We start from the raw sequence: 144,179 nt of genomic DNA, 5'->3' as shown, positions 1-144,179 counted from the left end.
ACGGCAGTGTACCGCAAGGTGTCGGGGCGGTCAGAAGGGAGGCATGCATCGACCTACGTCGCTAAATTGTGTTCGCCGGAAGTCACGTGAGTTTCACTCCTCGTGATCCCCAAAACCGTGCCTAAGACTTTTTTTTTTTTGTCTTCTCCACGAGCGATTGTAGAAAACGAAGTTTCCGTTCAACTAGCTTTTAATCACTGTACCGTTGGTATAGTTTGGGTGCTGTAAAAGTTGAGGACAAAGAGTCAGTAGATCGACGTGATGGAAATCAATGATGAAAGCGTTGCGAGTACAAGTCAGCGTACGAGTGCATGCCACCAGTCCGATAGTACAGAGCCATACTGGGCGCCAAACAAGCTACTAAGTTTTGAAGAAAAAAAAATTAGAACGCTTGCAGAAATTGGGATTTGTACCAAACGACACGCCCGATCGCATTGCTGAAGGTTCAGACACCGAGGTCGTCGAATCATCGGATAGTCTCCAGGCTGAAGATGTTTGCCGTTTAGAGAATACGAACTGGTGAGTGTCTGTGTACCAAGTACAAGTAAACGTCGAGCATAAAATACGTGTTTTGTGTAGAACATGAGCTGAGCAGAACTTGTTTACAAGATTCACTGACTCCTCTTCGTCTACCGTTACAGCAACATTAGGCGATGAAAATCAAATAAAAGAAACGCGGAAATGCGGAGAATGACAAAAATACAAGAAAAAGATATTACACGCGGTCGGGGTAAGCACGAGGAGTGATACAATTCACGTAACTTCCGGCGACGCCTCCCTTCTGACCGCCCCGACGTCTTGCGATGCACTGTGACGTAACAGTGTATCGCAAGATGTCGGGGCGGTCAGAAGGGAGGCGTCGCCGGAAGTTACGTGAATTGTATCACTCCTCGTGCTTACCCCGACCGCGTGTAATATCTTTTTCTTGTATTTTTGTCATTCTCCGCATTTCCGCGGGCACTTTGAATCGGGCTTCATATTTCTATTTTTATCAAAAAAACTACGCAACTCTAAAGTGAAACAATTTTTGGTGACATTCTGATACGCCATGTAACGCCTAGCATGAAAAAAATATTTTTTGGAGGGGGCGTGTGAGAGGCCCTTTAATGCGGCATTAACTGTCCCATTGAGCGAACCGGCGTTATCTGTTTTTGAAGCCCCTCCAAACGGTACCTAAACTCCCCTGTCCGAATGTAGCGAAGTCTGTCGTCTGTAGCAGCGTTTTGATGGATAGGCTCCCGTTGGCTCGGACGCGTCATAGTTTCAGGGAACAAGGCTCCCACTGGCTGCCGCGCGGCGTAGTTCCAAGGAACACCACCCCACAGGGAAGCACTTTCCATGGTGGCGCAGCGGCCCGGCCGCCGGTAAGAGGGAGCGGCTGGCCGCAGAGCCAGCAGAGCCCGCCCGGGCAGACTCCGGAGTGGTTGCACGGACAAGCTCAGCGGCGCGGTGATATTTGAATATTGGTTCTGGCATCACATTCATTTGCCCATTTTTTTATAATTATTCAGAGTTCAGAGATGCTAAACAGCATGCCGCGAATAGTAAAGCGATCGGGTATTTAGAAAACACAATGCCTTTAAGTTAGTAAAAAAAAAAATCGAGGACACTTAAGTACTTTTTATGAGTTGTGAATGCGGAAGCATGAATGCTGTTCTTCCGGTCCCTTAGTTCGTCCGCGACGTATACTGACGTGGACGGCCACGTTTCTCTACTGCCGAGGTAGCGGCCGACGGCTGAGCGCTCGTTCTCGTGAAGTGGCCGCGCCGCGCTGAGCTCGGCCGTGCAGCCTCTCCGGAGTTTGTCCATGCGGGCTCTGCGGCCAGGCCCGCACCTCTTCCCGGCGGCCGGGCTGCTGCGTGCGCTACGCCGCCATAGAGAGGACTTCTCTGGTGGCGTTTCTTGGAACTACGACGCGCGAGAGCCAATGGGAGCCTCGTTCTTTAAAACTATGACGCGCGCCAGCCAATGGGAGCCTATCCATCAGATTTAGAACTGTTACAGACGACAGGCTTAGTCCCATTGGGACAAGGGAATGTGCCGCTTGGCGCGGCTTCAAAAACTGATGACGTCGGTTCGCTTCATAAAACAGTTAATAATTTCGCAATAAAAAAAAATGCCGGCGAACCTTTTTAAGGAAAATGAATAGGAAAACCTTCTCGTATACCTTCTCGCTGTCCATTTGAAAATGCGACGAAGAAGCGACGTGCGCGGCCAAGAGCTTGGCTCTGGTCGGTTTTCTACGATTGGTCGGACGCAGGAAAGAGTTAAGAGCAATATCAGACTGTCAAATATGCCGGGCTTGGATGAAGAACGCGACAACTACAAGATTTTCCACCGTGCTTTTTGAACACACCATCGAGCTTGTATATGCTTGTGGAAGCCAGGATCAGAATTCGTGACGCCACGGTGAGGCAAATCATGGTCGTGACGTAACTGAGAGGAAGCGTAAGAGGGCAATGGCACGTAGAAGAAAAAGCCGTGCCTTTTCCCACCAAACGTCATCATATAGTGAATCAACTCAGCGCCGCCTTGTTTGTTTGCGTCGACGTCACCGCCAGCGCGTCGTGCGGCGTCTGACACAACGAGCGCGACGCTATGCGGAGCGCAAGTTTGTCTGCTTCTTTTGCAGGGGCCGTGGTCACGTCAGAACGCCGAACTCTGATTGGTTCTGTATGAAGGACAGTGGGTGGCAGCTGGCTTTGATGTTTACCCACTATCGTCTAATCATAGCCAATCAGAGCTCGGCGTTTTTCTGACGTCACCGCAACTCCTGGCCAGGAAGCAGACAACTTGCTCTCGGCATAGCAGCGGCGACGCCAAGATGGGCACGCGTCCGTCTGCCGCTTTGCGGCGACTCTCGTCGAGTTTCAGCGCTTTTGCCGCTTGGGGCGGCTCGGAGATCATCAAACAATGACGTCATTACGCGTGCCTTGTCCTCTAGAGGGCGCCGCCGAACAGTGTTGGCGGTAACGCGTTACAAGTAACGGCGTTACCGGAAACGCGTTACTTTTTTGGGTAACGTAGTGGCGTACTCGTTACTGTTTCAAAACAGTAACGGGTAACGTACTTTAGTTATTTCGAGTGACAGGTAACGGAGTAGTACGTGACTCCTTACTTTATCTTCCCAAGACTTAAAAAAAAAAATACTTTAATTTGTTTTCGTGTCGCCAAGCCCTGTAAATTTTTAAGTTTTTGGCGTTTCTCCTTGCGTTCTTTCTTGTGAGTGTTTAGGTGAAACCGTAAGAAAGATAAAGTAGTTATGTTCTGTTTCTGCATGAACATAACGTTTCTTGAAGTATAACACTTATGCATACCTGTAACCTCAAAACACTAAAATGTGCTAATTCATAATTTTAAAAAGTGATCAAAAGTAGCGTGTGTTACATTTATCGGTAACTGTAACGCTTTCCATTTATATTAAAGTAACGTAGGACGATGACACGTTTCTTTTATTTGCAAGTAACGAGTAACGTATTTCGTTGCTCTTTTTTTTTTTTTTTTGTAACGCCTACAACACTGTTGCCGGAACATCTAGGCGCCAATAGCCTCGCAGGGGGGGGGGGGGGAGCATAATCGATTCACGTATAGATGCTTTGAGCAGCTATGCATGGGCGGCGCCATAACCGACCTTAGTTTTTGCTTTCTCTTATTTCGTTTACTTCACTTCATCATTACCACAGCAGGAGAGGTTATTGACATTCTGGATTCTACTTTGTCCTTCTCCCCAGCAATGGCCATTCTGGAGACTCGTCAACGCCCGCTTCAGTGACTCGGCATCTCCGTAAGACGAGAGAAGGTCAGCAATGACGGTTGTAATCTGGCGCGTATGCAAAGCGTCTATACAACGATACGTCGCCCATCGAGCTTTGTCGGCTGACCTGCGAGCAGGGCACGACCACGAGGCGGCCTCCGCACATCCAGATGCGGAAAGAGAGCTCGAGGTTCTCTCCGCCCCAGCCGTTCATGCCGGGGTCGTAGCCGCCCATCTGGAAGAAGTAGGTCCTGTCCACGGCGAACAGTCCTCCCGCGATGGTGGGGCTTCGCACGGGCGTCGTCTGATCGGGACTCCGCCAGCCGGGCGGCGGATGGATCCAGGTGAAGTCGCCGTTCCACTCGAAACTCCCCAGCGGCAGGAACCCCATGTCCTTCCCCTGCAGCTCGCAGCACCAGCACAGCGAGTTTGGGAGACGTTGTAAATAACCATATAGTAGTCACTCACAGCTAGGGACCTGGCTTATTCTGTTTACGCTTGTTACTTCGAAAGTCGCTCTTCGGCGTTTTTATAGGCTAACGCCGCAACTGAATTCTACGCGGAGGGAGAATAAAATACCGATGACTCACCACACTTTCCGTTCGTTAAGCTGTCCCATATAAAGGCTGCAGTGGCTCGAGGAGCTTTACAAAGCTACAGCGCTCAAGTCTCGCTCGTTAACATCTATTATCATTTGACCAGAGAGCTAAACTTTTCTAGTAACCTAAGCGTGCCTGTTAGCGCCTTTTCGGAACGGGTCTTCTCTGTTATATAAGCTACTGCAAATAAATTCATGCACTGAAACTAAACGCGCATCATAGCTCGCATGTTTCAACTTCCAAGCAAACGTGAGAGGATCGGGGACTTGCGGGTCAAGTCTTCGAGAGAGAAATCCGACCCGAGCAGCAGCAGCGTACGAGCGTAACAGCAGCGCGGAAATGAAACCTCCCCCATTTTGCTCGGTCCATAAACTCCGTCGAGTCACGAATTACGAGCGAGAAAACGACTCTTTGCAACAGAAAGACGCACACGCACACACACTCATATCCCCCAAGGCCGGAGAGTGCAACTCCTCAGCAAGGGCATGGAGGACTCGGGACGACAACAACGGAAATGGGAAATGTCCGGAAATTGGCTAAAAAAGAAAGTACTTTGTAAACTTTCGGACGGCGACGATGACTAGCCGCGAGGCACCTGCGCCGACGGTCCGAGGAATAAAACACCTGCGCTCGATGAAGGACGTCTGACCAAGCGTGATGGTCGAGGAAGGGGCAGAGGGGGAAGCTGGAGCCACCAGAAAGAAAGAGACGAAGAAAGAGGGAGAGAGAGAGGAAGAGGGAAGGGGGTGGGAGGAGCTTGGATGGCCTTTCACAATACGCACTTTGTCGATCAAGGCTCTTTCATTGATCAAGTGACGTTCCCCTGGCTGACTTCCAGGTGTTTACACAAGGCAGCGCCGCAAATCACGAGGTACTGGTTTGTCTCTCGAATTCCTGGGTAATGAGTGTCTCGCGGGCACTCGCTTCGTCCGAGCCGTGTGCTTTTGGTTCGAGTGCGTGTAGCTGTTGACGGACTCCGGTCCGGCGGTGTGCGGTGATGAGGCGTTGGTGAGCCGCTAGACCCTCTTCAGCTATCATCATCCCGATGCCTGCCACGCGCTACGCACGAAGGCGTAAGGGTGTCATTGGAGACGATTAGGGGTGAGAAATACGTGCCGGGCGGGCGCCGCTCCGCTGTTCTGCTTAGGGTCCGCCGGGTTCCAACGGGCGCTGTCAGCAGGACGAGGCAATGACACATTTGTTTCGTACCGCTTAAAAACAAACATCACCCATTGTTAAAATAAAAGAACACAAAACAAGTAATACGTTTTAAGATATGCTTTGTGTGTTGAAAACATGTACATTACAAGAAGTTATTCTGCAATTGAATATAAAAAAAAAGCCCGCTGTGCATCTTAACGTTAGTTTTTTTGCTTACGAGATAGAGTTTTGTTGGTGGCTCGAACTACCCACGAAACATAGATTTTCGCCAGTGGTTCCAATATCAAGACACCTGAACAGGAGATTTAAGATAAAATTCAGATAAAAAGGTAACTAAAACTCTAGGTTTTTTTTTTTTCTATGATGAACATATTACTATATATTTAGCTCAAATTGTTGACCTGATGGCGCGAACCTGAAACGCTTTCTTGAGGTGCGTTTCTAAACTATGTATGTTTAGGCACCCATGAATTCTCGCACTTCAAAAACATTTAAATCGTCACGTCACGTCAACTATTTTACGTTAGTTTGTTTTTTCTTATCTCTTTATGGGGTTTATGACATCCGTCCAAGATAGCCACAAAAATGTGTTATATTACTGAGCAGCGTAAACGTATTTAGAACTCTGTAAACGAATTCCCGCATAATAAGGATGTTAAACACACACACACTGTAGAGCTGTTCGCTTATGCCTACACTTAGTAAGGGGGGTGTTGGTAAAAGCGAACAATTTAATAGTGTGGTCTAATTATCTACAAGGACTCGCTTTTGCTCTCTTTTTTCTCTTCCTCACCTCTCTATATTTTTTTTCTCTCTCTCTTCTATTTTTTTCTTCCCCACCATTGCGGTTCCATCCACCATCGGTGCTATTGAGCACTTCCGAGGTAACAATACTGCGGTGCTGGATTTTCTATAGGTATAGCTACTTGCGGTCAACGAGGGGTACAGTCTGGACTGGAGATCGCCAGCGTTCGGTCGCCACTCGTGCTGAGTCAGTGAGAACACCAGTACCGCAGTAGCGCAGTAGTCATCTCCAATCTTTGGCCCTCTTTGCCCTCCGATAGCTGGCAGAAAATCTAACACTACAGTATTGTTATCAAAGAAGTAGAGCGCTGCTGGCCCTCTCCCCTGAGCTTTTCTTTAAATTTATACACTTTTTTTCCCCCCTTTTCGCTACCATGGTAGGGGGGAAACGACGGGATATTTTGCCTCGCAAAAGATACAGGTCGTGCGTGAAGTTTCAGAGAGGTGTCATATTGTACGAAACCAAGAGCAGCCAGCACCGCTTCTGAAGTTATGTTCGAGCGTATCGTGCGGTTCACTGTCGGAGGAAGTATTTTTAGAATAAAACATAAGACACGTGACTGGTATGGGCGACCGAATTAGATTACTTTATGAAACTAAATATATACAGGATGTTTCCTGGAAACGCGGGTACTTTCGCTCATGCAAAGACGACGCCGCATCGCAAAAAAAGAAAAGCAACAAAAAACACACACACACACACACACACAAAAGCTTCATGCCGTAGTGGTTCGTATTAAAGGGCCGAAAGGGCCAATTGAGAAAAATTCTTAGCGTTCAATATAATTGAGTGATTAATTCATTTCGAGGGATCTTAAATTGTTAATTATTAATTTTAAAGGGATAGTTTCAATTAAAATCTTGCTGGGCATCATCGACAACTACTAAATGCGCCCACATCACAATGATATAAGGCGCGCGCAGCATTTTACGGCGTTCCGAGAAAACGCTAAATTTAAACGGGTTTGTGGGTTTATTTATTTATTTTTTTTTTATCGGAGCGCATTTTTGCGCAAGCAATCCCGGACCCGTCTCTAAAGCGCGCGACGTGCTTGCGCCGCCACGTTTCGCACATAACGGTGAGTCTTCACACTGGCACCGACGTCAAAAAAACAAACCTCATCTGACAGTCCGGACGCTTTCCTATCTTGCCTCTTCTGCGTGCGATGCACGCACGCACGCACGCACGCACGCACGCACGCACGCACGCACGCACGCACGCACGCACGCACGCACGCACGCACGCATGCATGCATGCACGCACGCACATATATAGAGATATATAGTTCAATCACTCGTTCACGTCATCAATTAAAATGGCAAGCAAGAGAGCAGGAACTATTCACACAGTACCGTTCGATGTAGTTTTGCTACGTTTTCTTACGTAGATTTGGGATGCGCCCGGGAGTCATCAGGACATCCGAGCTTCGCATGTCGGTTGGAAAGCTACCCCTTGAACTTGTTACCACGCTTCGTACGAAGCAGAGATGTTTCGGTGACTCGCGATTGTAACTCGACATAAGCCGTCATAATTTACGTAGTCAAACGCAGCCAGCCGGACACGACCACGACTCCAAGAGTGACCGGGATATTTGTGCATCCGGCACGCCAGGCTACTTCTTGAATTGGTTTCCGCGTGGCATACGAAGCACGGATGTCTAAGTTACTCGCGGTCGTACCTCGAAGTACGTTCTCAAAACGTGGCACGGTGCAGCATGAGAGGGTATTTCCAGTTATCCTTATTTTAGCGCGAAACGAAATTCTAGCGTCGAACGTGCACGCACAATCGCTCTGTGCCACCCATTCGGTAGAAAGCTCGGTAGAACATGCCAGTCCAGGAGCAGTACACGTACCTCGTGGGAGAAAGTATTCCCGTCGATGATGGTAATGATAGGGCTGGCGACCGTGGTTGGGTCATCGTTGACCGCGGTCACCAGAGGTTCCAGCCACTGGCGCGTCGCCTCGCAGTGCGAGTCGAGGAACACGAGCACATGTCCGGCTGCCTCTTTGGCACCCACGAGCCGAGCCCGAATCAGTCCTTCTCTGCGGGGCAGCCGCAGGAGCTTCACGAACCCCGGTCGGAAGTGCCTCTTGAGGAACCGGTACAACTGTCCCTTGACCTCAGGAAGGTCGCTGAAGTCGTCCACCAGGATGACCTCCCTGAGGATCCTCCTGGGACTGCGGTTCACCACGCTGTAGACGGTTCGGAGAAGCGCCGACAATATCTCGTTGTAGAAGGTGATGACCACGCTGACGGACGGCAGGTCCTTCGGGAATCTTAGAGCTTGGCAAGGAAGGGGTCTCAGATCGGCCAGGGACCGGTTCAGAGGAATGCGGTCGCTCACGTAGACGTTGAAGCCGGCCTTGCTGAACTGCGCGTCGGCCTCTTTCTTCTCGGCGCCGCCCAGGTACACTCCTTGGCCCCCGGAGCCCCAGTATTTGCGGAACCTGGCCATGAACTGTAGCTCTTCGGCGTCCTCTTCTACGACCTCGTCCGGATCGCCGTCAATGCCTGGATGTGGTGTGATGAGGGCATCGTAGACGTCGTCGTGGTGCGGACGTGGCAGTTTTGAGGTGTCTTCGGATACAGTGGAATGGCGCCTGTCATGGATGCCTCGCTTCTTAGAGGCGTACGACGACCGGTTTGCGGACCAGACGCTCGTCCAAAGGATGAAGAAGGTGACGGCAATCATGCAGGCGACTGACACCTTGAGGACGAAGCGAGAGCGACGACGTCGCCCACACATCCGACGCATCATGTACAGCTGGACCACAGAGTGCATGAATCTGTAAAAGACAAAACTACAGACCCCTATCAACACTCACGTGCCGATTCAAATAAAAAAAAAAAATCTGATCCACTGCGCAATAGTGAGACCACCGACACAGCGGAGCGTGCAAGTAGCGCGAGTGAGTAGCTTCGACTTGTGCTCCAGTTTCTCGTGCAGCCGGGACGCTATCGAACACAAGAAGCTCGCACTTGTGTCCACCATTGTGCAGGGATTTCAACAGAGGGCCCGCTTTCGAAAGGGGTCGAAAGTCCTTTTATGGTTTAGCGTGCACGCAAATCCTGCGTTATTTTTTTTTTCTATTTGCAGTGTTTTTTTAGTTATTTTGGTCGCGAGTGCTGATCGTGAAGGCTACAGCGAAGAACTAAACTCTACTTCATTTTCCTTTAACTATAACTTTGCACGCAGCGGGGGCCCCGGATGACCGAGCGCGAGATACAGGGCTCAGATGACACGCGGTAGCAGAGCCATCTCATCCTTACATATAAACAATAGCTCGCGCTTGTAGCCAAGAACACGAAGATCATTTCAGGCCAAATGCAGCCTTGTTCTTCTTTGAAAGTATTACTTATACAAAATTTTAAATACGCCCGCTGTGTTCAGAAATAGGCTGAATATGATCCAAAACATTCGTGAATGCCAATCGCACCTGACGGCTGTGTTTTTTGTTATAAACGTTCCACTCTGGCAAGCGCTCGTAGAGCAGCCCGGAAGATACCTGCTGGAAGATACCTGCCTACTGGACCGCTTGCAACAGTGCCGACATTGCTGTAAATAGATATACAGTAGCGGCCAAACCTAATCAAGTGACTGTGACCTCATCCAAGATGCCTTCTCTCCTTCTTTACCTTTCTAATCATTTCTTTTTATTCCCTCTTCCCCTATCCCCAACCTCGAACTGGCTTTCCCCCAATCGACGGTGTGGTTCATACGTTCCAAGCTTCCTTTCTTTTCAATACTTCTCTCTCTCTCTAGAGCAGCCAGCGAGAGCACGTGACATCCGGCGCAATCGTGGTGTAGTCTGTCTCGGGACAAGCAAAGCTGCGGCGCAAGGCTGACGTCGACAAGACGATTGCATGCAGGGCATCTGGCCGCCGCCATGTCTCTGCTCGTGTGGGCAAGTGCGTGCAAGCTTGTTAAAGCTACGTTCACGCGCACGCTGCACATGCTTGCGCGCATAGGGCACCCGGGACAATCATCGTGACTACCTGTCAACGTTTCTAGACGGACAGTGCAACGAGGCTTTCGCGACATCCATTAGGTGCCATTTGCTAATCGTTTAATTCGCTTTGAAATTCCTTTCTGCGGTGTCTTTTTCAACCAGAGATTAGGGTGCCTGTTGGGATAATTCTCTCTTAACACGTAATAGACTTAGAAATAAGCGCCAAAATTTTGTTGTAGTATCCCTTTAAAGCGATTGCCTTTCTTAGGACCATCAATCCACTTTGAGGTATGTTTCGTGCCGTTTATTCTTCCGGCTATATTTAGCGGAGAAAATGACGTTATAGGACTTAAGGTCACGTTACCTATACACAAAATCAGTTTCCCCGCTAGATTTCGCGGAAAAATTTACGTCAAGTAACCTTAACGGCAATTCAGTTTCCCCGCTAAATTTAGAGAACAAAATGAAGTCACATGACCAAGTCACGTGACCTATACAAAAAATCAGTTTCCCCGCTAGATTTAGAGGAAATATTTACGTCACGTGAGTCGTCGCGCGACGTCACGCGACCTACAAAAATTCAGTTTTCATGCTAGATGTAGCGGTAAAATCTACACCACGTGACCTCAGCGACAATCTAGTTTTCCCGCTAAATTTAGAGGAGAAAATGACGTCACATGTCTTGGTGTCATGTGATCTACACACACCTTCGTTTTCCCTCTAAATGTAGCTGGAAAATTGACACGTGACCTGTCGCGGCTCTTTCAATTACGTCTGCAGCTTACAATAGACCCTTTACAAAAGTCCGCGCCGACGCCCGTCCGCCATATTGCTTGCTCACCTACTGTGAGCGTGTATTGGACACGAGGGCTCCGCCAGCATTCGGCGTGAACTCGGCTCAGCTCGTACGAGAAACGAGCGCTGCGTCAGCGTTTTGCGAGGACTCGGATCCAATCACGCGCTTCGTCAGCAAGTAATGGTGACCGCCAGTGTTGCTCGATGGACTTTTGAGAAGGGTGTAACATAGTGGGTTCTGCCCGAATTTTTTTAACACAGAAAAGATCACTTACCGGGTGTATGGGAGAAATAAAAACCATGTTTCTCTCAACGCAAGAATGTGCCATACATATCGCCGTGCGCTTCGTCTCCACTCAAATGTAGCGTTAGCGGTTTGAACCACAATCCAAAATGTGACAACTATAAAGCGCCTTGTCTGGTTCCAAAGTTAGCCGCAAGTTTCGGGAATTTTCAATGGGAGAATGAAATGTATTCCCGGGAGCGTTCGCCACTTATCTCCAGGTATTCGCGGGCTCCACGTTAATCGCCATTTTTTTTTTTTGATTAAAAATTGAAAAAAAAAAATCGCTTATAACTTCTTTTAAATTTATTTATAACAGTAACTTCTGAAAATTTGACATTTGGTGCCAACCGCTAGCGCTGCGCTCGGGCGGAGACTGAGCGCACGGCCATGCGTAATTTTTATTTCCGGTGAGCAAAACGGGGTTCTTTTTTCTCGCGAACATTTTACGTAATATGACCCAAATTACGCAAAAACAAAACGAAAAAGTTTGATACTTTTTTTGCTTTCGGTTTGGACGAAGTAGCTTTTTCCTCCTAAATTTGAGGGGGATATTGGTATCCGGTTGCGTTGTCCACCGCAGCTCGGAGCAAGTGAGTGAAGGCTCTCGGTTTTTGAAAGAAGGAATCATTACTGCATGCATGTATACATGCAGGCTTGATCTCCGCCCCTGCCCATTTCGATCTGGATAAGCATCGCACCGACGGGCGGAATTATGCGATCACTAATGTCCGATGAACTTTGAAAACCCCAGTTTAGTAGTCGTATACTTCACTGGCTGAATTTATCATCTGGGCAGCTTGCTAGAATCAGCGTCTCAGCTGAGACGGGTGAGAAAAAGAAAATTGGGTTGCGTGTATGCTTATACAGCCTAGAACTTGGCCTGCCTTAGGGTGCCTCGATGTGCTTCTGCTTAGGGTGATGCCACCATTTGTAGTACCCGATGCCGACAGCACGCGCTCACGGGTAAATTACAAATAAATCTACGAAAACAAAATGTCGCCATAGCACAGTCAGCGCCACAAACGCGTGCCGGGACACACTCTTTCACGCGCTTTTGAACGAAAAAAAATAAAAATAAATTGTGGGACAAAATGGCCAGATGTCTCCACCCTAAGCAAAGCGCACATGAAGGCACCCTATAGCCTGCCTCAACGGGCGACGAGTCTCCCAGATGAGCAATTTAGCCAGTGCAGTACAACCGCTAGCCTGGGGTCTTTAACGTGCACCACGCAGTAGTGATACACGACCGCACGCCGGTGCGAAGCTCATCCAGATCGAAACGGGCAGGGGTGCGGATTGAGCCCAGGATCCTGGGTTCCACAGCCCGAGCTTTCGCTCCACGTGCTCCGAGCTGGTGTGCGCTAGACCACTCGGCCACCGATCCCCCCTAGGGTGCCTTCATGTGCGCTTTGCTTAGGGTGGAGACATCTCGCCATTTTGTCCCACACTTTTATTTTTATTTTTTGTTCAGAAGCGCGTGAAAGAGCGTGTCCCTGCACGCGTTTGTGGCGCTGACTGTGCTATGGCGACATTTTGTTTTCGTCGATTTCTTTGTATTTTCCCCGTGAGCGCGAGCTGTCGGCATCGGGTACTACAAAGGGTGGCATCACCCTAAACAGAAGGACATTGAGGCACCCTAATCCCCCCGAGATGGGTGAAAGAAAGCACTGCCAAAGCTAGCGCGCGCGAGCTGAGCTTTACTTGAACCGCTTCTTAAGACGCTCGCGCGTCCCAGCCATTGCAGTGCTTCTTTCACCCAGCTGAGACCTAGCAAGCCGGCCCATACGCCATTTCAAGGAGGTCTTGCTTCCTTTTGAGCCTGCGCATACATACAACAGATTTTTAATATAATAGACCCTTTACGAAAGTCAGTCTACCCACCTTGTGCAGAGCCAGACCCGACGCTCTAATGGCGGAACTACACTGTTTCTCCACACCAGAAAAATCTAACGTCTTCGAAAGCATAGAGCAGAAAAAGGAAAAGATGTTGGTCCTTTCACGTCACCTTCGATGCACGGAATCGAGGGTGTTTGATTTAGCCGCGCATGATCTCCTATCACCGCCATTAGAGCGGCAATAATGGAGCTTTTTATACTGCCACAAGAGGACTCTGACTTTTGAAAAGGGTCTATACTATGCTTCGCCTCACCTTAGCACGGGCTGTTGTTAGGCGCGCATGCTCAAATCACGAGCTAGTTGCTTTGGATGAAGCCACGGCGGCTGCGCGAGCGCTCGTGCAGCGAGTGCTCCAGTCAAGACAGTCAAGGCTAGCCGCTCGCGCTTGCACAGCCCTTGCAGTTAGTCTATGCTATGGTGGGAATGAAGTAATGTCCGGCCGCAAGTCGGCAAGCCAGAGTGGACAGGCTCGAAAGGTTGGCGCATCTATTAGCGCCGAGATGTTTCGGTGGCGCCCTCTTATGGTTTCCCTCCGTGACGTCACGACCCGGATTTGCCTCGCCGTGACGTCACCAGTTGATATTCTGGCTACTTACCATCGGGTGCGACGACGAGTTCGATGGTGTGTTTAAAAACCACAGTAGAAGCTAGAAGCCATCGCAATCCGAAACTAACACCGTCAAAGTTGAGAATCTGACAGTTCTCATATACCCATGGTTTGGCCAATCGTGGCAAGCTGACCGCAGCGACGCTTTTGGCCGCGCACATCGCTAATAAGTGACGGCAGCAACCAGACAACCGGCAAGACGATTGTCTGGTTGCCGCCGTCGCTCATAGATGGAGGTAGCTATCCATAGTTCTGTGTTGACATTTGTTTGCTGGCGGACACGATACTGGGGAAAGAAGCCCTTAACAGATCCGCTGTAAAACACCTGTAAAGTTGAAACGTATACCTAAGTGACGTGCGAGTTGTAAGTACCTGCACAACGTAAAAAGGAAGACTCCTACAGTATGTTAAGGGCTGGGGGACGGAAAGGCTGGAGACCGAGTTTGGGCTATATGGATGACGATGTTTAATGAGACACGATTAGGTGATGGTAGCGTTGGTCAGTCCCATTCTGTCTCCAACGCGCATGTCCTAGCCGCGGTGACATGACGATGTTGCGTCACCGGTGGGATCCTGAAGTGATTGGAGGTGCTGTCGTCAACGATGAAAATAAGGTTCAACAGCCCCTGCCATATGCCCGGAGGTTTATGGCTTCGCAGCAGCAGCTGCTCTCCATGTTAGAGAACGAGGAAGGGGAAGAACCCATCGACGTTGGTCATTTCGGCATACCTTCAAAAGCCTCGGTTCCGGGTCTTCGAGAGGGTCTCTGTCGAGCGATGGTGTTGCGGAGCAGCCCTGTAAGTGTGCCGTATATAGTTGGAGCACGCCGACTGTAAACGCCTCCTAGTCCTCGCGTAAAGTCCAGTGAACTCTCTCTGTGTCGGTGCGGTCGAAGTTGACATTTTAGCCACAACGGTGTATACCTGCGATACTGGAAGCAAAACGCCTATCAGCAGGCAAACAGTGCCTGCGATTGGGAGGATGATATAGGCACACCGCGGTACGCGCGCACCGCAGCACATGGTTGATCTTTCGAAGATCAGTTATGTAAGTAGACGCCCAAACTCAATTCGTTAGTATCGTATTTGTCGCGCCACAACCTTTAAGCCGGGGTCACACTGCTCGTGCGTCGTACAACAGACGCGATGTTTGGTGCAGGTATAGGTGGCAGAATTGTCTGCTGGCGCGCCTCGCGCATCTGTTCGAATCATGTTTGCCTCGTACAGTTTCTTTCTACGCTTGGAACATGTCTGCAGACGGTTGTTTTGTATGGCCAGTGTGGCTGGACAGTTGTCATACCAGGAACAAACACGCCAAACTGTCTCTTTTGTGTGATGTACGAGTAATGTGACCGCGGTTTTAGCCGTCGCGGCGGTGTCGTAGTTCCATATACGTCTGCACTGCGCATGTGCGTAGATATCATCTTTTGGCAAGAGCAAAGCATATAGATATATAGTCTGTTGTAGGTTGAGAAAGGCGGGACAAGCCCTCCCACAAAGCCCTCTGCTCGCCACGATTGGTGGTTTCCTCCTTTCCCCTCGCCTCCTCTCCAGCGTTCGCTCTGCTAAAGTGCTAAAAGTGGAGGGATTTCTCGGGGCGGGCATATAGGTGTCAGCTGCCACTCTTAACCTGCAACAGACTATGCATATTCTCCGTTCCGCAGCCAGCACCACCGCTTTCTTGGCGTGACGTCAAAAGCATTCGTCCGTACATTGAGCGGAGTAAATGTAAAGCCGAGGTCACATTGCTCATGTGTCATACAAAAGACAGTCTGGAAACACGAGTCACCGCAACATCCGTGGTTCGAACCCCGCGTGCCAAGTTTTCTCCTTGAGCTCATTGCCATGCGGCATTCGAAGCACGGATCTCGCGGTGACTCGCGTTCGAATCTGTATGCAGACTGTCTTTCTTTGACCCCGTCTTAAGTAACAATCTCCGAGTGACTTTGGTTTTAAGGTCTTCCCCGCTCACCATTCCAAAACTATGTTTATGCCAAGATAACAAAACAAAAACAAAAAACGCACAAATTACGAACACAATTAACCAACCATAATTATAGGTTCTGAATTTCGAGAACTATTTATAAAAACGCTTTTCACAACAAGTTCGTCGAATCCTGCTGAAATGCATTTAAATCCACCGGATCTTATTGCACCCTGGTGATTATGAAACCAGATCGAGAGAGAGAGAGAGAACAAACATCTTTATTGCATCCAGTCCGATGCTTGCTTTGGTCACCACTCCTCGTCCAGGGTGCTTTTCACGTGCTGGACCAGGAGGGGCCAACGGGAAGGCTCATACTCAGGAGGGGGGTTAATCCAATCCTCTCAGCTCTGGGGGCGATGTGCAGGTGGCAACCTGCTTATGATGGCGTTTCTGGCTGGTATGACGCCTGTGCAAGCCCATAATTGGTGCTCATTGTTCGGGTAGCCTCCACAACTTCTGCATCTGGGCGTACCTGGCGCTCCTGAGATATGGTGCTTGTGGTGTAGCGTAAGGAGCGTGCCGGTTTGTGCTCTACGTATGATGGTGGCATCCTCTCTGTTGAGCATACGCGATGGAGATCTTAGTGATGTGTTATTATGCCTGAGTTCTTTAAGTGCACGGGTGCGCTCCTTGTGTAGGATCTTTCTATGATCGTACGGGTCGTAGTCCTGCGGCCAGGGAGTCGGAGGGCCCCGGGGGGCATGGTCGCGGGCGAGCTCGTGGGCTAGAGCGTTCCCTTCGATCCCTTGGTGACCTGGTATCCACTCTAGGAAAACGTGGAGTTTGGGGTGTTCGTACATATGCTTGACTAGTACAGCTCTGATGTGAACCGGTAGCGTGTTCTGTCTGAAGTGGCGTATGGCGCTTTGACTATCTGTGCGTATGGTGATGTTGTCGGTACCATTGTGCTGCTGGATGGCTTCTGCGATGGCCTGGATCTCAAGTGATGTTGACGTAGGGGCGTTGGAGTGGTGATGGGCCTTCTTGAATTCTGGGCCAACAACAGCTGTGTTGCCTAGTTTTGTCTCGTTGTTGTAGCTGGCGTCCGTGTAGTAGTATGTGGTGGTAGTGTTATGTGAAAGGTGGAATGTGCGGTGTTCCCGCCGGGCCTTGTTCTCGATGCGGTGCATATTCTTTGGTATTGGCCTGATCTCTATTCTTGGCACACTGTCCCATGGTGGTTCCAGTGGCGGGATGTCAGGCATGTTGGATATGTCGAAATGAAGACTTCTGAGGATGTTCCTGCCCTGTGTGGATGTTTGGAGGCGCTGGTACTGGGCGGAGTGGTGGAAGCTGATGCGCTCCTCAAGGGTGTTAAAGAGGCCTGTTTCTTGTAATTTCTTGATCGGTGCAAAACGGGGCACCCCAAGGGCAAGTCGTGTTGCCTTGCGCAGTTGTGTTTCTAAATGTTTGTGCTGCGTCCTTGTAAGGCGCATGCAGGGCGCCGCATACATCACTCTGGAGGTAATTAGGGCTTCGATGGTTTTCCGGAGTTCGTGCTCGCGGAGGCCTCGCTTTTTGCGAGTGATTCGCCCGAGTATGTGGATGATCTGATTGATCTGTTTGGTGACTAATTTAAGCCAGTGGTCGGCTTTACCGTTTTGGCTCAGATAGAACCCAAGGATCCTGATATGCGGTCTCCGTGGGATACTTGCCCCGTTGAGTTCGAGACGGATGAGGTCCCTAGTCTTTTTGGCATCTTTAGTATTGGAATCTAGGATAACTACGTACTCCGACTTTTCGGGTGAGCAACTGAGTCCAATACTTTGTACATAATCGCGGATAACATTGAGGCCCTGCTGTATGGTTGCTTCTTGTTCTGCCAGTGATCCGCGGTGACACCACAGAGTGATGTCGCCGGCGTAAAGCCCAAAGTGGAGGTCGGAGATAGTGCCGAGTAATGTGGGCAGGTCCTTCAATGCGAGATTGAAAAGGGTTGGGGAGAGTATCGAGCCTTGAGGGACACCGGCGTGCAGGGGAAATTTGGGGCTGGTATAGTCGTCAATCTTGATTTCTATCGTTCTGTCGGTTAAGAAATTTCGAACGTAGTTATAGAGGCGTTTGCCTGGCTTGATGTCAATTAGTTTTTGGAGTACCGCATGGTGCATGACATTGTCGAACGCCTTGTGAATGTCGACGCCGGCGACGACTCTGGTTTGTGCGGTGCTGGATTGAATGAGCACGTCGTGCTGTATTCGGAGCATTGTGTCCTGTGTAGAAACATGCCGCCTGAATCCGGTCATAGAGTGATGAAAGACGTGGTGCTCTTCTAAGTGCCACTCCAAGCGTTGTAGCACCATCTTCTCTGTCAGCTTGCTTAGGCAAGAGGTGAGTGAGATGGGCCTAAGGTTGGTGATGCGGTCTGGTGGCTTGCTTGGTTTGGGGATGGGAATTATAATCGCTTCTTTCCACGATGGTGGGATGATGCCGGTTTTCCATGCTTGGTTTATCTGATCAAGAAGTGCGTCGAGGTAGTTTTCGGGGAGATTCTTGATGATGGTATATGTGATGCCGTCCTTCCCAGGTGTTGTGCTCCTTGTAATGCTGTGGAGGGCCGTAGCCAATTCTTCTTTACTAAATGGAGAGTTGATACCGGTGTCTTCATCCTCGGTTTCCGTCGTTGGGTAGTCTGGTGGTTGGGGGAGGTTATTTTGTACTGGGTATAATAGTTCTTGCAATTCCTTGGCGATTTGCTCTGGGGTCTTATTGGTTCTGAGCTGAAGTTTTTCTAGGCTGTGTCGAGGCTTGCCTTGGCCCAATAGTGTGCGTAGGATCTGCCACACGCGAGGCGTTTGGAGTTGTCCATTGAGACCATCGCACATTTGTAGCCAAGTTTGAGTCGCCAATTCGTGCGCGTATATTTGCGCCTCTTCCGTAATGAGTTGGATAGCCTTCTTGAGGCGGTTATTCTTTTTGTTGCGTTTCCAGCGCCTAACCATCTTTTGTCGTTTGTCCCAGAGGTCAAGAAGATGACGATCGATATATGGGTGGTCTTCGGATTTGGCTATGCGTTTGGTGAATTTGCGGTGCGTCATGATAACTCTTTCCACCCATTCCGCAGGGTCTTCTGGGGCGTCGGTTTGTTCGAGGTGGCTCCGCAGATTATCCCACTTGGTAATATGGGCGATGCTGGCCCGTGGAGAGCTCTTTCGTGCCATAAGAAGTTCAATGGTTGTAGCTAGAATATAATGGTCCCTACCTAGATCCTCGAGCGTGTTCTCCCATTCTGTTTTGCTCGGTCCGGCGTGCCACGTGAGGTCGGGGCTTGTGTCAGCTTCCACGCTGTTGCCTGCGCGTGTTGGAATGGTGGTATCGTTGAGAAGGGTCAGTCGATTTTGAGAGGTTGCGGTTTCAAGCCTGCGACCATTAGGAGAAGTGTGATAGTATCCGCATGCGACGTTCGGGCTGTTGAAGTCACCTGCTATGAGGATATCTTTGCGAGGGTGCATATCCTTGATTTCCTTGATCCACGTAGTATGCGCGGTGCGGCCGCCGGGTGTCCAGTACGTATTCCCAATAACTGCTTTAGTGGCTCCCAGTTGACATTCTACGGCTACATGTTCTTGTTTCTCGGTGTTGTGCTGCTCTGTTTCCAACTGAATCGCAGGGATATGATTGGCCACATATGTGACGACCATGACCGGGGCCGATGGTGGAAGGGGGTTAGGTCTGGCGCGCGTGGCACGACATTTTTTGGTGATGCTTGGCTGTATGAAATTTTGGTACCCGGATAGTTTATAGTTGCCATTCGTTTCCTGAAGGAGTATGATATCTGGTTTGGTCTTTGCCTGCAGGATATGATGTTCAAGATGATACTTTTTCTTGCGTAGGCCCCTGCAGTTCCACTGCCAGACAATGGCTTTGTTGGTGATCTGGCTGCTGGTCGGGGGATTACTGATCATTGTGCTAGAACCGTGCGTGGTGCGACGATGTCGGTTACCATTTTATACGAGTATTGTGCCTGGGTATGCATGTCAGGTTCATCAGCACCATAGGAGTATGAATGGCAGGATAGCATCAATGATTGAAATTGCTGCTTCACACCACGGGAGCGACAATGCTGACAAAAAGCTTCGGATCTTAATGGCAACACAAGAAATTATCGACTTCGCTGCGGATGAAGTAGAACCAGGTTGGGCGGGGGTCTCGGAGTTTTCTTCGCATTCCTTTTTTTCTTTGGTTGGTGTGACAGGCTTGTGAAAACGCTCGGTCGTTTGAGATATCTGCCTCGAGGAAGCCGAAAGAGGGGTTCCAGGATCAGTCTGGGCACGAGTGGGCAGTGGTGGAAACTCGCTGGTGTCGTGCAAACGACCTGCATAGGAGTCAGTTGGTTTTGGAGCTTCCCGTCGAGGATTTTGGTCAAGCTTTCTTACAGCTGTGCTATGGCTTGTAGCCCCAGGTGAAGCGGATGAGAGAGTGATGCTTTTTGACGGCCCCGGCCTCTGGTTGGTCTCTTCAGAGGAAACGCCCGTTCCGATTGCTTTTTTGGCAGATAAATAGTCCATCTTAGCTTCGTTCTTGAGCTTGTGGATTGATTCTTCCTTCTTGTATTCTGGGCAGCTTATGGACGTCGATTCGTGGTGGTTTCCACAGTTCACACATTGTGGATGGTCTGCATCGCAGATTTCTCGACGGTGGGGGCCCCCACAACGTGGGCATAGCTGCCGTTTCGTGCACGCTCCTCCAACATGCCCGAAATTGAAGCATTTGCGACATTGTAGGGGCTTCTCGATGAAAGGTAGGACCTTGAATCGGGTATGTCCGAGGACGACGTACTCAGGAGATCTAGTGGTGTTGAAAACCAGTTTCACAGTTTCGGATTGTCCTAGTCGGCGACTGCTTCTCAAGGGTGCGATGCTGCAAAGAACTTGCTGTAGCTCTTCATCAGGGATATCTTTTGAGACTCCATGAATGACTCCCACTGCTGAGTCCTTTGAATGAGGTTGGTACACACGCACTGGGATCCCGCCAATAGAGGTGATGGTTAGCAGCGCCTTTGTCGACTCCATGTTCCTGGTGTCAACGGCTAACAAATTCAGTTTCGGGTTCGGTCGCACTTCAGTTACTCCATCTGGGGCAAAACCTTGAAGTTTTTCACGCAGCTTCAGTGGGTTCACTTTTGTTATGAGATGGTCTCCGTCTACTGGTTTTATCACGACTGTGAGAGCGTCCATGCTAGGTGTTGTGTTAATCACTGTGTCCCCGCTTGATGCAATGCTCGATTTTTTGCACCTTTTTCGGCTGCTCGTTGTCCAGTTGTTTTCTATTGGTGGCATTTCAGGGTCAGAGCAACATAAGGCACTCGATGTACTGGACCTGTCTGAGCTGGTGTCGTTCGTGGTGATGGGCAAGAAGCCATTTGCAGGCCCTGAGTCGCTTGGAGGTTCATTTTCTTGCGCGGCTGCTTGGTAGAACGCTTCATTGGCAATGCTCGACGTGTCAGGTAGGAGGGGCATGGTCAGTCGGTCGGGTCGGCGGCCGGTATACACCGGTTAGTCTTGGCTTTGAAGGCCGCCAAGACCTAGGCTTTGCTCTTGGTCGAATACACGACCGCACCTATTCAGAGCCAAGAAAGTTCGACGTATACAGAATATTACTCACAATTTGTAGCCAGAACCGAAGGGAACACAAGCTGCTTCTTCAACGTCGTCGTCTTCGTCGTCGGAACCAGATCGAGATAACACCATGATAGAGTTCCCGTTCAGACCCATAGCCGTAAATGTAGAGAGTTTGGCCATTCGTTGGGAAGTATAGGAGACAAATGAGGAGGCGCCACTGGCCGAAAGCGGGCTGGGCGTGTTCCAGGGCGTCTTCAGAGATTCGAATCTGACCAACCAGAAGCCGGAAATAATACCCTGGCGGTGGTCGCGAGAAACAAACCTGATAACTGCATTGGAGTAACTCTCAATGGCTGAAAATATCGTACACGTGATGTTTCAATCACGTTAATCCAAAATGATGGTGGAAGAGTGCGACTAGCGGAACGATCGACATAATCCGTACGCCAAGCGCCAAGGACCGGGAGGTTGCGCGGCGCATTCGTTTGTTACATCTTTCTGCATGATCATGATCAAAACAACACGTGCACCCTATTTTCAACCACGAAGAGTTACTACACTTCACTCTTACGCGCTTCTTAAAACCATATACGAACATAGACTTTTGATCAGAACTGTTTGCCGCTACCACCGCTAGGGGATTCTTTTCGGCTTCTGGTTGGTCAAGAGAGCATGCCAAGCCCTCTTTCCGAGTCTGGTGCACGCCTGGCTCTGCCCGCGCCTCCCATTGACCAAACCGCAATATGACGGAGGCTTATTGCGGAGAAGGCGCCGTGTAACCGAGCTTTCGGTTGCACGTCAAAAGATCCCCAGGTGGTCGAAATTAATTCTCAGTCGTCCGCTGGGGCGTGCCAGATGCCCGTCGTAGGTTTGGCACGTAAAATTTTTTTTTCTACATATACGGCTCTGTTCAGACCCATTTAGACGCTTCGTAGCAGCTGTGCATGGGCGTCGCCATAACCGACATTCAGGTTTGTCTCTTCTTATTCCATTTACATCAATTCATCATTGCTGCGGCGCAGGACAGGTTACTGCCATTTTAAGATTCTATCTGTGTCTTCCTCAGCAATGGCCTTCCTGGAGGCTCGTCAACGTCCGATTCAGTGTCTCGCTGTCTCGGTAAGACAAGAGAAGGTCAGCAATGGAGGCTCTAATCTGGCGCGTGTGTAAAGCGTCCTTCAGTGCAAGCGCTGCAGAAGCTGCAAGAGCAAGCTCAAGGTTTTCAGCGTCCCTGCCGCACGCGCGCTCGTGCAGTGCAAGCTTAGTTCAGCGCAACATACTCGCGCTCGTAGTTTCGGCTTCGCTCGTTCATAAGGTCAATGTGTGTATGCACAAGCACGGTGGGATTCCCAGATTCAAGATTTAATTATTCGAATGACTTCATTCACTATTTGCTGATCGCTTGCATTTCAGCCAGCACGCGGACAGCGTCACCCCGCGGAGTAAACACGAAGCCTCAGCCGTCTATGCGTGAAGTAGTACTTCTCTTGAAACATGCATCTGACTTCCGAGATTAGATACGAGCTACGAAGGCATTCCATTCAAGCGCGCTGACGCCTTCTCTGAAGATCCCGGCGTGCCGCGTGCGCACCATGTGTGCTGCTCCGAAAAAGGAGAGACGCGGAAGGCTGCGCGTACACCATCGGCAACCCGGACAGAAATAGATCGACAGTTTCTCCCCCGCCCCCGAAAGAAGTGGGGCGTCGATGGGCATAAAACTCTGCTGCCTTTGAGCGGAACTTTTCGGCATCGCCGCGACCTCTACTCGACGCGAGCGTTTTTGTTTGATGAGACCGCCGCACACGACCAACTCAATTTCCTGACCCCAGGCCCCTGCGGCGGCGCTGCTGTAGGCGCCTATCTAACGCCTATCCGGTTTCTGCGTATCACGCATATCACGCGGTTCACGCGTACCTGCGTACGCGCAGTACGCGCACATGATACGAGGAAACACGGGCTTGTTTGCGAACAGCGTTTCTATGTTAACGGATAACACGATCCCAGCAAGCACGAGGAACGTGTCATATTAATTTACACTTTTATTTTAACTTTTGTTCTGCCGGAGATACTGTTTGTTACAGGTCGCGATTATGTCCAACTTCTCGGTAAACCACCCCTTGGAGCCGCGCACACTTGTGAAAACCGGTGTGGCGGCCTCTTCATGTCCCGCCGGAACCACCTTTTTTGGATGATCGCATTTGATATGGAAGCAGAAGCACGATTGTCCGCAGATATGGGACCAACTCGTACACGTCGTATTCTAGTAGGAATTGCTCTAGGCATCCGCAGCTGGCGCCGTCTTCACTCGGAAAATATCAATTGCGCGGCACGGGCCCTGCAGCGGCGGGCACGCGTCGACAACCTTTTTATTTCCAGCGAAACGCAAATAAACAGACATAAAAGCTTTTAGAGTGTCCCCGTCGTTAAGCAGATTGTAACATCTCCGCAGAAAATGCCGCTCCATCCATCAACCCCCCCTCTGCAACCAAAGGGACTTCGTCGTCCACGGGATGAAATGAACCTCCTGCGGCTTTCACTTCGTGTGCCTCGATTTCAGAGTTTTCCAACAGCGCGATCGAGATCACGTGGGGTAAGTTACGGGCCGCGCTTTCAGCACGAGCCGCGAGAAGGTGACGAAAGCGTTGGTCGTCGTCTGCAAGCGACTCCGGCTCTCCGTCAACTTTTTTTCCTCATAGTCACGCGAGAACAAAACGCATCCGCACTTGCGATCAATTTGCGCGGGAAGGGTCCGCCATCGTATATTGCAAACGCTCTTTATGATTTGAGTAGCTCCCTCTCTGAAATCTAGGCTCTTTAGCTTCAGCAGCAGCAGACATTTTCCCTCCCTTCCACCGAGGAAGATTAACATGCGCAACCCGATCCTCGACGACTCGGACGTTGGACGCTCTCTCGGCCCCTGCTTTTCGAGCCCCGGCATCCAAAAACCGCGGTGGCGCATTCGCGGGAGGGGACACCCTTTCGCACGCGGACAAAAGAGAGCGGACGACGACCGTGTGCGAGCAGTATACAACCACAGGGGACGGAAGTGACCGCGGTCCAAGGACAGCACGCGCGCATCCGGGATTGGATCTGGATCCGTGCGGGCCTTTTTGACGGTGGTCAAGGGATGAACCACAGCTTGGACGGGGGGAGGCTGCTGCCGCTCGCTGAAAGGATTGATGGCCGATATCGGGCGCTGGGATGCCGCCCGCGGTCCCTATGCTAATACATCCCACAAAAGACAGCTTGCAGACAAGCTCTGAAGCACACATGTATGTGAAGCAAACGTGATTCGAAAGTTACTCGAGGCCCAGAAATTTCTGTCATCACGGCGATGCAACGCCATCAGGATGCTCAATGCAGGGCGGTACAGACGACCGACCTGTATTGAAGGATCCAGGCAAAGTTGAAACGACTGAAGTGCCTTCACTGACGTTAGAAAGAAGAAATAAGGAACTGATAAGGCGAATTTGCGGCGGGCAATGTGCACACTAGCTTTGCACGCGGTGTAACAACCACCGTTCTGACGTAGGGCGGAGAGCGAACGCCGGCGAGAGAAATTCGGCGGTTTTTTTTTCCCCAGCATATTCGCTCCATGGAATCCAGCCTTTGGCAAGCAGACGAATACAAACTCTCCTGCTAAAACGAAGAGAGCACGCGCTGAAGGATTAAGATAGTATTATTTACTTTGGTTTTGTTTTGTTGCTATTTTGTTACGCAAAGGCGCTTTAAGAAGACGCCAAATTGAATGTATAATGAGTTGAATATGCACGGCGATTTTCTTTATTACGCCGTCCAGCGGACTGCGCACACGCTAATACAAAGTGGAACGCTAATCCACCACCAGGGCCTGGATGGTAGATGTTTCTCGGTATACGACATCGCCATACCGGATTATTACTGCATTCGGGTACCACACCGAGAGTTGGACCTGGAGAGCGTAATGCAGGCAAACAACTTTATCGTTGCTCTTGGGTGAGCGGGCAGTCTAGTGTGGAACAACAGCCAAGGAAGCTAACAGCTTCCTCAAACCGAACATAATATAACAAGTGCAAAAACCAGAGTCGCACGACGAATGTAGCGAGGGACGTCACAATCGCGACAGCTGGTTCGCTTCACGACAGCGGAAGTAGCAGCGAGCGCAAGCTGGAACAGAATGAGAAATCACTTTGTTCCAAGATGAATACAAACAAAAACAAAACACAAAAATACCGGGGGAAAAAAGAGAAGGAAAGAAGGTACGAGAAGACAAAGGGGAACAGTCCGGAAAGAAACACGGACCAGGACTTGTTTCCTTGGAAAGGTAGCAGCAGCACAAATGCAACCGAAGAGGCCGCGGGACTTTGAGGTGGCGTCAGCGTTTAATTCGAACTAAGCCGTTGTGACGTGAGGAAGTCGGTTCACTCCATCTTTTTGTTCCTTCCTCGCACCGTGCCGCGTGCTCTGTACTCCGTTCTCCCCAAAGTTGATAGTGCGGTGGAAGCCACAGACTCGCCGGACCAATCAACCGCCTTCCTTTCATCACCTGACCCCACTCTCTGCTCGGGAGCATGGGCAGGAGCGTGATCACGTGGCGAAAGACGGACGCACGGCTGGCCAAGCGAGAGCCAGTAACTCCCATCGCACCGTCAACCTAGGGGTGAAAGGGTATAGCAGGTTCCAGCCCCTGCATTAGAGACAGGTAAAGGGCCCATTGTGGTTCCGCTCTTTCACGGTGACGTTCCATCTGCGCCGGAGTTGAATGGCGATGAGAGGGGAAGAAAGGGGCCGTGGGAGAGAGTGGAGAAGGAGGAGGAGCAGAGAGGTAAGAAACAAGGCGAACGGGGTCCCATTCCGCGAGCTGTTACATAATGGTCCGCGCTGGGAATGGAGATATCTCGCTGGGGCCATTTTTCATGCCCGGACTTGCCTTTTGGTCGGGACTCTGCTGATCGGTCGGTCAACCCTGTGCCGATTAAGGGCATTGCTCGAGTCCATGGGTAGCTTTCTCATGCAGGAAAACATTGAAGACAAGATGTCGTTCTTGTCCACATTTACATTGCAGCGCTAAGTCATCGCTGGAAATTTCGCTGGTTTTAGCGCCGTCTCTTCGCTATATCAGTGCGGCTGCGACGATTCAGTGTTGACTCACTGCTAGTTATGTTCAAGACAGTGCTGTTACCTTCAAGGCGATTCTGCATAAACGCTGTTTCTACGGTTGATTCAGCACTGAGATAGCCGCTGCGCTGTATGTGTCAACCGACCCGAATGCACCAGGAGACAATCCAGAATGGCCGCCAAGTGTCGTACCATCGGCATTTATTTCATTTCAATGGCTCTCTGTAGCTGCTGTTTAAATGTCAAAGAATCGTATCTTACTGTACAGAATAATCTACCTTACCGATGGCTTCCATATAACCCTTCGACTAAAGAAAAAGAGACGACAAAAATTTGTTTAACAGCCCCGCGCCCGCTCACAAGCACGTGCGATATAACACGTATACTTGCGTCTTTTATCAGCGCTCTACCAGCAGAGTGGTGGTGGTTGGAAGCATTTTCTTTTTGTTTGTTTACATCTTCGCCTATCCATCGAACCTGCGGCGTATCAGCCGTGACCAAACCCAGAGGACTCTGCCCGTTTCGGGTTACGTGTAACAAAGGGGACGCTTTGTTTGCCGCCGAAGCAGCAGGCGTTTGCTCAGGTCCCTGTTTGCGCGCGCGGGCGGCTCCAAATGGAAGTTTAACAAGAACCACGCTGTTTGCATAGCTGACCGTGCGTGCACTGCACGATCCGGGTTCAGAAACTCGTGGTGGCTATAGGAGGACTCGGAAACCCGAGACCACGTCACTATTTTTTCTGATTATCATTTTTTAGTGTCTCGTAAACTTGGTAGACATTTTGAGTTGCCAGCTGGCCCGCATGCGCCTACTCATGCACGACTTATTCAAGGATTCCCACCTCTTTTGTGCGTGTGGGTGTGACGTCATAATGCCGGACAGGGACTGCTTTACGGTCACACCAGAGACCGTCGTGAGTGCCGTGGTATACGAAGGAAAGATGGTAACGTTTACACTTAATTATAGCCCCAACAATATAAGAGGCGGGAGATTAAAGTCCTAATGAATGTTGAGCACTACGCGGAGCGCAAGTTCGTCTGTTTCTTTTGCGGGGGTTGTGGTGTCGTCAGAACGCCGGAGCTCTGATTGGTTCTGGCTGAAGGATAGTGGGTAGACCTCAAGGCAGCTTGCTCTGAGGTTGACCCACTATCCCTCTAGAGCTCGGCGTCGTTTTGACGTCACCGCAACTCCTGCGCATGAAGCAGATGACTTGCTCTCCGCGTAGTCACTGGCAGATTAAGATACGCAGGGCGCGGCTTATAATTAAGGTTCTGCGTTTTCTGTTTTTATTTTTTCAAAATTCGGCGTACTTTTTTCGGTGTTTATTTTAAAATTCAATTTTCGGTTTTTTTCGGTGTATATTTATTCCCCAAAAAGTTACCAGTTTTTTTTTTTTGGTTTTGGTGAATATGAAAGGAACACCATCGGACACCGGATCAGATGATCCTTGTAGCTGTGATATTTGTGATCAAAGAATAACGGCACATATACATACGTGGTATTCGTTACAACTTCCATCAGGACACACCTTAAAATCGCAGAATTCTCGGGCTTAATCTTCAGCGTGCTTCTTTTTCCTTCCTATTCCGACGACGTGACCGTCTGAGGTGATGACCGTACAGAAACCAACGAAATGGCAAAAAAAAAAAAAAACATTTGTTATATTTATGTTTTTAATTACAGGAAAGTTTGAGAGAGGGTGTTAAGAAAGGAATTAAAGGCCTTCCTCGATGTCCTCTGAAGTGCATGAAGCGAAAATCCTTACACTAGCCCACATCCAAACTTTTTTTTTAGGACCGGGAACTTGACACACAAAGCCTGACCACAGAAAGAACACATATGCCCCGCGAAGGCCAATAAATGACCTCTTTTTTTGCATGTTGAACCTTGGAAGAGGGCAATCACGATGTCGTCACACATTGTCGAACCTTGCAAAGCCCCTCTCTTTATCCCCCCTCCCCCACCCAGCTCGACGCGGCCGTAAAAACTGACCTTTTTCGGTTAAAACCGAATTTTAGAAAACGAATTAGACGTACAATTATCGGTTTTTATCGATTTAAACCGAAAACGTCGAACCTAGAAACTGACCTTTTTCGGTTAAAACCGAATTTTCGAAAATGGATTCGGCATACTTTTATCGGTTTTTATCGGTTTAAACCGAAAAGTCCGAACCCTACTTATAATGTTCACGCTTCTTGTCTAGGAACTTGTCCCGTAGCTCCTTATCGGCTAATGTCACAATTCCATTGGCTGTGTACACTCCGTAGGTGTCGCTTCTCCGCAGTATTCCAGTGTCCAAAGGGGAAGCACACTCAGTGCGGCTAACAAACCCATTAACGAACCTGAGAGAATGACAACTCCAATGACACAAAGCCATGGGTACACTGAAAGGGTTCGATACAAAAGTGGAATTGAATAGCTTGTCATTCGAATCGATAACCCGAAGTTTTCGAAAACTGGCACACGCGAGCCGTGTTTGGAGTGAAGTGTAGTGAGGGCCTGAGGTTTTTCCCATACTGAGAGAAGAACTTTACTTTTGACAAGTTGCAGAACATCCCGAGAGAGTTGGGCGTAACGTGTAAGAATGTAACAAGGTCAGAACTTTGACACAGCAGTCGCAGTATCGCAACAGCGTACGATCGCGTGAATAGCCCTCGTACTAAACTGTTAAATTTTTCCGTCTAGAGCGTTGAACCATTGTATAGTCATATCTCGGAGGCAGACTGACCTCTCGCTGTACAAGTTTTTACGACGCGCAACTAATTCGCTTTGCCTTTGCCTGTATATGCGGCCTACGGCCATTAAAAAAAATAATAAAAACGGTGTAGTCGGTCACTGCCACCAAATGACTCAACATGAGCGCCGCGTCAGGTTTCGGTAAGGCACACCAATGTGCGAGACCGGGTAGAATAAATGATGTCAAACTGGAACCCGTGCAGAGGGAGACGCAGCTGGCCCGAGTAAGCGAACACCTGTTTTTGATTTTGTTTCCTTTCTCTCACATGTGAAATGGTCTTTATCAAAATGATGAGTGTGCCGGAATGTGAGGGGGGTTCGACGGCCGAATGTGCTAACGCAGCGCAGCTCGGTACACGTGGAGCGAAAGCTCGCACTGCAGAACCCAGGGATTCCGGTTTCAATCCCCACCCCTTGCCCGCTTCGATCTGGATGAGCAATAAGGCGTATACGGTCGTGAACCACTACTGCGTGATGCGCGTTAGAAACCCTATAGGCTTGCGGTGGTACTGCACTGGCTATATTGCTCATCTACAGCTGGCAACAATGTCGTCACACGCCGACACTCTAAACTCGCGTCGTCTACGAATCTAACGACTGCAGTCAATAACAAGGTGAGAAGGGCAGGGAGGAGGTTCGCTTGCCCCACCTCCAGCGCGAGCTTCTTACCGCGTCGGCATCTCAAATGCTTCGAGTGCGCGTGCTCAGCCAAAGCACGACGGAAGGCACGGAGCGCGTGTTGGAGGTCGGGCACGCGAAGGACACACCCCGCCCTTCGCACTCTGTCAGTGACTATAATCTCTTTTTTTTTTTTTTTTTTTTCTTTTTTTGTGGTCGACATTTTTGAAGATTAGGCGTTCACTGTGGCTCCTCCCTTATCGCGACACCAGAGAGATATTACGGTGAGTGGCGTGTAGTAGCGTCGTCCGTCTCGGAATTCGAAGGCGGAGCCTCGATCTACCGCAGTTCTGCAGTCCCGCAGTACTGCAGACAGCGTGCCAATGCCTTCTGCGTGTAGCCATTGGTCTACTGGGCTGTGTGATGCGTTCTAAACATGCGCACTGGCTCTCTTCTGCTGCGTTCACCTTGCACGTATTAGAAATGGATGACGCTTTCCTCTTCGCTCGTTTATCTCTTTTGTGCGTTACGTGAGTGTATTTGTAAACCCAAACCATCGTTCCTGCGTGGAACCGATGTTTAGGCGGGGCTCCCTCGAGGAATTTAATAATTTTGCTGTACGTACGATAGCATCGGATACTCCGTTTACACGTTTGTCGGACCAACGAACCTGAGAACCAGGCATGACCTCATTACCGGGGTTCAACTTGGGAGTGTGGCAAGCAACGCCAACCACGCTCGTCCGCAAGAAAACAACTTGCGCGACCTGGTTACACACGGCACGGGGTTTAACGGGTTTCAACGGAGGCGACGAGTGTGTGGACTGCGAGCGCGCGGGCGGCATGCATGCTGCCTCCGGGAGTGTTTGTTCATTCTTTCTCGCATTAGACCCTCCAAACTCGTGTTACCCTGGCAATGATAAGAAATACCCAGTTTTCTTTGGTTATTAAATAGGGAGTATTCACTGGACGCCATATTTGTGGGTGCTGTTTAGAGCGCATGCTCAGAACGAGATCACATTAATAGGCTGCTAAGACCGGCACTGTTGATGGTGCGGAATGCACGTTGCCAAAGAACTGTGGAAGCTCGCCGTCAGCACGCGCTCAGCATTCGCGCACACAGATATGGCCGCCAGTGAATACTCCTTATAGAATCACAATTATTTGTCGCCCCAGAAGAAAGGAGTTGAGATATTCACACGCAACAAGGCAGAACCGTCAACATGCCGTTTTCACTCTGTGTACGTCCGGAGGTAAAATAATAATAAAAAAAAAACATCAGTATTTTAGACAATCTGATTAGACGCCCTCTGCGTGCCGCCATAGTCCTCATCCCGGCTGTGGAATGCGATGTGCACATACGCGGTGGCTCTCTTCTCCGGGATAATAGATGACGTGCATGCGCCTACAATCTACAGTCCACATTATCCGCTTCGGTGATAATCAGTAAAGAGGTGTATAGGTAGCGCCACCTATATCACTCAAAAGGCAGTGCCTGCAACCTACTACGAGTCTTTGGACTGCAGTGTTTACGTGCGGTTTGTATGACTCTGTAAACTTACGGATACCAATTTGAATTAGTAGTAGTGTACACGATAGACGCTTTCAGGCAGCTGTGCATGGGCGCCGCCATAACCGACCTTCAGTTTCTTGTTTCCTCTTATTCCGTTCGCTTCACTTCGTCATTGCCACAGTAGGACAGGTTACTGCCAATTTAGGTACTACTCTGTCCTTCTCCTTAGCATAGGCCTTTGTGGAGGTTCGTCAACGCCCGCTTCAGTGGCTCGGCCTTTCGGTAAGACAAGAGAACGTTGGCGTCTCAATCTGGCGCGTGTTTAAAGCGCCTATTACAACAGTTTCGTGCCGCGTTACGAGAGGCACGGACGCGAGTATCCGGCTCTCGAAGGTGGTTTTCTTTTTTCGCGAGTGCGTATATATTCTAATAAATAGCCTCGGTTATATTTAAGTTTCATTGCAAGGTAGATTTCACAATTCACCAGCTCCCGTTCTCTAGGATACCAACAGACGCCCCGGTGTGTACCATCCCGCTCTGAAAGAGCGCTGTTTCCCAAAGCACGAGGGTGCTCTGCGGCGAAGCGAGGCACGCAGACTAGCGCCGCGACGTTGGAGCAGGGACGACGGTCTCGTAATGGACCGATCTCACCAGCCAGTTTGACTACGCCACCGCTGCCGCAATGCATCCAGGGAACTTCAGTCTTTCTGCACGCGCTACAACTTCGCTGGAGCTCTGCGCGTGTGGACCACGAGACGGCAGGAGTCCCCTCATGCACTGCCGTCTGACTCCTGTAAACTAAAGTTACGGCGACTTCACGCATGCGCCGAACGCTTGGTGAGATCGATCTATTCGGTGCACCCGGTCTCAGGCACGGCCGGAAACATGTTGGCGTGATTAGCAGTGATGTGATTGATGCGAGCCGTTTTTGAGCACCTTCTGGAGCAGCTAAAAGTCCATCTTGGAGCCACAAGGGGAACGTTTTGGAGCGCAAGTTTACACTTCATTTTCAGTCCTATACAATGGCAAATGTTATACGTGAAGGTTCATGTGTCGATCTATCCATCACAAGATTGTGTCTACTTTGCCTTTCCACATCTGTGTAACCTTTCGTTAGCTTCAATCGCACGGCCAGGTTTGGTTCCTTCAAACACAAAACTATATCTGGTGCTTGAACGAGTACCAGGCATGACGACAATATGCTGATTGACGGGGACAGCATGAACTGCCGTGGACGGTTATTTTAGGTACGGAGCCAAAAGGTAAACCAAGTAGCATATTCCACGGAAATCGTGTAAGTGCAGAATGATATTGAGCACCTAAATTGATAATTGATGAAGTAAAGGTTGCAATAAAACTACAGTCATTATTTAAGATAAAAACGAAGCTTTTGTCAGTTGGTTATTAGGATCAATAACGATTTATATGTAGGTCCTCATGATATCCCAAATCCGTATCTGAACAATACATACTATAAACCTTAGAAACAATCCAGTCGGACTCCTTAAGGTTATCCTCACGTTTCTGTTCCCTTCCCTAGCTAATTTAGTTTTAATTTCTTCCGTTCACTGTGCCATCTCACAGATGGAACCTCTGTAATGGTAATAACTAAACGAGAGAGTTGACATAAAAAAGAAAAGCTTATAGACCAGTCCATATAACCTTTCTTGCAATACATAAGTATCCTGGCTAAATCTCGAATTTGAACAAAAAAGTAATCACAATATCATTGTTTCTAATATATACAGGCCGCAGTTTTATTAAAGATTTTTTGCTGCGAGGTAAACTTGTTACACAACACTTCCGCATTTTTTTTCTTTCTTGTTGTTACATACCCGACGTTTGTTTGTGCAACGTCTCGCTCTGAAAGATAATAAAAATCGCGACGCCTACTCCGCGGTTCTCGCTTCACTGCAGTACTGTCAGTGTTTGATACATATATCAAATCTAGTAGCACGTTATTAAAGACGATAATCGAAAGTTGCGAAAATTCACACAAGGCTGCCGTAACGATCGGGCCGTGTAGCGGGGCCTCAACTTTTATATTTTCAGCATTCATCAGTGTTTTGCGCAAATTGATTCCATTTCAGCGAAACTTAGTAGCGTGTAGCAGGGCAAACATCCTTGCGCAGTTTGGCGCAGCAATCACACCATTGGGTTCGTGGTCACATGGAGTGGGCTACGCAAAGTATAAGCGACGCGGACACGGCACAAATCGCATGTCGCGAGGTCAGATCTCCGTGGATGCTTTTCCGCATTACACCAGTGCGTGGTTAGAAGCACGCTGAACGGAGCAAGTAAATCCGTCCAAACAGACGTCCAACAGCGAAAAGTGTTACTAAATTTCCAACTCTCTCTCTCTCTCTCTCTCTATATATATATATATATATAAAAACCAACAACCGTCTCAGGTGCGTTTTCTTCCATATATATTTTTCATCATCCTGCGCTTCGTTTTTTCTCTCTCTCTCCCTCTCTCTATAAATATATATATACAGGCTATTAACGTAAGAGTGACGACAATTCCTAAAATTAGTGTATTCGACGTAAAAAGATAATTTTCTCGAGACTGCATTACGCGTGATGGCGGACGTCAGAAAATGCGCGATACTAATTAGATCAATAATTAAAACAATAATTATATTTTCTAATTACTGAAAATAGACACATGGTTTCAATTATAAACTTGCTGAGCGTCATCGAAAACTACTAAATTAGTCATTTTCAGGAAGACTTCGAGCTCGTGAGAAGCGTAGTAGTGCGCTGAAGTTACCACTCGTGGAGCAGGTACAAGGCTGAGGCTCTCATAAGAGAAGGAAAAATCGCGCGGGCGCCTTACCGCAACCGCTAGTCTTGTACCTGCTCCACGTCTGGTAACTGTAGTGCGCTACTACGCGCTTAGTCTTTGTGACAATGACTGATTTAGGGGTTTTCGATGGCGCTCAGTTAGTTTCTGATTGGAACCGTATGTCTATTTCCACTAACAAAAATGTAATTAGTCATATTTAACTAATCAGCGAACTAATTAGTAAGTGTCGCACACTTTCTGACGTCACGCACCACGAGTAATGCGGTTCCGAGGAAATTATCTTTTTACCTGGAATACACTAATTGTAGAAATATGTCACTGTTACGTGAAACAGTATATATATATATATATATATATATATATAGAGAGAGAGAGAGAGAGAGAGAGAGGGACATTTTTGACTTAACGTGAAACGAAGTATAGGCATGCATTCGACACGACGATCGAATCGAATAGTATGCCATTTATTTTGATAAGCGAAAATTCTTACACGCCCATACCACGAACTAGCCGGCAGTGTCGCGGGCCTTCGTAATATTCGTTTGCTTATTGAGGAGACATTACCGTTCGGCGCAATGTTGGCGAAATAGCTCGCCATTTCGCGAAATGTAGCAGGGTGCAACGGAGTGAGCAATCTTTGCGCAGCCCGTTCGGCGCACTGGTCACATACCTGTGCCTGCCGCTTTGTGTCCTATATATATGAACGGATGTGGAAGAGTTTGGGACAGGGAAATCTTCACCTGCCGCTGTCCTGCTGTCGAGCTACACACACGAACTGTTCCCATTACTCCCGTCTCACCTGGTAATAGAGGGGGACTCATCCGGCGGCGTAATGTGCCAGCGCACCGCGGTTTGGAGCACGTGGACCCACAGCTAGCGCCACAGATCCAGGGTTCTTGGGCACCATACCCGTCCTGTTCGATTCGGATAACAGGAGTATTCACTGGGCGCCATATTTGTGGGTGATGTCTAGAGCGCATGCTCTGAACGAGCCCACAATAATAGGCTGCTAAGACCGGCAAACTTGAGGGTGCGGAATGCGCGTTGCAAAAGAACTGTGGAAGCTCGCCATCAGCACGCGCTCAGCAGTCGTGCACACAGCTATGACCGGCAGTGAATACCGCCTACAGGGAGTATTCACTGGCGGCCATAACTGTGTGCGCGAATTCTGAGCGCGTGCTGATGGCGAGCTTCCACAGTTCTTTTGCAGCGTGCATTCCGCACCATCAAGGTGCCGGTCTTAGCAGCTTATTGATGTGAGCTCGTTCTGAGCATGCGCTTTAAACAGCACACACAATTATGGTGTCCAGTGAATACTTCCTATACCGGCGTGCGTTCTTGTGCTCACTTTTCCGCGGCGTACGTTTAAGACCCCAGGTAAGCTGCAGCGGTCCTGCACTATACTCCGTTTCACCTTATGCTGTACCGCAGCGAAGGCTAGAAACGCGAGCTCATAGCGTTGACAGCTGCCCTTGATACACGAGAGCTGGCGCCGCCGAGATGCGCCCTAGAACAAGGAGCTGGCGCCTGTGGCATTTCGTGCGGTACATCATAGGGTGAAACCACCGTGGGTGAAACAGAGTATAGCTAAGTTTCTGATTAGATCCAAAACGCCCTTCAAAGCCGGAGTCATCCTGCTCAAACACCCGGAACACTGTGTATAGGCCTCTTGCTAAATAGAAGCGATCCAAGCGGCGTAATGCCGCGCAAAGCATCTCAGGTACCTTCCCTGATCACCGTTTCGATTTCGATTTGCCAGCCTCCCAAGCCTCAGGGAGAATGCTGGGAATGTAATTGTCTACGCATCACGCGCTCGCCTTCCCCGTATAAAAGATTCCAAGTAAATAACCAAAATAAGGCGTTTGAGGAAAGCGCGTGCAAGATGCCGAATGTTCTCGGTTTTTCCTCTAAACAGTTACTGCCGCAGACGCCAGCGAGTACATCGCGAGTAACCAAACTCGCAACATGCTCGTTGGTGCTTGGCTAATTTAGCAAAGGGTCTATTCACGGCATTCCGTCACCACCAAATACAATGCTGAAGCATGTTTCTTAAAAAAACAAAAGGGGGTGGGGGGGGGGGGGGGGGGAGGGGGGCGCGTTAGAGTTTGTGAGCAGGTAAATGAAGAATTGTACTGGGGCCGAACATCCTGTTCCACCCTGTCAATGTCCTCGGCTTCGGAACTGATCTTAGTGACCCGGGAGGGTGGTGCCGCCGCAACTCTGGGGCTCTAAACTCGTCAAACGCAAAGTAGGGACCGATGTTCACGGAGCGCACCGATTGAACTATCACGACGATGACTTCGCGCTCTTGCCGCCGGCATCCAATCAGCGCGCTCCGCGAATTTTCGGGTCCAACTTTCTTTTTGACGAGTTTAGGGCCCCTGGAAGGTGGTAGCCAGACCGCCATAGAAAGGTACGGGACGCGGCAGGCCTTACTCCTGTGCGGAGAGCAGGTCGTCAGCTTCTTTCGCAGGATTTGCGGTGACGTCAGAAAGGCGCCGAGCTCTCATTGAAGGATGCTGGGTAGACCTCAATGCTAGATGTCTTGAAGTGTACCCACTATTTTTTGCAGTCGGCCAATAAGAGCCCACGTCCTGGCATCATCGCAACACCTGTACTAGAAGCAGACGAACTGGCGCTCCGCATTCTTCTCGTCGAGTCTAGGCGGGTCGCTGCAAGGTCCGCGTTTCAACGGGGGTTCTCTCACCAGGATGAACGGGTGCAACCGGAGCGAGCGCCGACTTCCTTTTCATGCAGTGCCGAGATGCTCCGCTTCGTGAACGCGGCAATCGAAATCGACACCATGTGCCACTCCTCTCCGTGGCCGGAGGGGACTCATAAGGCGACCCGCGGCAGTGTTGCATGCAGGGATTTTTGGAAGTAGTCTCACCTGAAGCGTGTTCGGCGCATGTTTGCTTCACGTGTGTGTGTGCGCACGCTCGGAAGATGTCTGTACACATTTTATTTCACGGTCAAGATCGTCGTACATGGCGCCTTAAACTGTCTTTTGTATAACACATCTATGCAACGGGTTACTTTTTCCTCGTAAGTTATAACAGTCTTCGCAACACAGCAACGCGCATGGCCACGACTGCGAGTAAACGTAGTAAGGGCGTATACAGCGCAATATACGTTTTGTTAAGTTACTAAGTGCCTCGGATTATACCGCGAGGGTAGTTGCGTTTACTGTCGTCAAGGCCTCATTTTGATTATTTACTGCGACCCTTTCTTATACCGATGTGAGCGTGTGAACCTACGTTTTCAGCATTCTCCTTGGTGCTTGGGTAATTTGTCGAAGGCCTAAACGCGAGTCTGCCAAATTTACTATGCTATCGCACGGGGGGAGGGGGGCCGGAACGGCATATTTGCAATCTGTCATTTTCCGGAATCGCTGGCTTGCAAGGTTTGATATGAGCGGTTCGTGAGCACGACACAAGCAAATGCGAGCTTTTCATTCGAAGCAATGCCCCATGCAGTGAGCATACATGCTTGGAAGGCACAACAGAGAAACAAATTCGTCCATAAGTTTTTTTTTTTATTTACTTCCATAGTATTTTTTTTTTCTCCAGGTTTCAAAGTAAACGTATTTACAAACACCACACAAATAAAGTGTCTGGGTAAGAACAAAACGTCTGCTTTACCCGCAGAATAAAAACCCATCGAACGACCAAACAAAAAATTTATAAATTCAAACAAAAAACGTCAATGCTAGTTTAAAAAAAAAGGGGTGGGGGGAGGGGGGAAAGCGGACGTTTTGGAAAAGGAACCAAGCACTCTGGTCGACTTGTGTCCCTCTACGCAGATAAAGATCATCCCCAAATAAAACCGAAAAAAAAGCCTACAATGAAAATGTGGACATGGTAACACAGCGTTTATTTTGTGCCCCAGAAACCTTCCGCGTCTTCATTCTTAAAAGACGTAGAACAAAAAAAAAAAAAACAAAAAAAAAACATAAATTATAAATAGAACACAGCGCGGTTTTTTAGTATGTCCGACGAAATAGTTATAATTATAAACCTAATAAACCTGCGACAGTACAGTCTCCGGTGTATACTAAACGTGGCTTAAGATACGTGGCTTCCTCTGCGCCGCTTCCACACACACACACACAAAAAAAAGATACAGCGCGCGCATTATTTTACGTACTCTAAATTGTGCACCCAACGCGCTCGCCGTGTACACGTAGAAAACTATACACACAACTATCCGTACTATTATCATATATCCTGCCCGAGGGAACCAGGTAATAAACAGAATAAAAACAGGTACGGTGCAGTTTTTGTAAGTGAAATCTGGCAACTTGCTTTAAACGAAAAAAAAAAAAAAAAAGAAGAAGAGAGAAGAGAGCTAACCACTTCGAGGCATTTTCCTCGTCGACTTGCGAAAACCGAATGCGCACTTCAAAGGTTCGCGAATCTTGAGAAACAACTCGGACAAAGAAAGAAAGAAAGAAAGAAAAAAAAATAGTAATTTTTTTGTTTTGTTACATCTGTTTGATGTTTTTTAAACGAACTTCGCGTGGGAGAGTAGGCTATACAAAACTATTAGGCAGGCACGCTACGAAGAAAAAAAGAATCTAAAAACGCGAAACTCTTCACGTGTTGTACCTGTACTGTGGCGCCTCTTTTTTTTCCCCACCGAGCGCGTGGTAGAGTGAAGGGTTGCTATCTTGGCAAAGCTTCAAAACAGAGCGCGGAGAGAGCACTTGCCACGAATATTCACATACACACACATACACGCACTCTTGAAATCTTTTTTTTTTTTCCTTTCTTTTCTTTTGGTGTCAACGTGAAAAACATCACGCTGAAAAAACAAAACAAAAAAGAGTTGACACTCGCTTCTACCGCGCTCTATTATATAACATCTAGTCGCCTTCTTCTGCAACTCGGTGAATTTGCGCGGTAGGCAGTACGCCCTTATCTCTTCTCTGCTGGCGGATGGTTAAGACTAGCTGGCGTGTAAGGAGAAAAAAAAACAAAAAACGTACGAGGAAAAAGTTGTTGCTCATCATCAGGCACATCGCACACGCCAAGAGTCACTGGTCGTACTCAGTTACGCACACATATGCACACACCCGTTCAACGTCGCAGACGCCAAATAATATATATAAAAAAGACACCTTCGACGAGAAAGTCGTGCAGTTCTGCTGCTCCGCAAAAATCCGGCGCGTCACCGCGGTATATGCCAAGTCGGTGACACCCGAAGTTCCCAGAGCACACACATCAGCAGTCCGTCCAGGGTTGCACTCTGCGTCCGTCGTCTTTCCCACCCCCACCGCCACCACCACACCAAAACGGCGAACGACAGCGTCTTGAAGCATCCTAGGTAGGCGTCACTCGTGTCATTCCAGGAGCATCCGTGCCCTTGCCGAAAGGTACACACGCGAAAGACGCGCCTTGTGGTCGCTGTCACGGTGTCCACAAACTAGACTTCTTACGACACAGAGTAGGAAGTGTTCCGGCTCTTCTCGGGAATAGCTGTGGCAGTGGAGAAGACTTCGGAGTTGTCACGTGGTAGTTCCGGTTCTGCTGCTCTCCGTCAGGGATAGCCGTGGCAGTGGAAAAAACAAACTCCCCCCCGAGTTATATCCTGGTTCTTGCGGATCTGCAATTCTCCTCAGGGATGGCCGCGGCATTGCAGAAATTGTCCCAGTTGTCACATGACATCACACTTTTGCAGGTACTTCCGGTGCTGCTGTCTCGCTAAGGATGCAGACCCGAGTGACGATGGGGACGGGTAAAAAGAAGAAGGACGCGGAGTGTGCTTTTCCTTTTTTTTCTTTTTGTGTCGTTTGCGTGATCCCGGATGTTACCGAGACTGGTTCCACTAGGACTTGGACGTGAGGAAGGCCCCCAGCGTGAGCGCCCCGAGCGCCGTCACGGCGACGCCGCACACCACGTTCTTGAAGATGGGCCAAGGGGAGTCCGAGCCGGTGTCGTCTCGTTCCTCGCTGAACGCCACCAGCCCGTCCTGCGAAACAACAAGAAGGAAATAATTTTGTGAGACACAAGAGCGGGAAGGCGTTCATATACGCTTCACAAGTAACCTTCGGTCGACGGATCGTAGGTTCCTCTGCCTACGAAATAAAAGCACGCGTCTTTGTATCGGAACCAGTCCACCGACCGAACGGGCATTTCATCACTTCCTGCTTATTTTTTCTTCTTCCTAAATCACAGACGTCCACTCCGAGCGTGTATTTTCTTTTGACGCCGACCCACTGTCTACAAACAAGCTCGCGCTTGATCGCACTTTGCGTGCGCTGAGCCGGCAGCAGCGTGACGGTAGAGCCGCGCGCGGGTCTATAGACCATTTTCGAGTGACGGCTGCCATGTGCAAATAATAACGTAGTTGGGTTGGGCGACAAAGACTATAAACTAAAGAGTTTAAACATAACTACAATAAAAAGTATAGCCAAAATAAAAAGTAAGACTTTTGGCACAAAGCCCACGAATTACAGTGCCTTCCAATCGGCAAATAAGGTAATTTGCTATTTTCCCCCAACTCAGCTACGTCAAAAAATAACATGGCGGCCGCCACATCAAAAAAAGAAAAAAAGAACGGTCTATAGAACTGTAAGTTACGCTCTAGGCGCGCGCATATTTCGTCTTGGGAACACTGACCCAACGCGAGAGCCTGACTCCTCCCTCGCTAAGACAAACCACGTGACTTCCGCGGATGTCGAATGAGACGGAAGCCCCTTTTAACGCCTTTTTTTTTCGTCCTTGTTTACAGTTAGCACATCGAGACAGTCCAAAACAGCATCACCATCAGGAGCGACGACAGCACGAAGAGGACGAGGTTATCGATTCGCAAAGGGAAGCCAAAGACAGAAGAACCAAATACGAAAAAAGTAAAGCAAACACGGCAGACCGGGGTCCACAACCACGCTCCCGTTGCGTCGCGCAAGGGTTGCCATGCTGCCACGACGCAACCATGCCAACGACGGCGACACACGCCCCAAAAGCGGACAGTCAGTCGAAACGGGCTATGCGGGGGAGAGGCCGCCGTCGAGACAGTCGCTCAATGGAGCAGGCAGCGCGTGTTTATCACGCACCACACGCTTGCACCACGGCTGTCGTAGCCGTGTCGTGGCGCCGACAGACGCCTCGCTAGACGACGACGCGTCAGCCGCGTCGTGTTTGCTTTTTTGCCGGTGCTGATAACGTCGACCCGAGGCACGAGAGCGAGCGTCGACTGGGCTCATCACACGCTTTTAGACGCGCGGCGAGTTTTCACGTCCGCGTGACAGGCGACTCGAGGTTGGGGATGCGAGCTGGAGCTTCGGCCGCGCGGTTCCCCGTGGACAACCATAACTGGTTGCCGCCTGGCGGAGGAAGGGAGAGAAGAGTCCTACGGTCACACAGACAGGACAAAAACAGCAGGAAGGAGCTGCAGTTGCCCCGCCTCCACCGCGAGATGCCTACCTTCGATAATGTTTCGGCGTTTCGCGAGCTTCCACAGAGTGCACGCGCAGGCAAAGCACAGCGGAATGCAACGAGCGCGTGAGGGAGGCCGGGCGTTAAGAAAATACGCTCTGTCGATCTCACCCAGTCAGTGACTACAGCGTCTCATGTGCGCGAGAGCACGTGCCAATGAGCCCCAGCATCAAGCGCCACCGAGTGAATCACGCAGTGGACGACTTGAAGCTGAGCTAGTTGATTCATTGCTATGTGTAGTGCCAGCTGAACATTAAGAATTAGAGATAGAAAGAAAAGGCATACAGACCACTAGACTAGCAACTGTTTAATAAGATCGTCTTCTTTTTTTTCCCCTTTATGTTCAGCCGACACTATATAATGCAATGAACCAACTAGCTCAGCTTCAAGCCGTATAAAGTTATCTTTGTAGTTCTCCGAGCACGCCTTTTTATGTTTAAAATAAAATGTAATGTTAAGAGGAAGTGAAACTCAATACAGATGAAGAAAGAGACGACCTTATTAAACAGTTGCTATACTCTGTTTCAACTTGCGTTGTACCGCAGGAAAGGCTACAAGCGCGAGCTCCTTGCTCTATGGCACATCTCGGCGGCACAAGCTCTTGTGCACCAAGGGCAGCTGCCAACGCTATGAGCTCGCGCTTCTAGCCTTCGCTGCGGTACAACATAAGGTGAAACGGAGTATAGTTCAGCGGTGCGTATGCCTTTTTCTATCTCTCTCTTATCCTTTCTTTACGCTCAGCTGGCGCTATATATATGAACCAGGCAGCACGAGAAACACTATAACAAACGGTTTCGATTGTCCAAGTAATCTGCGTCTGCACAAACAACGACGTCTACATCGTCGGCGGCGCCGGTCACCTTCGGCGCGCCTAAACGCGATAATTGCAACAAACACCTGCAATCGACAGAGAAAGGACGCAACTGCCGCGAGCAAGGAAGGCCCTCTACGGAAACGAGCCACGCCACATGCACACGCAACGCACGAAAGAGGCAATGTCAAGAGGCCGCATCCACGCGTCAAAAGACGAAAACCCTCGCGTGTCGACACCTGCTCCGTCCTTTCCTGTTTTCTTCTGCTGTCTCTCGGACATTTATGCAAATAGCGAGGCCTGCAAGAAAAGCACGCGAGGCATACGCCTCCTTAATCTCCCGAAACGACGCGGTCTTCCCCAATCGGTCGCTCTCCCCATCTTGGAAACGTAAAAGGCACAAAAGAAAAACTAAACACCCATTCTAGGGAAAGGGAGAGAGAGAGAAGCCATCGGCGTGTAAAACGGTCGTGCGCAGCCTACCCGAAAAACCACGTAGGCTACAATCCTTTTTCGCGTAAAATCAAAATCACAATAATCCCCTCATCAACTAAAAAAAGAAAAAAAAAAAAAGACAGCGCTTTGTTCAAGCGTCGGTCAACACGTTCACGCCGATTATGAGCGGGCTCGCGCCTTTCGTCAAAGCCCCTCTTACCAGGAATGAGCTTCACGTCATTTGCATATGAACGCGGGACGGTTCAAGTTGTCGCCCGTCGCAAACCCTTTCTCGCGATCAAGGTGCGACCGCATCCTCCCCGCACGAACTGCGGACTGCCCAAAGAACCGGGCTTCTGCTGATCGACAGCCGTCAAACAACGCCAAACACGAGCTTCCCGGAATAATAACGATGACTGAAACCGACGGAACCGGGTTACGCAAGTTACACCGACAAAGATCGCGCGATAAAAATGAAAGGGGGGGGGGGGGGGGGGGGGGAGAAAAGCAGTTAAGGGGAAGAAGGGGACTGACGTGACATCGCGGTATGTCGGTTATTTCACGCTCACGAGATTCTGATTACAGTTTTTTGAAGAACACGCTAAAAAACGTCAGAAAAAAAAGAAAAAAATAGGGGGGGGGGGGGGGGGGGGGGAGTTACACACGCTCGCAGCTTTGTGAAACTTTTTTTTTTCCGGGAAGGAGGCGGGGAAGGGAGCGGTGCAACGTGCCGCTTCGTTTCACACGGGATAGTGTGTCAACGTCACTGGATGCCGGTCCTAATGTAAGGTGACACCGCGATATACAGCCAACGGGAGGCGGGGCCTAACATCTGGGCCGGAACGACGTCGCCGGCCGACGACAACAGGCAGCGTGGGACTTGGCTGAAACAACGTTGCGCACCCGTCTACTTCGTCCGCTTCACACGGGCGCTCTCTCGTTGGGAGATCAAGCCGCGTTCGTCCGAATCAGTCTCAATGCGGACGAAAATACGTACACCTTCCAGGCGGTCAATACGAGAAAGAGAGGGACGCAACACCGCGTTACAAGCTGGCAGCCTCTCGAACAGAATCCGACCCCTCTCTCGAAATGAGTTTGCAACGACCCCACGTTAGCGACCATTGTGGAGGGAGGCCTCGCTGCTGCTGCGCGCGTACCTTCCGCAGCGTACATTTTGCACCATGGAATTTGCTTTCGTCGGCAAGATCGAGTAGGAGTGACAACCATCGGGGTGCGATGGCGCCACGTGCCAGCCACGTAGGATCTGAAGATGACAAAGTTGTATGTAAAACGGGTCTTTCAAGTGGGACGTTTACGATGGGCTCCGCATAGAGATGGTCCCGTATCTGCTCCTTCGTGCGCACGAGATGCACAGGAGACTATAAAGACGCGCCCGCAATACAAATACATCACATAAAAAAAAAAAGAAAAAAAAAAGGGGTGTGTACGCAGTGTCCGAGACAGGTCTCTTCCTTGTATTCGACATTGGTCATACAAAAATATATACTTATGAAGCATTATAGGCACGTTCACACTCTTGCAACCGAGTACGACCGAGAGAGACCAGACCGGTTTTTAAGCCTCTTGCGATCTCTTAGGACCAGCTCTGCTGCGTCGAATCCGGTCCTAAGAAGTCGCAAAAGGCTTAAAAACCGGTCTGGTCTCTCTCCGTCTTAACCGCCGTTCACACTTTTGCAACCGAGTACGACCGAGAGAGACCAGACCGGTTTTTAAGCCTTTTGCGACTTCTTAGGATCGGATGCGCTACAGCGGAGCTGGTCCTAAGAGATCGCAAGAGGCTTAAAAACCGGTCTGGTCTCTCTCGGTCGTACTCGGTTGCAAGAGTGTGAACGGACCTTTACTCGGTCGCAACAGTGTGAACGGGCCTTATCTCTGCAGCGACCGCCGTCTTTTTGTACGATGTTTGAGCAGTGCGACTCGGGCTGAACGGGACTGATGCAACTTGTCCCGGCTATAAACGGCCTTTCTTAAGCGGCCCCCAGGTTCCGTACCGCGAGGTTCAAAGGAACCACCGTGCGAGCCGGGACGCGTAGAGGCAGAGGCCATATCCCACGCGTCAAGAGGAGATGCACGGTGGCGGAGCGTGTTGTGGTAACCATTCGCACCGCCGACGACGCGACCACAGCGTCGGCCGCCGCCTAGGCCCGTCATCGTGAGAACGGCCTTGAGAATGAACGCTACACAAACACAATCGGACTTGGAGCGAGCGAGGACGCCAGCGCAGACGTTCTTCGCGAGAACCAAGAAGGAAAGAGTGGACGCGGTGGCACGTGGTGGCGGGGCGTGAGATCAACCACAGCTGAACTTCACTCCGGTCATCCCTAAGCTGGCAGTGCGCTGGAAGCCGGGGGCTGGTCGGACCGATCGTACGCCTGCCTTTTGCCGCGCAACCACGCTCGGCCCATACCCACACGCAGAGAGCAGGGGCAGGTGATGAAAGGGAGGCGGTTGATGGGTCCGGCGAGCGCATAGTCCCCCCACCGCACTGTCAGCTTACCAGTGAACGCAGTACCCATCTACCCACCCGCGGGAAAATACGAAAGATTCACTTCGTTTTGTTTGTATTCCAAGTACGGCAATTCCCTTCTGGTTTTTTTATTGTTAGTCTCCTTTATTAGATCGAGCGTTCCTCTTCTTGTATATATATTTATATTTTCTTTTTTTTCAGGCGGGGCAGAAAATGTAAAGCCGGTCCCGCGCAGATGCTCCGTTCCTTTGGGAACAGGAGCCTCGAGTGGTAAAGACGCGGTATCCGTTTTCCCACATAAAAGAGATCAGGTGAACAGACAACAGGACTTACGAGAGGACCCAGACGACCACAAGAGCTTCTTAGCACACAAAAAAGCGACTGCCACTCCCCCTTTACACGAGCTATCTCCGTTGTATGTGTCTACAGTCATCGTCGGCACACGAGTGAATCACCGAAGGATGACGAGGATCAAGCAGTTGCCTTTCTCGATGAGCCCTAGCCCTAAAATTGCGTATAGTTAACGGGAAATTTAAAACAGGTATCCCAACTAATTTTTTTTTTCTTCTTTCTTCTCTCGAGTAATAAAATCGGCCACAATTAGCGCACCTACATTCTCCCGTAGTCCTTCCCGAGACAAATCGCTACCGCGAAACCCGATCCCAATCACCTCGGCAAAACCACCGACACGGGCAGAAGCACAGAGAAAGGCAGCGGCAGACATATATACCACGCCGTACCATCTCCGAGAGAAGGGCAGAGGAAGAAAGAAGCTCGGGGGAAAGAAGCCTGCCCCTTCACCCTCCCTGCCGGGCAGACAAAAAGGACCTTCCCCGAACGTAAATCACGGCTCCTCCGAATGAGCTACGGCGACCATCATTTTTGTTTTACGGAGACTAGCCTCCCTCCTCCCACACCTACACCCGGCTTGTTTCCCTTTACCGTGGAGCGCGGCACACTCCACGAGCCGGCGGAGCCAATACAAAGCCGTTTATAAGATACGTTTATAACGCTGGATCGTCTGCTCGTGGCGGCGTCTGCTGCGGTCCATCGCAACGTGAATCCAAGTGGAGACTCCCTCCGTCCCCTCTGGAACCCCTCCCCATTAAGGGAAGCATCCCGCTGCGAGTTTACGGCATCGCGAGAAAGCGGCGCGACCCGGTAGTGGGCCAGCCGCGGTTTCTCGCCAGCACCAGCGAGGTCAACATCCAAGTCATCCATCTTGGCCGTCGGACGCGGCATATTCATCAGCAGCGGCGCCTCTCGTAGGGACGAGCGCAGACGATGCCACTCGGCGCCAGACCATCCCACGCTCGGCGGGAGGACACGCTTCCCCGGGGTAATCTCTTCCGCCTTCTTCGCTGACTGCGGGATACCCTTGAAGAGGGGTGGAGGAGTCGCCACGGCGCCTAGCGCCGCAAGATTCGTGCAAACACGGTAACGCTCATTTGACTAAAACCGTTTATATATATGTATATATATAAGGATTTACAGTGCAGCTAGGATTAAACGGATCCAACCACGCTCCGACTGCAAGAGTAGCAACACGGACTATACTCCGCGACAACTTTTCTTGGCAATGCAGTGGAAGGTACAGGCCCGCGTCCCCTCTCCCATTTTCAGTGTGCGCGGGCTCTCCTCCTCTCCCCGAAAATGGGGGAGGAGGAGGAGCCTGCGTACACTCAAAATGAGAGAGGGGACGCGGGCCTCTACCTTCCACTGCATTGCCAAGAAAAGTTGTCGCGGAGTATAGGTTTTGAGTACAGGCGAGCAAGGCTGATTGGTATCAAGTGAATCGTCAATAGACCGATCTCACCAGCCAGTTTGACTACGCCACCGCTGCCGCCATGCATCGAGGGAACTTTAGTCTTTTTGCACGTGCGACAACCTCGCTGGAGCACTGCGCGTGTAAGGCACGAGAAGCCGCGAGCCCTCACGTGCACGGCCGTCTGCCTCCTGAAAACTAAAGCTATGGCGGCGTCACGCATGCGTAGCTTAACTCAACAAGAAACGATGATAAGCACGAGTGAAAAGGTTGTCGACATTCATTCGTGTTCATGGAGAAGTATCAAAGTATCTAATGCGCAGTACCGAGTAGTCAAGTTCGTGATTTGACCGACAGGCAATGACTGGCAATTCGTCGCGGGCGTGGACACTGGCGAGCGATCACAGATGCCTTGATAGCTTTGTGCTCTAAACATTGGAAGCCGCTGATTTCGCAGAACTCGTCAAAGCATGCTTCAGAGCTTGTTCCAAACCATAAGTGCTTATCTAGTTCACCGGCAACAGGTCGACACAGAAGAAACTGACATCACAAAATTAAGTAAGCACGAACACAAGAATGCCGTGAACAAACTCTGAGAAAGCTTTTTTTCCTTTAGCTCATCACGCGGTGACTCATTTCGATTTTTAAAATCATGACGCGCGAAGTTGACTGACTGAAAACACACACGGAACAATTGAAACAATAAGGCATTGCAATTGTTGCAAATAACGCGGCAATGGAGCCTCCACTCGCCTACTCGATCGCATATCTCCCTTTCTCTTTATCTCTCTCCCTAACAGGCTCAAGTTCAACTTCCTGTATGATTGCAGAGGAGCGAGCACATTCCAAATCCTCTCCTGACAAAGCGCGCTGCCCCGCGCTACGTACGGCTGATCGACGGGTGATGAAAGTAGACGTCAAAACACCAAAAGCAACTTGCGCTGCTCGTCGAGAAAGATATCGACAATTAGGGAAAAAGACACATACGCACACGTGCTTCAGACCGAAAAGCTGGTTCTGCAGACATGTACGTTTTGCGAACGACATACTGCGTTACGACCGCTTCCGACTGGTTCACAAACTTGCGTTGCAAACACTTCCGATCTCCGTATACATTATGCATCATTCATCACGTGCCTGATAATTCCGACAATGATATAAGCGACTACTAGATAGTGCGTATATTTGATTTGACAATTACACTGCAAAACCTGCTCTCTATACCCGCGTATTCACCTCAAAAACCGTAGTAAGAAAAAAAAGGGCATGTTTTCGCGGAACGTTATTATAATTTCGAAAGCCTAAATCATCGCGTCTTCCTTCGGCAACCAGATTTTTCGCGCAGCGCATAAATAATGCGCGCAAAACATTTTCTTCTTTTGACAGCGAGTATAATTATACGCAGGACGGATGTGCTCCAGGGCTACTCGACAGATGGCGACAGTGTGTTCTCCCGTCGTAAGCGGTTACAGGCGGTCGCGCCGCACTCGAACAAATCGTGTAAACGAGCCTTCACGACGAGCGTTACCATGGCAACCGAGGGCCGCTCAAAATGTCTGAACCAGCCTTTCCTCTCTCTATGCAATGCGCAGAAATGTCGTCCTGGCTTTCATATAGTAAGTAATACACGCACGCCATCAGCGCGGCGAGCGTCACCCTACAAGACTGCCGTGCGCTTCAAGAATCTGGCACACCGTATTTTTTTTCTTTTTCTCTCGTCGGGATTTTGGGCGTTTAGGTACCCCTCGCATCTCGTTACAGCAGCAAGCACGTAAAGAGGGACACGGTGGAAGGACACACACACACGCACACTCTCTGTGCTTAGGTCGGGACCGTGGCTTATGTATATTTCCCTCGTTGCGTGTGTGGTCGCCCCGTCCCGTGTTTGCCGCGGTCGAGTCGTGACAGGAAAGATTTTCACGCCGCGAGGGCTTTAAAAAAAAGGGAGACGCCATCACGAGTGGAGATAAATAAGCGACGAAACACAAACATACCCAAGAAAAAAACGAGAGAGCACGCAGCCGCCGCCACAGCATCATCATCATCATGGGCAGAGCGCAGATGGGGCCGACCAAGGTTATCCCCGGATTTCACGCCTGGCGGGTCACGGCGTCAGCGGGCACGCAGCACGCGCGTGACGACGGCGCCATATTGCTTTTTCCGTTTTCTTCTTTCGTTTCTTTTCTTCTTGAACTTTCTTTCTTCTTTTGCCAGGGCAGACCCTCGTTACGAGGCGACCCAGACTCCCGAGGCTCGTCAATAAACCAATTCACGAGTATTACGACGACGGCGGCGCCGCCGGCGGCAACGTGCGCGTGAAGAGGGCATTGCAGCCGGCTGGGTGAGCTAGCTGAGATCATGCCCCGCCATATCGGCCCCTCCATCCTCGACCTCCAAGAAGCGCTTGATAATAAATGCACAGGGAGGATACAACAGGGAAAAAGCGCGTAAGCAATCTCCTACTAACCACGAAGCGAACAGGGCTATGGCGAAATTGACGGGGTCTCGCTTATTGCTCGGTCCTACTACCGCGGTAACTCCACAAGGAGCAAAACTAAATGCACTAGCTGCTAGAGCATTAACTCTAATCGTGAACACCTAATGACTCAACCCTCATTGTGCCATTACACTACCACGCGTAGGGTGTGAAGCAAAGAGAGACGGCGTTCGTCTAAACCAGAGGTTCTCAAACTGGGTTCCGGGGAACACAGGGGTTCCACAAGCTGGTCTCATGGGTTCCGTGAACATCCAAATTGCAACCCCCCCCCCCCATGCCGCAGGCTGTGCGGCAGGACCATGCAAAGCGCCTTCATCTCACTTTGTACTGACATCGCGACTGATATAGTGTGGATATATGGAAAGCAACACAAGCAAAATTGCCTACAATCGTGCATCTGTTGCTTCTCGGTTGGCAAATATGGAGGGGGGGGGGGGGGGGGGTTCCGCAGCAGTTTTTGAGGCTTCCTGGGGTTCCGTGAGACCAAAAAGTTTGAGAACCCCTGGTCTAAACGTTCGAGTGAGCGCGAGGCAGTTCATTGGACCCCTTCACATCTCCAGTAAATACACCCCAGAAAGCTACATTGACAGCCGCTCAACAAGAAACCAAAACAGAGGCGACTGAGTCCCATCGAGCGGAAAACCTTGGCGTCGACGCTCCCTCCACACCCCAGTGCTGGCCCTACCCCGCACGCGTGCAATGGCCGGCAGGCAGTCACGGCAGCATGACGTGGCCTTTGCAAAAACCCCTTCCCACGGTCCTCTTCGTCAAGGTCACGGGGCTCCCAAGTGACGTCGTCCCAGCAAACGCACCCTCTCGACGGATGGAAAAATCCAAACCCCGTATCCCGGTCGTCGTCATCGTCGGCTCGCCCCCGCGTCCACCCTCGAAGTTGCATCTCCATGTGACGAGTGCGTGATTCATACCCCGCCTTTCCCAACCCTCCCTTTCACCCTCCTCGCGTCTATTTTCGATAAAAACATTGTCGCTAAAAAGGAAGAAAAAAGAAAGGGTTTTGATCCCCAGCCCGGTAAAGTTCTGATCCTAAAAAGGAGCGCGTGCTTGGCCCTCGCGCAAGGCCTAAACCGCGTCTGCGCGACGAAGCAAACCGGGAACCACAAATAGCGCCCCAGAAAGAGAGGTCGGGGAGCCAAGCTCCCTCGGGAATTATGTATGAACTCCCGAAGTCGTTCGTAGAGGAGAAGACTCTCCCCCAACATTTTCCTTTTTCGTCCTTTGTGTTCATTGATCACGGAAAGGTTGTAGTTCGGTGCCGCAAAATATAGGATAATTGACACCAAATCACGCAGCGATAGACAATATTCACGCTAGATTCAGCAGGAAGTCCCGAAAACAATGACGCGTTTATTACGTTCCCAACCAGGTAGAGGGGCTTAGAGCGATAAACACCAGGCAAAAATGACCCCCACTCGGCTGCCGCCATGTTGTACAATTTTGACCACTAGACACGTGACCACACCAAATCCTGAGGCTTTTAAGCAAAACTGAGCCGAGATTTGTACTGCGATCGCTGTAAAAAAACATGATAAACTATTTTTTTTTTTTTCAATACTGTTCCCCAGATATCAGTGTCTAGCTCCGATAAAAACCCAAAATACAGCACCGCGGCTGACGGCATCTAGCGGAGGCATTGTGAAGCTGCCCGAGTTTTTGTCGTAAAAGCACAGTTTCGACTTTGGTAAAATCTAGACGTAAAACTATAAGGTCACGTGTCTAGTGGCCAAAAGTATGCAACATGGCAGCGGCGAGCCAATGGGGGCCACCTTCAGCTACCAGTGTATCGCTCTAAGTCCCCCCCTATCTCATTGTACATTTCCAATAACGATAGTAGAAAGGAACAGCAAGGGCTAGACGTTGGCGACAATTACAGATAACCCAGGCGTGCCAATCGTAATAGACACTGGCAGGATAACAACGGCATTGACGTCCTTCGGTTGTCCCGCCTCCAGCGCCAGCACCCCAACTTTGATAATGCTTCGGCGCCACGCGAGCTTCGGGCGCGCACGCCAAAGCATGGCGGAAGGCAACGCGCGCGCGTGATGGGGGCCGGGCACCAGGAAGAGGCGCCCAGCCGTTCTCATCTCGACCGAGACTATAGAAGCAACTCGATAACAATCCGGAAGATCTCCAGTCAAAGCCGATAGCGCATCATGCACACTACAGCAACAAGATCGTCTCTTCCGCGAACTTCACGCACGTTCCACTCCCCTGGGAGAGACAGGCGTGCGACGGCGACTTTCAAGTAGTCATCGATCAAAGACTAGCTCGCATAGTCTACATACACCAACCAACCCGTCTAGACCCCTCCCAGGTAGGTCCGAAGGCAAGGTAACGGTCGCCAGTCCATTACTTACGTGCTAAATCGCGCCTGAAATCGGTCGCGGTATACCAGGAGGCCCCACCACTCCATACACCATAGCCTCTTCCCCACAGGGGCGAGCGCTTTTAAAGACCACCTCAACTCGAGGATACATTAATTGTTTTTTTTTCTCCTCCGAGGGGATCTCGCTATCGGAAGCATCTTCTCGAACTTGCTTGCAGGGTCCGAAGAGAGAGAGAGAGATAGAGATAGAAAATGAAAAGTTACAGCAAAATGGCGCGTTCGAGAGTTCTCGAATCGAGCGACCATCCTCTGACGAAATGTTGGGAGCAGCGCAGCGGCCCTGATTCGGCCGCCACACACGTCGAAAGAATTCGCGTCGGCCCTTTGAGAGGACGTCCTTTATGCCCGTAGAAAATAAGAGAAGCCAGCCGATGCTCCTCCCAAGGGCGGAGGCCCTCGAGAGCGGCTTTTCATTGCCCGCGCTTCCTTCCATCCGCCCGCCGCCGTCAGAGGAGAGAAGCTGCCGGAAACACTCCTCGCAATGCAGACGAGCCCCTTGCCTTCATTCCGCGTCCGTCTTTTGTGAGGAAGGACCACACAGCGCGCGTCGGTCGCAACGCTGGGAGGACATGTTCCGGGTTTCGCCCTCCCCCCTCCCAAACAAAAAATCGTTCGTGTCCGAAAGGAGACGACTCCAAACGATTCTGCTCTCGCTCCATTTCAGTCATTCTGCGCTCATTAGGTCTCGCCTAATGAAATTCGGGTGTGTCGCCGCCATCTTTTGGGAAAGCAGTTCGTTGCCTTACGTCGCGCTCTCCGTTGAGCCGTGAATTTCAAAAGTCGAATAAAAAAATATTTAAAAAGGATGGAAGGAGGCACGGGGTATTGTACCCTTTGGCTCTGCTGGGCGTTTTGATTGCTTCAGCACAGTTTGTTTTCCGCTCCGATTGTTGCCGCAGTAATTTAACTCGGGAACGTCCAATACCGCGGCGGTGCGGTCCGACAGCGTAACCAATTTCTAATATTAACAAATCCCTGTTGGCGTAACCTACGCACTCGGCACATCCACGACACACGCAGATGACCTTTGGGACCGATACAACCAAGAGCACGTTGAGCACAACGTTCACTTATTTCGCAAATGTCCACCCCAGATGTTTCGCGTCGACGTTTGCCAGTTTAGCGCTACCGCAACGGCGACCATCACCGGCGTTACACACAGTCCTCCTAACCACCACTTCTTATCGGTAGGCGCATACGCGTCCTCCCTGTTTTAACGTACGACCGTAGCTTATCGAGAAGGCTATTCGCCGTTCAGTCGAGCGAGTCCAAACCAGCTTGACGCCCGACGCTCGCGAGCTTCCGTCGACTTCAAAACAGTCCCCATGTGAGGAAACGCACACGCGCCCGCAGACCGCGCAACACCGGTGGCGGCAGGCAGCCCCCCCTCCGTTCCTGCAGGGAAAAAGGAACGTCGGAGAAAAACAAACGACGCGTTTCATCCTGCCGCGTCCCCCTGCACCAAGCGTCCCGTTTTTAGCGAGATCGCGAGCCGCACCAGATAACAGCGCGCCGACTCGCTTTACGCTATCACGACCAGGAGCCAAAACAGCAACACCGCCCTGCCACCGACAAGAGGCACCAAGACGAACGAAAGCTCGACGATGGGGAGGGGGGCACCGCGCGTCATTAAGGGGGGTCGGGGCGCCCAGAACAGAAGCGCGGCATCGGAAAGTCGCGTTTCCTTTCCAGGCATCCCTCTGTGCAGATGCCGCCAGAGCGAACAATGCGCGCGTCCAAGACGACTCAGCAACAGCAGGAGACATGCCAGTAGAGACAGCGGGAATCGTCCTGGATGTCGATGCTCCAGAGGCCAACCACGGTTGGCTGCAGGAACGGGCGCCTTGACAGCGTCAGCAGAGATCCGGGAGAACCAATCTCCAACGGGAGTATCGTGCGAGAAAGAAGACTCCCAGGATCTAGGATGGTGTAGCGGTTGTGCAGCGGTCCTCTCCCAATCTCCACTTCCCCCCTCCGTTTCCTTCTCGCACCCCAAGGAACAACGACGATGCAACAAAGAGAAACAGTCTCAAGTTGAAGAAGTCCGCCTGTCTGTCCCAAGCCGGAATTCCTTCCATCTGCTCGTTCCCCCTTCGAGCAACATACACACAGAACACGAGCCAACTGTATCTATCAGCTCGCACGAAGCGCAGGCTGTTCACAGTTGCGGCGGCTCCGATCGGCTGATTGCGGTTGCGTCGAAACAAAAGAGCAACAGTGACCGCGCACCAGGAACAAAATGAGAAAGACGAGGAGGAAAAGAAGGGATAGGAGGAGGGGGGCTCTTTCTCCCCTCCAACAGCGGACCTCTGAGAAGGAGCAAAGCAAAAGGCAATTCGGCGGCTCCCGCTGCTGCAAGACGGCATTCCACAGCGCGGCGGCGGCTCGAACAAGGGACCGAGCCCCCCTGCCGGTGCGTGCGCGCTGCTAAGTGCGGCGGTGAGGGGGGCCAAGGGAGGGCCTCGTCCTGAGGGGCCGGCACCGCCTCCTCCGTCATGCGGCGCATCTTCCAGAGATTCCCATCCCAGCTAGCTCTCGCGGCTCCCAGGTCTTCTTTTCAAGGAGTCATGCATACTCCGTTCGGACCTCAGGGTGGACCGAGGGGGGCCCTACGAGCTGCACCAGCGCTGCGAACGTAACACGTGACTACGTGCACTGTGCGTCACTCCCGAGATGTCACGTGATACCCATACCGCGTTAGATTGGCCTCGTTGGCTCGCAGCGTCCCCAACGGTCCATCGTGAGGGGAAACGGAGTATGGAAAGGAGACAAGCAGTCGTGTCCAGAACGTTGCCGAGTACGGAACTCCGTCTTGACCGGCGCACGACACGCGCGTAACGATCGATGCCTGCGCTGGGGTAAAGACGAGGAGGGGTCGAAAGCCGAAGTCAGTCGTCGTTGTTACAGCGCGTCGTTGCTGCTTCTGTTTGGTTTTTAAAGGTACGCGCGAGCCGTTCTGTACGCGGCGGAATGCGAAGGCGCTGATGCCACAACATCCTCGTCGACTTGGGTTCCGGCCGACTGCCTCGTGTCCCGGTGGTGTTTCTTCTCGCGGAGGGGCGGACAGGTCGGCGAGACAGCGGTTGGTCAAGTCGGGTTTTGTTTGGTTAGCCAACTTGGCAGGCCGCCCACCGGCCGATTAGCTAACTCGACGATCGTTCCGTCTAATGACCACTTACTTTTCTTTTGTGGTTGCGACCGGCGCTGGTCAGTGGACTCTTGACAGCTCACTCGGCGCTGGTGACGTAGAAAAAGGTTTGCCGTCGAGGCGACTTGTAGGAGCCGCCACTTCCCGAGTTCTAAAGTAAGTGGACGCGAGGACCCTAAAATATATGTCGGACTGCAAGGAACCTTTCTTTTAGTTTTACTTTACTAACTGCGTTGTGTGCTCGTTTAGACAGTGCGAAGTTAATCAGCACCAGTGGGCTGATTAACGTCTCTCCGCTCTAAATAAGAAATTTAGCCAGTGCAGAATGGCTCGCTAACCTGGGTTCCTTAACGTACACCATGGAGAAGAGATTACACGCACACACGTCGGTACGATGTTAATCGAAAGAAACGTGCAGGGGTCGAGATTGAGCCCAGGATCCCAGGGTTCTGCACCGCGAGCTTTCGCTCCACGTGCTCCGGGTAGAAGTTCGTCAACACGCTCGTCCAGCGATCCCCTATCCAGGCGTAAGGTTCAAAGTTCAAACATATCAAGAAAACACTCGCTACGTCGCAATATTCTTTCGAAGTTCGAAGGATGCCTGGCAGACTCCAGACGAACGAGCAAACGTAGACCTTGAGACGACGCAGCCTGGAGCTCGAGTACCGGTTCTGTACGGCCAAAAAGTTCGCGCGGGGCAACCTAAAAAAACAAACCGCGAGCCATCAGCGTACGCAGCGAGCAAGAGAGCAACGGCGAGTCTCTCTCAGGCCGGTCTTTCCTCCGATCTCGAGCGAGTTCTCGTCAAGGCCGGTTGTCGCTGGGCGGGCGTTGGAATGCGACCCGGCGGCACGCTTGATCGATTCGTCCGTGGAAAGAGAACGCGAGAGGCACTGCAGCCAAGCAAAGGGCAGCCAACCGAGAAATAGAATTACAGAAATGTTTACATCTCCTTTGCATTCCCCGGAAGAACACGGAACAAGCAAAACGGTTGTCGCCGGCGCAAATCGGCGATTTCGCGGCTCCAGTAATTTTCGGCCAAAAAAAAAAAAAAAAAACGCGCGTGCGGAGTTTGCGATTTAGAAAATCACACGCTCCGGGAAAGGAAGGAAACGAGGCCAACCATATACTTTTCTCGGTGGAGAAAGAACGAACACGGCGAGGCGTACACAACTGCAAAAAATTACACGGGAACTGACACGCACGGCCGATTAGGGCAGTTAACTTTGCCGCTACCCGGTGTGCCCCCGGATTCGCGGCGTCAAGTGCGCTGCCTGCCGCTCGGCTTCTGAAGCTCGAGCCGTCCCAATGTGCGCCTCATTTTCGACCCCGAAATTGCCGGGTCGGTGCTGTCTCATCTACGAGCGCAAGTAGAACCGGCACCAAAACAGTTGTACGTAAGAATGACTGCAGTCTGCGCGCCATCTTAGCTGCGAGTTCGTGCGGGTGCTTACGCATAGGAGTGCGCGGCTTCCCTTAGCACGAGCAATACATGGCTTGCATTGACGTCACATCAGCCGCCATTGCTCCGTACCGTTCTCCTGTACCCGTAAATTCTGAAGCCTATATTTGACACCATTGAATTTGTTTTTCTGGTCAAGCCTTGTCGAGAAGAGCAGATTCGATCGTGCCAAATGTATGCCGCAAAAGGCTCCGTACAGGAACCTGGTACGGAGCAATGGCGGCCGGTACAGTGCCATATGACGTCACGTGCAAGGCATGTATACCGAAAGTTGTCAGTTGAAGTCGGTTCATCAGACACGGGCGTTTGCGCGTCACCGAATACGCTGCTTGTAAACGCTTATCACGACCGGTCGCTCACAAAAGGTTGCAGCGCCCTCGATGAAACCCAAACGGAAATGTGTGAGCCAGCCTCTGACAATGGACCTGAAGTTCTGTACAGAGGCCCGAGAAACGCTGTTGGTAAGAGCAAGTCGAAGCCTGGAATGAAAGGCGTTCCGCACACAGTAGCCAACGCACGAAAGGTGCCAGCTCACGTAGCCCCGACTCTCACACGTTCCCGACCGACACCGCGCGTGACACGAGCGAAACACCTCCGTCGCGGTCGTATCCCTCGGGCACGTTCGACCTCAACGAGGACATTCGCTGCCGGCACCGCCCCGCATTCCGCGGATTAGCCTCACACGCTCCTCACGTGAAGACCCTCCAACGCCCAAATCTCCAAACGCCGGAAGAAAAAAATATAGCCATAAAATCTAAGATACATACGGAGAATAAAAACAGGGAGAGGGAGGAAGCATCGCGAAGGAAGGTTTCTTCGGTCTCCCTCCGCTTGCAAGTCTTGCCAGACGGCCGTAGCAACGACGACAGCGACGGAGGAGGGAGAGAGGGGCATGGGAACTTTGGCCGCCGATGTCGAGTCATCGTAGCGTGGGAGCCCAACTCGCTTCGAGCAGCAAAACGTGTGCGTGCCGCTACTCGGAGCGCTCTTCTTCTCCACTCCCCGCCCCCGTGCCAAGTTCAAGAAGACGACGGTCGCCGTGTTGTCTCGTTTAGTAAGATGGAACCTCCCCCCTCGGCCACCACGGGGGCAACAAAGAGGTCATAAACGGGCGGGCAGGGACCAAACAGATCGTCAAAAACGGAAGGAGCAAACAACATCAACGGCGTCAAAAAAGAGAAAAAAAAAAAAACGGAAGTGAACCGAGCGAAGTTGGCGTCATCATAACGGGGTGAAATGGAGCCATAAGAAGCTAAGTGGAATCAAGCGAGGGAAGAGGAAGAGAGAGATAGAAAAAGAGAAGCATCTAGAAGGAAACGTCTGAGTTCGCTGGAACGACCATGACGACAACGACAACTAGGGCCTCGCGACATTGAGAACACGAGGATATGGCACCATCTCTTATTCGTGCAGTTCCCAAGACCGTTAACTTTTTTTTTTCCCAGCAGAGAGAGAAAGGGGGGGGGGGGGGGGGTTAGGCTATCCGCGTGAAACCGTGTGTTGTCGAGGGGAGGGCAGCGGTACAGCCGCATCCCGTATGCACATGCGCGTTTCCATGACGGAAGAGAGAGAGACTGAGGACGCCAGATGTAACGACGGCGGTATACCCATCTCGCATTTAGCTAGGCTGCGTGGGGCCGACGGACGATGACTCGGGGAGCAAAGTTTACGAGCACAGTTATATAACTATCGCGCGACGGCAACGGGCGTTGTCTCGTGACAAGCGGAGAGACCTCCCACGACTTTTTAAGTGCAGGCTCTTTTTTTTCTTTCTTTTTTTGGTTGTTGAGATGACGAGAGGCGAGCGTGCGGATTGACCGATCACGTTCTGGCAGAAGCTTGGGCGTTGAGTAAAGATGGCGAAGGAAACGTGCGTTCAGTAACAACGAAGCCCACGAACAGTCTCGTGTGTGAACGCTACTACATTCAACGACAGGACAATAATAAGAGATGGGTCTTCCCAGTTGTCGCGTCTCTAGCGCGAGCTTCCCGCCTTCAATGACGCTTTGACGACTCGCGAGCCTCGAGCGTGCACGCGCAGCAGAAGAACGGCGGAAGGCAACGTGCGAAAGAGACGTCCCGCCGTTCTTGACCTGCCAGTGACGACTATAGTATGGCAAAATCCCATCGAGCCTAATTAATTAAAAAATAATACCTAAAAAAAAAGAAGAAAAATAGCTGGCCCACGAGTTTAAAAGGAAGGCGACTCGAACGGGACGCTACGTCAATTTACACGCGAGACGAACCATTCGAAGTATTATGTGATAGGAAACGAATTACAAATACACAAATCAGACAGAAACGTGTTTTCTTCTTTTTGTCGTTGGATAAACTCGTTAAAATTTTAGGGGCTCCGCTAGGAGACGCTGGCAGAGCCGGTTGCGTAACGCCGATGAAATTCCCCCGAAATTCTTGTTGTTAGGTTATATAACATCAGAGTCACGTCTAACTTGGCACAACTACTCATTTGCATGGACGACAGGTACGTAGAGGTAGTATATAGCAGATAAGGAACGGCATTCCCACCACGTGCCGGGCCTTTCGCCGTGCCCAATAAAAAGGCCCCTTCTTTCAACAGAAACGCGAAAGGAGACTTTATGCCGATTGCCGGCCAGCTAAGAGCCCTCTGGCCAAACAACATACCACCGATAAAAGCTGCAACAGTGTGTGCAAGTAAGAGTACAAAAAGCCCGCAGTGCGGCGTGACCCCATCTTTCGCGTTCTGTCAACCTAGCACTGACCTCAGCATATCTCAACCGACCAAGAGAGAGAGAGAGAGAGAGAGAGAGAGAGAGAGAGAGAGAGAGAGAGAGAGAGAGAGAGTAATAAAAAAAAGCCGGAAACACGGGAAAAAAACAGGAAACAGCTTCACGAGGATAAGAAGCGGAAGATTTCCGTGAAAGGCGACAGCTAAAAAAACTAACAAAGAAATAAACAAACAAGAACAACAGTAATCTCCGAGAAGGAACAGAGCACTTGTAAATTCCGAGCTGTGTCATGCGTGCCTTCGGTCACCCCCTCTCCCCATGCAAGCGTGCGTGCGTGAACGCGAGGCGGCGCGGATAAGCGACCAAGTAAAGACCGCCCTGCGTCAAAAGTAAATAAAGAATAAAAAGACGAGAAAAAAAAAGAGGAAATAAAACAAACTGGCGAGAAGGTCGACATCGGATCAATAAAACTAGCATACCGGAAAACACTACAAACAGCGGAGGTCTACACAGCAAGACATAAATATAAAATAGAGAAGGCAGGCGGGATCTCAGAAACGATTCTTGGGGCGAAGTTCCCACGCCGCGACGCGCTTGTAGACGAGTCGGTTTTTTTCTCTCTCCCATTCTCTCTCTCTCTTTCGTCCTTTCCTTCTTGGGGATGTAATGTATGCGCTGGTGTGTGCACAGCCCACCCAACGCCGGAGACATACGCACGCACAGAATCTGCATCTTTCACAGGCCCCCCTGCAGAGCACAAGCAGCCTTCTGCCCGTGTACACAGTGACGCCGGCAACAACGTTCGTCTGAAGTTCATGCTGCGGTGGGGTGTGAGCGACGCATGCTGCAAATTACACGCAGTACTACGGAGCATGCGGGAGCTGGCACAGGCACGACTCAGAGCGCAAGAAAACATAGTTCCGACATCCACAAACTCGTAAAAAAAAAAAACATATATATATTGCGCCGCGGAGGAAGACAGTTTTTCTAGTCTGCCGCCAATCAACAGCAACCATAGCCGCTGACAGCCCAAGGAATGAAGGGTGTGGCTAATTATGGCCGCTTCTCGACACCGCAATGGCTATACACGTTCTAAAAAAAAAAAAAAAAAAAGTTTTGCTCAATGTTTTTACGCGGCGCGAAGTAGTTCTTACGAGATTTGGTAGACGCAGGAAAAAGCGACGCTTTTGACGTTTGTAACGTGTGCGTCTTTATAAGGTAACATGTATCTCATCTAAAATTCACTTACATATATTGTTGTCAAAAAAAGGTAAAGTAGTAATGCTCGGGCAGCTCCTGGTCTTATTTTTACCACGGTTCTTGATTTGAAAACGGGTATAGTCCAATGGGAGGTCAGAAAACAGTGTGGAAGAAAGTGTACGCGTCTACGGAAATTATAAAACGGCCTCAAAGACGCCATTTTGAAAGATCTAGCCGGTCCAGTGAGTCGCGAGCTCCGTCCACCGGCCAAACGTTTACTATTCACCAACTCATGCTTCCGACGACACGCCTAGTAATGGAACCTGTGCATATAGAGCCCACAGCTCACGAAGGTAAACACACACACACGCACTTCAAAATTGTATACACATAACAAAAGGCCCTTCAGATTGCGTTAGGAAACGCGAGGAAAGAAAGGTCACTAAGCCGGGTTCTCAGCAACCGTGGGAGACTGCGCCGCTCGCGCAGATCAGCCCGAATTCGGTTCTGCGGCATCGTTTGGGAGGACCAAAAGAAACGCGAATTAGCGATTACGAATCGAGCAAACCCTTTCGCGGGCTCGCTGCTTCGCACGCACGCGGGCACCATTTGCGCTCGCTCATTGATCGCATCCGGTTACCGACGCACCGACACCCTCGAGCCAATTCCACGAAGGTTCTGCCTGAACGCGTAAAGGAACATTACTCCCCGTAAACCGTCTACTTATCTGGGCAACTTCGTGAACTCTCGTAATCCACCAGGGAAAACGTCCCATGGATCGCACACATCGACCAGCTCGCTAGGGCAGCACGCTAAACCACATTCTACGGAGGAGACAGCACGTACTGCCGTCACGATAGTAAGCTGCGTATCTCGCGAATGTGCCTTAGCCTAACTATACTACCTTGTTGTTTTTGTCTCTCAGCTATGTTGCGGGGCACAGTATGTACTAAGAACTTGTTTCCCCCAGAGCCTCGCTTTATCACACCTATAGTCAGTGATAGCTTAAAAAACGCGGGGCGTGTCAAACGTCTCAACATTATTTTCAACGCTTCCCTTTCCGTCCTCCCTGCCAGCCGAAAGGAGGAGGAGGACAGAACTTTATAATCTGCCAGCCGAAAGGAGGAGGAGGGCAGAACTTTATTTATAACCTATTGGATTCGTAGGGTCAAGCCCAAAGAGATCCAAACGCCAAGAGCGAGGAACGGCGGAGGCACCGCCGAGTGCGGGCGCACTTGATATAAACCGAGCGACGGATAAAGCGAAAGAGCCCAGTCAGCGCGGCGACGCCTCGTGCCCTGAGAGCGGGGGATGAGGCGCGGGAGAGAGAGAGAGCGAGAACCGGCATAGACGCTGACGCACACCGACAGACACGCACGCGCTCTTCCATCCTCCAGTCTCTCTTGGGCGGGAGATGGGAACGGCAAACAAGGCCCGGTCCCTCACGCGAAACTCCGCCGTCCTCCCAAAACGCGTGCAGCACGCGGGATGGAAGGAACGAAGAGAACAACCAAAAGGCCGCTAAACTGTTTGTGCTGCGCGTCGCGGTGGGGACGAACGACCCCGCGCCCTCCACCCCTTTCACAGCTCGCCCTAACAACAAACCCGCACCTTCTCGCTTCCAATTGTTGCGCCTCCTTGAACTTGGGAGGAGTCCTCGGTCTACGGAGACGAAAACAGCGATGAACTGAGTGATCGAGCGGACGGAAAGAAAATGGCGTCATTATTATATATATATAGGAGAGCGACATCGTCCTAATACACGAGAGAGAGAAGGAGAGCGAGAGGGTCAGCTACATAGAAATCGCTGGATAGACAAAGATAAGGCTAGATAGATAGACAGGAGAGAGAGCGCAACCTCTTCGTGGCTAGACCCATCGCAATGCTAAATCTATACCGAAAGATCAAATAAAGTGCAGTACATAGAAAATCGGGAATAGACATATTTATTGCTGGTCCTTCATAGCGTAAAATAAATAACAAGAAGAAAGAAGGACCAAAGAGAAATGGATGGTCATCAGTCACACGCCGGACAAGCTCGGCCATCTTACGTAGCCCCCGACAAGGAACAGGCCGTCGCGCGACACGCGACGATGACGAATCGGAACGCCTCCGAGTACGGCTAAACAGCCACCCCTCTCCATCGTCACTTCCTACTACAACCCGTGTTTCCGACACAGCGCCTTCCTTCCAGCGCTCGCGGAAGCGAACAATCCCTCGGCACGTACAAATAAGGCGTGACGGAAAACCCGCACACCAAAATGGGCGATAACAATCACCATCCGTCTCTTCAGTTCTACTTAAAGTCAACAAACAGAACTTGGCGAAAACGCACACCGAGTCAAGAGCGCGTGTTGTGTACTATAGTCAGGCCGGCAGGAAGGATAATTAGAGGGGGCGGCCTGTGCACGCCTTTTCTGAAAAGGACTGCGGTCTTTCAAGCGTGTCGAGGGAGCACCGGTATCGTCGCGCCTATTAGAGAGTTGTAGTAGACCGTACCCGCAACTCCGGTAACGATACCCAATACTCCGCCGACAGCTCTGCGCATACTTCATATCGTTATCGGAACGATTCACTACAACCTCCGGATGGAGCGGAAAAACGATTCGCTGGAATTCCCCATTACCTTCACGCGCGGAAGGTATTCGGCGAGCCGCAACTGATGCAGGAATTGTACTGGTCCCTACCGTATTATAGACCTTTTCTGCAAGTGCGCCGCCATCTTGAATTGTCGTCACGTCCAGTATGGGCGAAAACATTGTTTTGCCTTTGCCACGCCAACAGAAGGCGTTTAGGATATAAGCGTAACCGTCACACTTTCTCGTTTTGCCTCCCCTTTATTTTTTTACAATTTGCAGGTTGAAACGTAGTATTATTTTTTCGTCGCCCATACCGGATACGTCTATTAGGTGGCTGGAGACAAGAGTACACAGAAATGGCCTATAGGCGGGTGCGATCCATTCCTGTAGGCATCTTAAGACAATGGGGAGCTTTCGCAGACAGTTTTCTCGTTCCGCTACACGCTCTCCTGAACGAAGAGCTACTTCACATGCGCGCCGCGAGACACACGTCGGTATATGGCTCTTAAAATTTACCACCGAATGCGATGGCGCAGCTTTGTGTGCCAAGACAGCGAGGACCACCGAGGCTCACGCTAAGAGGCGGTTCCTAAAGCCGAACATTAAACTCTGGGAGCGTACCACCAACACACCGTTTATCGTCGCTAGAGATTTTAATCGAAAATGAAGACCACGGCGATAGACACGTGCGAGGCAGGCAGCCCGGGTCATGTCCTCACAACACAACTCTTCCCCCCCCCCCCCCCCCTCTCTCTCTCAGAAAAATAAACAACAACTACAAGAAAGGGCAAAGCGCTACCGCCCTCACCGCCGCTAGCGCAACGACGAGGGTGGGCCCTGTTTGCCTTTGGTATACGTACGACAACGTGGACAACAACAACGCCGACCCTTTCTTCTTCCTTTCCAAACAAAGAAAGCACAGAAGAAAGGAAACAAACAAAAGACAAATGGCGGAGGTAATAAAGGCCTAACAAAGACGAACGGACCCGACGCCATCAGCGTCCGCTCAAAGAGCAACGGGTGCTAATGGCCTTTTTTGGGGGGTAGGCTCCGCTTCCCTCCCCACATCGCCTCAAGGGGGCACGCAGATGCCAACAAACAGTGCACACACGAGACCTATTTTCTTTCTCCGGTACTCGCGATTCAACAGGCGGCGGCCGTGCGCACGCTGTCTCGCCCTACGCTTTGTTGTGCACGCTGCGGAGATGTACTCCGCTCACCGCTAAGCTGACAGTGCAGTGGAAGCTACACGCTCGACGGACCAATCAACCGCCTCCTTTTCATGGCGTGATCCTGCTCTCTACGCGTGGGTGTGGACGGGAGAGCCCGATCACGTGGGTGGGTCCAGGGAGCGCCTAGCTTCCACCGTACTGTCATCTTAGGGCGGAGCGCAGTACAGAAAGAGTGCGCGCCGTGGCCCCGCCCACCTGCGCGCACGGGAGCACTGCGTGACCGACGCGTGTCTCCTGTAGAGAACAATGCCGACGACAAAGGAGGTACGGAGGAGGAGGAGGTACCGGGGGTCTCTTCCGCTGTTTGCACGGGCAACAGAGACACCGCGGCCGCCTACGATAAAGTTGTAAGGGCCGAGAACACGGTTGTACAGGGTGGACGGCTCCGAACGTTATCGATCTGCGTACCTCTATTGTGCTGCCGTTTATTGACGTGCAGGAACGTTTTACTTTCGTTCCCTTCGGCGGCCTCCGTACAAAAGCCCAGCAAGGCCCGTATACGAGCGCCACTGTGTCTTCCTTCAGACGCAGCTATAAGAGTAAGGGAGGGGCTGGTCCGAGAGCGCGAAACAACAATTAAAAACAAAAGAAATTGTTAGGTACCAGAATGGTGAATGAAACGATAAGATCGGCAGAGAGGTCTTTCGGGTGTTCCTCGCGCGGTACGCTCCTCTTCTCTCAGACGTCCATTGTGTGGGACCCGTACTTAATAAAAGATATTGGAAAAGTCGAGAGAATCCAGCGCCTCAGTGCACGATTTATTTCTTCCGATTTTAGGCGCCTATCATCAGTGTCGGACATGATACGTAATTGCCGACTCGAATCGCTCGAGTCTAGGCGGAAGATTGCTAGGCTGGGTTTTTTTTATAAAGTCTACAATAATGAGTCCGGCCTGGACAAAACCTTATACCTTTTGCCACCTCCCCAGCGCTCTGCAAGATTGAATCACGCAAAAAATGTGAGACCATATGCTCCTAAAAATAACACGTTTAAATACTCCTTTTTTGTACGTACGATTAACGACTGGAATTCACTGCCCTCCGATTGTGTACATGCCCCAAATATTGACTGTTTTGACTGTTGTGTTCGAAACCTTATGTAACCGATTGTGTGCATGACCCAAATGTTGACTGTTCTGACTGCTCTGTTTGAAACCGTATGTAACCCTTTCCTGCTTGGATGGTGAAAAACCATCTGCAGTATTTTCTAAATAAAAAAAAAAATAAAATAAAAAAACACTTGGGAGACTCGCGAGCTGGAAGGCAACACGTGTGCGGTAGAGATTGGTCGCCCGAAATCGAAAGAGACGTCATTCACAACTTGTTTTGTCGCTGCTGAGTATCAATACGTATACAGTATAACTACTAGCTGCACAATTTACTGAATTACCGTCTCTCTCTCTCTATTTTTTATCAGTTTACTATAAAATGGTTTTCAAGTGTTACCGGTCCGATCTTCGGGGATTTTTCATTGAAACCCCTACGGGAGAGAAAAATCCCTTTCGTAGCCAAGTTTGACGATACTATAGGTTCGCAGCTCCGAACCCGTCGCCACCCCTTTTGGTTCCGCCTTTAAAGAATCGCGCAACTGTCGACAAAGCCGTGCGGGAATCACCGCCCACCACTTCCCGGCCTTTCGACCAACTGTTCGCAAGAAACCCACCAATGACACGGAACGGAGATAATCACCGAGGAAAACGAGCAAAAAAAAAACAAACGAAAGAGAAAATCCCATTACGAAACAGAAAACAAAAGAGAACCTACGAGCTAAAGAACGAAAATATAAAATAATGTGTCTCCAGCGTTTTTACAGCTGGATGTGCGATATGGGAGGGAGGGAAACCATTGGGTGGCGCTTTGTCTTTTTTCTCTGGCGTTTTCTTCCGTTTCTTTCCTGCAACCCCCGTGACCTTTTTCCTTTTGTCGGCGCCACTTTTTCCTCCTCAGAGTTCGCTCAGAAGAAAAACTCAGGGCCGCGCCGCCGTGCACACCGCTGACACGGCTTACCACGAGCATCAGCTGCTAAGCTGTATTTTAGCTTCTGTACTCTAGCTGCATACTTCTTTTTATGAAAGGACGACCCCGCCTTTGTACAAGAGGGAAAAAAAACATATTGTTCCAACGACGAAAAAAAAAACAAAAAAAAACGCACGCGCAATACGAAGAATAAAAATGAAAATATTTCCCGGTCGCTTTGGTACACTGGCTTCCGAGCGGGGTGCAAAAGCACTTCCCGGAAATCGTTGTTTCCACAACGACCGGCGCAAAGAGAGCAGAACCGACCGCGAGCGCACGCCAAACAAAGATATCTATAAAAACAAACAAGAAAAAACTATCATCCGTTCGCTACTAAAAAAGAAAAAAAAAATGAAAGAGAAACGATTGAAGGTTGTGTCAACTAGCAAAGCAGAACACGAAATCGCGATTCGTACAAAAAGGCCGTCTGGAAGCCACACGGAGCCACGTTTTTCCTATCTTGACCCCCCACCGTAGTCGCATCGCTGAAACCACGGACCCGGAACACGGTCACGCCGACGGAGCATCGCAGCAGTTTGGGCACATCCATCCTCCTAATGGTTCCTCTTGGGCATCTATCGACATCCGCGGCGCCACGGTCAGTCAGCCGCAGCCAGAGAGAGACTCATCGGTCGAAGAAGCGCATGAGGGGCTGGCCACAGCCAAGCTGATCTCCCGACAGGAGCGAACGTTCACCTCGCAAGGCGATCCAGGCTGAAGGGATCATTCGCTCGCTCAGCGAATCGTGAAATTCGGCACGAAAGGGGACGCGAGGGCGTCTCATGGTAGGAAGGTGGAATCGTTAAAACTTCCAGCCCCAGGAAAGCAAACAATACGGAGTTTCGTAACTTTCTACGAACGAGAGAAACGAATGGGGTCACGCCCTGAGAGCGCCAGTTCGGTGCCAATGCTTACAAAATCATAGCCCGGCGTGCGATCACCGCGGACCCAACACGCGCACGTTTGTCTCTTCGGAAAGCGTGCGAAGCACGCGCTATACGCATGAACGCACGGCACCGGCCACAAGTCAGTCCCTAGAATGGTCCATAGACTACCGACGACTATCGACAGGACAGCTAGGCAGATCGTGCGCACCGAAGTCGCGATGAATGAGCCATCGAAGAACGCCCGACAGCAACACAGGTCAGGAACACCGCGTTCCGAAGACGGCTCCCTCCGTCAGCCTGCCGCGCGCGCGTCCCGTCCTTGCATTTGTCCTCCCCAGGGCCGAACTCACACGAAGAGAATCAAACAGCACCGGCAGAAGGAGACGCGAGGAATGCCGCACGGGAGACGCGCAGAACCAATCGCGCCGAGTGGGGTCGACGGCTCAGCTCGAGGATGGGCCAAAGTCACACGCTCCCGAGGAAGAGCCCGGCGCCTCGCTTGACCAGGGGAGGCCCTCGCCCAACCGGATTGCCCGGGTAATAGCACGTGCAGTCAGGAATGCGCCCCTGCCGAAAGCCGATTGCCCGCTTCGCCTCTTCTTTTTCATCTCCCGCTTCTCGGTGCTGTGCGAAACTCCGTTCAGCCCTGAACCGACAGCGCGGAGCCAACTGCACGCTCGCTGGCCCCCAGTCAACCGCCTCCCTTTCGCCACCTGACCTGCGCTCTCTGCGCGCATGGGCGAGAGCGTGACCACGTGACGAAAGATGGACGTGCGATTGGTCCAACGAGCACGTAGCTTCCACCTCACTGTCAGCTGCAGGGCGGAACGGAGTCGGCCCGTTTGCGCGGCCGCAGTCTTTACTTATGCGCGCGCGGCGAGGGTACAAAGTACCGTCCCCGGGGGCTTTTTTCCGAATGGCCGGCAATGCTGCAAATAGGTGTGTGTGTGTTTGAGAGAAAGTTGGAGATAGGGAGAGGACGTTGGGATGCTGCAAGATGGCACGTGCTTCCCTCATAGCGTCCCGATCGGCGATTTTTAAGGAAGCGAATGCACCGCTAGCCGCAGAGAAGGACAGCCAGACCTAACAGCTAAGGGAAAGAAAAACAAACTCACTAAAACAAAAACAAAAAAACAAAACAAAAAAGAAACCGGGTTTTAGTTGCCGCACAGTCCGGCTCAGTGATCACCGTAAATATCAACAGAAGGACAGAGAAAGAGTGCGATTTTCTAAACTACGGGGGCGTCAGGCCACCTACTTCCAGATCCGCAAGCTGCTCCGAAAAGAAGAGAGTTCGGGAGCACGTTAAACGCTGGGCGGTCTACGTTTTTTTTCCCCCATCCCACAAAAAAACATCCTTGCCCCATCTCGAGCACCGCGAATGAACGAAAGAACGAACGTACGTAAAACGACCGACCAACCGACCCGTGGATAAGATCCGCGCGTCTCCCTCATCAGCTGCTCCAATCTCCAAAAACCCTCCTCTTCTCTCCACAGCGGTGAAGTGCTGCTGCTCGCAGCCCAAAGGCGGGCCCGCAGCACCAGCCATCGCCGCCATCATTCCGAGGCGCAGACCGCCTTCGGAGTGGGCGCACAGCCAAAAACAACAATGGCGGCGAGAGTCACGTGGTCCGCCAAAGAGCCGGCCGACATCCGGGTTCCTGCAACGTTCCTGCCCATCTATCTCAGACGCCGGCCTCTTCGCCTCCTTGTATGCGTAGCTTGATCGTCTCTCTCGCTCCATCTCGTGGGCGATCGAGATTTTACGTTGTTCTTTTTTTCGTTCTTCCTTTTTCGGATGGATTGGGCCGCTGTTGCTATAGGTGGGACCGGGCTTTCGGCGGAACGGGCGAGCTCAACTCCGGGAGCAACGAGCGCATGTGCAATGTATACGCGCCCAGGGAGTCTTTCGAACGATCTGGAACCAGCTCTACTCATACAAGACAATGACGAAGCGGAAAAACAAGATATTTACCTAGAGAACGCAGCGAGGAAAAAGGGTGTTCCGAGGATAAAGTATCATTGATACCAAATGCGGTGATGCGATGGTTCAGGCTCATTTTTTAAGCACCACACGGAACGAAAAATAACTCTTATCCCTTCCACTGCAAATACACCATCTTAGAATTCATGTTTGACATGTACAACTGAAAGACCTTTGCTTTCCCAATCCAGTGGGACCCACTCATTACCACCCGCTGTACAAGGGAGTTTGATTTTCTTTCAAATACAAAGCTGAACTGTACGCAGGTCACCTTTCTTAAAGCAGGAGAATCAATAACGTTGTAACAAAATCGACATTCTTTTTTTATTTGAAAGGTCAAATTACCGGAATCGTTGCTGAAAAAGTGTGCGACCATTTCAATGGAAAACAAAATTTCCACATTAGCTCGAGTTGAGATCTTTTTAATGGTGGTTGGTGCACGTGCGCCATCGGCTCTGAAGAAGCGCTTTTCCCTTAGCACGAGGCTGCTCTGCGGCGAAGCAAGACACGCAAAAGCGCGATGTTCGCTCCGCAAACGTTCACTTCTCCGCAGTGCATCGGTGCGCGATGAGAAGCGTACCCCACGTAGCTAACTAATGACGAAAGGAAACAATGCGGAACTTGAGAGTATTGTCACTGTTTGGATCGGAAGATCGAATCAAATAGTACGTTTTTCGAACCGATAACGGAACGTGTTGAAAATTCGCATCAGGGCTATAGCGTAACGATCCTGCGATGTAGTGGTGCCTGCAGTAACTAGCCTTCGTTGTAAGGCACATATTCTTTACATTCTGGTTAAATGTAGTCGGATGCATCGGGATAAGTACCAGGGCGCAGTTTGGTGCAGCAGTCATATCACTACAAACGCATCACGTGAAAAAGTGCACAGCCAAACTCCCTCACCACAGGAACACGCAGCACTGAACTACGTGATTCGCACTAACGTCACTCGATGACGGTTCTGCTAATGACAGCCTCAAGATGAATAGCCACGAGAAGGGACACTTCTGCCTAGCAAATGCTGTCAAAAGGAGCTTTAGTTGTTCCTGAACAGTCAAGAACACACACAGAAACAAAACAGACTTCAAATTTTCCACAGCTACTAATCAGGGAGGTATTGAGCTGTCACACGAACGCGGCAATGACGAGAGGTTTCGCGTGCTAGCCTCCGGGTCCGCATTTTGTCAACGCGCCACCCTGAGCCTGAACTCCGCCAGAAAGGATGCACAAAACGAGTCCCTTCTCTTCGAGTGAGGACCTCCCAAAAGGCATTCTTGTGCGCGGACGCGTCGAGCAGCAACCCGATACCTCGCAAGGAGAAACTCTCCCCAACACATTCCAGAAGTCAGGAGGATGGAAAGCCACCGCTGCTGCTGCTACCCGTCGAAATAGCCGTCTTTTTACCAAAAAGAGTATAATTTTTCTCCCTTCTCTCCTCAGGCTCCGCCAAAAAACGACACACTAAAAGAAAATACCAACTCAACATTCGCCCGAGTTTTACCTTTTTAGCTCGTCTCTGCCATCTTTCTGGTACGAAAAAAAAAAAAAAAATACTGCTGCGTAGGGTGCCGAATTAAAAAGAAAAAAAAAAAGTGCGAAACCGAAAGTGCTAAGACAACAAACCGTTTTCCCACAACCCCACGATGGTCGAGTAACAAAAAAATAAAGTGCCCAAGTACCCAAAAAAAGCATTCACACATATGCGGACCAAAACAAAAAAAAATAAAGCAAAACAGATTCGCGTTTGCAATCTACCGCCGCCTCGTTGTGCTGAGGCATCCAGAACGAAGAAAACGACTACGGCGACGGCGAAGGGAGCGAGCCGAAGACCGTTCCCACGAACACACTTGGAGGAGAAGGAACCCAACAAAACGAAAGAGACAGAAATAAAACACCACCGCCATCTTCAAGAAAACAAAAAGGCCACGTGACCTCCCGTTGCCCCGCTCGCCTCCTCTCCCACCCACCTCCTCCCCCAATTCACGTGACGGGACGAGAAAGGAGGCGAATAAGAGGAGGAGGGGAAGAAGTTCATTGAGGAGCCGAGAGAAATTCTAGGAACGCGGCCCTCCTCTACAACTTATGTATACGCCGCCGCCGCCAGAGCAGAGCCAGAGCCTGCGAAGCCTCGTCTATCTGGAGCCGCCGCCGCTCTCGCTGGCGAAGGAGAGAGACAGAAAGCGCGGAGAGGGCAGTTCCCGAGAATGAGTGAACGAAAGAAACTGAAAAAGAAATATGAGCAAACGAGAGGAGGCAAAACTGCTGCGCAGCGCCGCTGGGGAAGAAGGCCCTCCTTTTATGTTTCCCGTCCGATGTGCTGTGCACTTCTCTCGCCCCTTTTCATCCTCTCCCACGAGGTGCTTTATTTATGCTGGCAGTTTCGGGGGAAGGGAAGTTCGGTATTTCTGCGTCTCACCGCTACTCTCGGCCTCCCTCCCTCCGCCCTTCTTCCACGTCCCGTGCAAGAGGTTGGCTTTCGCAGCGCGCGCGGTGCACCGTCTCCCAACGGAGCGGCCGGCCACCGCTGAGCACGAAGCCCGGGTTGCCTAGACACGAGGGATGTTAATTTTTCCCGCCTAAATGTCAGGAGTCGCTCGTACAAAGCAATAAACGTGAGGTCGGTCTGACATAATATGGCAACACTAGTCCAGCGTTCAGAATGAAGTGAACCCAACGGCCAGGCACGTAGCCAGGATTTTGTTTCGGAGAGGAGGAGGGGGGGGGCACCCATGACAAAGTGCTGTATGAGGGGGAGGGGCAGAAGAGGTCCCAGCAAAATGAAAGATTTGCAGGGGGGGGGGGGGGGGGGGGGGGGTTACGTGCCTGCCAACGGCATTGATGGTGAATCCAATCAACCAAGTAGCCGTCGTAGGCGCGATGAATTTTCAACCTCCATGAAAACCACCGGAAAACGAAGAGACAGAACACACTATAGCACAGTGCGGTGAGCACACGGCATCATGAAGAGGTCTGTATTCTAACGATCTTCTAAAATAGAGCTATGAATGTTATGAAAGCATGTAAGGCTATAAAAGCTCATAAGAAAGGCTGTGGAAGCACGCGAGGCTAAAAAAAGCCCACACACAAACAGGCGATGAAAATATGAACGATCATCCCAGCTGTACGGTATACTTCCGCAAAACACCTTACAGCCGAGATAGAGGCGGGCTTGCTTCGGCCGCTCTTCAGAACCCACTCAAACAAACTGAACCCGGGGATCATCACTTGACCCAAGCACCGGCGTGTCGTCGTTTACAGAGCGAAGGACCGGGTCCCGAGCTTTGGGCACAATGCCGAACGCACCGGCGTCTGCTCCGAACACGCCCTTCGACAAACTTCACCGGCATCTCGCACCGCTGCTCGCATTCCCCGAAACAAAGGAGGGAGGGCGGATGTGGAGAGGGACAATTTAATTAGGCACGGTGTCTTTCTCGAGAGAGAAAGGGAGAGAGCACGCATCCTTCCACGTGACATGACACCTCCCCTCCGAGCAACGCCCGCGTCTATCGATCCAGAACGCTCAACCCTTCTCAGCTTTCGGGAAAAGCCCGATACGCGGCTCGTGGGCTCTTCCTCCCTCAAGCCACACCATTCACCCAACAGCCCGCAGTTATTACGCTCCAACCCGTTTAAAGATCTTCCCCACGTCCAACCGCTTTCCACCGAGTCGACAGCTTACGACTCCACTCCTAAACTGACAATGAGGCATAAGTATACGTGCTCGTTGGACAACTCAAGCGTCTACCTTTCGCCACGTGACCACGCTTCCTCCCGTACCTCCGAGCAGAGAGCGAAGTCAGGTGCAGAGAGGGAGACGTTTGATTTGGTCCGGCCAGCGCGGAGCTCCCACCGCACTGTCAGCTTATGGATGAACGTAGGGAAGACGGGGGACTGTGGTTCCCGAATCCCGACCCAAAACTTTTCTTTGCCAGCTTGACGTGGCGGCGCGTTCCGACGATAGGCGCAACTCAACTCGGCTTTCTTACGCGACTGTGGAACGGCGGAGACGAATTTTTGATCGTTTAATCCGATCGGAGATTCTCGGCACGCCATAATCGAATACTGAACTCTCGGGAAAAACTGTCGCGCGGTGGGGTCTTTCGCGTAGCTCTTCCGCCAACCGCGCTTTGGGATTTTCGGAGGAGAGCGACTCTCTCTACCTTCGCCGTTTGCGGTCCAGACCTAATTTTAATCACTCGGTTCATAGTCTATACTTGGTTCCACCTCAACAAGTCCAGACGCAGCCGAAACTAAGGCCTGAGGGGACCAATCGGATGGCGTCAAAAGCGCATCATCATGGCGTATACTTCACGCGTCTGTAAGCGTTCTATCATCGCTGAACCAAGCGTGAGCATAAAAGGCCTCCCGCTTGATTGGTCGCTTTACCTCGTAGCGCAGACGCTGCGTCTGGACTTGAGCTGAAACAAAGTATAGCAAAGCCGCACAAGAAAGAAAAAGGGGTAGACGTGGACGAAGGGGATAAACTTCCACCCTCGCGTCTTAATATCCTTACACAGAGAGGCAGCTAGATAAGCAAAATGCGCTGTTTAGTCGCCCTGTTCTCCAAACCTTTGACCCAGGCTCTGTCATTTTCATTTTTTTTCCCCCTTCGAGCGCTTCTTAAAGCGTCGTGAATGACTGAGAGCTCAAGTATCGACTTTGTTGTACGCTTTTTATTACGTTAGTGTAGTAGTCTCTCCGGATACAAAACGCGCGTACGCAAAAATAGGAAAAAAAAACAAAAAAAAAACAAAAAAAAAAACCTTGGGTTCATTAAACTAGCTTTATTCTTGCATTGTTAATATTTTCTTTAATAACTGGTTTTGTGGAAACTTCACGGGCTACAGACAACCAAGCGGGATATGGTGTCACACAGCCGTGGTGACAATGCTGTCGGCACGGCCCATGCACGGCCTGCGGCGTGAGATTAATAGTGCTCCCTAGCTCCTGGATCGACTTCAGAATGAAGATGCTTGTTTACACATTCCCGACGTGGAGGCACGAGATACGGACCCTTCTATCGCTCGTATTTCACAAATTTAGACTTACGCGTCGCGGACCCAACCTCGTACTGCTGCTGTTCTAGAACAATCATTCAGATGACAGCCATTTTGATGGGATCTAGTACGCCACCTAGAGGCCGCGAAGGCTGCGAATACCTCCACCTTCTTCGATACAAACGCGTGCCCTGCCAGATCACTACGAGCCAGAACATCAAATGTCGAGCCAGTCCCTTCTCATCCAGCTGATCGCAAACGGCCGGTCCGTGAACCAAGTTGACACCGGCCAAACAAATAAAACAAACAAAATAACAAAAAAAAAAAAAAATCGGGGGAGGGGGGCGGTTCAGTCTCCAGCCAGAAACGAAGGCACGCCGAGCGAGTGAAGAAGAGGAGCACGTGACGGGTCCTCCACCCTCTCCCCATTTTTTTCGCGAAGGTCGTGGGACCGAGAGCTTCCCATTGAGTTCCTGTTCCTGGGCACGATGGAATGCGGACTCCCCTTCCCTCCTCACTTTCTTCTTTTTTTTTCGGGGGTCCCCCACCGCCGCCGCCCCCCTCGCGCCGGCCGTCCCGTGAAGCCCCCCGTCGGAAAAAAAGGAGCCGCCGCCGTCGCCCCCGTCCAAACCAGCCTCCTCCTCTACCTCAGCATCTCGTTTTCGAAGGCTCGAGGCCATTTATTAACTGGTGCCGGTGCGATAAGTGCGTCTCTCTAATCAATCAATCTTCGCGTCTATCGATTGATCTACTCCGAGAGTACAACGGAGGCCTCCGTAAAATAAAATCTTTTCCCCATCAGCAGTGCGAAATGGATCTGACACATTGGTCGCCGTTGGTCGACAGAGACGACAGCTGCGCACGGTTTACAAAGCCAACAATCCCTAGACCACGACGCAGTATAGCGCTTGATTTTCGAGGTCACTTACCGAAGGCCTGCTCAAGGATGAGAACTGAACACGAGTGACGTACCAGCGTTCCGCCTTCGAGAGGAGACGTAATAAATCGCGTACTACAGCCATGCTGGCTACGGGGTGACGGTTCCTCTTCTCAAGGTAAACGTCCATTTAGTTAGCAACGGTTAGCTCGGAACAAGCATCGACGAATCTGGTAGCTCCGAAAACTTCCCAAGTGAGGATGATTCGGGACTCAGTTGTCGCGATAAGCCTCGCCATTCCGGCGGCACTCGGCTTCTTGTTGACTATTTATTGTGCACACACCGTGCGAAGCCAGACAGGCCATCGAACCTTCGCTTTGCGCGCCCAACAACCGTCGGTCTCCATCAGCCTTTGTGTTGTCTTCCCCGACTCGACAACGTTCGATCAAGACGCATGCAGCTGCCTCCCCGCGCTCACCATATTGACGTACCCCGTTCAGAAACGCTTCTACTGTTTACCAACATGCTAGGTAAAAAGAAAACACAACAAAAAATCTTCACGAAGCACGTGGCGTTGATAAGGCCTTTGTCACTTCCAAACAGCGTCTGACAGGTATACGATCAAACAACTAACTGTTTTCTCTTTTTTTTATTGATTCTCTCGAGTGCTGCGCAATGATCAATACAGTAATCTTCACCCTATTCGCGACTCCACCAAACTTCAGGCAAAATGGCGGACGAAAGGAGGCCATTTTCGTCATTAAGCACGCGGACCACCATAAATTTCCTGCACTGCAGCGTAAAATCTGTGTTGCATATGAAGGCAAAGCGATTTTTCGACGGCAGAAACCTCCTTATAGTCAGTGCGTATAGAATGACGCGGAGGAATCAAAAATAATTACTGGAAACGATGTTTGTTTCTATGCTGCCTACGAGAACCAAGCAGCCATAGCAGACGACACAGTGGAAACGACTTCCTCTCCTGAGCTTCTCGGCGTTGCCGCAACGCGGCGTCGGCTTCGCTGGAGTCGCCCATTTCCTTCGCACAGATCCTTGCGCTATCTTTGCGAAAATGTCCCAAGATTTTGTACGTACATCCCACGTAATTACCCTTCCATGCTACAGACACAATGTGCAAAATACGAGCACACTTTCTCAGCCACACGGTGTGTAGCCCCAAAGTCTTCGCAGATTTTCTGTTCTCTAATAAAGCTGGACTAAAAGTTCCGCTGGATTTGTTCTGCTTCACCAGAACAAGTAACTAGTCACTGAAAGGACGAGAAAGGTATGGTCCCTTTCCGATGGCCGGTCTAGAGCACGCGCGCGCTGCCTTCCGTCATGCTTTGGCTGCGCGTGCACGCTCGAGGCTCACGAGACGCCGTAGCATTATCGAAGGCAGGAAGCAGCGCTGGAGGAGGGAACACTGTAGAAGGAGAAAAAAAACACGCAGGTGGAATCTAGCTTGCCAGCGTAATTCCTTAGGAACGAGGAAATTCCATCAGCGTGGGAAAGCTTCGACGGCCAGTACGCACAGACCAAGCGGACGAAGAAATTAACGAAGAAAAATAATTCGAAAAAAGGAAAGCGCGCAAGAAAAGGCCTTCGTGTACGCGTACTCGCGGAATGAATGGACGAAGACGTGGAGGTTGGCAAGGGACACCGTCTACGATTCATCGCTGCTTCCTGCTCGCTCGCGAAAGGGTGACGTGTGCTTGCGTCACTTGCAAAGAATTCCTGCCCTCAGACCCGTCCGCGGAACTCCTCGAAACTAGGAATGTAGCGAATTTTTGTCGAACCTACGAGGTTCGACTGGTTCAGTCGGTGAACGTTCCCTCCATTTAGCAAGATTCGAAAAAGTCGGACCCACGAACAGCGTTTTCCCCGGACTCCAACACAATAAATTTCGAATTCGGGAACCAAAAATAATTTCCAAAGTAGTTCAAGATCAATTACGCGACACGAGACAACATACCACTTCAATATCACACTCCCTCCTCCGCCAGGGGGCGTCAACTTGTTTCGAATTTCCGCGCATGCGCGTAATACTCGAACTTCTGTCGGACTTCGCGTCAAAAGTTCGAAAACGTCGAACCTGATCGAACTTGAATCTTGGCAGGTTAGGGCGCGGAGCCAACCAGTTTACGGCATTAACCGATAAGAACTCCAGAGAATGAATCACAAAGCAAGCTGTCAGTCGCTACAGGCCAACACGCTGTTGACAAACAAGTCCGTGTCTGCACTGTGCGTGCGCAGGAACCAGATTCGCGTGTTGGTGTTGTACACATCTTTTCCACAAGGGCGCAGTCATCTTGTATGTCGTCACTTCTGGTACGTGATAAAACATCGCGCCTCTCCACGCTGCTGGAATGTGTTCGCAAAAAAATGCGTGATTGTCAAATATTCTTGGTTTACCTCACCTACATTTTCTCGCATATTCCTGGTTGAAATGCCTCGTTATATTTTCGTACCGCACACCAGAAACGGAACCCACGTGACTGACAATGAAAGGAAACGAAAAACGTCAATAGAGACGTCCAGCAACAAGGAAACCATTGCACAGGAGCTGCCACCGAAACTGACCGAGAGCTCGAAAAGTACACGGACGCTTCATGCACGCAGGACTCAGGACTTGCCGAAGCACCTACGAAGGCGGAACGAGTACGCACCTCTAAAGACTAGTAATCTAAACAAGCACAAAATAATACCATAGCCGTGTCTTGAAATACAGTCCAGGAGCGCCACCGAACGTGGTGAATGGCTTCTTGTTTTGGCACCGTATTGTTTGGAAAAGCACAAGAAATCAACTTCCCGTCTCGGCTGAGTGAGGCGAAGCCATCTCTTCGCTCCGCAGGGTTTCTTCCTCGATCCGTCCAAAGAAGCAAACAAAACTTCCCGCAACGTCGCTTTCGCCAAGGCCCGCGAAGCCCGGTCTCACGGGAAATGAGAAAAGAGGAGTCCTCGGGTTTCGCTGGCGCGTGACGATTTCAAGATGAACAACGGTCGTCCTCTCGCCTCCCCCCTGCGCCAGGTCCTCGTCAAAAGTGCCCGCGAAGCAGCAGCCAGCCAGTCAGCCAGGCGTACGTGCTCGAAACCGAACGCGCGGAGAAGAACTCACCTAGACACCGAGAGCACCTGCACGGAGCCCTTCTCGTTCCGAGATTTCGACTGTTTACACGAACCGTCGTCTCTCGGTGATGTAAGCGTAAGCCTCCGGACGTGATCAAGTGGCTCGCGCAGTGTGCGGGGTTCAGAAACGGCCCCGGCGTTTAAAAGCACCGGCAAATTTACGGCGATATCCGTGCGAGTTTCTCCGAGCGGACGAGCCAGAACTAGTAAGAGTGATCACATGGAGCGTCATCAACCATCGTCGAGTTAGGGATGTATTCACATGTTCATGCCAATAAGGTACTCGACAGCCATCAGATGGATCTCTTAGGTTTCATTGCCTAACACGGAGTCGTTAAAGTTGTCTACTGTTTCATACTAGATACACCAAACAAAAAGAAAGAAAAAAAAAGGGGAAAAAAAAAGGGGGGGGGGGGGGGGGGCAACGCACTTTTTTGTGTCTCTTGACTCTATGGCAGGAAGCGATACTAGCGCCTTTACTTATTTCAGATCTTTGCCCACATTCAATATATATACATATACATTGCAACCGAGCGTTTCAATCTCTATTTGAAAAACGGTATCTTCTACTTTCGATCATCTCATAAGCACGGAGGGGCCAGGGATTTCACCCCTTCAAGTGGGCATGTTCGTTCATGCAGGTAGGGACCCCGACAAATTCCTCGCATTGTGGCAACGACAAATCCCCACCTCCCCCCACAAACTCGTTCCATTGACACAGGGACCAACGCGACCAGGTTTCCCCCAAAAGTCTCTTCTCTTCGTACCGTCAAAAGGCTTCCAAAGAGCTCATGACGGAGAATGCGCGAGGAGGAAACAAAATAAAAAAGAAGGTAGAGCGAGGGGGAGAGGAGGCAGACGAGGTTCCCAAACGTCCTTCACAAACCTTCGAAGACACCGAAGACTTCTGCGCACCTTTCTTGCTTTTATTTTATTTTTTTGTACCCTTATAAGCGTCCCCCTTTCAACCGTCGTGCCCGCCAGCCGGGAATTCGAAGCCTCCCTTTCTCTTTCTCAGCTCTCACGGCCGCTCTGGGCAAAATCTCGCTTGGAATGCGTTCCGAGAATCGGCACCACCACCACCACCAACAGGCGGCGGCGGGAGCCGACCGGCTCCCAACCAGCTCCGTTTCGCGCCAGGGCGAACCGAAACGGAGGCTACGACACGGTCGAACCAATCGCAGTGCCGCGTCCCTACGTTCTCGAGCCAGACTAACCAATCACTCGCCGAGTGGGCGTCGCGTCACAGCCATCTCCAGCTGGCTGAACCAATGGAAAGGCCGAGCAATGCCAACCACCCAGCTGGACTAGTTCTTGGCTTCGCTTCAGCAGCGGCTCGCTCTTTCTCAGGCTGGAGTTGGGGAAGCCCCATCAAAATAAACAGTGCCGCCGCCCACGGCGGAGCAGCCGAGAGCCAAGCAAAGACAACACACCGGCGAAAGATAACAGACAACCGCGCGGATAGTCACGAAAAGTATCGCAGAAAAAAGGAAGACCCCCCTGAATCGAAGACGGACCGAAGCTCTACGCAGCCCTCCTTGGATGCAGTGGACGAACCAGACCGTCTCGCGAGTCGAGCTTCGGCGGTGGTCGCGTCGTCGGGGGACCGATTGCACTGCTTTCGGGCAACTTGGGGGAGGGGGCCGCTGACCCTCCTGGGAGGAATGCGAGCCCGCTGGTGAAGTGGTCGCCTGACACACACTTTACCGCTGATGCACGTTGACACACATCAGCCTCGTGTCATAAGAATCGGAGATAAGTATCGTTTGCGTCGTCAACTTCAGCAATGCAGACACGAGTGCTCCAATGTCCCCAAGCACGACGCATAATCCGCAGGAGATTTAGAGTCGTGTCTTGAAACTACCGTCCCTTTTTGCACGATTTATAATAAGCTAATTATCACCGCGCTACCACAATTAGTAGTGAAAGACGAGGCTTCCGAATCCGAGTCGTGACGACACAAGACGCACCAAACATCCACGGAACACGCGAAGCTCGAACGTTTCGAGTCAGAAGACGCATAATTTAGCGCTTTGAGTCAGTGCCACATGTTCTAAGCCTACTGCATTCCATAATCCTCGCCAACTTTGAGGATAGAAATGAACGAACCAGGGAGTCCGGATCGTTCACAAAAAAACAGCGTCGTTTTTGCGTCGAGCGACGCCGTAAGAGACATCGCTCAAAGTAGCGAGGGGGCCTTGCGAGAGATTACGTTATTTCCCCCTTGCAGAAAATCAATCTAATGTCTCCTAAACAGTGTTCACGTGTATAGCAAAAGCAGCACGGATACAATCTTGCAGATGGGGAAAAAAAAAAAAAAGAAATGAATAAAGAAATCTTGTAAGCGCTCGATTAAATGGCGGCGGCTCAACAGCACGTCTCGACGAATCGTGAGTCGACCGCATCACGAGCGCGTTCGTGCGGAAAAGGAAGAAAAAGCCCCGGCGCACGCGGTTCCTCCGTGTGTGCGAGGGGTTAGGTAAAACCGCTCCCGCGCATAATTAATAGTAGCTAAGCTGACGCGACCTTCTAGAAGGAAAGATTGAAAGAAAGAAGTAGACAGGAAAAACCAAATGGGCGCCTTTACATTTTCCTCCTCACCCTAACCGCTAGGTCGAGTGTCGTTAACCAAGCGCAACCACCAACCTTGACCGAAAATGACCTTGAAATCACAGTCGGCGCACTTGGATGACCTTTCTTCGACAACGTGTGCCGAGCAATCGGTGTGGACGGACGTGCGTCAACGACAACCGTCGTCACAGGCACGCAAGAACGCTTGCTCCGGCCGGTGGCAAATAATAGTACACATAACCGTTTTACATATAACACGGGGACCGCACACGCTGTCCAGATGGACGGCAAGGGGGAATACCTGTTGCAGATCGCTAATTAATAAAATAAAAAAAATGTTTTTTTTTTTCGTTAGAAGTTTGCGTTGAGAGAGCAAAACAAAACGCTACCATGACACCTAGTGCGAGTCACCACAGTCGGATACCTGAGAAGAAGGCAAGCTAGTGCCAGCCACGATTTTTGGTGCACACCGCACTGGAGAAAGCGTGCCGGCAGACAGCTCAGGAAGTTTAAGACCATGTTACTTTAAATTTAAATGTAATAAAAGCTCCAGTGGTAGTAGGTATTGAATTTTTATCCAAAAGTGAGTATCAAACCAAAGCGCGGAACATTCTTTCACACTGCATTTTAGGTGAGTCTGTGCCAGACGAAGAGGTCGGGGGAAGCAAGCTCCTCTCACATGTTTCAGAACGAACGCTGAAGGAGAGGTCGCCTCCTCTCCGGCGCATGACCTGTCACTGATTATAGTACAAAGTTGCTAATAACAAATGAATGCAGCAAGTGCGAAAAAATAAAGCACTCAAACAACTCCCCGCCACAGGTTCACCGCTTTCAAGACTACGGCCAAAATCCCCAGAAGGAAACAGTTCTACGCACGGTCCCCGTGTTACTAATTGACAGAGGCGGCAGACGACGCGTCCATCTTCGTTCCGCGAGTCTCGCATTTGATGGAAATAAATTGGGTCCGTTCATTGCTCCTTGTCAAGCCAAAACAGCTCCCGAAAAAAAAAAAAAAAAGAAAAAAAAATATTTGTAGCTGAGCGCTTTTTTGTTGCGGGCGATGTTGTCGAGTTGTTGGTATGGCTCGTGCGTTTGTATTTCCTAAAACCGCACGGCTAGCGTTGGTCGCTTTGGTTGACGATTTCGGTTTTCTGTTAGCGGTATTGATAGTGTGTTGTTATTGCAGCGGTTGGTTATGTATGGTTGAAAGAAGGTGCCGGGCGGGAGAAGAGAACCCGGGAAAAGGCGGAGGAGAGAAGGGTATACGCTGTTCAGTCGGAAGTTGACAGCGCGGTGGAAACTACGTGCTCGTTGGAACAGTCGTACGTCTAGCACTTGCCACGTGATCACGCTACCCCTCCCCTCCCTCCGCGCAGACAGCGGGGTCAGGTGATGAACGGGAGACGCTTCATTGGTCCCGTGAGCGCACACCAGTGGCACCGAGTGAAATATAAAGTAAAACCCGAAAAAGTGGGGGAAAAGATTTAAAAAAAATAAAAGGAAAGGGGGGGGGGGGGGGGGGGGCGGGACAGACCCAAGTAGTTAAAGGGGCGAAGAGAGAAGAGGGGAACCGGGAAAGACATGCGCCACCCCACATTCCATCGATCCTGTAGGGAGGGCTTCGTCCCCCAGCCTAGCGACACGGCTGCACTTTCAGCTGGTGTAGAAAGGAAGAACCGAAAGAGACGCACTCAAAAACCCGTCCAAGGGCAGCGCGCATTGTAGGTTCCAATTTCACGCCCTCGGAACAGGCGAAAAAAAAAAAAATGAAAAAAGAAAGTAACTGCTTCAGAGCGAGCGGAATAGAAGACGAAAACCATCACTTCGACAAAGGCAGAGTCAAGAACGAGAGAGGCAAACATCCCGTGGGAACGAATCAAAAGTTCAGATCGACCCACGAGAATCAGGTGGACGATGCTGCCGGCGGTGTGGCGCGTCACACGCAGTTTACGTTACGGTGGCGCGCATGTTTAAGAGGTCTAGAACAACACCGTCGGACGCCATTTCCTGCTGCGAGCTTGCTCGCGCTTCACGCAACCGACACGAGGGGGAAACCGGAAGAACCACGACCTGACACGAACAGAGTCCAGGTCGTGGGAAGCAACTTTGAAGCTTCGTGGACTTCGCTCCTTCCTCTGGCTGTCCGCAAAGTCATCCTTCGCACATTCAGTCGCGTACTGTCTCCGATAGCGCTCCGATGCCGCCGTTTGCAGACACACCGGCAGACAAATCCTGTCTCTCCTTCTGTATGTGTGCTTTACGGGCTTCCTTTTCAAACACGAGTTCCTTTCGGGCCAAACCGAAGCAACACGACAGCACACAAGGCTACCGTCGTCAACTGATCGCGAAGGTTCCGTATGAGGAGTTCACAGAAGCCTATCGAACGCGGCTTTAGAAACGTACAATGGAGAAACTAACCAATTTGAACTTGTCTGGAGTGAAACGACGTCCTCTCTCCTCAAATCCGACCAACACAAACAAGTTGTTGGGCTGTAATTGGTCCACGATTCCCACGAAACTTGCAAGCGCAAGCACGAAGAAGCTTCTCCGTGACCACCTCTTCGTGTTCGTCTCCGTTCGTGCCATACAGGTTTCCGTAATATCTACAAACTCGAACTGCCGTCGTCACCAGGGTGGCCAGACGCCAGTCACGTCTTCCCGCCAACTCGGGAGGTGAGCGGCGCTGAGTCAGCCGGCGAGATTCCGTGGCGTGCCGGCTGGCAGTCGGTCAGCGCATTGCATTAGCAAAGAAGGCCGTGCCCCAAAACGTATGCAGCGCCGCGCTGTGCGTGGCGGCAGCCAGAGGACGCCGCTTCCGCCGCAGCGCGCCCTTGGCACACAGTCGCGAAGCTGGCCACGTCCAACGAGCCAACAGGGGCAGGTGCACCCGATCGCTTCTATTAGCATAGTCGGCCCTCGCACTCAACAGACATCTATATAAAAAAAGAACTATCCAATGTCGAATGTTACAACGGCAGATGTCAGCTTGGGAAGTGGAAGACCGATGCGAGTCGAGTTTTTATAAACACCGAATCCAAAATATGGGATAAAAAAAAAAGTAGGAAGGACCAATCATCTAACGGAGACGCACGTGCAGCAGCAAATGGAAATATAGACACAGGACGCGATTGAAATGCAATTTCAAAGCTACTGAGCTGGTTCACGACAACGCATGTGTATGAGAGTTATGGCAGTACAATACGGACAGTCGTCATCTTTCCGGTGTCAGACAAAACCCTGTGTCCAAACATCATATCGCAAAAAAAAAAAAATAATAAGGGCCGGTATCGAAGGAGCGGTGGACGGCAGTATATTATTCAGCGAAAACACCATTTTTAAAACCGAACTAAAAAAAAAAAAATCATGTAGGCGGTTAATTGTGTGCGTACGAGCAGCACATGCCGTTCTTCGGAACGGACAAGTTAACTGGTCTGCGTTTCCGGTCAAAAGTGCAATCAATTCCTGCTACAAAACTAACTAAAACAAAAAAAAAAAAAAAAAGAAGAAAAAGCTCCATGGGATTAAGAAGAAAAGAAGCACTCTTGCTCAACATAGCGTCAATCTTAAGCCCTTTCCGAAATAGATAAAGTAGGGAAAGAACCCGAACATTAACCGGCGGACGGCACCCACCTCCTTTACTTTCCCCTAGTAGGTCATGAAAGTTTCGGGGAAGGCGTGCGCCCACAAACCACCACGGCAACGACGAGGATGTCCAGAGGAGCAAACACCCAAACAGCGACATCACGACCGCGACCATCAAAGCGCGCGCACTCGAGACACAATGGAAGACCACGTGACAAAGAGAAAAGACAGTGCCACTGCTCCGAACCGCCCCGGACTCTCAGAACCCGAGGTATCTCACTCGAAGCCCTCAGATACAAACACAGCACACGGAGAAAAATAAAATGTATCCAATAAAACAGACGCCCGCGAAAAGAAAAGCAGTGCCTTGCATACATTCCCAGGCAAGTCTTCGTTCTCCCTCTCCACAAGAGGGCGAGAGAAATCGAAGAAGTGACGCAAAACGTAAATATCAAAAGCAAGAGAGTATCCGAAACAACAAAAAACCAAAAGAGGTCCTTTCAAGGCACGAACCTGCCCCGTCCGCTACATAGACACACAGACAACGTTCCGATCGGCCTGCAAATCGGCTGACAACAAAAAGAAAGGCGACTCTCCCCAAAAAGCAACAAACATACATAAAAAAAAACATCCTCCTTTCCCTGGCTACATCCGCGTTCTCGAGCCCAGCTTGGTGAAACTCCAGCTGGACGCAACACAGCAGCAGGCAGCGTTCCACGGCCGGTGCAAACCAACATACAAGCCTGAACCCAAGAGCCAGCCGGCGAAGCGCGGCGGCGGGAGAAAAAGACTAATCACAGAGTCGGCCGGGCAATCCACGCCGGCGGCAGCGTGGCATCATGGCAAGGCATCGAACGCTCGCCGACGCCGTAATGGTCCAACGATCGCCCCGGGACCGATCGCGCGGAGACCCGACAAATTGGGCGGTCGGCAGAAGCGGGCCAAAAGAGCGCCAGCACTTTTGGTTGGCCCGCTCGACGACCAGCTCGCTGCGAGCTTGCTTCTTTTACGGCCTCCCGTGGGCGCTATATACCGCAATACTCCCGTTTTTCCCGTAAGTCAGAGCGCAGCTCACGTTGCGAGTCGATGTGGACCAGCCAATCGAGCGCTGTGGAAAACGCAACGTCACGTCGTACGTCGTTTTCCCGCGTATCTGTTGCTACGCGTGACCTTGCGTCTTAGTCCGTCTCGTCGAGTCCTGTGACCTGCGACCAAACCGGCGAGACGGTTCAGACGATGTTGTGCTGCTCATAGCGTTTTCGCAGATTCGTTTGGCTACATTCACTGAAAAATGAAATGCAATGCGAGGCAACTCGCGAGCATTGCATTATGCCTCCTAAAATATAACTGGAGCATCGGTCAATAACAGCGCCGAAGAACGATTCAAGAAGCACGAACATAATAATAATAAGGGTGCGATGATTAAACTGGCACCGACTATACTAGGCCGTGACTGATGTCAGCTAGCATTCCTCGCGGAAGCAGAAAAGATGGAACGACAATTACTTAGAAAAATGATTTGAACCCAAACCGCACGGTCGAGTGTTACCTACGAATACACTAGAAAACCAGGATTGGAATGTCGTGCGAATAGCTTTAATAAATTCAGGACAAAAAGTAGCGAACCAAATACAAAACCCAAGCAATAAAACACGCCCACGTTTCGCGGCGTTTCCTATATACCGGTATCGATTACGATAACGACCCCAATTTATTGACGACTACGTACCGTGTACACTACAAAACGAAGTCAATTTTGATTTCACGGAAAGTCCAGCGACAACGAACCACGCACTTTCCCTTCTGCGTGCGGAAAACTTTTCCAAGTTGCCGTTTCGCGCTCTCATCGAGCCGTGATCTTCCGTGTATCCTCAAGTATCTGCGGCGGCAAGTCAAAGAGCGGGGAAAAGGCGGGCCCCGCCTCCGCAAAGAGACGCGCGTCACGAGCCGGCAACGCACCAAACGGGAGCAGCAGTGAGCATCATCAAGCCGCCGTGGAATTTCTCGCGCGGACCGCTTTAGCCGGGTGGCCAGCTCTCTCCATCCCGCGCTCACCTGGGCGGGGTTTCTTCGCACGGACTTTTTCACGGCGGCGTCGATTCGCCTCCGGAGAGAGATCCCGTTGCCGCTGCGAGCGAGGGCCGAGGAACGAGTTTCTACTCCGTCGCACCGACAGTGCGCTGGAAGCTACGTTCTCGATGGACCAAGTCGTGCATCTGTCTTTCGCCACCTGATCACGCTCCTTCCGCCCATGCTCCCGCGCAGAAAGTGCGGTCAGGTGACGAGAGGGAGTCGGCGGCTTGTTCGTCCGGCAAGCGCGTAGCTCCGACCGTACTATCAGCTTTGGGCTGAACGGAGATTTGCGTCGGCTCGCCTGCTCTCCTTTTAAAGACCGCTTTTAACGGCGGCACCCCGCGGGCCACACTGATTGGATGATTGGCGGCGGCGGCAGACCGTTTTAGATTCGGCTCTTTAGCGATGCACCGCTTGCAACCCCCCCCCCCCTCCCCCTAGACACACACACACACAGAAAAGTACTTTAAAAAAATCTTGTCGAAAAGGTAGCAGAAAGGGAGGCGGGCTAAATATCCACGTGCAAACAAACTAACGGAAAATGAGCTCGTTTGGAGATCAGGGAAAATAATGATCAGTCGTTAAATAAGCTCGAGAGGTGGACACAGTCCTTAGCTCACGTCATATTAAATGCGTGTCTATCAAAATAGCAACAAAAAAAAAAAAAAAAAAAAAAAAGAAGTACGCAGGCTTTATGTATGGCCACCAGAACCGGCGGCATTTAAAGATGCCACAGGGAAGGACAGTAATGAGCAATTTCACTGTGTTCCCCGATTAGACTAGGATGCTCGGCCGCCCAGTAAGAACGTTAGTGCGACTACACTTGCACTTTATAGCATGCAATTGGGACCTCGAAATGGGGAAGGAATAACGACCAAACCGATCCCCTGCCTCCATGAAACGCATTCAAACGAACTTCTGAAACCGCTGCAATCTCAGAATTGCAAATAAACGCCAGACCATGCACGTCGCATTTTTCATTTTCTCTTCCTCCATTAGATTAAAAAAAAAAATCAGGAGGTCAATTGCAGTCCTGTCACGCAAAGTCAAACACCGGAACGCAAATCTTGCCATCGCATTAATAATATATATATATATAAAAAAAAACAGTAACAAAAAATAACGGGGGAAAAAAAGTATCTTAACAGCAAGCCACGTTCGATTCGAATGCTCCTTCAAAACCACAAGCCGCAACTATGCGTGGTCGCGGGAGGTTCGCATGCAGAGCCGGTACGGCACCAATCGATTCCGGGAAAAACCCCGCGAGCGCGTGACGAAGCAAGAGGCAGCAGGCGCGTTCTGACATGCTCTCCTCTATCTCCAGACTGGCTGTTTCTCTTTTAAACAGAGCGGGTTCCGTCCCCTCCTCGCTCACGGTAAAACTGGCGCTCCTAGACAGAAGGCGCGCTAACTAAATACACGACTAAAAATGAGTAACAACCATACGGCTACGCCGTCGATTACAGCGAACCACTAACGCAGGAATGGAGGCGCCAGGATCTCGCAAATCATTCTTACGTATAGTATGGTATTTATGCCGCACTATGCAATGCACGACTGCTAGGGGAAATATTTAAACTATTTAATGCAGGCTCTAGAGAAACAAAAAAATGTTTTCTTTTATTAGTGCTGGAACTAACGACTACATCAAACCAGAGCGTCAGATTCTAAAGTGCTAGTAGTACATAAAGATATGAAAACCTGCTCATCATCATTGCATTGGTGAATATACGATGTCCAAATCATTGCAAATCCTATTGCAACAATAAAAAAATTAAAAAAAAACGGGGAAAACGAAAATGATATTAACAGGAATCATATCGGAGACGATAATACACTACGAGGAGACAATTAAACCGAACTGCCAAGCCGAGCGAAGCAAGGCTCGCAAGCAAGCCCTTCAACTTCTTTCTCGCAATGCCAGGAGCCCCAGATAAAGAGACGCAATGCGCCTGCGCGGTGCGCCCCACCGTTCCTCACTTCATCCCCAGGCTCCCACCCCATCCTCTCGGGGATCCCGCACGAAATGATGGGGAAGAAAGAGCGGGAGAGGAAAGGGGGAGAGCGAGAGAATCGATAACGTCCAACATCCCCCGTCTCTGGCCGACGCGTTCATCCTCCGCCTTCTTCCCAGTCCCACGAATTGGGGTCGCAATAAACGGAGTGACGCACTACGGGACTGGAACAGGGAACAGTTTCTTCTCCAAACTCGGGAGAGAGGGTGGAAAAAAAGGTCGGTGGCTGATACCCGCGAATTCCAGGAAGTTTTGCGCGGGTGCTTTCTCTCTGTCTCTCGTCTAGAGCTTTTCACCCATCATACCCTTCTCATCCTTTTTGTCGACGGAATTTAAAGAGGGGAGTCGAAACCTGCATTTTCGTTTCCGCTTCACCGAAGAAAATGGAACGAGCTAAAAACAACTGCGTGGACAAATTTCCAACGGAAATACGAAAGGAAGAACGGCGGTAACACCGGGGCCTCAATTTGTCTACTTTTCGGGCAGAATGCGTCGTCTTCGTGGCACTTTGCGACAAGAAGGAAAGGCAATAATGTCAGGTACTCGTTGGCCACTGTCTTGAACGTATTAAATAATAAAAAAAAATTGAAGCCGTAAATGATATTTGCGATCGGGAAAATACCGCCGCGCAAGGAAACATTCCGTTATAACCCGGACATCAGCACTCCGAAAATGCGAGAAAAAGAACACAGAAAAGAAACAATAATGAAATACAAACACCAAAATCCTGCAGCAGCGAGGGTGTGCGTTATGTTTCATGTTTGAATTTCCTTAGTTTCGAATTTCAGCAATACAGAAAGCCTGCCAGCTTGTCCGCGCCTACAGTCTCTCGATTGATCGACTGATAATACGCTGAGAGTTTAGAGGACGACAGTTTATTATGCCCCTGAACTGCATGCACCGTTGTCTTTCCCAACTTCACTACGTGTGCCTCAAGACACCTTACTGAGTTCGACACAAAGATATACATCGGTAAACTTCAGAAGAAACTCTCAAAAACAAACCCCATCGCGACAGCACCCACCGTCGACACACATCACGCACCGTATGTCCAGGCACGACACACGGGAACAGATAGACGACCAAAGTTCCAAGAAACAGCCCCCCCCCCCCCCCCTCCCTCCTTCTTTTTCCCTCTCTTCAGCCGCGGACACAAGCCGGAGTTCCACAACAGGCGGCTCGCAGCTCCCTTTCCTTCGGAGCCCGAACACCACGCGGCGAATTCCTGGAAAAGAAGGGACGCCCTGCCCTGGGCAGACAAGGCGTGAGCCACGCGAGGCAGCTTCGCGCTCTCTTCGAGCGTAATCCATACTCCACCCGGGCGTTAGGCGCTCCCTTTCTGCCATTACTGCTTTATTTGTTTATTTATTTTTCAAAATCGCGCTTTGCAAAGCCCACATGACCCCTTCGGATCTGTCGTACTTTGCAAGAGTCGAGATGTTTGAGCGAACCAATATAGTCAGTGGCAATACGAACTAGTCACCACAAGCGGTACGTCTTGGCCAAGCGTTTCAAAAGTGCCACCGTTTATGGTACAACAACCGGTTCGATCCTTCATTTAAAATTAAAAATAAAAGGAAAATACGGCACAGGTGGAAGTAGCTTAAAACGAACCGCGCACGCAGCCTTCACATCATCGGCAGTGCATTACAGATAGCGAAGGTAAAAATAAGAGCTTAGACTTCCACAGACTCAAGCGAACCGAATTGAGCACGCACGCAGCGTGGGGACTATATGCAGCAAATAAAAGCTTGGCAAGCAGTTTACTTCTTAGGTGTTTAACACCGTAGATAGATTTTCACTACTAGCTTGGCGGGAGAGGAGTCCATCAAGTTTCTAACGCAAAAATCAAAACTGTCAATGGTTGGCACGTGTACACAAACGAATAATTAAATTCCAATCGTTGATAGTAGGCTAAAAATATATATATATATACGACCATTTAATGACATTATTTATAGCGGTATATGGTCTAACGCGATTCGAGTGGTTCGACCTGCTGTGCTGAGCCGTGAGGCAAAATCGAACAATTAAAATGTTCCGAGATGAAACAAAGCGTGACCCATATATCGAGTCGGTCTTCGGACCTTGAGGGTAAATAAATAAATAAATAAATAAATAAATAAATAACTCCGAAAGAGACCGCGCTAAATATAACAATTTTCGCCATAAAATCCGTATTCTATAATAGATCCTCGGCCTCTAGAGGGGGCACCCCCACTTCCTCCCGATCCCCCCAAATCCCCGGGACTCTGTACTAACGCCACTGCATACAACCGAAACGGAGTGCGGGCCCGCTCGCATCCGCACTTGCCGTCGCATCTCGACCAGCTGGGGTCCGGTCCAAAAGGGGCCAATTAAGCCGCCCTTCCCGGGGGATCCCCAAGAGGGGACGGACAGGCACGATGCTAATGAGACCAGACTATACTCGATTCACTCCTAAGCTGACAGTACGGCGGGAAGCTACGTGCTCGTTGGACCAGTCCCATAAGTCTATCTGTCGTCACGTGTTCACGCTTCCGCCCACATCCACGCGCAGAGAGAGCGGAGTCAGGCGACGAAAGGGAGGCGATTGATTGGTCCGGCGAAGGGTCAGCGGAGGGCTGAACTGAGTATGGGGGCGACCAGAGGAGAAGCCGTCCTCCCAGTGTCCAGCAAAGGGAAGAGCGGGACGATCGAGACAGGCCGCCGGGTTCACGCTGTGCAAGTGAGCCCCTTTCCTTCCCCTTCGTTCCCCTACTCGTAAGCGTCCAATACGGTTAGCAATTGACGGGTCCCGGCGGTCCACAGCGTGACAGCGCTGCGTCGGATCTTCTGACCGCTTACAGACGTCACGTAAGACACTTGGGCTTACTCCCAACTAATTCCGAAGAGCCAATCGTGGTCCCTTTTAATTCGGGAGATTTGCCGAGTGTCAAACAGCACATACGAAAACGTTTTTTTTTTCTTTTTTTTTTTTTAATGTTAAAGTGGGGTAAATGGGCGGCACCGCTTCTACCATATTTGGTTTGAGGGTACCTCATTGGAGACTAGTCCCTGTATCGAATCGCGATCAATGTACGTTTGTAACGGTCAAGCGTCATGATGTTTCTTTTTTTTAATCTTCGAACTTTATTAGGAAGGAATGCGGTTGACAAAAGCGGTTGACACGGACAAAAAACAAACACCTGCACGATAAAAGAAAAAAAAAAAGATAATTCGGGTAGGAACGCAGTCTAGTGACAATTTGTCCTCAATGACAGCTTAACAAACGTAGGGCGTGGTTCACACTGGGTTTCGCTGTTTTCTTAGCTAAATTCGGAATCTAGCTCTGGAACGAATAAGGCACTTGGCAGTTGCAAAACAGGCGTCGCCCTTTTTTAAGCTACAAGTGACCACAGCGGCAAGAACCACAAAAACATTAGAAAAAACACGACGCAGCAGCTGCGGCAGCAAATAACCTTTCCCGAACCGCATGTTTAAGAAGAAAAAAAAAAAAGGGGGGGGGGGGGGATTTAATTGTACGCTGCTTGCAATAAAACGCCACACACCGTATAGTTGGGCCCCGACACTCGCAGCCGCACGGAGCCAGCAAACAGCACGCGCGGGCAACGTTGCTGCACACGCGCACATATATGCGCGCACGAGCGCGAAATCGGGTCGAAGAAAAAAAGCAACGCGCCATAAAAATTAAATAAATTTAAGAAAAAAAAAAGTTCAACCAGGCGAAGGGTCACACCACATGTTCCTCACGTCGCATACCCCCGTTTCCAACCCGTCCCCTCCTCTCCTCCTCAAAAACCACGCGCTCAATCCACGCCGCAACGCCACACGCACGCATGAATACATGCAACGCGCGCCGACGAGCGAAAAATAAATCTCAACTCCATTGTTTTACACGCTCATACTTTTCCCAACCCACCGCGAGAACACCGCAAAAGAGCTCGAACGAATGACAAGGGAAGAGAAAGAGAGCGAGGTGCAAAGGGGGGACGCAGATTTCTCTCATCACCGGTCTGCTTTTGGTCGGTTTGTCCCCCTCCCCCGCCTCCGAAATCCCTCACTACCGCTCAAAAATCCGCCCCAATGTCTCCGCGGATTAGCCGCGAGCGCCCATCGCTCTCCATCTCTGCCCCAACCCGGAGCCTGCCGCACGCCACGAACGCACTTCCGATATGATGGATGCCCGTTCCCGAACGCCGGAACCCCGAGAACGCGAACCAGGGCGACGCGGAACGCTCGAACAGCGCGCGCGCAAGGCTCGGTTGGCCCCACGGAGTTCAACATCATCGATGAATTGCGTCGAAAAATGCAGCCTGCGTTACATTATGTACTACATTATCCGCGTTTTCTTTTTCTCCAAGTTTCGTTCGTTATTAGTACTTCTAAACTTCTCGGTAGCATTTTTTTTTTCGTCCTTCGTTTTTAGGATTTTCCATATATTTCGGCGCTTTTCATTCCTACCTGTCCCGCTTACCGCTAGGCGCATTGGAAAATTCCGGAAGCGGTGCACCCAAACAAATTACCCAAACCCGCGAGCGCGCGCGGGTTTCTGCATTTTTTGAAAGATAAAAGATAAACAACAAAAACAACAACAAAAATACGCCCACTTGAAAACAGACACGCGCTTCGGTGATCCATCCATCCATCCAGTAAGTAACGAGCTACGAACACTCCATAGATTGTGAGCCCGCCTCTCGTGTTTCAGCACGCGTCCATTAGGAAAGAAGAAAGAAGTTTTAAAAAAGAATTGGAAGAGGGGGGGGGGGGGGGGTGCGCAGGCGCACAGGAGCCGGCATGCCCCGCACTACGATATAATGGTGCGCGGTACATCATCCAACCGGTGCGCACATAATGGAAGCAGCGTATATCCCCGAATGAGCGGAACTGAAGGGCGAAGAGAGTAAATGTATACAAATGAAGGAAAAGTCACAAAAACATGGTAGCGTAATTAAACTGAAAAAAAAAAAAAAGCAATGATAATAAACTCGGTTAAGGAAGATCATACCGCAGCCTCTAACAACTAATGGGAGCAGCCGTAGAAAAATTAATATAAATAAAGATATATATATACTATACATAGAGAGAGCAGAACGGTTTTCATGCGGAAATGCATCTTTATGTTTTATTGTTTTTTTTTTTTAATTATAAGTAGGGGGCATGAAGAAAAAAATAAACACAAAACAACAAGTCCCGTGGCACTCTTTCCCAGCGGAGTTTTGCTATTGTTCGGAAGAAAAAAGGACAGTGGCCCCGGATAGTCTTACGTCGGCCGAAAAATACGACCCTCCCGAGACTTCCTAGGCCCCATCCCTCGCATCCCTCATATATATTCGGAAACTAACTCTCTCCGGGGTTCGTCGGCAATTTTTTATTCTTTCTTTTTTAATCTATAACCCCCCGCGGAATACGCGACTCTATTCCCACTCTCTCGGAACGCCACGGAATGGTGCGGAGAAAAAACGTACATAGCGAGGAAGTGTTCCAAAATGCATCTTTGGCGCAGGGGAACACAACGAGGGGCACGCCAAACAAAGGACAACATACATAGAACGCGCAGGCAAACAAGCACGAAGTATACCACGAGGCGTTGACAGTGTAGAATTCTTTAAACATCGTTCGAAAAAGGAAAAGAAAGAACAAAAAGAAAGCGAAACGCTTACATGGCAAGCGTTTGGTGTTCGCGTTATTCGCGATCCTGTTGTAATAACCCTCACGTACCACCGACTGCAATCAGAAGCCTCTATGAAACGAGAAAAATGCACGTGCCAGTAGCACTCGATCACGTGAACAGAAGCGCGGACTGCGACGAAGATGAGACCATTAATTATGTCCGCTTTTCGGGAAGACAGGAAAACATAGAATAATGCATTTCAATCACGTTCCGCTTCACCGAAGACGAAAAAAAAAAAAAAAAAAACAATGATTACCCCATTTCTACGGCGGCAATCGCGACCCGCGCTATGAAACAAAGTTGAACGAACGAAGCGACAAAAGCCGTCCACGCAAAAAAGCTAGAACAAACCAAATGGCAGCGTCCAATCAACACTATGCCACCCCATTTCGGTCCGCGCAGTCAAACGGGAACCGACCAAATAAAGCCCAATTCAGCGCGGCCACACCGAGAAAGGCCTTTAAATTAAACACACCAGCGAGACAAAGAAAAAAGACACACAGGAGCGCCGGCCACGCCATCCTTCCACTCCTTCCATCCATCCTACAATTGCGCAATTCCAATCCCAAACGCCTTCCCCTTCTTTTCTTCAACTCCGTCCACTTCGATTTCTTTTCTACCCCGTTTCTGGCAACGATGGAACGCTGCGAACAATACGATCCACCCCAGCCAATCACGCGTTACGAACGTATCACGTGATCACGTGTCCCGCGCCCCTCCCAAAAGTCACGTGGCACTGACACGGCATTGGATTGGCATCGATGGTTCAATGGCTTCCACCAAGGTCCATCCCAAAGGGAAGTGGAGTAGAGTTATTTCTAACTCCACGCGGCGCATGCAGCTTGTTCGCCCAGCGGCGGCAAAGATGGGCCGAAGAAGGAAAAACGAGAGGGGAAGAATAGAACGAAGGATGATGATGGATCTCGGCCCTTCTTTCAATCCTGAGCGGGAGGGCGGCATTCCCGGCATAACTGGACGTACGAAAAAACGGCGAAGATGGATCGGTCGGAAATGATTTGGGCCCGTCAGTGCTAGACAGATGTACGCCTCGCCTCCCCCGAGAAATATTTTCGAGGAATTGCCATTTATCTATCTATAGCTCCTCCTCCGGCGCCTCCAAAGGAGATGCGCCGGCACCGTCCGCCCCGATGCCGCATCCGTGCCACTTCTCGTCATCGTGTGCGAATGCTCCTCGTTCAATTCGTATTGCGAAGAAAATACATATTGGCGCAGCTTAAATACATATAACCTCCATGGCCTTCTATCTTTTTTTTTTTTTCGCAACTGCACCTCGGTGCAGTCGCGAAATCAAAATGAATGCGGCAAGCACTTGAGCACTTTTTTTGTTTTTACTCAGGGAAGATTTGTGGCACTCACGAGGACAAGCGGGAATAACTCGGTTTTCACGTGAATCGGGTGTGACTAGGCATCAATCTAAGAATAAAAAATAAAGAAAAAAAAGGAAGGCCGGTGCTTGGCGTGGTTTGGTAACGGGCTCCAACACTCCTCCAGCCAAGCAATTCTACTAGTACTACAACAGCTAAGAATTGTTCAATTCTTCAGTTCAAACAATTCTTAGTTGTTGTAGTATTCGTTGAATTGTAAGAAAAACCTCTAATTCAAATCGTTCATCGCAGAAAAAAAAATATATATGCTTAGTTTCACCGCACACGACAAACCGCAGTAGGCGCTCCGAGTCGGCCTATTCCAGTCAGTCCAGATGGCATTGGAATGTGGCTCCGATGGCTCGTAGAGTCCTGGGCCGTGTGTATCGCAAGGTGAAACGAAGTTATGTATTCTTGGCCCGGGAACTTTATCGTTGCGTTTCTTGTGGATCGCGGGAGCGGGGAAACGTGTTTGCTTACAGGCTGAAAACTGGACTTGAGGTCGCTTGGAATTGCGCCTGATCCCAAGCCCCAGGGTCCGAGAAAGCCAGTCCCCGACTCTAAACGGAAGATCGGGTGTACCCTCCACTCCACAAGGGTTAGCACAGTCGGCGATGGTAAAGTCAAACCCCAGAATCTTGTCTCTGGCTATAGGTGACCGATCACGTCGCCCCATGGATTCGTTCACAACCATGCGACCGAATCGAATAGAGATGAGACCAATCATGCGCGCCCAATCCCACTCTATATTGTTATCTTTTCATCTTTTGTCCAATCATGGGCGGCAGGCAAATTTCGATTCGATGCGCTAAGATAACATCCATGAAAACGTACGCATTTATCAGCAGTACCTCCCCCTTCCCGGCCTGTAACTATCTTCTATGAAGTCGGGTGCCATATAATACCCGAGTGCGAAGCCGCGAATTAGCCCAAGACATTGTCCGAAGCTACATTAAACAGTATCCCCTAAAAAATACAATCATCTTCCACTGTAGCGTCGGGTCGGGCTCGTAATCCCGTTATGCAAACACGGAACGGAAAACTCTTCGTATAAAACCGCCTCACTGATTTTATCAGTCTCCTTCGCCGAACGGTCAAAAAAAAAAAAAAAAAAAAAAAAAATTCCCCAAAGAGAAAAAAAAGGGGAAAAAAAGTTAAAGGTAAACACACACAGGCAAAAAAAGAAGCGACCAAAGAGACGAGCCACACGTCACAACCAATGACTCTGACGGGACGCGAGGGGAAAATAGAGAAGCCATACCGAACGGTCCCTCGCTGTTTACTCTTGCCGGCTTAGGAGGCTGGCAGCCCTATAAATTCCCGTTTACAAACAGTAGATGGATGTTGACAGAGAGGCCGCGGGGGCGCATCACTTTTCTTCTGCCGTAGGCTTCAACCTCGACTTTCCAGCTCGACGAGATCGCGTGGGGACGACAGCACATCCCTCCCAATACCACCCGCGCTCGAACCCGCAAGCCAGCATTTGCCAGGCTTCGACGCGTAGCTTCTTGCCGCGCAAACGTAGCGAGTTATTTGCCTTTTGCCGGCCACGCCGTCTTCGAGCCTCGTGCAATAAGACGGACCATTTCATTTCGTGATCCTGGGAAGAGTTTTAGGGAACGGTTTTTCTTCTTCTTTAATGTCACAGTAAAAAACTGCCGTGTTAGGCCCTTAGACACATTTGATATTCACACGAAAGATAGCCGACTACGTATTAGTTCGTGCCAACGTCCATAATTGCTGAATAGACGAAACGAACCCTGTTCACCAAGTCTCGGGTCTTAGGAAACGGTTCCATTTTATTTTCCAAATCCAGAGCGAATCGGCGTGGCGGGGTAAGTAAAAAAGAATTAAAAAAAAAAAAAGGAGGCCGGAGATTTCTGCTGCAAACTGAGTTTCGCTCGTGCCGGAAAAACAAGCACTCACCCGCAAACAGGCGCGCTCGCAAACACAGGAACGCGTCCGTGTGGACGAACAGCCGAACACACGACAAGAGAAACACAAACAAAGGAAAAAAAAAAGAAAAGAAACGGGGGTCGCACGACACGTCGGTCGAGTTGGCGAACATGGCCGCCGGTGCGTGTACGGGGATAGGCTCGGCGAGTCGGTCACGTTTCTGCGTGACCATAGGGCGCGGCCGCAAGTCGAACAGCGGAGTTAATTAGCTTCGCACGGCGAGGAGGCGCTTCTCGAGACCGCTCTGTCGTAGATTGGATCCGCATGTTCACCTTCTTTGGAAGATCGCGGACACGGTCCGCAGGGTTAAGACGAAGAGAAAACTCAAATCTCACGCCAAGGGCGTCCCGGGTATACATCCCACAGTACATCTTGACGAAGCCTTATGTTGCGCCGTCTCAGGAAGCCTCATGAATTGCCGGAGGCGTTTACGCAAACTTTTATTCTGCGGCTAGCAACTTCATACCCTGCACACACCAAACTGCGCTCTCATTCGCGCGCAGCGTAACTCAACAGGCATAGGCTCAGCGACAACGGGACTATTACGCCCCGAAGAAGCCGAAAAAAAGATGAAAATATAATATTGCTACGACGATGTTTCGCTACTTTCGGCAAGAACAAGCTCCAATCGGGGTTCGTCACGTGTTTTTTTTTTTTTTCATCACCCTGTCTGTTTTTGTACGTCTCGAAAAGCCTTTTACGTCCAACCCTCGCAACGGCAGACCTTCGAACCGCCACGAATCACATCACACACACAATCCCAGAAAAGGCAGGTTTTCACACCGCCCCCTAGAACTCCCGACGAAAATCATACCCCACAATCTCTTCAACACCCCGCCCTCATAATAGGCGATAAAGAAACACACAAGCGAAAAAAACTTTCGTCAAGGAGACACCAATTCAAGAACTGCCAGCCCAAGCGAGCACGAAAATGAAGGTATACTGTATTCCTATAGTCCCAAATAAGTACACCGTCTCTATTTCTTACAGAAGACGTTCCTTATAATAAAAGTCAGTCCCTATACTTGTTCCCCGTCAAAAAAGATTACGAGTCACATTTACCGATCCACCGGGCACGTACAAGGGGGCGGCGATTTACCACTCGGAGTACATCCCCCCCACAATGGCATGTCCGTCTTCTCTTCCTGTAGCCACGCATTGGATTGGCTCGGCCCCCGAGCGCGCGGATACGGTTTTCTCCATCGGCAAATGCGGCCGTCTCCAAAAGCCAGGCCCACTAATGGCCAGTCATTACGACCTGCGCGCACGGCCCCTAAGGCCTTCGGGCCCACCATCGCGCCGTGTTTCTTCCATCAATTCCCTCGTCCGATCCACGCTATATCCCCTCTCACGTGGCGCCCACACAAACACACGCCGCCGGTCGCGTCACCCGAGGTAGCCAAACAAAACAACGACCAAACGCAATCACACACCCAGACGGACCAACGTGCAGAACAATCGAACTTGTGTGTGCGTGTGTGTATGTATCACGTGCTATACCACCCGCCGAAGCGGGGAGGCCGTAATAAATGTATGAATGTATGGGGGAGTCCTTACGAACTGGGTACGCATTCGTAATGCACTCCCTTCCCCCTCCCCCTTTATTATTTTCCTTCAGGCTTCCCGCTATGCCGGTGTTTATACGGTGGTACAGCTAATACGCTGCGGCTAGCGAGAGGTGAGTAAAAATGAGTTATATGCTTGCAGGCGCGATCGCGGGAACCAAATGTTTGCTCCCCAGAAACGCCCCACCGTACCTTCCACACGGGAACATCGAGACAAAAAAAACACACAAATCGAACCAAAACATGCGCGAGATTAAAAATAAGCGAGAGGAAATAACTCACGCGAGTTCCAGCCGGGGTTGGGGGAAGGGTTATTGGGAAGAAGAGCAAACGCAAACATTTTCGAGTGGTCGGGAGGGAGAAGGGCGCGAGCCCGGTTGCGTAGGATGCAAATTTTTCGACGCGGAATACGGGAGATTAATATCGCCGCCAGCGTGCCTCGTTTGTCTCACTAACGTAAACGTTTTGCGTGGACTGCCGTGTACGTCTGTTTGCGCGCGAGCTTAGCAGTGCTCAACGCCGAAACGGGCTACCGAACCTAGTCTGTTCACTCCTAAGCTGACAGTGCGACGGAAGCTACACGTGCTCGTTGGGCCAGTCCATCTTGTCTATCTTTTCACAATGTGATCATGTTCCCAACCATACCCACTAGCAGAGAGCGGGGTCAGGTGATTAAAAGGGAGGCGGTCGATTGGTTCGGCGGAACGTGTAAGCTCCCACCCCACTGTCAGCTGCAGGATTGAACGGAGTGTAGTAAACGTCGGCGTTGAAAACGCTGGCGCGTGCGCGCGCTTCGCGTTATAGCATTCTGGTTCATGTCGCCAAACGGGAGGCCACCATCTGGATAGGTAAATAAACTATACGATCGTGCAGGGTCATTTACTCGGCGTTTTAATCGACTGCCGGGGGAGGGTAAAAAAAGCCGCGAGGCAGTGTGTTGGAAAGATGATGATGATGACGATTAAGGGTTTTATGGCGCAAAACGCTACTTAGGCCAAAGTGGAAAGAAGAGTTGACAGGTGCCGGCACGAGCGGGATGACAGGTGCGAGGCGGGACGACAATTCGGACGACAGGAAAGAGAGTTGGAAACTTAATGCTCCGTGGAAGCATGACTCATATTTAAGTTTCTAAAAAAACTGAAGAGCGAAAGTAGCCATTTTTCCCCTTCCCAAAAGCGACGAACATAATGTAAGCAAAGGAAACGCGATTTCTTGTTCTTAAAATTATGTAAATGCTCTCTATCGAAGCATTCCAGGCTTCAAAATCTAATCTGGCTTCTTGGTCACACTTTAGCAAGGGTGAACATTAAGACGGTCTACAGCTCTACACACACCAAAAGCACGATGGCGGAGCCCAGTGGCCGTACTTGCAGACGTAAACGGCCAAAACCGATGTGTTTTGGTGGCGCCCTCTCATGGCTCCTCTCTCCCGTGACGTCAGGAGTTAGGATCCCCCGGCTACTTAACAGTTGAGAACGACAACTTCGATGGTGCGTGTATAAAGCAAGGTGGAAGCTTGCCGCGTTTTTAAACGGACACCGTCGAGGCTGACAGCCTGACATTGCCCTTATTTCCGTCGATGAAAGCGGAATCATAATCCCACTAAAGATATCACAGTGAACGTTCGGCCAATCGGACGGGACGATGGGGATGATGATGCAAACAAAAATTAAACTGTACGATGAAGCACGGAGGAACAGGACAGGGATCCCAAAGCGAGGCTTTCCAAAGGACACAAAGGGTGTAGGAAGCGAGGGGGAAACACGGTGGTGGGGAAGGAAAGAGAGAGAGAGAGACGCTGTTGTTGTCGCCCAGTGTCGAATCGACGCGGTCCCACCAAGGCCTCCGCCGGCAAAGCAAGTGGCAGCCGCCATTGGAAGAAGGACACAACAAAGGAAGCGGCATTCCGCGCTGCTGAGTCGACTGAGGTCCGCTTGCTCGCTTGGCGGCCCCGCAACGACCAACAACCAACGCCGCCACGGGACATGCGCACTCGCGAAATTTTTAGACGAGGAAGGCGGCGTGGGGCGAGACCCACGAGCCCGTGCGACCATTTCGCGCTGGTTCGACACGAGGGTTGCGAAAAAATAAATAAATGAAGTGCCAACGTGGGCCGATCATCTTCGCGGACATCCCACGCTTTGCACTCCCACGAAACGGCGGTGGTGACTCGCATGTTACGACTTAGCGGCGCAGAAGGAAGCCGTAACGGAGGCAGACGGCCAAGAAAGACACCCACCGCAGCGGCGCCAGACTCCAGGTTGGGAAGGTTAGCGCGGGCGTATACGAGGATCTGGATGTCGATAAACGGGAAACAGATACACACATACGCAAGAAGCACGCAAAAAATGCCTCGCCACACCTCCCCCCAGAAAAAATAAAACAAAAAAAGAATCTGGAAACCTGGAAAACTAACTGCTTCCCCGACCTCATGGACATAGAAGCGGCAGTGACAAACAAAGCTATATGTTACGGATTAAAAAATAAAATAAATAAATAAAACCGGACATTGACGACAATTAGCGAAAAATGTAAACCCTCTGTTGCTCGCGTCGAAATAAATCAGATAGGCACCTTTCTAATGCGTATCATTCAGGAAAAAAAAAAAAAAAAAACAGTCATTGGGCTATGGGAGCATGCCCAGCGTCCGATATTCCGCGGAACAGGGCGCTCCACAGCACTGTAGACAAAGATGGCAGTGCGCACAAGGCGATCATTGAAACGGTATATACACGTAAGTTGTAGCATTACAGATCAGTAAGAGCAGAAACTAAACAAGCACGCAGAGCAAACGCATCTGCGAATGATGACCTCGGCTCCGAAGCCAGCGACATCACGTTGGCGCGTGACGTTAAAGGAGCCGTGCAACGATTTTAACGTTGAAAGAATTGGCATTTTCTGCTTTTGATATTGTTCACTGTGTCACAAATGGCAGAAAACACACCTCCTTTCATCGAAATGTTGCGATTCCGCCGCGTAATAGCGAGGCAAAACTTGGAATATTTCCCGACCTGCAACCACGAGCGGCGGCCATGAGAAACAAGCGGCGTGACGTCACTTGGGTAGTTGTAAAAAAGTTAGCAAGTTGTCCGAATAGCTGCTCGATAAAAGGTAACTTTTTTATAAATCTTGTCGTTCCAACATATATATAAATGCTTCAAAACCCTGGTATCATCGACAAAACTTTTATTATACGGAGTTTTAGTGGCGCCATCTATCGTAGGTCCACAAAACCGCGAACAGCCGCCAGAAGCCGGAGGGGGAGGGGGACAGCGCCGGACGGGCAAGGACGGGTGGTCACGTGGTCGCGAGCGGATGAGTTCTCGCTGCTCGCTGATGGCTCTAAAGAGAGAACTTTTCCGGAACTCCGCGCCTACTCAAGTGACGTCACTGTACACGTGACCCGGAAGACGATGCACGAGTTGAGAGGCGGCAAAAACCTGGATCTTTTTCATTTTTTTAAATAAAAACTAGGGTATCCAGGCAAAATCTGTTTTCTGTAGTTCACTGCAGAAGTGTCAGGCATCAACTTCCACAATTATTTAAGCAAAGCCCTGAAATTGTTGCACAGCTCCTTTAAGGCGCGAGAGGCAGAGCTGCTGCTCCGCTACTGCAGCGATGTCTTTCCTTCTTGGCTTTTAGCCGTCTGTTTCGTTATCCGGTGCCCTAGCGCGAACCGAAAGGGTTTCGCAGCCCGTTTGAAGGCTCTCGCACGACCGGGGTCTTGACTCGAGAGGCGGCGACCTGCCCGAGGCGTTATTTCGGGACGACGGTGGGGTGCCCGGGCCGCCCTGACGACCGGCGCCGGCGTATTTCACCACGGCGCCGGCAGAAAGGGGCACTTGGCACGAGCGTGACGAGACAGGAACACGAGTCCAAGACAGATTATGCATCGTCACCGTTCGTCAAGGGAAGTGAACGGTCCGCACGAGGGCTCGGGAGTTAACCGCAGGAACGACGCCCCACTGAACGCTGCCAAGATCCCGTAACTTGCTTCGACATACACAAACTCCCACCGTGGGCCACTTTACCCGCAACCGACCAAGTTCTCAGACTTCTAGTACAGTTTTGTCGAAAAACTGAGTAAGCAATATCAATTTCCTTCCCAGACCCATCGACCGCAAAGAGGAGGAAACGAGTACCCGGAATGAAAACAGAAACAGGAAATTTGGAAGTGATCGAGTAGTGACTGCACGCTCACATTTGTATAGGCTGTATTCACTGGACGCCATACTTGAGGGCGACGTTTAGAGCGCAGGTTCAGAACGAGCTTACATTATAAAGCTGCTAAGACCGGCATTCTTGATAGTGCGGAACGCACCTTCCAAAAGAACTGTGGAAGCTCGCCGTCACCACGCGCTCAGCAGTTGGGCACACAGCTATGGCCGCCAATGAACCCATTTCTTTCTCACGCGCGCGCGAGCGGTATGTGTTTGCGAGTGCGCGTGTGGGAGTACGTGTGCGAGTATCTGTGCATTTCGCACATTCGCCGCAGCTACAATCAGAGTAAAGAGAACGAAGTCTACACCAAGTGCCGCGAACTTCGAAAGTCATAGCTTCCCGATCATTAATTTTCTTCTCACGTCTGTACATCGATATACGAATGTAAACATTTTCAGAGGAGCCCAAAATGTTTCGGACGCTATTCGAGTGGACCGGCCTTCGTTCAGCAGTCGCGGCCACTTGCCCCCGTTGCCAGTAATCAAACGCCAAGAAGACTCCAGAGCGGCCTTCACGAGTTGGCGCAATCTTCTCGGTCCACAGACGAATGTTCAAGGATGCCGCTATCGCTTCAAACAGTTCCCATAAACGCCGGCAACACCAAGGCACCCTTTCTCTAAGCTTATCACCGACGACACCCCCGTCGACAGACGCACTCAGCTGCGAACTCTGCAACAATATTTCTATCCGTCGGCCCGTTGTCAATACGGTGGGAATCCGCATCTCTGCGACATTAGCCGATAACAACGCCAAAGCCCCAATCAGGAACCGTGAACACGATAAGCCACGCCCATCGCTTCTTAAACTGCCAAGAACTTTGGCGCGTCGACAAAACAGAATCCGTATGTCAGAGACTCGGTCAACATTCCACGGTGATGCAACGTCAACAAATAGGGTATAGGTCCATCACGAAACCATACCACTTTAGCTCCGGTGTTCTCTTGTGACGTAAAAAAAGAAGCTCGCTAGTCGTTGACAGGGTGAGAACGGCTGGGAGGTCTTTCGGCCGTTCCCCGCCTCCGGCGTGAGCTTTCGGCCTTCGACAACGCTCAGAGACGTTATGTTACGAGAGGTCCACGACGCGTCTCGTTTGTCGTGGCCACGTGCTCGCCGACGCGTACACACACACACGTCCCGGAATATAGCGTGACATAATTCCTCCGCCCATGACGAAACATCCGAGGCCAAAGGAGCAATCATAATAGTAATAACAATGATCATCGCGCTCATGCGGAACCATATAAATAAACACATAAACGCCAGAGAACAGAAACCCACCTGCGAAGAAAACCTTTTACCAGAAAAAGAAGAAAACACATTCTCCAAGAACCAATCAGAATCTAGCCTGTCGTGCGACTAGGGTCCGTTTCGTAGACGAAAGAGTGGCGTAAGCCAACCTCGCCGGGCGGGTAACATCGTCACATGCGAACCTAAAAATAAAGACAATAAAAACAAGAGACACCTGCGCGCACGCTTGCATAATGCATAAGAAAAATGGAACTGAAAAAAACAAAAACGTACCCGGTTCCCTTTTCAAGGCAACCTTTTGTCTCTTCCCTTCCCCCGTTTCAACCCCTCCCCCCTTTCCCATAACACCAACCGAGAAACAGCCTCTCCCGACTTTTCCGAAGTCCAAAATGAAAGAGGAGGAGAGGGACGTTCGTTAACCGCCGGAAGTGGACGTCCGTTCTCGCAATAATCGCTGTCGTTGGATGTCGTGGTCAGAAGAGCGACGCTTGGCCTGCCTCGCTCACCCGACTTTAATCTACCCGACGACCTTTCCCCTCACGCTCCATGAGCACGTGATCAACGTGACCGACGACCGCGTGAGTGAGCGAGCGAAACGTCGTTGTAGTGGCGAGAGAAAGGAGCCATACCCCGCTCAAACGCTGTCCCATTATTATAATTATTATTATTACGTTTGGGTCGCCAGCGCCACGAGCAGCATCGCGAGGCCGAATCGCATGAGACATTCTCCTTTCGGCACTTAAAAAACAGGGCAACAAATATGGTGGTTCGAAATGTACGCTACGCACCAGCAGGTACGCGCTCAGCAACAAGGTCACCACAATGGCCTTTAATGTCATCAACAACGTCATCGCACCGTGCTGGTAGTCACTGCTACTTGTTTTTGCAGAAAAACAAATAATTGCGCTGCCAAAGGAATGCACTCAACAGGGAATAGCTCAATACATAAAAAAAGAAACTCAGATTTCTCGGCACACGACACCGCCACGTCTCAACCACGTGAACGTCTTGGGCCCTTCCGAGGCACGCGTCGTTTAATTTTATGATTATATCCGTAATCCCCCCTTTCTCCCATGTTCCCTTTTCACTTCCGGATAGGAAAAGAGAGAGAAGGCAACCATCCATCGCTGTTAGGTGCACCTGGCGCGATGGGGCGGCCATTATACGGCATGCGCCCAAGAAGCAGAAGGGGCCGCGCTTATATTTGGAAAGTCGGGAAGCGAGGAAAAGAAGCGTCTGCCCTGGCAGGCCACGAGATCTGCTCCGCCGCTCAAACCTCGACCGACCAACCAATCAGAGAAGAACGCCGTGCCAGCACCCCGCGTCTTGGCCTTACAAGGAAGGACTCCTCTTTCGGAAGCGCAGGGCGAAAGACGCGGGCGAACAACGGGGATCGAGAATACACACCCAACTTTAGAACGACAATGCGGAGGAAGACAAAATGTTCGGCACGCGAGAACTGACGAACAGGCCGCAAAATGCGCAACTCTGGCTACCGTAAATGGAGAGTTTTAGTAGATCGTTCCGATACCCCCGATAACCATATCCGATAGCGATACGATGCATCTGCGAAGGCGGTGGCGATGTATCGGGAATCGTTATAGGAGTCATCCGAATGATCTGCTAAAAACATGCCTAATAAGCAACGCTTAGAGCATCGGAACCCTATTCCCTCATCATCTTAGGGGTGCCGCCATTTTGGCGCGCTTTGAGCATAGACGTCGAACATGCGGTTTCCCGAGCCTTGGATGCGGTGGCAGGAAGCACAGGCAACATTGTTTCGGTCTGTCGCCGGCAGTTCCGGACATTTCTGGAAGATGGAAAAGCGTTTCCCGCGATGTCAGATATAAAGCTTAGGATAACTGGCAACCATGATTCTAACAAAAAATAAGGAAAACAAAAATTGCCGACCGAATCAGGTTTTTAGCTAGAAAAGGGAGGTAGTGTTTAGTGTGTTGAAGTACGAGTACGCTGCCAGCACTTTCTCGAGCTATGCGCCGAGAAAGAGAGGGAGACGAAAGTGGACGTCAGAACGCCGAGCTCTGATTGGATGGATTAGTGGGTAGACCAGAAGCTAGCCGCCTTTGTCTCCACTGCACTCGTCGAAGGCGTTAGAACGCGGAACGTCGGCGTTTGGCATTGGCATTCCCGCGAATCTGGTCCCAACTACGTCCGGCGGTGGTTCAACTTTCCTCGATCCTTTCGAACGACATCTTACATGGTAATTTCCGTTCCATCCTCCCCACGGTAAGACATCACTCTCCGCGCCCAATACATAAAAAAAAAAGACAGAGAATATTGATACGAAACAAATCGGAAAGAAAACTGGCGCGGGAGTAAACAAACCGCATGATACACCGAGGCCGCCGCCGCAACATCAACACCGCTCTGTTTTCGCATTTCACAAAAACTTGGCCCGTTGACGCCTGACTTCCTCGAGGGAATATCCTCCCGCTTCGTAAACGACGACGACGACGACGCACGCGCGAGGGAGGGAGGAAGGCAGGGAGGAACACACTCGCGGGTTATTTCTGGGAATGACGCAACGCTACCGGGAACTGAGCACCACGCGCGAAAAGGCGCACGCACGCAGGCTCGGGTCGAGAGCGCGCCCGTGCGTGCGTGCGATGAGTTGCCGCACACTTTTAGGAGGTCCCGGAGACCGCGAGAGCCGGCGACAACGACCGCGATAAAACTCGCGTAAAAGTTGTCAGCCCCTAGAGCGAAACTGTTGCCAAACGTCCTGTATATGTATATACGAGCACCCCTTCGCCGACTCCTACTCGGTGAACGATAACCGCGCTTGATTTGTGCTCCACGACTCTCGCTAGTTTTCATAAGTTAGGTACAATCCGAGCGCTTGTAGCAGTTTCTAGCGTTTTAATCTTGACACTTGTCCTTGGATTAAGTAATAGTGAAATTTATGTTTTGTGTTTTGACCTTCGAGTCGCTATCGTCTAGTGAATACCAACCTCAAGTTGTTTCCACACAAAATGCAAATGTTATGAACGGATGATAAAACAACACAACTCGTATTACGCGCCATTCAGAGTGGTTACGAAACCAGGCATTCATGCGGCAAGTTTGGTACCAACTGCACCAGATGGTCAATAGCGATAAATGACATCAAGGTTTGCCGACTGAACCCATAGCAACCCTCTATCTCGGAATCCCTCTTTCTCTAGCAATCCCAACAATCTGACTCAGAAAAAAAAAAAAAAAGGCACGTTTTGATAGCTTTTTGAGTCTCAGCGGTTAAATATAGGTTACCACCAGAAACGACACTACAAAACGCTCGACATCAGTCGAAAGAAGTCAAACAAACGTGAAAACGCTATACCGCTGAATTAAAAGCAACCCCAAATCTTCTCTCGCAAGCAGCGGTCAAAAACAAACCTCTAAAAAGCGAGAAAAAAATGAAACCATTTTCCAAACAAAAGTTAAACTAAAGATACAAAAAAAAAAAAAAGAAACGGACGACGTTGTTATTTATTTATTTTTTTTTTTCGCCACACTGCAAGAGAGAAGTCGCGATGCTGCCCGCTGCCCTTATGTCCTGTCAGAACAAGTAACGTCGCATCACGTAATACTCGCACAAATGCGCACGCACGAACGAAATAAAATAAACAAAAACAGCAACACTCGGTGCAACGAGAAACCATCGCCACAACAGATGCACGAGGAGGCAACCTTAACTCATCAAGCAGTCAAAAGAATCCGCAACCGCGTGGAACCGAGACAATGCAAGAAAAATATCGTTCCAGCTCTCGGTTCGTTCACGAACGGTTCCCCCAGCACACCACCATCAACGGCCGCTTCCCTCTCCCTCCGACGGTTGTATACGCTCCAAGCACTAATTCCTAACGAGCGGCGAAAGTACCGAAACAATGGACGGAGGTCCTCCATTCCCATGAACGAGCGCAGGAGGACGACGCGAACCGCCATCCTAAGACAAAAGGCAGGCAGGCAGCCACACGCACAGGGAAAGAAAAGCCTTTAACGCACAAAAACACAAACTCTTCAAGAAACCAAAAAGACATTTCAACGAGTCTCCCAGTGAAAACAACAACGAGGTCAGTTAAAAAGTATACAAAAAGAAACCAATGTGAAAAAAAAAAAAAGAAGAGGCCAAATGATGTCGCCAGCTGCCTCGCTTCAAGGAGACGTGAGGAGGGCTCTCGCTCTCCCTCGTCTTGGGCCATTTAAGACAGACAATAAGAAATGGAGAGGAGGATGGGAGCCACGGGGGAGAAAGGTCCTTATTAGCCCTATTAAAAATACAACGATAAAACGAAACACAAAATAAGGGGGGGGGGGGGGGGGGGGTCGAGGAAGAGAGACAAAGAAAACGTAGACTGGAATAACAACAGTGCACGCACGTCGCTCCACTGCACCAGGGTGTGCGTGCGTAAAGGTCCGACCGTGCCGAGCGTAAGAAAAGGACCCCCCTCTGCCCAATTTAGAGACGGGACCGTCCATTCACAACAACAGCCGCGGAAGGCCACTCACTGCGCGCGCTGCCGTGAATTGCGTTCGTCCGGTGGAATATTACGCGCCGTGCCATGGTGGCCTCCGAAATAATCGGCACGGCAGTCGGGGCCTAGGTCACACGGGACTACAACTGAATGAGATTTCGTAGTTGAGCCGCCTTCTCGAGCCTAGATTGCGTTGCGGAGCCAAACAACGCAACGCCGAGTCATCAGGACTGCTGGCGAACGAAATATGCGTACTTTGCGCGACGCTGTTAGCGCGAACACGACTTCGGCGCTTTTTAGCATTTGACTTCTAAAAACTACCGGCGGGCATCGAACTCCACTATTTTTGGAAGTACCCTATACTGCCCTTTCCACTACTAGAGTAGCTTTGATTACAATTATTCAATACCGAGAGAAAAAACCGAAAACCGGCGACTGACAGATTGGAAGTTGGTTGTTTCTACTTGGGGCTGAAACGAGACACCTTACATTAAAAAACGAATCTAGACTACCGTAGCGCTACCTCCCAATTTTCCGAGTCCAAATTTGCTTTTGCTGATAATACAACTGGCACAAACTCTGTACTGCTTAAACTAAAATAACCGGCGGAACCCACAGTTCACACCATGACAAGCGGACCCACGTACGTTAAGGTGAGCGTCGAATATACGACATCGTATGGAACTACTATTCTCGGATGTTGCCAACTTTTCACGAACATTCAATTCGCCTTCTGGGAAGATTTCCTTCCATACATACGGTACAAATTACCACCTCACCGAACGAACAATCGGCTAGATGACACGCGTTCACGAACCAGCGAACGAGCCCAAAAGAAAGACAACCATCACCAAAACAGCGCGAAAGCGAGCAGCCGGAGACCGTCCACGCGAAGACACCGCGCCACCCGAGCCGAGTCTGCTTCCTTCGCACGCGTTCCCTAATTCGATTTGGGGGCGCGGGATATCCTCGTCCGCTTTTCCACGCGCGCTCTCTCGCCATTCGCGAGAGCCGAAGGGGAACAGGCACGCAGAGCAGCGAACGAGCCTGAGCACATCGTCTTCGTCGCCTCCGAGCAACGGAGACGACGACCGTATCGACGGGCTCTCCCTCCTGCGGATCGCAACGTGGCCAAATGAAAAGGCCGGCGCGCATAATGAATGAGAGAGACGGCGGGGAAAGGACCGACTCGACGAGAATGCCGGCATCGGCGGCGCTGCCGACGTGTAATAAATAGCTTCGTATCGAGGCTATAATCGCCCTCTGCACGGCGCCATCTTTGTCAACTGGGCTGAGCACATGCATTAGCTCCCTTCTGCGAAATCTTAGACGAATCCAAGTGACTTGATATTTTTCGCTCGAGCGATAAGCGCTGGAGAGGTGGGTACGCTCGCTAAGAGACTGATCGTACGGTTCAGGCTTTCATCGAATGCCTCCGCGTCGACGGGCAGCTTCGTCGACAACAGGAAGGTTGTGGACGGTTTGGCCGAACAACAACGCGGACGGCTGTCTCCTCCGCGCAACTTCCAATACGAATCGAGGAGTATATCTCACGGACGAGTTTCGGGAAGCAGCCATCGACGCGACGCTTGACGAACAATCGCGCCGTAATTTAACGTGGCACGCACAACGCCCCGCCCGGCTCTTCGTTCGCGCTACCACCGCCTTTGTTTGGGTCGAAGCCGGCGCTGTTCCATGTCGTCGTTTGTTCTCGCGTACCAGCCTTTGTTCTCTTTGAAGATCGGTTCCGCCGACGCCATTTCATGTCCCGTCAAGCACGGGCGGCCGCTTTCAGACGTCGCTGGATGCTTCGACCTTCGCCGGGCTGACTTTGCCGACAGAAAGGGGGGGGGGGGGGGGGGGGGGCCTTCCAGCAACGCAAGATCACGTTTGAATGGTAGCGTCCCTGATAACTGTTTAGCCAGGTTCAAACATGATTCGGCGGCACAGCGTCACGGAGACACGCGAGCCAATCCCACTCGGTCGAGACCGTGATGTCACGTAATTCGACAAAATGCTCATGTCACCAGAAGCTTCCCAGCAAAAAAAAAAAAAAAAAAAAAAAAAAAAAAAAAAAAAACCTGGCTAAAAAGCTTTTTTTTTTTTTTTTTGCTTAAAGAAAATGTTACAGGCGTCAATAATACTATTATTAGTTTGACGAAAATTAGGCATAGGTGATGCTCTCAGACGTTCACAATCCATCATTTTCTTTTCTTGACCCTGTAGAACGAACATGTAACTATACATAGCTCGCGAAAGCGTGCGACACCAAAACAAGCGGTTCACGAAGTACCCAGGCAACGCCGAAAGGCCAAGCAATGAAGTGACAAAAAAAAAAAAAAAATCAATACTTAAATTAAAAAACAAAAAAAAAAAAAAAAAAAGAGAAAAAAAAGCATTACAACAAAACAAAAATCCCGCCAAAGAACGCGGAAGCAGATGCAGCCTCCAGCAGCGCACGTCAGCCGGCCAATCGCCTCCTGGCAAACCCATGCACGTCGTTCCGTTGTGTCCCGTTTTGTCTATTTCCTTTCGTCCCGCGCGAGGAGTTGCATCGCTGGCCTCTTTTGTTTATCTTGGTTCCCCGTCAATCTCGCCTGACCGCTTTCGCACGCTCGCAACGGCGTCCTCTCCGAAAGAGCTCGGCCCGGACAAACGCAGATTCGCCGCCGTGCCGCTCCTCGAGCCAGGTTCGGTCAACGACGTCTTGACTTCCGTCGTGGCGGCTTCACAAAACCAACCGCCACTCCGAACGGTCACGGTCGCTCCGACGGGTTCGTGTCAGCTGAAAACTCTACAGGCAGGCGGACAAACTGTCTCGACTCCACCGAGGCATTCGAGAAAAGAGACTTCCTCATCCGACAATGCGTGCTACAAAAGCGTTCCCTGCACTGACGTGTTCTCGTAGAAGGTGACCGCATTCTCTCCCCATACTGTCATTACAATATTAAGAATGGCAGACATCGTTTACAAAAATCATTCCTTAAAAAAAAGGGGGGGAAGCGCAATAGGTTACGAATATTGATTAACGTAGAGACGTTCGCGAAGCACCACAGCGAATTGTAGATAGAGCCACGTCATCTTCTTTATTCGCTCCACCGGTTTTCTTATAGGGGTCGGCGATGATCTTCGCTGGCTGCCCAGTGCTGCCAAAACTGTGCAGCCTGGAGTCGCCAACAACGTCACGGAGCCGCTCCCAAATTTCAGACCGTGACATATGAAACAAGAAGGGCAGATAGACCAGACAAAAACACTACGTCTCTTCCTCCAGCACAACGTCGGCATTCTGCGCAGCACAGCGCCTTCGGAGAGTACGCTCTGTTCTTCCCTAAACTGACAGACAGTGCGGTGGAAGCTACGTGCTCGTTGGACCAGCCACACATCCATATTTCACCACGTGATCACGCTCTCGGGTGACGCGGGAAGGAGGAGGGTAGCACCACCTTTTTATTATTATTACTTCAAAGCGGGGGAGGATCCTTTTCTTTCTTTTTTTCGCTCCCTTCGCCGCAACGGATGAGCAACGGCGAGCCCACTTCCGGCCCGACGGGCGGGCGTCAAAGAGGGGCCCTACAGTCCCCCGCCGAGAGCGGGCCGTGGGGGTGGACATACTCTGTGTCACTAGTTACGTGCAGTACAGGCAAAGGCAAGACGAAAAAGGGCAAGCGCTGGAAAGGTTGGGGAGGAGTAGAGAAACGTCCTCTCCTCTCTGACGTTCCTAGTGCTCCCCTCGCACTTCATTGCCCTCTCCCGTCCCGCCTTCCAAGTGCTCGCCGGGAGTTGCCTTCCTTCGCCTGCACTGCACACAACTCCAAGCATGCACGGACAGAGGCGCAGCCACGCACGCGCAGGAACGAGAAGGGGAGGGATTGGAGGGGAAGGGCCACTCCTCGGGGGGTTCTGTGGGTCGTGTCAAATACTTTACTGTCGCGTCTTCCACGTTCATTCAACGAGAGAGCGCGCGGAGAGGAGGGTGCAGTGCAGCGCACACACATACGGACGCCAGACGCGCTGCTCTCCTTCCGTCGTCACCAGCCAAGGGATTGATTGATTGATGGACTGGTCCCCAGTATCGTGTCGATGGGCAGTTTCAGCGAGCCGAAGAATGCGGTACGCGAATGACGCAAGAGCAATCGAAAAGCCGGAAGAGGTCGATATACACGCTCACCAGTCACACGATACACACGGTAACGGAGGCACGACAAGTGTGTATACGAACGTACCACAAAGTAGGCCAGTCGGAAATTCAGAATTGATGCGAGTATACCCATTTAAATCATTTCCTGTTATAACGCATTCGGTCAGTTCTCAGCAAAGGGAACGAGCCATCTGGAGGTCGAATTAATGCGCCGTCATTGCCTAATCCAACTTGTAAGGGGCTGGGGAATGTTTATGGAGGGAAAATCGACCTAGCCGATTAGTTACTGAGAGACAGATCGAGGTGCTTGATTGGTCCATCCATACGTTACACATTTCTTCATTTGCCCATCACGTTGCAGTAAGCTCCCGCTTGTCTGTCCTCAAAAAGTAATTTCCCCGAAGTACGGGGTAGACCACTCATCTCAAAACGTTTTCACGGCACTTTTTCTCTCCAGCGATCCACACGATTCGCATCGACAATCCCAAACGAGGTATACACCTAAACGCGGCGGTCCCTTTATCTCTTCGCCAGTTCCTCGCCTTCCTCTCAAAAGTGTCTCGCCGCACGCTGGCGGCAGCCGACGCGAACCAAACACCGCGTGCTAAATGATACTCTTCGCTCGTCATGCCGACGGAGGGAAACCGAACACACAACTAAGTGCGTAAGCAAGCGCACACCGAGCCGGGGGAACACCGCTCGGAATCAGAAGAAACGGCCACCGTCGGGTCAGGCGGGTCTACAATTGCCGACAGGGCGGCGCCAGCGGCGTGCCAAAGGTCTCCAGCTGCAATCCGAAGAGGTAGAGAGGGCCGATCGCCTCCACAGACGAAAGGCTATGGAAGAGTGAATCTTGGGATAAAATAAAGCGACCACTCGGAAGCCGCGGACACGTACAGAGAGTCACGTGAAACGGAGGAGTCACGTAGCCAGCATCATAACCCGTGGCGTCACGGCGAGGCAAATCCCGAAACGTATTTCGGCGCTCAGAGACAACGCGGTCTCGAACGACTCGGTCACGACCGAGCGCTTCAGGATCGAAGGGTGATCGCCCTTCCACCAGCCCCTGCGGTGACACGTGGCTCGGTCCCAAACCTCGACGCAACCCCGACCGCAGCATGGGGCAGCAAGTGCCCAAGGACGGCCGCCTGAACTCATCAGTCACTCACACGACACCCGGGTGCAACCCGACCGAACTCAATCATAACTTCCATGCAACTACACAGAAACACACACAAAAAGCTCCCTTCAAATATATATATACATATATTTGTTTGTGTTTGTTACGTGGCTTTTCTCGGCTACAGCGTTCACACTTCGTTATCTCTGCCCGGTCCAGAGCGGCAGCCGCCCATGCACGAATCGAAATAGAACGGAACAGATAGAGCTGCGCGACGGTCAGCTGATGAAGCGTGCGTTAAAGAAAAGAAAAACTTAGTAGCAGCTCTTTCCTCCTCTCACGTTCATTTCCTCTCCGACCCCCCTTTCTATTTCCACCCACCCCGGAGTCACGCCCTTCGGAAGCGGCGCTCTTCCTGTTTCCGGTCTCCAGCCGGCACCCTCCTCTCCCTCCCCAGCTTCCCCAAGCCTAACGCCTAACCCCAGGTCGCTCCTCTACTCCTTCCTTCATAGACCTCTCGCACGAAATAAAAGAAAAACAGGCACCAATCCCGGCCCCCCAAAATGTGCCCACCTCATGAAGTCGTAGCAGTTAGAAAGTGTATACGTGAGGTGCTCGACATCAGTGGAGGTGGTGAGACTTGGAGAGCTCACACCTCTTGTACGCGAAGCTCCAGGGTACAAAGATTGACGCTACTACTTCCCGACGAGTAATCAGCCGTCTTCGCTGTAATATAACTACCAGACGCCCAATCACAACGAGAATGAGACAGGCAATCGGAGGAATGCTCTGTGCGAAGACTATATGGCGAGCAAGTCTCCCAAACACGTCTTTGGAGGGACAGGGCAATCAGAGGACGAGAGGAAACGCGCGATGACGATGCAGCCACGCGCGTGCAGTCATTGGTCGACATCCAGGAGAAACAAAAGCACGTGGGCGCATTTGACGGGTAAAGAAACGCACGAGGCGAGCAAAGAGCGGATGAACTTTGCCAGGCAGCAACAGCAAATGGAAGATCACGTACGACAAACACACAAACGACGATCAAGCGTGGTCACAACGCGCGCGGCTACCCACATCGCACAATGGCCGAAAAAGTTCCAGAACAAAGCCAAACAAAACGCACAGAGCAAAAAGCGCGGGAAGTGGTAAACAACCTCATATCCGCGGCAGCCCGACGAAAGAACAAAGGAATGGCAGCGGAAAGGGAAACAGTGGGGGCGGCGAAGAAGAAAAAACCGCCGGCTTTATGACCCAAGGAGCGCGTGCTCCACATCCTCAATCCATTCGTATCCATCTGGTATCACCCCCAAAAAAGCTGGATTCTGTGAGGGAAAGAAAAAAAAGAAACAAAAAACTTCCATAACCAATAGGGGAAATAAGAAAAAAAGAAGACCAGCGGTCACCGGAGAACTTTATAGTGCGGGGAACACAACAACGCACACACCCGAAGCTTTCCGCTGTTCTCTGAGGATGCCGGCATTTCTCTTACTCCGTTCGCTGCGAAGGCTGACAATGCGGTGGAAGCTACGTGCTGGTTGGTCCAGTCGTACGGTTACCTTTCACCACGTGATCACGCGCTTTCGCCTGCAGCCACGCGCAGAGAGCGGCGTCAGGTGATGAAAAGGGAGGCGGCTGATTGGTCCGGCGAGCTGCCCCCGGACTGTCAGCTCCGTGGTGAACGAAGTATAACGACATCCGAAGCCAAGAAAAAGGAAGGAAGGACGAGGTACAATATAAACACATACACACAAAAAAGAGGGAAGACGGGGAAGGACGTGCCTCGCTTCCCCTAGTCGTCTCCCTATACAGGGAGAAGAAGCGCGGCCTGCATTTGCATCCCGGAGGAAGACGGCGGCGTTATGCAAATGACGCTTCCACTTAGCGCTCATGATTAAACAACAAGCGACCCCCTCCTAAACGCGACGCGCGCTTCCAAGAGGCATAAAGTCAGCCCCAAAAATATGACGAAAAAAATAAAACACGATCAACGAGGAAAAACAAATGGGAGGACCATCTCGTAAATCAGTACTTGGATGGGGGAAACAAGAGAGTAAAGAAGAGAACGCGAATTACATATGCACCAGAGCGAGTAGTGAAAAAAATAATTTGGGAAGAGGGGATTTGGAACCCGGAAACTAGACACTGCGTAATGCAAATCAACGCAGGAGGCTGGGGGATTCGCTCCTGCCAACTACGAGGGAGAAAAAATATACAAGACGATGAGTCGCCGAAGAAAGACGAGAACGATGGTGACGACAGCTTCGCTTCGTGATTTACGGCTACTCTCCCGCTGAGATGATCACAGTCAAAATCGGACTAGTGTCATCTGTCTCTCCACGAGGAACATTCCCGCTTGTTCGATCTAAAGCTAGTTTGGCTCATTCTAAATACAGGAGAGCGATTGCAGTCGTCGCTCGCTTACAGTGATAGGGAACTGCCAGATTCCAAATGTTAGGCAGGAAGCAAGAACCACGCGAGTTTTGAACGGGCAGTAGCCACAGATCGAACCGCACCTGCCAAAAACCGTTAACCAGAACCCGGGAGCCGAGAAAACAAAAATCGAACGGTAGCAGTTTTCAAATCGCAGAAATCCCATACGGTCCGATGAATAGCCATGAAGAGCGAAACACCCTGACCAGACTCGCGATAGACGTACAGAAACGCCGGTAGGAGCCCACAGTATTTCACAGGGAAGCCCCAAACTCCAGACTCATCAAACCTCATATTCCGTTCGTCGCGCCTCCCGAACCACGACGCAACGAAGGGTCCAACGAGCATTTCTGACCGGCCTCGGGTACAACCACACCAGATCCACCTTTATAACCGCAACCGAACACCCCCAAATAGTGCGCTCCGTTTCCCACCGCCGCGACCGACCACCACCACCCCTTTCCTCTGACGACCACGGTGGAGACACACCCCCTCCTCCTCCCACGCAACGTCGTGCGCAGATTAGCGGGCTCTGGATATCAACCACCCTCGTTGACAGCGCGTCCAGGCGCAGTCTTGCGCGTGCGCGATATACCCCCCTCTCGGGTAGCACCCCTGGGAATTCGGCAGCGTCATCCTGGGAACCCAGTCGACGCAGCATTCTCAAACCATTAGGGAGAGGGAGGCCCACATGCTTCCGCCGCCGCCACTTCGGCTCCTCTGTCTTCTAGATCTTTCACTTCATTTTCCGGGGGTTTGTGTATGTCTAGAGCCCAGTCACCAGATGCCTCCAGTAAACGGACAAGTAAGCGCAGGTTCCACGGTAGCGGAGATTACAAACCCCACCCCGGGGGGGGGCATAATAAGCGACGGCCTGCGTTTGCTTAGCTCTCAGTGACATAGGCAGTTTGACTCACGCTAAACCACAAAGTTAAAACGGGCCAAACGTATTTGAAGGAGCAGCGAAAGGATAAACATAACCCAGATATATTTCGTCCAAATAAATAATTAGAGTGGTAAAAACAGAAAAAGTCTACCTGTACTTCGTCTCACCTTAGCATGGACTTAGCCACTGGATCCTGGGAAAGTAGCGCCATAGCCATCCCTACCTGCTAGCCGGACACAAACAAATGCTAACATACAGACAACCAAAACCACGCAAGGCGATTGGCTAATCTGTCTACGTTGCCATGGAAATCGCCATCTCGGTCCATTCAAATCTTCGAAGCTTCCAGAGGGTCGTTCTAAACCAGTCGTGCCAAGCTCACCATGGGCATAGTCTCCTCTACATTTACAAAACCTGGCAGTTCGACGACAGAGCCGTAGAGTTCCCGGTCGCAGATTTGGAGCGCGAGGATCTGGTAGCACAGAGCATCAAAAAGCCATTTCTCGGGGAACCTGGACGTCAGCGCACAGCTTTTGGAGCGGCGAGGACCCGAGACGCACTTGTTCGCTCGGGAGAAGTGTGTTTCGGGGCTTTCGGTGTCTCGCCGCAGCGGGGTGCCAGTCACGTGGCTCTCTCATCCGTTTCCCGTGGCGATCTGCTGCCAGGCTTTGTCTGTATATAGGAGGCTATATCATGGAGCATGATCATACTGGAAGCGTTCCTCGCCAATATGAGCGTCTTTGGCACTGTGTATCCAACCAACTTATCAATCACGCCCATCTCCTTAGATCTCTTACTATTATCATATTGTTGTTCTTGCGTATTTTAAAAGAGCAAACTCATTTTGCAGTGCCTCCAAGCACCGACACCGCATGTGGTGAGTATGAAGGTGTTCGTATGCTACGCCGGTGTGTGGATAGCACAATCTCGGTATACAAGAAACGTCACCTGCGAATTTAGATCGACTAACCAAGAGCGGAGAGGTCAAGAAGAAATTGCTCATTTCACGGACCAAAATGGCGACCATATGGGGAGCTTGGCGCTACTTTCCCAGGATCCAGTGACTTTAGCACGGACTGATTGCGAAGGCTATGCAAGCGCGAGCAAGTAGCCTTGGCTGCCTTAACTGGAGCACTCGCTGCACGAGCGCTCGTGCAGGCGTTTCTTCCAAAGCAACTAGCTCGCGATTTTAGCAGGCGCGACTAACAGTAGTCCATACAAAGGTGAGACGAAATATGGCAAATATATATAACAGTGAATAATAATAATAATAAATTACTCGCAGTACGCTGCACGCGTTAAACACATATGATGCTTCACCAGATCCTTTCAAAGCTTCCCAAAACGTGCTCTATAGATATACGTATAGTGCCAGTCAACTCGCCCGCACTCGACGCGAAGGAGAGGGAGGGCATTAGGGGCCCATGCCAACGAAAGAATAGCGCGATCCTCACGTACTACACGCAACTTGTCAGAAAGGAACTGAGCCGGTGACCGTACATTAGCGTACTGTTTCAGAGCCATTCCTATTTCTACACTGAACTTTGCTTAGTCGATGGTGCTAAATTCGTGAAGGAAAATAAAATTTAAAAAGAGAAGCACGCTCCTTACACATCCAGGTTTAACCTCAAGAGAACTAGATCTCGACGAGAGGTTCACATCTCGCCTATACAGGTGTCCGGTTTCCTCGAAATCAGCTCTGAAAGAAACAGACTGCCAGACCTGGAAATAAATGCCTTCGCTATCATACATCTTTCTGCCAGCATAACGCCACCCTGCCCGCACCGTGACCTCGAGTTTCGGTCTCATCGCAAGCTACGGGGAAAGTGGGACAGGTTCGACTTTTTGGAACTTCTAACGCGAAGTTTAACACAGGTTCGACTATGTTCAACTTTCGCACGCAAACCCAAACATAAAAAAAAAAAAAAAAAAAAAATTACGTCATCTGGCGGAAGAAAAGTGCAGTATTTGTTTGGTGCATTGCTTATTTGTTTCGTATTAATAAATTATCGGTAATCATATTATAATTTAAGCATAACCTTCAAAAACTCTTAGCCCCCCCCCCCCCCCTATTTTTTTTAATTTTTAGAAGTCGGGCAGCACTGTCCATAAGTCGAACTTGGTCGAATTGTGCACAGAGTTCGAAGCTTCGCCGAACCAGTGGAACCTCAGGTTCGTCGAAAGTTCGCCACGTCCCTAAATGAGACGCCGCGTGCCTCTTCCCCCAGTCCCCATTTTCCTAACGTAACCTTATCCGCATTGTCAGACACGAGGACAGCGCAAGTGCGTCCTGCGTCTTCAGCCGTTAACATCATTAGGGCGGTAATCATCATTATCATTAGGCACCGCGAGAGGAAGGGGGAGAAACTCGGAAATCGGTAGAGTTGCGGTGACGCCGCGGTTCCATTCTTCCCCAAATTCCGAAAAGAAGACGCGTCAATCCCGGCCGAGTAGCGGACGCTAGGGACTTGCGAAATGAATATGAGGGAAGGAAACGCGAAGAAAATCCACGCGCGCTTCAACCACTTATGATTACTGCCGAGGGTACATAAAATAAACGAGTAAATAAACAGCTCCCGCGAACAACGCAACTGTCTGCTCCCGGACCGCGTTCACATGGCGCCTAGAAATCCCGTGACACGGCAGTACAGCTTAAAGTATACGACGACTTATTCGGCGTCAAGTAGACCTTAGATTTTTGGAGCGAATTTATAAAAAAATAAATAAAAAGGAAGACGTCACACTGTGCTTTTTATCAGCGACGTTCCATAGTTATAGAACGAGAACGACAAGGCGTCTCTTTCGAATGCTCGGCCTCCAACACGCACTCCTTTCCCTCCGTCATGCTTTGGCTGCGCGTGCACGCTCGAAGCCCGCGACACGCCGAAGCGCTATCGAAGGTTGAAATGAAAGCTCGCGCTGGAGGCGGGACTGCTGAAAGACCTCCGTGCCGTTCTCATGCTGTCAGTGATAATAGCTGATTCGCGTTCACAAATTAATTAGACGTAATAGCTTTCGCTATATAAAAAAAGAATCACCCGTTTGAAACAGTGCAAAAAACATGGTAAGCTAATAACCCCCCGCAATTAAACGAAAGAAAATCGTCAGTGAAACGTCAGGTAAAGCCAACAAGGACACGATGCTGGAGTGAAAAGCGGCACCTCAAACTAATCCCGCAAAATTGCAGCAGCAGCAACGCCGCGATAGGCATCAATGCGCAGTCACCTTCAGTGCCGTCGCCAACAAACCAAAAGGACATCGACAACCGCCACAACAACGACTCTGCCGCGCACTGACCGCACCGCAAACGCACGCCAGATTCAACTCAGCCGCCTCACTGCTGCCAAATTGGGGAGACAAAAAAAAAAAAAAAAAAGAACCATCCGCATCCGACACAACATGGCAGCAATCAACGCCGCATTTGCATACGGGAGCCGCTCCGAGGCACCGCAGGAAAACAAGAAAGACAGAAAACGGAACTTTCGTGTCGTCGCCACCGCTTCCGGCTTTTCACACGGGCAACGGCACCGTGTGAACGGGGGCCACCGCCATATGTGCGGCCACGAGCACGCGGTGTGTATACCTCAAATCGTCGCTGATAGCGCGTGCCTAGTAACAGGCACCCCACCCCGTGTTACAAGCACCGTGTTTATTCCTTCTTTTACCTGGCCTAGGTAAGCAGCAGCAGAGTGACCGCTCATTCACACTGGAAGCGAATCCGCGTTCGCGAAGCGGTTCGGAACGCAGTTGTATAAAAATCCAGTACAAATGCACGCGCACTCGATGACATCAAGTGCGCGTGCAATTGTACTGTATCTTTATACAACCGCGTTCGCAACCGCTTTGCGAACGCGGATCCGCTTCCAGTGTGAATGAGCGGTGAGAGACGCGAGGAAACACGACATCGTCGTTGACGGTCGGTCACGCTAACACCGCTACGATGATCCGGAACGGACGCTACGTGCAATCCCAGCCGATCCTGTGAACGTATCACAGGTATCAACGCTGGAAACTCACGTGCAGTCGTTTAACCTCCCTACGGCTCGCCAAAGCGCAGCAGGTATACCAAGGCCTTTCGAAGCTGCCGGCGGGCGCGTTTCGCCAAGTCCGTTGTGCCGCGATATCGCTAAATTATCGCTTTAAATGCCCGCTACCGCTAACCAAATCAGTGTTCAGTGCCGACAACTCGAGTCACGCTTGGATGAGTTTCCCCTGGCTTCCGGGCATTTCACGGCCCCCTTATGTATATCCTTTCCCGCTGAACGTAGAGCCCCACCCTGCATCATTATTATGAGGCGAACTTAACCGAGTAATCAACTCAACCGAAGAAAACAACAAGAGACAAAGCTGTGCAGTAGAGGACGAGGAGAAACAAGACGAAATATTCACTCGTGCTGTTACGACGAAGTGTCTTGCAGGCACAACACGCGAGCGCATAAATAAATAAATATATATTTTTTAGCCTCTACTACAGTAAACAGAAGTTAATATCAGTATCGCCAATGATACGTGCTTAGTAAGTGCTTAAAGCACCGAGTTACCCAAACATGTTCTGCTGTTGCCAAGCCTCTCAAGCAGTATACTCGTGCCCATGAGACGCGCTCAGTCTCTCCCATATGACAACAGACTGAGCACGACGCGAAACTTCACAGAAAATAACATTTTGTTTTCCCATATGCGGAGTCATTGTCACGCGCCGGTACTCTGGCCAAGGCAACGACCGACGCAAACACCACAAAAATCGCTATATTTGTGAGTAAACAATCAAGCGTTGGATACACAAACATAGCGCCCTCAGAAAGGCCACCAAAAACCACCTGCGCGAGTTCAAAAAGTTTCCGACTCTGTGCAGGGGCCCTGTGTGTAAGTTGAACGACCCGTCAAAAGAAGGGAGGCGGGGAGAGTGTGCCCTCCTGTCAGGGAACCGCGGAGAAGCAGCTGTTACGTGGTCATGTACACCTCCAAGACACTGCCAGAGCCGCACGCAGCCAGCAGCAACACGCGAGGTAATGCGTGATGCAAACACAAACCAACATAAACAATGATTTTTATTTCTTTTTTTTTTTTTTCGGGACAAAAATAGAGACAGTCCCAAAAGGCAGATGGAGATGAGTGTCCGCATGCTCCTTCTTTCACTCCGAAATGAAACAATGGAGCTCATCACTTATGCAATAATGTATTGCTACAGAAATGTATACAAACGATTGGAGGATTGTAACATTGTAAACAAGAAACGACGCGGTGGGCGGTTACAAATAAAGTAGACGCTGTGTTGTCGTTTCCATGTTTCTTTTTTTTTTCAAACACGTCGAATAGCTTTGTTTAGGGCATCCATTTCCACGATTTCGTTGCAGAGAGTAAATAGGGAGCCCGACGCAGCAACCCTACATAAAGCTCTCAAGACTCTAATAATAACGGTCTGGCGAGGTCTTAGATCTAAGTCCACGTTGAGAGTTAACTCGGCAAGATCATCTTCATCCCTGTTTCTGCGTAATTACGAGCTTCTTCGCGTCAATGGAAATAAGAGATGGCATAACGAAGAGTACAACAACGTAAACCAGTGTGAAGACTCGATTTATAGGTCAGAACCAACATTATCACAGAAAAGTCGTAAGGTACCCCGGCGGATACTACTGTAAATAATCTCGGATAGCTTACTGGAAGCTCTAAATCATCAAAACTAAGGAGGTGCCTTATTACGAATGGACGAATTTCATATCTGGGTTTCATTGAGGGAGAAATGGCTAGCGCACTGCGATATCCGGACGTTTGGCGATAACATGTCGCCCATCAAATAACCAGCGTCATGACTGGTCGTGACCAAGTTTCAAACGTACTACAAAAGCTCAACTAGCCCCCGCAGATTTCGTGCCGATCAAGGCAGCTGCTAAAGACCATTCCAATAATAGCCTTCTGCGCGCTGCGATCTTCGTCTGCTAAGCTGTGAAAAACGTTCAGGGCATGCGCAGCAGGAATATCAAACGCCGCGCGCGTGCGGCCACGTCGCAGTGACTCGGCCAATCTTGCCAGAGCGATTAGCGCTGGGAAGGTGAATAGTAGTCGAACAACACTTTTCACAAATACGCACGCATCGACCGCCACGTTGTTTGCAAACAAGTCAGCGTTCGTCCACACCGGGATGGGGCACCACCGTGCCTGCGCCGTGCCGACAGCGCCACCGAAGCGGACGCGTGTTGGCGTTAGCGCCGCGCTTCCTTCCCGCCGTACCGTGAACGACTCAGCAGCGATACAATTCGGAATTAAGCACCCATGCGCTGTCCTCGTGCACAGATTGGAATAAACAGCCGCAAGCATGCATGCATGTCGGAGCGTGCTTGCTCTTGCACCACGATCGGTCAAGGCTGACTATGGCACACTCCTATCGTCGGCTCAGCATATACAAAGTCCGGCTGATTCAAGACCCTGCGTGTTATCGCGGCGTGGGGAAACGGTCCAAGACTCAGCAACAAAACCACCAACACCCGCAGCAAAAAAAAAAAAAAAAATGAAAAAAAGAAAAAGTTAAAGTTGTTGTTTACGCAAAAAGTGCCGAGTCAGTGGGTTAAAAACGCATGCGAAGCGTCTGTTTCGTATTGCGCAACTAAGTGATAACCGAGCACGCCGGGAGCTCGAAATGGCAGCTCGAAAACAACGATTCGAACGGAATGAACCCGCGCCGAAACAAGAAACGAACTTGTCTAAACCACGAAACTACAGCACTACACTTGGCGTCAACTATTTTGTGCAACGTTGACATCAGTGTAATTGGCTCACGAAGGTAAGCGAAACGGAGACAAATAAAAATGCAAATCAAAAGGCTGTACTAGACGGCCGCGTACAATAAATTAATGACCACTTCACGACTGAAAAAAAATCTAGCGCAGTTGTCAGGAGAGAGCACTCGAAGAAGCAAGCAGCCATAGAAAAACAAAACATGGCAGGATGTCGAGTTGGCGCTGCCTACAGATAATGAAACTGGCAACACCTCTTTCGTTCGCAATAGGCCCCCAGAATCAACTGCGTTCGGACTCGAATCTGAGCGAACGAGCAGATTTTGGCAAGCGACAGATCCCGACTGTTTTGAAACAATATTTCAATAAATTGACGCAGCATTTTCTTTTTTTCATTTACGAAAGTGCAGGTGGGCATGCTCGGATAACGAAGAGAAGTCGCAGTTTAGTGTTCCGCTTTAGCAAAGTCCGCACGAACAAACGAAAAAAAAACAACAAAAAAACGAACACACGTACAAAAATAACATGTGCCAGAGTGGGTTGGCTAAAAACAAACCACCAGCGCAATTTTGATCAGCTCGATTCCCAATCGAGCGAGTTCACCTAGTTCATCGCGTGGTCACTTGTACTTTGGTTAGACATGCGCGCTTGTCGGATAGATGGATCGATAGTGGATCTTTTCAGAATGAGATGTCTAAACTTGGATAAATTGAAAAATACCACACCGTCACTGACTGTGTGCAACCATATCAAACTGACCATAGCCGTGAACAGATACAGCTTCTCTTTTCCTCGACCACCCCAAACACCTACAGAAACAGAAATTAGTCTTAAATGTCCCGTATATTTGGCCGCTTTTTTTCCTTGTGCCACATAGTCACCATCTAGCCCAGCGATCTAATATTTTAAAGTAAAACGAACTTGCGCATTCATTCTACATTTCCCCGTAGACACCCCGGTGTGTAAGTTCCACTATAACAGCCAGAGCCGTGCTTTCGTTTTGATGCAAAAGAACCGAGTATCGAAGTTCACCTATCCGAAACTAAGGAACATCCTATTATCAGCATGAATAAGTACTGACACGTGCCTCCGTAATGGCGATAACGCGAACTTTTTTTTTTTTTCTTATGTTTCTAAATTGTCTACGGATGGCCGTGCAGCCAGTAAACAAGCTTCAAAGAAGCGTAAGTTTTGTTGCGAGCAACGCTACGCAGGCCCGCGCGGTTACTACGCAGCGGAGCTGAGTCCCCGCATGCGGCTCGCTCTCCAAGCTCGTGCCAAAGCTAGATCCTGATCGCGGCCCCAGAATTACCATTAAGCCGGCGGCATCGCTGGCTAATCGACCCATTTCCCAGCAACTGGTTTGCTCACGGACGCCACGGCGAGAAACTGGGCAAATCGCAAGGCCGTGCCGACGAAGCAACGCGAGCTCGAAGACGCCGCTCGCCAAACCAAGCGCTCATGCACCGCAAAACGGCGGAGCTCCAGAAGAAAAATACACGGGCGACCTTCAGTACAGGATACAGTCCACGGTTGAACGTTACTTTTAGTTCGAATCCTGCCACGTTTTTAGTCTCTAGGAATGAATGAACCGGAAGGTACAACGAGATGCACGCTACATTCGGCTGTTTTGATTTTTTCCAAAGGTTTCGGCTCGATCAGCGTCCTCGCGGCGTCACAACCGCTTCGACGAGTAGACCGTGCCCCGCTCTTTGGAGCTTGCGGGGGTTCGGCGTCCGCCCAGACCTCGGTATGCGAGCAAACTGGGGCCGGCTTGAGGGAGTGGGGGGAGTTCGCGTCCCCGAGATAAGCCGAGCGAGCCGGAAGCGGCGGCAGCGAGCGACACGACAGCCCCCCATTGAGGGGGAGCGAGACCGTTGGACGCGGCAGCAGAAACTGGCTCAATGAAAAACGCCGGCCGCCACGCCGAAACCCGGCGTCGTGGAAGGCGGCGCTCGCGCGCGGGGAAGGAATGCGGGTAGGAGGATCGCTTACCCATCCTCCGTGGTCCTGTATCCAGGGCAGAAGCCTCGTGCACACGTAAGAAGACAACCAGGACGCAATGCCGTCCACCAGGTCGGACCAGTTCTTCTCGACGCAGTGCGCGGACAGCTCGAAGCTGAAAGCGAAGGCGCCCACCACTCGGGACCAGGTAATCCCCTCGCTGAAAAGCTCGTTGAGCACGTCCAGGAAGGCGGTCTGGGCGACCGAGGGAGTGAGGTCGAGCCGGCCGCACATCTGGACGAACTCGTCGCGGTACTTGGCCAGGAATTCGTCGCCCAGCGTTCGGAGAACGAGGACCACTTTGCTGGGCCGGGGCAATGGCGGGCATGTAGTCCACTGCAGGTCCCGCCGGTTGAGCTGGTAGCGCAGGAAGTCGTTCACCATCTCGGAAACCTGCGTCTTGTCGGTCTCGTTGACGGCCATGGTGGCGACGCCGGCGGCTTTCCAGGCACGGGGTCAGCAAAACAAGGGCAGCTCTACGCTGGCTCGCGATCTCGCTCCCTGCTCACCGGCTCTACCGCTCGATGACTGGCCGCCGGCTTTCCTCTTCCCCTCGGCACCGGCCGTCCGCTCCTGCTAGCTGCTGCCGCTGCTCGCCGCCGCTGTCAATGCCGAAATGCGGGCGCCGCCGCACTGGTGCCATCCAGTGGGCCGCTATCGCACTACGTCTCGCAGCAGCAGCAGCCATTTTTCTCTACGGCGAAAGCGTTCCTCGTAGTTCGCCGGCTCGACTGCATTCTTCTGAAGTATTTTAAGCACCGAAAACTATTTCCGAAAAAAAAAAAAAAAAGAGAAGGAGAAGATATTGGGACACAAAAGGACGGTAGACAATGAAGGGGTGGTCACTTGCACTTACGTGCACTGGCGGAGTGGTAATGAATACATTTGCAATAAATAAATTTGGTAAATATGTAAAAAGTTCAATAAAATTTAGAAACTTGGTTCTAGTGCATTCTATATATTACAAATTATATTAATAGCTAATATTGTGGTATGTATTTGTCATACAGTTATTATAATGTACGTATAGGTGACATTCACTTGACGTCACTCGCTAGGTTCGCTGGCATCGCCCACCACGGTCGCCATCTTCGAGGTCTCTTGCTAGCGCAAATGCCATCTGGCCGGACCTTTTGAGCGTGGTTTAGCAGTATTTTACAACTTTAAAAGGTCTTTTTGACCGAAACTAGGGGTTATTCTTATACTTTGGTGCTTTTGAAGCGCCGTGGGAGTATTTTCTGTGTGCTTTAGTTCGTTTTTGTCGCTATCGGACTCGTTTACCGCGGCCGCGTTGCTCCGTCGGCTTCATGAAGCGCTCCGTGTCGCCCGCCGTGCCGACGGCGGTAGCTCTTGCAAGAACAAATTTTTCTACTTTGGTGCTTTTGTACCACGGTGTGATTTCTTTGTTTTCTTTTGCTAGTTTCTTTATTGTTTTTCTCTAGCGGATTTTTTGTACTACGGCCGTGCAACCGTGTTGCTCCATCGCCGCTGTGTCGTACATACGTCGTGCCTTCGGTATTCGTTCCTGTGCAGAAACATACCGTGCGGTTCACAGAGTGCGCAGCTTATGAAAAATGCGGCGTATTTTTCATTAGCCCAAGCGATTTAAAAACCGCATGTAAGCGATTTGGCGAGCGGGAAGACAAGCGACGGCGACCCGCTTCGCTGTCGCTCGTCTCGTCCCGTCGCTCGCCAAATTGCTTACATGCGGTTCAGTCTTTACACACGGTACTCGGCGGCAACAAGGAAAACGGCCCGCCCCCGAGATCAACTTTTCTTCTCTCTTCTGTTCAACGAAGCTTCAACGATATGAAATTAGCACACACTAGCAGCGGACGACCGCGTACCCAAGCCAGTCAAACCGCGACCTCGAAGATGGCGGATCGACGGTGGCGCTCCCTGGCAAAATCGAACCTGCACGCTCAGTGAATACCACCTATAGGTTCAACTGGCGCTAGTGTCTATGAGCCGAATTCAAGCAGACAGCAACCAGTCTACTTTTGCGGTGCTCCTGTGCATACCTATGGGAAAACAAGCGTGCATTTTGTCTCTTCGCCGGAAAATAACATGGAGTATTTTTGTTGTTTGGGTCGTACCGAATAGTATGTACCATTATAAACATTGTAAAAGCGCACTTGCTTTACTTTACGTTCTTTTTTTTTTTTTTTTCATCAATGGACTATGTTTAATTTCGCTATATTTCAAGTTCAAACTTCTGTTCCACAGCAGGTGTGTAAAAACGAGCTTATTTCTAAGCAAAATAACAATCGAAAGAAATATAGAGCATGTTCAGGGCTCGCCAGCGTTCCGGTGACGCTTATATATTGCTAATATGCCAGTCTTGTCACTACATAAAAATGACCCCGTCTTGCATCTTTACGAACAGTTAAAAACAACCAAAACGTAAAGAACAAAGTACGTGGGGTATGAAAGGCGTCTCTTTCTATTATTTTCTCTGCAGGGCAGTGTTTATCGGGCACTTGTTACAGGGACTCCAAAACCGGGGAAGGGGGGGGGGGGGGGCAGACCCCCCCTCCCCCCCCCCCTTTTAAGATTTTTCAGGATGGGGCTGGAGCCCCACCACTCCGAGTTCGAATAACCGCCAAGCTATTTATTCATATCTATTGTAATTCCTCTAGTCAGCGAGGCAGCGGAAGAAGCCGAATCAACGCCAAATAACCTTCTTCCGCTTTGCCCAACAAGGTAGACTGTCGGAGTGAAGTCAATGAAAAGGTTCGCTGAAAACTATGCTACAGTTCAGGAGACACTGAAAGAGTTACTACAAGGAGAATGTTCGATTGCAGACAACAGCAGGGCCACTTTTGAAGTGTTATGAGAGGCTTTCGAAAAGGTTTGAAACGCTGCTAGGAATAAACAGTTCTATACACCAACTCATGTTTGGAAGGATGGATGGATGAATACGGCTGAGCCCTTTGGATAGGGCGGTAGCTTACGCCACCTAGCCATTTTGTTTTACCATTTAAGCTTAGAATATTTAAATGTGAAATCTATATTCACTCCGCAGTGCAAAGAAAGTGAGGCTATGAAACCCCCTTGCCATCAGTGAATAAGAAAATACCTAGTTTTCTCTCGATTTCTGCCACCATTCACTTAATCTTTGCTTGGTAATCTCTACAGTCTTGAAATCCACTCTCCCTTTGCTGTCTCTAAAACCCAATGACTTTATTAAATCTATGTTGTCTTCGGTAGTCATAGGGTGAAGCCCTTTACAGTAGAGTATCAAGTGCTCAGCCGTCTCGTCCTCCTCTCCACAAGCAGTGCACACTGTATCCATTTCCTGGTACTTCACTCTGTATGTTCTGGTTCGCAGAACACCGGTTGGTTTACAAACCGGTTTGTTTACGCTCCGGTTTGTTTACAAACAAACCGGAGCGCCCCTAGCGGACGCCACTGGCGCCGCGCATGCGCGGTGGACGGTGGGCAAGGAGCTCGCCGCCGCCCATAAATAAACCATTGAGTTGCGTCGTTGTCGGCGTCGGTGTGAGTCCCCGTGCTCTTTTTCGCGTTGGAATTGTTGATTCAACATCCTCCTAACAATGTTTGACTACTTGAGCGGCTTCAGCAAAATTAACGAGGCTCGTTACACCGCAAAACTTTGCGTGAATAATGTGACATGCGGCGATTCATTTCACGTGGACGCCGCAGAATGGGCGCCAATGCCTGACTCCCATGATGAGATTCCTCTCGCTATTTTCAGTGGCGAAGTCGCTCGGGCTGCAAAAGCGTGGACCGTAGCTGAGATGGTGGACGTCGATACTAAAAACCGCAAGTAGAATCGGGCATTACAAGTCGGTGACGGCCACTGGTAACAATGATCAACATCTTCTTGTATCTACTGTTTACACTTAGCCTACTTACCCCAACCAACCTTCAAAAGTGTTTTGAGGCCTGCACTTACTTCTTATCGCAATTACCGGGTCAACGTTTGGTTTACGGGCCGCTGTCGTTTGAACGAGCCGACGACAAAAGCAGACAAGTTTATAAAGAGCAGACGACAGTTCAAACGGATGCACAAGGGAGCGCGGGCAAGCACCGCGTCCCGCGTCAACAAACCATTGGAATGTCACGTTGCCGGCGTCTGTGTGAGTCTGCATACTTCTTTTCGCGTTGGAATTGTCGATTTTACGTCCTCATAGCAATGTCTTACCACTTTAATCACCTGAGCGAAATTATCAAGGTTGGTTACGCCGCTAAACATTGCGTAAAATATTTGACGTGCGGCGATTCATTCGCGTGAACGCCGCAGAATGGACGCCAAAACCATGACGAGATTCTTCTAACTATTTTCGGTCGAAACGTCGTTCGTGCATGCTGCAAACGTGTAGAAGGCAGCGGTGATGATCGACGTCCATACTGAAAATCGGAAGCGGGAACAGACCAAGCGTAACAAGTCGGTGATGGCCACTGGTACCTATGATCAACATCTTGTATATATCTGCTGTTTACACCGAGCCAACTTAAGTCGTTTGAGGCCTGCAATTACATCTTATTGCAATCACCGGGTCAAAGTTTGGTCTGTGACGACTAAGGTGTCGTGCAAATCAGTTTAATTAAGTAAAGGAAAGGTTGCATGGTTGAACTAGGGTGCCTCAATGTCCTTAGTTGAACAGGTTGAACGTGAAGCCTCCCGAACATCGGGGTGGCGCGTGAATCTTCGATGATGCATCTCGCGATGCGGATGCTCTCATCACATCGCCCTTTTTTTGTTACAAGTTCATTCGTACAACTGGCTTGACTGTACGACCTGATCTTGCGGTGGTATGCGCCGGTTGGTTCTGCTCTGGTAGAGTTGTTCCACTTGAGGCCTTCGGGTCTTGTGTTGGGCTCGAAACGCATCTTCGTGGAATTTCCCATCTTGCTTGTGTTGGACGAATAAATGAAGTGTTGCGTCGATATTGACCACTTCTTGTTCGAACCCAGTATGACCTAGGCGTGGATGCACTCTTTACGATAACTCCGGGAGTCCAGTGGCTATTGTCTTCCCACATTCGAACTTTATCACCGGCTCTCATCCCAGGTGCTCCTTCGCATGCTGGTCAGCGTAATGTTTTTGCTTTTGTCGCTGGGCGGTCATTTTCTGTTGTACGTTCTCCACAATGTTGGGGAATAATAACGTTTCACTGAGTGGAATGGTGGTTCTTGTACGCCGACTGAACAGTCGCTGTGTTGGCGATCCCAATTCTCCATCGCGTGGAACATTCCGTAAGTTTAGGAGAGCTAGTTGTACATCAATTCCGTCTTCTGTACACTTCTTCAGTATGTTCTTGACAACTTGCACGACACGTTCAGCCAAGCCGTTGGATTTCGGATACTTCGGGCTGGAGGTAACGTGGTCAAATCCCCACTTGCTCTTGAAATCTTGGAATTCGCGTGCAACGAAGCATGCTCCGTTGTCAGATTCCAGAATTCTTGGGATGCTGTGAGTTAAAAACCATGATGACTTCACTTGATGAGGCATTTCGTAACTCACTGTAGTCAATGAAGCCAGAGTAGCTGTCCACGATGGCTATGTTTGTCTTCCCATTGAAGTCAAACAGGCCAATAGCAACCCTTTCCCATGGGAGCTTGGGCACTTCTTTCATCATCAGAGGTTCGCTCGGTGGTTTCTTCTGTTTGGACTGGCAGATGGGGCAGGAAAACACTAGGCGTTTGATATCTTCCGACATGCCCGGCCAGTAGATTGATTCTCGTGCTCGTTTCAGACAGCTAGAAATTCCCAGGTGTCCGTCATGAACCCGTTCCAAGACTCTCTTGCGCCATGTCTTTGGAATGACGATTCTGTCGCTTCGAAAGAGTAGTCCTTCGAACACAACGAGCTCATCCCGAATTGGCGAGAACAGCTTCATGGTCTCTGTCATCTTGTTGTCGTTTGGCCATCCATTCATGGTAGCTTGCAGTACGTCTTGCAATGAGTCATCATCTTGTAGGGATTCTTTGAACTCTTCTGGTGTACTTTGCGACATCGGGACGATTGCTAAGACTTCCATGTCTCGTGTGCAATCTTCGGCTGTCTCGGTTGGGCGACAATCTCGGCTAAGTAAATCTGCGATGACGAAATCTTTGCCCTTCTTGTAGCGGATTGGCGAGCGTAAGGTTGGATGTCGAAAAGTAGTCGCTGAAGTCGTGGAGGTGCCTGTCCTAGCGGCTTCTTGCTAAAGGTTTCCAGGGGTCGATGATCTGTTTCAATTTCCAGTTGTCTTCCGTAGATTCCAAATTAATTCCAAATTAATTCCAAATTACTGAAAAACACTAAATTACACTCAGCTCGTTTTTCGTTAATTATCTTCCAACAATCTTTGTCTTCCGGCGAGCTTCCTACAGATTGGAAAATTGGCAGAGTGGTCCCCATACAGAAATCGGGGGATCGAACTTCACCATCAAATTATCGTCCTATATCTCTAACCAGTGTCCCCTGCAAGCTACTTGAGCACATAATATATTCAAATGTCATGAAGCATTTCGAAAATAACCTCATCCTCTTTCCAAACCAACACGGGTTCAGACAATCATATTCTTGCGAAACGCAACTTGTACAACTTGTTCATGAAATACACAGTAACATCGATAATAACATACAGACAGACGCCATATTCATTGATTTTTCTAAAGCATTCGATAAGGTATCCCACAGTTTACTCATGCTCAAGATAAACCAACTTCACATTCATCCACTCGTAACATCATGGATGGGACAATTTTTAACCAATCGTACTCAGCATACTGTGATTAACAACCAGTCGTCAGCTTATTCTCCTGTATCATCCGGAGTCCCCCAGGGCAGTGTTCTCGGACCTCTGCTTTTTTTTTTTTACATTTGTAAATGACCTAGCAGATCGCATAACATCCTGTATTCGACTTTTTGCTGATGACTGCGTAATTTACCTATCTGTATCTAACCTGAACGATAACATAACCCTACAAGCTGACCTTAACCTAATAGCCGACTGGTGTAAACAGTGGAAAATGACAATTAACTTTTCTAAAACAAATCTCGTTTCCTTCACGCGTGCTCATAGTCCCCTCTCTTTCACTTACACCATGTGCAGCCAGGTAATTACCAAGTGTCCATCTTACAAATATCTGGGTGTTCACTTATCTGACGATCTCTCATGGAACACGCATATAACACACGTCCTGTCTAATGCTAACCGCTCTCTTGGCTATCTTCGACGGAATCTGAAACTAGCACCATCATCAGTTAAACAACTAGCCTACACTAGTGCCACTAAATAAGCTACGCTTCAGAGTAACGACACTTGGCCATATTGTGGCTTAAAATCATGGCTGCCAGTTATCTGAAGCTTTATCTGAAATCAGAAGAAACGCCTTTCGGTCCTCCACAAATGTTTAAACAGTTCGCGACAGAGCAAAATGAGCTTCCTAACACCGAATCTAATGCTGAGGAGGTCGCACTTTTGAATCATGACGATCGGCAGTTGCGTCTGTTCTGCACAAGCCCCAAAATGGCGGCGCCCACAACAATGTCGGGGAACGGAGTGCCGCTACTCTAAGCGCAGCTCATTTAGTGGCTCTAGCCTACACTACACTCGTAAGATCGCAACTTGAATACGCGTCATCCATCTGGTCCCCCTGGCAACATTCATAGATAATAAACATAGAGGCACTACAAAATCGTGCAATCAGATTCATTTTTCAGATTACTCACGAGACACCAGCATCACTTCTTTACGAATGAAAGCTAACCTTGATCTCCTCTCAACCAGAAGGAAATTATCTCGCCTGTCTCTTTTTCACAAGATTTACTATCATAACCATGACATCAAAACTTCACTATTATCCCCAGCCACTCGCATATTTCCTTGCATTGATAACGTCTGTAAAGTTCGTCTAATTTTCGCCTCGTTAGTTTCGTTTCGTAACTCCACCTTGCCATTCACAATAACGGACTGGAATAGCCTGCCTAACAGTATCGTGACCCCCAGACAGAATATAATACAATCATATCCCAACTGACCATCCATCTGCATTTGCACTAATAGCAAACTCAACTCGTGTTTATAGAAATGTTTTATTTGGGTATTTTTCTGTTTCATCAGCTGTTTTTCCCTAAAAATGTTTTAAGTGTTTTTTCCCTGTTTTTGCTGCTTTATATAACAATGTCTTCCAGCATGTAACCAACTTTTTTTGTTTGTTCCTTTATATAATGATTCTTCAGCAGTTTCTCCCACCTTGTGTAATGCCAGCAATGGCCTTCAAGGTTTAATAAATGATGATGATGATGATATACTGGTGGAACTTCTTACATCCATATCTAATGGCCAGTGCCTCCTTTTCGATTTGTGGATAGTTTTGCTGGGCGCTTGTTAGAGTGGACGATGCGTAAGCCACTGGTTTTCCATTCTGCAGTAGAACTGCTCTTAGTACCTTTGAACTGGCGTCGACAGAAAGCGTCATCTCGCCGTTTGTGTCGTAGTCTAGTGTTGGCGCTTGCTTGAGGGCTTGCTTGATCTTTTCTAGAGCGATGCTTTGTTCTTCAGTCCACAACCATGCTATGTCTTGCTTGAGTAGTTTCCTGAGTGGGGTTGTCTTCTCTGCCAGGTTAGGGACACACTTTTGAAGATATTGGAGCGTACCCAGAAGACGCTGAAGTTCGGTCTTGTTCTTCCAGTCTCCAATCCTCTCGATCGCTTCGACTTTGTCTTCATCGACTTTAAGCCCTTTAGCTGGTTGAAAACAGATTTGTCGTAGTTTAGTTTGGCACCAACATCTCATAGTTTCTGGACTACTTTGTCGGTGTGTTGCTGCAGTTCTTCTTTCGTCTTGGCGAAGATTAAGATGTCGTCCATCGAGTTCGACAAGTTCGTTAGGCCCTGTAGGACTTGTGATATGACTTGCTGGAACACATCGGGTGCAGTTGCAATACCGAATGGGACACGAAGAAAGGTGTACCTTCCCCAGGGTGTGCTGAAGGCAAGGTATTTCTTTGTTTTCTCCGATACTTCCAGTTGCCAGAAACCCTTCTTGAGGTCTAGCAAGGTGGAGACTCTTGATCCCCTGACTTGTGTGACAATCTTTTTCAGCGTCTTCAGTGGATAGTGTCTTCGTAAGAGCACTTTGTTCAGGTCGGTCGGATCCAAGCAAATACGAAGTTTGCCGCGTTGCTTGACTGCAGAAAGGTGTTGGCTCGTCAATTTTTCTGATTATTCCTTGCTTCTCCATGTTGTCGAGCTCCTTCTTTACGTCGTCCATGAGTGCATATGGCACCTTTCTTGGCGGCCTGTTTTGCATTTCCGTTTCTGTTTCCTTGAGGTCTGCATCGTACACGTACCCCTTAAGGCATCCCATGCCCTTGCAGATGTCGTCTTCGGCATCTATGTGGTTGATGCGTTTCACAAGGTCGAGCTTTTCACAGGCATTTCTGCCTAGAATTGGTGCACTTGTCCGTCTACAATAATGAATTGATTATAATGCAATTAAATGCAAAGGTTGGTAGAGCGCTCAACTTGTAATGGAGAGGTCCCGGGTTCAATACCCGGACCAGGCGGATTTTTTCGATCGCGCACCAGTCACCTAGCTGTGTTTGGAGATTTATGTTTGTCCTTTGTCCCCCTTGTTCCCCTTCTCCAGGGATTATTTTCGTCGTTACAATAATGAACTTGATTTTTTCCGCTTTGCCTTTCACGATGCAAGTCTCTCTAGCTTCTCCCAAAACTGAGAGCTTGTGTTGAGTGTATGACACTATGCGCTTGACTGGTGATGAAGTTACTGCCAGGCCTAAGTTGCTGGCAGTCTTGCTTGGCAGCACATTACACTGTGCACCTGTATCAAGCTTCATCTTGACTGACTTACCACACTGAAACTGTATGGTTTCATACCAGTCATCATCAGAATTCTTTTTCGTGCAAGCTGCGGTTGTGACTTCGGAGATATACATCTCGCCTGTGTCATCGTCGTCATGCTCAACGTCATGCACCAATTTTTGCTCGTTCTTACTTGATTTGCACACAGATGCAAAGTGGCCCTCCTTTTTGCAAGAGTTGCATGTTTTCCGATATGCTGGACACTCTCTTTTGCGATGAGTTCCGCCACAGTAGTTGCACTGTCGCTGCTGCGGTTGTTCTGCCCGAGCAGCTGCTTTCTGCTGCCATTTTTTCTGTGTGTTGGTCGCGATTGCGTCCAGCTTTGCCTGTTTTCTTCGCGGTGATTTCTTTCAGCTGTTGCGTAGCTTGCTGGCTGGCTTTGCATATGTGGATAGTCTTTTCCAGGTCGATTGCCGGTTCTCCGAGTAGTTTTTCTCGGACGTCGTCGTTTGCTATACCCACAATGAGGCGGTCTCGCAGGAGCTCGTCCGTCAAGTCACCGTATTGGCATTTCTTGGCTTGCAGTCTTGCTGCTGTCAGAAACTCGATGAAGGTCTCTCCTTCCTGCCTCATTTTGTTGAATTTATACCTCTCGTACGCCAGGATCGTTTTCGGTGTGAAATGCTCTTTGAACTTCCGCTTCACCGCTTCGACGTCTTTCTTTTCTTTTTCGGTTAGCGAGAACGTTCTGTAGATGCTCTGTGCTTCCGGACCGATTACCGTTATAAAGTTTGCGACCTGGACCTCCGCCGTCTTCTTGTGCATCTGCACTGCACTTGCATACCAGTCGTACGCTTGGAGCCAGTCGTCCCACGTAACCGGAGACTGCGATGAAACCTCCAGAGGCTTCGGTGGTTGGAGTCCGTTGTCTGCCATCTTGAATTGTCGGTGTCGGCGGTGTCGGCTTCGGCCGGTCGCCTCACGTTCGCTCGATGGGCTTTACTTGAGTCCCGGTGCTCCTTCTGTCACGTCTGCGGCGACTTCTGACACCATGTGACGACTAAGGTGTCGTGCAAATTAGTTTAATTAAGTAACGGTTACATGGTTGAACAGGTTGAACGTGAAGCCACCCGAGCATTGGGGTGGCGCGTGAATCTTCGATGATGCATCTCGCGATGCGGATGCTCTCATCGCATGGTCTACAGGCCGCTTTTGTTTGAACGAGCAGACGACAAAAAGCAGACAAGTTCGAAAGAGCAGACGTTCAGGAGGCCGTGTGAATTTGAAGACGCACTGAACCCGCGGGTGGTCTGGACAACTTGGCGGTTTTGTCTCGTTCATGTTGGAACAAAACTGATACATCTGGCGACCACAAAGTGTTGCCCGTACAAGCAATCGTAGTTCCACAGCGTCTGGTTTGCCCTTGTCGTGGCTACTATCCACGTTCTCGGGCGAACGGAGGGGGCAGAAACACATGAAAACTGATCTTCAAACCTCTTCAGACTCTCTTGGTACAGCCCCCATCGCAGCATTTCGACAAGAAGGCAGGTTTTTTGTCTGGTGTCAACCAAAAAAACGCGGGAATGCATGTCTCGCACCGCGACTTCTGCCCACCACCCCAGATTGGAAGTGCGACCGACGCGCCACACCCGTGGCGTGACGTAGGAGAGTTGAGTTCGTGTATAGCTTTGCTCGGTCTATGTTAAGAACTTGCAAGGCTACTGCAACGTTCAACGTTTCACGCCGCAGGTATCAAAGAGATGAGACTCTCTGCGAGTCAATGTCCCGTGTGCGAACTGAAGTCGCGTTTGAAGAGCTGTAGGACTGCACGAGCTCAACTGCAATGCGACTAGGTTTGAAGGACCCTCGCAGCGCAAGGCCGACAAAACTGCCAAAAAGGTTTGAAATGAGCAACAAACCTTCTCCGCCAGTTCTACTTGATTGCAAGGCAGCGTTACGGAAGGAGTACTTGGCGGCTGTTGACTGCATTATGAGCGAAACTCAGCTGCGGTTTGAACAGCCTGGTAGGAAGCAGGCTATAGTAAAACTAGAGAGCACCTTGAATAACGCCGCCGGGGGAAGACAGTTCACAACAGATGATCTTAAAGAGGCCCTAGGAGTGCATGCATGTGATTTTGATCTGGCCCAACTCTCTGCGCAGCTTTTAATTTTACCGGCTCAACCTGGACGACATTATCAAGGAATTTGTTTTCAGGACTGCTGAGCGAACGGCGACGTTTGGTCTTCCTTGAGACGATCAACACACATGGCCTTGGGGCCATGTGTGTCGCCTGCAATTCGCAAAAAGAGGTGCCGCAAACAATTTCGGTAAAATGTAAACACATTAAAATTTATATTGAGATTCCACCACGTCGCGAAAATAAGAACCCGCGCATTATTCTTTGACCCGAATCGCGAAATATTGAGCCCACGAAAAATAAGTCGTTTACGGTATGTAATTCTCTTGGCTTACTCGTTTATTTCATAGCGTGGATGTCTTTTTGGATGAACATTTGAAGAATAATAAACGTGACTCTCTGCAAACTCAATTTTGCAATGCTGTGTATCCTTGGAGGGATTTTGAAATTGTCTGAAGCACTATGCATAAGCGTTTTCGCGATATTAGAGCGTTTTAGTGGATCGTACGTAAAGGCTTTGAGAATCTGAAGGTGCATGTGCAAAACGCAATATATTGCGTTCTATGCGTGTGCATTTCCGACCCGCAATTACGCAAGGCTCTTGCGTACGAGCCACTAGAACTCCGTACTTTTGCTTTAAAGCAGGAAGGAAAAGGGATTGCACATGCCGAGTAAGGAACTTCGTGCAAATAATATTTTATTATTTTAATAAACAGTAAGTAAAAATAAAATAACAAAATTCGGCTTCAGCTCTTCTCTCTTATAATAAAATATATAAAACAAAATGCTTGACTTCAACCCCCCCCCCCCCCCCACACACACACACACACACACACACACTCAAAATCTACTTCCGGAGTCCCTGACTTGTTATCAATGATTTCGAGCGTGCGGGTGATGTTTTGAACGTAAAACCAGCATATACGCATAGAGCAGAAGGAATAAAGCAGTATTTATTGAAAATCTGACCATATTACCTGGCCCAGCTTCAATTTATTATGATCGCATATGCGGAGGGAGTTACTGATTCGGTGTTACTGCGTAGTTCGTGCCGTCTTAAAGGGGCCCTGCAATGACTTTTTGACTGCTTTTAATTTGCACCGAACCTGAGCGCACTGAACGTAGTAACTTAATCAAACTTTTCTTTTCTCGAATTTCGCTTTATTTTAAAAGTTATAGGCGAATTAGAATGACAAAAACAAGCAAAAAATAACCTCCTTCATGACGTAGTAGGTCCTGGCTTGAGTGGCCATGAACTAGAGGAGGGGTAGTGAGCTCATCGAGCGTTCACGGTTGCCGCACTCCGGGTCAACGGCTCGAGAGGGCGCCACTAAAGCATATGTTGGATAGGCTCTATGAAGCGGGCGGCCGGGGCGGCTCGCATTGCATTTGCTGCGCGATTAAAGACTATTTCGGCATAACACTTCATTGGCCACAAACGACAGCAAACACAGGGTAAAGATCAGTTCAGAAAGGGAGCCACTTCGCGCTGCCATGCCGCCAAATGGCCAAATCGCTAGCAGGGCTCGCGCCGAAGGCCTTCGGAACGCTCGGAACCGGTCGAATCGTTGAGCCGGTATACGACCGCAGCGCCGCCGCGTACATCCGGGGCTTTTCTACGCTGGCCGTTCGTCGTAGCCTCATCCCACTAGTTCTTTCTAGTATGCGCCGTTTTTTCCACCGCTTGGTGGCGGGTATGTCGACGAGTCTTTTCTTCTTTCCGTACTTTATAAACTGCATTTGTTTCTTTTCTGATCTAAAATACTGAACAAAAACTTCTTTTATAAATAATTGAAACGGTTCGCGCCACTTAGATTTTGTATATCGACTACGAAAAAGCTTTTAGCGGCTCTGACCAGTAGTAAGCCTAGGACCAAACACGTCACATTTTGCGCGCTTTCGGTACCGTGGGTCGCCCTCGTCGGTGGAGGTGGTTTCCGCGTCGTCCGGTTAAAATATGACGCACTGATATTTAGTTACTCTCTCCGTGCCCGCTGGCTTACTCGGACCCCAAGAGACGTGGAAACCGCAAAAAAGGTAGACGCTTAAATATGATTGCAGGGCCCCTTTAAGGCGCGTTCACACCGGCGATGCGATCTAGTCGCACGATAACTTTCATCGCAAAAGCGACCATCGCGGGCAAAAAGAAATGCGATTTGAGCAGTCGCTTGCTGACTCGACTTTTTGCGACGCGATCTAGTGGTGGAGCGGCTGAGCCAATCAACGGCGTTCGGCGCTTGAGTTTTCGAGAAACGACTCGCCAACGAAGGCGTTTGACTCGCTCATCGCGCACGCCAGTGTGACAATCTAATTTTTTTTGCGATGCGATCTTGTCGCATCGCGTGACTGCTTACATCGCCGGTGTGAATGCGCCCAGTGGCGTACCAACTTGTTTTTGAGTAAGGGGGGGGGGGGCAAAGCAGACCCCCCCCCCCCACAGGGCCGGGGGGGCGGTGCCCTTGGTATCGCTTAGGTGCCGCCGGACAGTGTTTGCCCTGCCCAGTAGTGGCTGTTTAAGGGGGGGGGGGGGGGGTGCTAAACACATGCCTTCCCTCCCTCCCCCCCCCCCCCCCCACACACACACTCTGAGAGCTGGGGGGCCTTTGCCCCCCCCCCCCCCCCCCCCGGTTGGTACGCCCATGAATGCGCCTTTAGTTTTCCAGATGTCCTTCGTTCGTTAGTCACGTACATATCCCCATGCTGAAAATCGCCGACGTCGTGTTCGCGCTAACAGTGTCCGACAGTGCACATAAATACAGAAGCCGTTTTAGCACAGTTTAGAACGCAATAAATTTGAAAGAAAAACGTCGTAACTGACCAATTATTTCGTTTGCCTGACTGAGAAATGTTCCAAGCTACCTAGTACGTACGAATTATTCGGGATATTTGCTCTTATAATCGAGCGCAAGAAAAAAAATGCACTCACTTTTTCCCATAGAAATGCATTACCGGAAGTCAGTTTTCGACTGGATGCTGTCTGCTTCAATTTGCAGAAGCACGTCTATAGCACCAGTTGAACCTCAAGCGCACATTATAATAACTCTATGGTATTTGTATAACAATTTCAAAACATGGCACCGCTGCGAACCTGTATCGTGTAAAATGATTAAACCACATAGATGAAATTTTAACACCTCATTTTGCCCAGACACAGGTTTAAAAGTGCGATTTCATTTCAAATTGCGCAAAACGAAAGGTAATTATCAAAAACTATATATATATATATATATATATATATATATATTATATGCTGAGCCAACTCTTGATAAGAACGAAATTGAAAACCGCTTCTGCGGCAAGTCTTTAGTTCTAGAGTTTTTTTTTTTTTCTCCGAAAGGATCGAATACGAATTTTCAGATTTGGGCGATCGTTACTGGTTGCGCATATGGGTGTTTCACCAGGCTTCGATTGCACACCAGGAAACTTTGATCGTGGCCTCTAGATTTCAAATAGAAAAGCGACATGGTGATAAAATTTTATATTTATTTTTGATTGTGTTAAAACAATTAAGAATCTAGCTCTTCAGACGCTAAGTTTCTTGGTTTGGATGATGATAACTTTTGTTACGTTCAACGTTCTGGCACAAATTATATCGCAAATGAATGCTTAGACATGTACCTACTCCATAAGTATATCTCGTCATTGCCAGTTAAACACATCTCTGCAAAAAATAACTTGAACTACGATAGTAATCTTCAAAAGTACCAATTAAACGTAAAACATCCGAAAAAAAAATAATTTTTTTGTACGAAGAGTTTCTGGTTTGGTCTTCTACGATATCGAATAAAAATCAGATGCCATAGCTGATTTGGACACGTCTACGTTTGAAAAAGTGATATATTTAAAGCTATATATGCGTCTTAAAAGTTAGTGAAGATGTTTAAACTGCCACCCTAACACATCACAGTAAAATATCTGCCACTCGAGAGAAATTTTGAAATATTGGGCAAACAGCTTTCGTCTCACCTGAGTGTGAGAATAACCGACGGCACACAAACTGCGCTCTTCGGTCCTAAATTGATTATGATACTTGGAATCAAAAATCTAAATGCCCAGTGCAGGTCAGTCGAAATGATCATATCCAGTATCGTGCGAATATGCATGCATGTTTGAAACGAATCAAACGGGGTAAAGAATGGCAACCCTGGGGCAACTTGCCGATATGACTGTAAACGAGGGTTTCAGATAGGAGTTATAACTCCTCTCTGAAACCCGCTATAGCGTTAGTTAGCATCGGAACACATGCCAACAAAAACGGAGAAAAAAAAACTGTGGTCAGGTTGTCACATAATTAAGATTGCTCCCGTATGATATTTTAACCGCATACAGGGCCTTCCCTACCTATAGAATTGGTACAGGGCCCTGTAAGGTTACAGTGTCAGCCGGGAGCAAATTCCAGTCAGAAACGGATAACTGCTGGGTAAAGAAGTTGAAGATGTGAGCTCCAGGAATAGTGAGATGGAGTCTACATGAGTTGTCCGAACGGGAAGACATAGGGCTGACGGTTCGACGATACATATAGGTTTTGAATGGTGAAAGGTACAAGTGATGTAGAGACACAAGTGGAACACCTTGCAACATGCTGTAAACAAACATTTTTTTTTATTATGTTAATGTTTATAGTACTATTTAGTTGTGGTGGTTGAAACAAGCGGTTCAGTTTGGACGGCTTCTGACTTATCTATAAGGTATGACTGACGTAGATCCCGGATGAGCGATGCATATTCAAGCTGGGATCGACCGATGGAGGAACGTGCAATCAATTTGGTTCTCCAAATGGCCAGATGCAGTGTTAACGTCTCGGAAACCCGAGGGTTTGGTGAGCTTCAGCTGCGACGTATTTAATATATCTGATCCCCATGAAAGGCTTGATGTAAAGAGAATCTAGAGATACTTCTGTATTTTGGGGTGTTATTTTTGACAGTTATTGAAAAAAAAAGGTCTACCAAAACTGTTTGGGAGAACGCTTTTTAATAAAACTTGTGTATTCGTACGAGAGGTCTGAAATCATTGCCTGATAGCATTCGGTCCTCCAGACATTCAATCCTTCCATAGATTGTGGGATCGTCGACATATGACCTTACAGTGCACTGAATAAAGGGGGGTAGGTCATTTACATGATTTTTTTTTATTGTTATTTATATAATCTTATCATTATTCTCTCCAGTCTGCGTGGTTAGACCCGTGCCCACGACGAGCACTGACGCGCAACTGACACGCCCAAAATATGGCGGCCCTGCATGGCGCGGTAGTAACTTTTCGAAAGGGTATGTTGCGCGGGGACTTTTAATTCTAGCTTGGTTCTGTTTTTATTCTCAGTTTTGTTTGAGCGACGAGAAATGGTTAGCGAAGGGCAGGGCAATTGATAGCCCCCCGCGCTGCGTGTTGCCGGTTTTGGCTTCGTTCGCTCGCCTGTCCTCCCCGCGCGCAAAAAAAAAAAAAGAGACAAAAAAAAAAAAAAAAAAAAAAGAAAAAAAGTATTATAATGTTGCAGTTTGGATAGAGGCGGAAAGCATATTTGGTGTCATGTCGCGGATCGCAGTCTTCAAGGCTGGTTCAAGGCCACACCTCGCTGTTTTTGCATGGTTCAATGCGGACCGTTTTCCTCTCTCGCGTGCGTCGTCTTTCCTTCCGTTTATGGTACTTTACGTTACCGCGTAGTTTATGACCAAACCGTAACCATCCAAGCAAAAAAAGAAAAAAAAAAAAAAGCCAAGGGTTAATTAAAACAAAAGTATCGTGGAACACTTAATTTTATCTCTTTCTTCATGCATTTTTTTTTATTAGAGATACTTTGTTAACTACATTCTTCCCACCCACGTTCTTTTTTGTTTCATATTGTTTTCTATGCAAATTTCAGGTTGTAACAATTCGTGCTTCGGGTTTGCGAGCCTCAAAAGAATTTTGGGTTGCGCCCAACCGCCGATAACTAAACAGATCACGTTTGTTTGCGGAAAGTGTTCGCGCAGCGTAGGCGCGTTTA

At 50.1% G+C, this 144,179-nt stretch overlaps 2 protein-coding genes across 2 annotated transcripts in view; both read right to left on the bottom strand.

Moving 5' to 3' along the window:
* The window catches only part of LOC8035936 (polypeptide N-acetylgalactosaminyltransferase 11), a 9,989-nt gene extending 672 nt beyond the window's left edge, over positions 1-9,317 (bottom strand). The window contains exons 1-2 of the mRNA XM_029975396.4: positions 8,172-9,317; positions 3,882-4,154 (exon numbers count right to left, since the gene is read on the bottom strand). Of these exons, the coding sequence (XP_029831256.2) occupies positions 3,882-4,154; positions 8,172-9,101 (1,203 nt within the window). The 5' untranslated portion in view covers positions 9,102-9,317. The remainder of the gene's footprint in view (positions 1-3,881; positions 4,155-8,171) is intronic.
* A 28,366-nt stretch (positions 9,318-37,683) lies between these two features.
* LOC8035932 (apoptosis regulator Bcl-2) lies at positions 37,684-127,147 on the bottom strand. Its single transcript, XM_029975400.3, has 2 exons — positions 126,268-127,147; positions 37,684-40,139 (listed from the first exon to the last, which is right to left on the bottom strand). Exons 1-2 carry the CDS (start codon positions 126,697-126,699, stop codon positions 39,996-39,998), a joined length of 576 nt encoding a protein of 191 aa, XP_029831260.1. The 5' UTR covers positions 126,700-127,147; the 3' UTR covers positions 37,684-39,995.
* Positions 127,148-144,179: the final 17,032 nt, after the last annotated feature.

This window comes from Ixodes scapularis, unplaced genomic scaffold (genome assembly GCF_016920785.2).
Source record: "Ixodes scapularis isolate PalLabHiFi unplaced genomic scaffold, ASM1692078v2 PGA_scaffold5__190_contigs__length_132052651, whole genome shotgun sequence".
NCBI lineage: Eukaryota > Metazoa > Arthropoda > Arachnida > Ixodida > Ixodidae > Ixodes > Ixodes scapularis.
This window is presented reverse-complemented; position numbering and strand designations above follow the sequence as displayed.

Bases quoted from the DNA above. Each gene is read 5' to 3' on its own strand.
- LOC8035932 (XM_029975400.3), bottom strand. From the start codon at position 126,699: ATGGCCGTCAACGAGACCGACAAGACGCAGGTTTCCGAGATGGTGAAC. The intron at 40,140-126,267 runs GTAAGCGATCCT...GTTGTTTCGCAG, and splicing joins TACAGGACCACGGAGGATGG to GACGGGCTGGTGGCGTTCAG.